Source organism: Neofelis nebulosa, chromosome 10, assembly GCF_028018385.1.
Source record: "Neofelis nebulosa isolate mNeoNeb1 chromosome 10, mNeoNeb1.pri, whole genome shotgun sequence".
Classification (NCBI taxonomy): Eukaryota; Metazoa; Chordata; class Mammalia; order Carnivora; family Felidae; genus Neofelis; species Neofelis nebulosa.
In genome coordinates this window covers 21,514,043-21,635,938 of record NC_080791.1, presented here as the reverse complement: position 1 = coordinate 21,635,938, position 121,896 = coordinate 21,514,043, and the positions used below count along the sequence as shown (strand labels likewise).

The 121,896-nt window shown below is 42.1% G+C and overlaps 5 protein-coding genes and 1 long non-coding RNA gene across 12 annotated transcripts; 1 reads left to right on the top strand and 5 right to left on the bottom strand.

Moving 5' to 3' along the window:
* Positions 1-3,382: 3,382 nt before the first annotated feature.
* SPA17 (sperm autoantigenic protein 17) lies at positions 3,383-14,834 on the bottom strand. Its single transcript, XM_058687147.1, has 5 exons — positions 14,706-14,834; positions 13,357-13,537; positions 9,171-9,241; positions 6,535-6,621; positions 3,383-3,705 (listed from the first exon to the last, which is right to left on the bottom strand). The coding sequence occupies exons 2-5, from the start codon at positions 13,508-13,510 to the stop codon at positions 3,562-3,564; spliced, it is 456 nt and encodes a 151-aa protein (XP_058543130.1). The 5' UTR covers positions 13,511-13,537; positions 14,706-14,834; the 3' UTR covers positions 3,383-3,561.
* A 79-nt stretch (positions 14,835-14,913) lies between these two features.
* On the top strand, positions 14,914-62,661 carry SIAE (sialic acid acetylesterase). Of its 6 annotated transcripts, XR_009249554.1 has the most exons (12): positions 14,914-15,050; positions 15,665-15,724; positions 18,648-18,809; positions 26,688-26,863; positions 37,442-37,580; positions 39,998-40,175; positions 41,809-41,918; positions 42,478-42,611; positions 50,649-50,803; positions 51,807-51,996; positions 53,346-54,001; positions 61,826-62,661. XR_009249554.1 is itself a non-coding variant. In XM_058687139.1 (11 exons), exons 1-11 carry the CDS (start codon positions 14,984-14,986, stop codon positions 53,595-53,597), a joined length of 1,623 nt encoding a protein of 540 aa, XP_058543122.1. In that variant the 5' UTR covers positions 14,914-14,983; the 3' UTR covers positions 53,598-54,161. The 6 variants fall into 6 exon arrangements, 5 of the variants coding, with proteins under 5 accessions (XP_058543122.1, XP_058543124.1, XP_058543127.1 ...); XM_058687139.1 differs by lacking the exon at positions 61,826-62,661 and having other exon boundaries at positions 53,346-54,161; XM_058687141.1 differs by lacking the exons at positions 15,665-15,724; positions 61,826-62,661 and having other exon boundaries at positions 14,915-15,050; positions 53,346-54,161.
* LOC131486991 (uncharacterized) lies at positions 55,162-55,713 on the bottom strand. The gene is made up of 2 exons (XR_009249555.1): positions 55,370-55,713; positions 55,162-55,332 (listed from the first exon to the last, which is right to left on the bottom strand). It is a non-coding gene; the product is annotated as an uncharacterized LOC131486991 (long non-coding RNA).
* On the bottom strand, positions 58,206-69,811 carry TBRG1 (transforming growth factor beta regulator 1). Of its 2 annotated transcripts, none has more exons than XM_058687145.1 (9): positions 69,447-69,811; positions 67,684-67,754; positions 66,805-67,037; positions 66,087-66,223; positions 65,646-65,792; positions 60,094-60,191; positions 59,723-59,833; positions 59,219-59,361; positions 58,206-58,533 (listed from the first exon to the last, which is right to left on the bottom strand). In XM_058687145.1, exons 1-9 carry the CDS (start codon positions 69,594-69,596, stop codon positions 58,388-58,390), a joined length of 1,236 nt encoding a protein of 411 aa, XP_058543128.1. In that variant the 5' UTR covers positions 69,597-69,811; the 3' UTR covers positions 58,206-58,387. The 2 variants fall into 2 exon arrangements, with proteins under 2 accessions (XP_058543128.1, XP_058543129.1); XM_058687146.1 differs by having other exon boundaries at positions 59,289-59,361.
* A 3,640-nt stretch (positions 69,812-73,451) lies between these two features.
* PANX3 (pannexin 3) lies at positions 73,452-80,654 on the bottom strand. The gene is made up of 4 exons (XM_058690412.1): positions 80,337-80,654; positions 78,963-79,105; positions 76,010-76,224; positions 73,452-74,524 (listed from the first exon to the last, which is right to left on the bottom strand). Exons 1-4 carry the CDS (start codon positions 80,515-80,517, stop codon positions 73,885-73,887), a joined length of 1,179 nt encoding a protein of 392 aa, XP_058546395.1. The 5' UTR covers positions 80,518-80,654; the 3' UTR covers positions 73,452-73,884.
* A 35,519-nt stretch (positions 80,655-116,173) lies between these two features.
* Positions 116,174-117,130, bottom strand: LOC131488532 (olfactory receptor 8A1). Its single transcript, XM_058690411.1, has one exon. The coding sequence runs from the start codon at positions 117,125-117,127 to the stop codon at positions 116,174-116,176; it is 954 nt and encodes a 317-aa protein (XP_058546394.1). The 5' UTR covers positions 117,128-117,130.
* Positions 117,131-121,896: the final 4,766 nt, after the last annotated feature.

Here is a 121,896-nt window from a genome sequence, read left to right as displayed (position 1 = left end):
GCTTTCATTATTTTCTTTTTTTAATGACAGTATTTTTGTTGTGGTTACATTGTCTTGTACATCATTTGTTGTATGTTGGATGTATGAGAAGATACATGCTCTTTTAATTCATATGGCTCAAGAACAGCCATATTTGGACCTGATGTAGATCCTGTATTTCAAAGACTTGATGGGCCTTTTAGAGGTCTTGGGACAGGAAAGAATTATTTTGTATGTGAAAAGGATATGAATAATTATAACCAAGAGAGTACACTGTGGTAGACTGAATTACTGGTTCTTCACAATTCTTCACTACTCTGTAGTATTATTATGTATACATGAGGCCTTTGCTACGGTTGCATGGTGAGCAGTGTATTTTCTCACCTCTTGACTTTGGGTTTGTGTAAGTGATTTTCTTTGGTCAATGGGATGTCGGGGGAAGTGATATGGGAAAAACCTTGAAATATTCTTCTATGTTGGCTTTTTCTTCTTGTGCTTCTGTGACTCCCATGAGAAGAGCATGTCTTGGGTAGCATTTTCAGCATGGGCTCTGAATAGGACACATGAAGCAGAGACACATAGTAGACCCTTGGGCTCACAGCCTGAGGCAAACATTCCTCAGTCAACCCACAAACCTTCAGCTTAAAGTGGATCTGAACCTAATCTCAAGCCTGGAATCTGGCCTGCCTCAATTAAAGTGCTACTGATCCACAGACTCATGAGAAAAAGTAATTGTCTTAAATCTCTTTGGGATGGGTTATACAGCATTAGTGTGGTAATGACTGAGCAATAGAGAGTTAATTGCAATAATTCACAAGAGAGAGGATGGGAATCAGGGCCAGGGTGGTCACAGTAGAAGTGGTCAGATTTTGGGTATATTTTATAGATTAGAACCCACAGGTTTAGCCAATGGATTATAAATGAAGTGTGAAAGAAAGAGAGGAGTTGAGGATGAATTTTAGGCTTTTGGCTTGAGCAAACAGGAGAATGGAGTGGTCATTTTCTGAGACGGAAAAAACTGAGACAACTCAAGACTTGAAGTAACATCAGGAGCTGTTACTAGGAACAATGACATAGTATTGCATGTGTTTGAGTTGGCTTGAGTTGGCAAATAGGGATGTTAGGTTGGTCATCAAATATACAGGTTTGGAGTTGAAGGAAGGCCCAATGTATACAGGTGGACAGCTGAGAATAGTCAGCTTTTAATTTTTTTTTAAATATTTACTTATTTTGGGGAGACAGAGACAGAGTGCAAGCAGGGGAGGGGCAGAGAGAGAGGGAGACACAGAATCTGAAGCGGGCTCCAGGCTCCCAGCTGTCAGCACAGAGCCCGATGCTGGGCTTGAACCCACAAAGCGAGGGATCATGACCTGGCCTGAAGTCGGACACTCAGCCGGCTGAGCCGCCCAGGTGCCCCGAGATTAGTCAGATTTTAAAGCCATGACACTGAATAAGATCAACAAAAAAATGTGATCACTTGAAAAGGGGTCCAGTGACTGAGCCTGGTGGGCAGTTTCAAGTTTCATGGTTGGGGAGTTGAAGTTACCAGCAAAGGAGACTGAGAAGGAGCAGGCAGGAGAGAGAAGAGGAAAATGAGTTAAATGACAGTAAAGTGTTACTCATATGCATTGTTATAATACAGCATCCGTTCCTTCTTACTTTCTTCTCTTCCTTTTCCTCCTTCATCAAAAATGTCACCACCACTAGATTTGTGTGTGTATGTGTGTGTACGATATGGAAAGCACAGTGTTAATCACTTTATACAGAAATAAATATAACAGAATTATGAAGAAGGTAACAGGTATCTTATTCTTTTTTTCTCGGTATATACTCACTAGGAGGAAAATTCCTTTTTTCTCTTCTGGTCTTCTCTCTAGGACAGAGAAGCTAAGTGTTTGTATTAATTCTGGGTCCCCTTCATAATCGCCCAAGCAGGATGGCTTTGTTTGAAGAGCAAAAGGATTGGAGGCTGGTGCTTTGAATGGAATAGAATGAGTAGCTGGAATGCTGGAGTAGAGTTGATTATTATTTTTTTCTCCCTAAGCCTGGGAGGGGGGTTAAGGATGGGAGGAAGAGGTCCAGTGCATATTAGAGACTTGTGTTTAGCTAGCCTGCAGCTCCCTATTGACAGTAAGACCTTGGAAGGGGGGATGGCTGTCCGGAGGTGAGTGGAGATTGGAGAATGGATGCCATAACCTTGAAATCGTTGGCCTAAGTCATCTGATCTGAGTGGAGAACTTCTGTTCTTGGGTGAACTTCTGTTGTAGAGCCTGATAAAGTCTCAGAGACAGGAGTCGGTGTGGGGCAACAGGGCACCTGAAATAAAACTGCTTTGCAGAAAGAGAATGTCTGAGCTTAAGAAAAAGATCTAAGTGTTTGCAGGAGCACACTTGTTATGCACAACATGTGGCTGGCTTTAGAAGCTCCTCGAGATAGAGCCAGTCATGTTTTTGAGCTTTGGGGAACAATGGTTGTGTGACTAGGAACTGAGAGAGGTGTAATCCTAGAACCAAAGTTTGGGACATCCAATGTGTGCAGACTGGAATCTGAACCAGCCAGGACATTACCACAATGCTATATTATTGTGGTAGAAGATAACAGCATTAGTTAAACAAGACTCCATTTTTTTCCTCTATTTTGTTTTAAGAAGAGTACTGCATCTTTTGGTCTAAGACATGAACCCCACAGTTTCTTAGGTATTCAAGGGTGAGGAGGTCTCGAAAAGGAGAGACTGAACTTTCCAAAAATAAGGTACTGGGTGGGGGGCTTGAATGATTTGCTGGGGGGAAAAAAGGCATAAAGCCTCTGAGTTTATGATACACGTATTACTATTTGTGCTTTGGGGAAAACTTGGGAAGTTTTAGTTGAGGAAGGGTATTTAAGATGTTATGATGGCTTTTGTTTTTCTTAAATATGTTTTAGCCTTATTTTGTGTGGTTCTGGAGAGCAAAAAAATAAAAAACTGTCAGCTGCACGGGTGGAGGGACAGATAGTCACTACTGTATCATAGCACATGTATTGGGCTCAATACATTTTTCACTAAATGACTGCATGCATGCGTGACAAATGAAAACATATGGGTGAAACTTACAGGGAGGCAGATTTTTGACTCAGCTTATCTTTTTCATAATCTGAGTTATTAAAAAAAACTAAATGGACTATTCTCGAAAGGCAGTAAAATTCTCTATCACCAGGAGTGAAGCAGGAGCCAAAGGACTGTTTTGCAGCGATGTGATACGGGATTTATTCATTAGATGATGGTGAGACCACGTAACCTCTGAGGTCTCTGAAAACTCAGATACACCAGTTCTGTAACTTTAAATCCAAGGCTCTTCATCTTTACACATAGACTTGGGAGAAGTATAAATAAGACTCATGATCTCAGGGAAATCTTGAAGAGGCATGTGTTCAATGGCATGTTTATTAAACAAATGCTCATGACAGATTTTCACAACAGCAACAAATGTTATTTCACTACATCACATCTCCCTTGCTAAGAAAAAAAACAATCATAGCAAGGTTGATGGATTTGGATTATTTGTTCACATTTTTCTGGGGAGCGGGGGAGTAAAACCGGTCTCCTCACTCCTTTTCCTCTGTTTCCTTTTCTTGAGCATTACCTGGTTTCATTTTCTTCACCTCCTCTCTGACTAAATGTCCCCGGAAGGCTGCTTGGATTTTGACAGCAGCATTCTCCTGTTTTTCTTTTTCTTCTTCAGAAGATTCCTTCATGGAATGGATAAAAAATAAGAGACTTCTTAAATATCCAATATTTTGATGCCATAAAAATAGTGCATACGTTGAATCCATTGACGGTCGTAACAACTGAGATCTGTTGCTTCCTAACAGAATTTTACATACTTGTCACACCGTATATGTACCAAATGGTGAGTGCCAAAATGGCAGACATTTTGTTTTGTCATTCTTTAATATGTCTCTGCAGTAAATGATCATTGCCAACTCCCCCAGGCCCCACCAAATAGTTCCTATTTAACAGTTCCCAATAACATTTTTTTAAAATAAGTAAGAATCCTTAAAGCTTGGTAAAAATGTCAAGAAGAATAGTAAGTGTCCTGTTTCTAAATAATCATGATTACATGAAATTAATTTCTTAATTTCTCAATGGTTAGCTAATCAAAATCATACATTTAAAGCAATAATGTCAGTTTTAAGGTGGTGGGCTGAACTTCTGTATATAGCTCCTTTTTTTTAAATTGAGGTATAATTTACCTAAATTGTAGACAGTGGAACACAGAGATCTTAAGGGTCTAGTTCAATAGCTACATAGTTTTTAATATATAATTTTAAATTATAACAGTGATACATATACATTTAAAAACTTAAATGTCACTGGTAGTGAAAGATTTCTCCCCCTTTCCAAATCATACTCCTAAGATGTATCCATTATTATGGGTTGAGTATATATATCCCTCAAAACGCTTTCTGTATACAAAGTATTCATATGGGTATATACATGCCTTTTTATTTAAAAAATGAGATCATGCTAATTACAATGTTCACAACTACTTTTTTGTAACTATCTATCTTGGTTCTCTTTTCAATGTATATAACTCTGCCCATTCTTTTTTTTTTTTTTTTTTTTTTTTAATAACACCATTGTATTACATTGTACTAATGGAACTTGATTTATTTACTCAGTCTCCTGTTGATGGACCCTTGGGGTGTTTATACCCCTTACTCCATTAAAAAAGCAATGAGGCACAGGGGCGCCAGGGTGGCTCAGTTGGTTAAGCATCTGACTCCGGATTTCTATGTGCTAACAGCACTGAGCCTGCTTGGGAATCTCTCTCTCTCTCTCTCTCTCTCTCTCTCTCTGCTCCTCTCACCCCCTCAAAATAAATAAATAAACATTATAAAAATACAATGAGGCAATTCTAGCTTTTAAACTTTTTTTAAAAAATTAAAAAATATTTTTTAAAGTTTTTTTTTTAAAGTTTATTTGAGACAGAGGGAGAGACAGAGTGCGAGTGAGGGAGGGGTAGAGAGACAGGGAGACACAGAATCAAAGCAGCTCCAGGCTCTGAGCTGTCAGCACAGAGCCCAACACGGGGCTCAAACCCATAAGCCGGGAGATCATGACCTGAGCTGAAGTTGGACGCTCAACCGACTGAGCCACCCAAGCACTCCTAGCTCTTAAACTTTTAAATGCAAACAGAATGGTATTAAAACCTCTGAGATATACCCCAATATGGGCAAATAATTATAGCGAAGTTGGAAATCAATGAGATCTCAACTCAAACTTTTGAAATTCTGCGTAAGGGCAACTACTAAAGATGTAAGGAAATGAAACTCCCTTTCGTCTTCCCTGACCTCCCATTGCACCTTATGGCAATGTTAAGCTGATTGGGTTGTACTGATATAATACTGGAGTAATTTATAAAGGTTATGGGGAAAAGTTCTGCCCCCCACTGGGTAGGAGGTGAGGTTTTCCTTGAAGGGGAGGCCTACTTTGGGTGTCAAGACCAAGTTTGGCCTAACTGGGACATCAAGATATGAAAAGGAACTCAGAAGTTTGGTCTTCAATGCTGTAGAGAGTGAATTCTTTCTCACTAGGGTTGGTCCTCTTGAGTCTGGACTATGAAGAATATAGACAGTGATATGCTGGCAAATGTTTATATACGGACTCTCCAGAAAAAAAAAAAGGCTGATTTGCAGTATTGGCCACAATCTTAATACTCCTACTGTGGCTGATTTCAAGCTACTAAATAGACATTACTGAACATGGGTTTGTACACATGTGCACAGTTGTCTCTTGAGAGCTGGCCCTAGCACACTAGTGAGAATAGGTATCTTTGAAGGTGGGCCCTGCTCAGGTCTTTGTTGCTTAGATGTGGGCTGTCAGGCAGGAAGCCATTTAGGCAGTAGTGCATGGAAGGTGGATAAGACACACTGTGTGAGGCCATTTTATTTGGTGGCACGTAATTCTCTGTGAGTTTCCTTTTGTTATCTCTGAACCTTTGCCACTGTGTGGTAATGAGAGCATCAATTAGTGAAAGACTCCCAAAGGGGAAAATGAATCTGAAGCATCAAGACTGGGGCAGTGAGTTCTGTCTGTTCTTCTTGGGGAGATTTCCCCACCCAATGACAATCATGGAAAATAAGGTTTTATTTTTAAAGGGAAGAATGAGTTTTCCTTTATAATAGGCACAGCTAAACATGATCCACTGGCTAGTTTATCACTGATGCTACTTATCTAGAAAGTAAAATCATTATTTTAGCAATATGGATAACAGACTAGATTCATATTGGAAATACGATTTTAAAGTTTATTTGTTTTGAGAGAGAGAGCGAGCGAGCACACAAGCATGCAGGGGAAGGGCAGAAAGAGACAGAGATTGAGAATCTCAGCCACTCCCAGTGCCTCTGTGGGGCTCGAACTCTCAAACCGAACTAAACCATGAGAACATGACCTGAGCCAAAATCAAAAGTCGGATGCTCGACCGACTGAGCTACCCAGGGGCTCCTGGAGTACAATTTTAAGTTGAGTGATATCTTTCTTTGTAGGAATCTAATAGTGTACAGAAAACAACTTACTAAGGCTGTGACTGGTGTCTCATCTTCTTTCACAGATGTGTGAGACTTTTCTTTTTCCGACTCACAACTCCCAGTTGATTCGTGCTCCTGGAAGAGGGGTGAGAGGATCAGAGGCAATATTCTAAAACAGTAAAGTCTTGGGTCAAACTACTTAAAGGTAATTAAATATTGCTTTATGTTATTGAGAAGAAGTGGGGATTAAATACATACTGTTTTTTTTTCAAGTAGGTTGGAAAAAAATAAATACATGAAAACTCTCAAGGGAATATGTATAAACAAATATGACCAAGGAACTCGTAGAAAATGTTTGATTTTTTGCTTTTGGAATGTAACATGGTTGGTTTTATATTAAAAACAAGCCATTGTCTTATACTAAAAGTTGATAATATGCTGTAATTAATCTTTTTTTAATGTTTATTTTTGGGAGAGAGAGAGAGAGAAAGAGAGAGAGAGAGACTGAGGGAGGGGCAGAGAGAGAAAGAGAGAGAGAATCTCAAGCAGTTTCTGCACCATCAGAGCAGAGCTAAACGAAGGGCTAGAACTCATGAACTATGGGATCATGACCTAAGCTGAAGCCAAGAGTTGGATGCTTAACCCAAACTGAGCCACCCAGGAGCCCTCATGCTGTAATGATCTTGAACAAAATATAAAAAAGAAGTGCTGATAGTTTTTAAAATAAGAACAAAATATATGCCATTGTGTCTCATGTGTGAAGTCAGGTTGACTTTTTTTTTTAAACTTTATTTCTTTTTGAGAGAGAGACAGAGAGAGCAAGAGGGAGAGGGGAAGAGAGGAGAGAGAGGGAGAGAGAGAGAATCCTAAGCAGGCTCTGCACTGTCAGCACAGAGCCCGATGTGGGGCTCGAACTCACAGGCCGTGGGATCATAACCTGAGCCAAAATCAAGAGTCGGAAGCTGAACTGACTGAGCCACTCAGGCACCCCTCAAGTTGACTTTTTAATGAAGTTTGTAGATTAAAAATGATGTCAAATAATTAAGTTCTACTGTGGGGAACCATTTAAACAAAAAAGGGAGGGGGAGGGGAATCAGTTCTGCCTATTTTGACATGGTTATTGAAAATTTCCACCAAAATAGAGGCATTGCTAATTCACAACCTATGGGAAGAGTTTCTTTCATCTGTAAAACAGAAATCTGAAGACATATAAGCTAATCAAGTAAAGTCTTCAGAATTCAAAAGATATGAAAAAAAAACACCCTGAAATTGCTATGTGACACAAAGATTTAAAACTTTTCGACATTATTCCTTTGATTGCAGTAAAACATGAATACAGAGAATCTAGTTAAACGGAAACAAACTCAACACCCCCACATCTGGCAGGCACAAATGGATGGAACTTCACGTTTGAACTTATGGAATAAGTGACAGGTATTTCCCCAGGAAATTCCCCAAATCTATTGGGAACACCATCAAAACTTGAACTTGGCTAATTCCTTTTAATTCTTCTTTTTTAAGTTTATTTTGAGAGAGAGAAAGAGGGAGAGCATGCGTGTGTGTGTGTGGGGGGGGTGCAGAGACAGAATGAGAGAGAGAGAGAGAGAGAAACAGAGAGAGAGAGAGAGAGAGAGAGAGAGAGAGAGAGAGAGAGAATTCCAAGCAGGCTCCCTGCTGTCAATGCAGAGCCTGATGTGGGGCTGGATCTCACAAACAGTGAGATTATGGCCTGACCTGAGCTGGAATCGAGTTGGACGCTTAACTGACTGAGCCACCTAGGGGCCCCGTATTCTTCTTAATTCTAATATCTGATGGTGCTTTGTGGCTAATGTATTATCTCAGTTGTCTAGCAGAGTGCTTCTCAGACTTCAAGGTACCTACAAATCACTTTGGGAGCTTGTTAAAATTCAGCTTCTGATTTGTAGATCTGGAGTAGGGCCTGAAACAGAAGTTCCATAAAGTTCCCAGCTCATGCCAGTGATGTTGGGTCACACACAGCCCTTCTCAACCAGTGCTCCTCTTCTGGACCACAGAACACAGTGTTTCTGTTCAACTATTCTCTCAATTCTCCCACAGATAGTAAATAAGTAGAATCATTCTAGACACAAAGGAGAGAATGATTCCCTACATGCAATGAGTGCCTTTGGCTTAGGGCTTAATTATTTTGAGGAACCTTGGTTGAGACAAGCTGGTTGTAGGAATGCTGCTAAAGAGAAGACAGGTTCAGTGTCTGAATAGATTAGCTTTATAGAAAAAACACCATTACAAACATTAATTCTAATCAGCAATTTGTAAGATGTCAATGATGATGAAACAACTGGATAAATGGTGCTTTATTTTATGAAATGTCATTCATTAATTCAACATATATTTACTGAGGATCTGCTATTGCTAAGCACTGTGATACTCAATGAAATTTGAAGAATAAATGAGGGTAATCATTCTGTAACTTTCAAGTACATTCTTCCTCTTGATCGTCTTTCAATTTCAGCTAAGTATCCAACCACGATTTAGATACTTGGGAAAAAAATTTCTCCTCAGAAAGAACAACACACTTAAAAAGGTTTAGGCAGATATTTGTGATGTCTCTCATGATGTTCATGATTCTGGGGAGATCCCGATGATCTCTGCTTTGGAGATAGGGAGAATAAATAACCCAATCCACGAGTTTCATAGGACCGTACCTTGAATGCATGGTTGTTATAGAAGCGGTCATCTACCTTAGTCCCCCATTCTGCTGGATCAAAGTTGGTTTCTAAATTAAAAAATATATATACAATAATTTCAGACTTATTTTGAGTTCATTAAAGTAAATCCAGAATAGTAACACAAAACAAGTTTTCTTTTTCAAATCACAGGTTCTTTACTGCCAGCTGAAAATCTTATTATTTTTAAATTTTTATTTATTTTTTAATTTACTTTTAAAAAATTTTATTAAAAATTTTTTAATGTTTATTTTTGAGAGAGAGAGAGAGCGCAAGCAGGGGAGGGGCAGAGAGAGAGGGAAACACAGAATCTGAAACAGGCTCCAGGCTCCAAGTTGTCAACACAGAGCCTGATGCAGGGCTTGAACTCATGAACCGGGAGATCATGACCTGTGCCGCAGCTGGAGGCTTAACAGACTGAGCCACCCAGGTGCCCCTTTTTTAAATTAAAAACAATTTTTTTAATGTTTATTTTTGAGAGAGACAGAGAGTGAGTGGGGGAGGGATGGAGAGAGAGGGAGACACAGAATCTGAAAAGGCTCAAGGCTCTGAGCTGTCAGCACAGAGCCTCATGTGGGGGCTCAAAACCACCAACCGGGAGATCATAACCTGTGCTGAAGTCAGATGCTTAACGGATTGAGCCACCCAGGTGCCCCTGGAGAGGTTTTTTAAAAAGTGAGGCATATTATATATAGTCAGTAGATACAAACAGGAAGAAGTATTTATATTTAAGCAGAATTTTTCTTTAACTTTTCATTATGAACAATTTCAAACTTAGAAAGTAGAATAACATAACAAGTTCCCATTTGCACATTATTCAGATTCAACAATCATAAACTCATGATTTATCTTATCTGTAACTTCACTCAACTTCCCATCCTTTCTTCTGATTATTTTCAAGCCAATTCCAGGATTCCTATTGTTATCTACAAATATTTATTTCAGTATGAATCTCTAAGATATAAAGAAACCACAATATCACTATCACATCTAAAACACTAATTCCTTAGTACCAGCTATCCTAATTTTCTCCATTGTCTAATATATTTTTATTTATTTTTTACTGTTGATTTGTTCAAATCAGAACCCAAACAATGGATACATACAGACTTTTGTTGTGTCTTTTGAATATCTTTTGATTGAAAGATTTTTTTACCTATCTCCCAGCCCATATTTTTTCCTTGTAATTTTTTTATTGAGGAAATTGGGTCATTTTTCCTTTGGAGTTTCCCACAGTTTAGATATTTCTGATTCCATTCCTATGACTTTTAATAAGTTCCTTTGCTTTCGAATTTTCTGTAGCTGATTCAGGTTTTATTTATTTATTTATTTATTTATTTATTTATGTTATTTAGCAAGAATACTTTATAGATAGTGCAGTGTAATTCTGTCAGGATATACATAATATGTAGTTGTTTCTCTTTTTAAGGGGATTGTTTCTTTTCTTTGAGGCCCATTGATGATGATTGCTTAGATAATTTCTTTAGGGATTGCAAACTGGCAATGCTCTTATTAGATCATTACTTCTTGTTTTCTGGAGCAATCAGTAAAGAAAAACTTTCCCGTATCAACTATTTGGTTACCCTGACGTAAGGTTCATCCAGAAAAGGCAGGTTGAAGGTTTGATTCCCTTTATCGGCCAGTTTTCAGAATAATCAGTTGGTTTCTTAGGATCCTCTCAAAAAGGTTTTGTTTGTTTTTATCATTATGAACTAATGAATATTTAAGAAATTGGATAAACTTCGATCCATTGCATTTTTTATTCTTCCTGATGCTTTAATTGTCCAAAATTGGCCAGTTGGAGCTTATTTGCGTGCTCAGATGCTCCTGAGTCCATTGGAAACAACTCTAGAGTAGATGATCTCTTGTTCCATTCCACCCAGTGTGTCCATGAAAGACACAGTGAAGAAGGTCTGGGTAATAAACTGGTAATCTTCAATAATGTGACATAATGTGATTTTAAGAGAACCTGCCACAAAGGCACACGTTTTCAATAGCAAGAACTGTTACTTGAAGACACCTGCGTCATAAAGCCTTTCTATGGCATAGGGATGGTCTTGAGCGAGTTTTATCATAACCAAATGCCCACCTTTTTCTTAGGGATTTGTGATATCACTTATATCAAATGCTAACATGTTTCCTGTCAGAAAAATAAAAATTAAGACCAATAATTAGCTATGAAGAATGCTGGCAAGGGAATTCTTGCCTTGTGTGAGAGACTGGGCTAGAGGAATTTTTCTTCCCTTTTGGAGAGACTAAATTCTGACACTTGTATCAGTTGGATAACTCACCTTCGGTTTACATGAGTGAAAATGGTTGTCATGCTTCAAATGTTTTCAAATAGTTTTATACAGTTTTTATCAGTTAGAGAGCTAGTATTCTGAGACCATCAGTCTGAATCACCAATTGCTTTAATTACCATGATCCAGTAGCAATGACTCAAATGTTTTTGTAACGGGACATTTCTGAGATCTAAAATTAAATAAATGACTAAAGACATTTTACTCATGAATTTGTAAAATTAATGCTATAATAACAAAATTAAATGAACGTTCATTGTTATTCACCTCTTACCCTAAAAGATTTCGCTTGATAGCTTTTTAGTGGCACTGAAGTTTCAAGTTGTGCAACAGACAGTCATACTGACTGGATATGGAAAAGACCAGCAACATTCAGGAAATTGGCAGAGATTCTGAGCTCTGCCTGGATTGAGATAAAACAAGATGGTGGAGCTGTGCCGTGTGTATGGGAGTGGTTTTAATTCAAGCCTTGTGGTAGGTTTCCTTCTCCTGGAAGATGATTTGAAATGGAATGCTTACTTACCTGTAGTTATTTCTAGTCACCTTTACCACTCTCTTGGAATACTGTAGTCAAAAGTAATGATGGTAACGACTTACACAAAATGGTTGTTCTAATCAAGAATAGGGTTTTTTTTAATAGAAATGTATAGCTGTAACCATGTATAGCTGTAACTAATCCTACTGCATTAGTCATAAACCAAGTTGTAACTTGATAGTTACGAGCCTTCAAGGCCGGTACTTTGGAAATTTTGTTTCTGGAAGTAAAGAAGCTGCTTTGGCTCTCAACCTGTCATATTAGCATGAATTTTAGTCTCTGGGCAGGACAGGACCTTGGGAGAATAGAGAAAGAATATAAATTATCTTCCCAAGCTGGAATTTCACATTTATTTATTTATTTATTTATTTATTTAAATTAAAAAAAATTTTTTTTAAATGTCTGAGACAGAGAGAGACATAGCACAAGCAGGGGAGGAGCAGAGAGAGAGAGGGAAACACAGAATCTAAAGCAGGCTTCAGGCTCTGAGCTGTCAGCACAGAGCCCGAGGTGGGGCTCGAACTCATGGAGTGCGAGATCATGACCTGAACTGGAGCTGGATGCTCAACCAACTGAGCCACTCAGGTGCCCTGGAATTTTTCTTTTTATTTTTATTTTTTAATTTTTATTTATTTATTTATTTATTTTAAAGTTTATTTTTGAGACAGAGAGAGATAGAGCATGAACGGGGGAGGGTCAGAGAGAGAGGGAGACACAGAATCTGAAACAGGCTCCAGGCTCTGAGCTGTCAGCACAGAGCCCGACGCGGGGCTCGAACCCATGAACTGTGAGATCGTGACCTGAGCTGAAGTCGGACGCTTAGCCGACTGAGCCACCCAGGCGCCCCTGGAATTTTACTTTTTAAAAGCTGTTTTTCTCCGTGCCTTCATTCACTATTTAAGGAGCACAGAATTATATTTTGCAACACTCACGATTCTTTCAAGTAAGAAGGGTCAAAATGTATAGAAAGTCACAAACTCTCCTCCCAGGAAGAACAGTCAACTGCCTGGGATGCATAGGAACAGCCTGTTGGAAAAAGCAGAGCTAGACTGGATGATCTCTTGAGTTTCCCTTCCACCCAGTGTGTCCATGAAAAACACAGTGAAGAAGGTCTGGGAAAAATACTGGTAATCTTCAATAATGTGACATAATGTGATTTTAAGAGAACCTGCCACAAAGGCACATGTTTTCAATAGCAAGAACTGTTATTTGAAGACCCCTGCTTCATAAAGCCTTTCTATGGCATAGGGATGGTCTTAAGCAAGTTTCATGATAACCAAATGCTTAGTCTCTTACTTAAAGAAAAATATGCCTATTTTAAAAAGCTTACTCTCTCGTTTCTCTAGAAGATTTTCAAAATATGCTGCTGCAAAAGCTGGTATGTTTTCTGGTTGCTCCCTCAGAATCTCGCGTGTCAGCCCTTCAAGAAGATTCCCAAATCCTTGTGGAATTCGGTAGTGGGTGTTGGAGAATGGAATCGACATCTCCTTGGAAGGAAATGCCTATCGTACCTAGAGATTCATTAAAGGGCACAGTCTTTAAAATTGTCTGATTTTACTTATATAATCACAACTATGTCAAATTATTTCTGAGACCCAAATTTTCTGGACTTGAATTCTTCCCCCCCCCACCCCGTCCACACAACCCCAATCCATCATTTCTTCCAAAGAATTTTGAACTTTCCATTATTAATTAGAATATTATAAATACAGACCCATTTAACAGGCCGAATCATTTTTTTACATTAAAAAATCACACATTTTTCACTATAGCACTAAATACTTTTTCTCTCTGACCCCTTTTTTTGTCTTTAAAAGGTGAGGGTAATTTCTGCTATCCCACAGGAATTCAGAGAAAATGACTGTTAACAATTTATCATAAATCGCCGAGAAGACGCTGTTTGGGATCTAAAATTTAAAAAAAAAAAATGAAGAACTAATGTTGGTTCTAGAAATTACTCTAGTGTGTTGCACGAAGAAGTTTAATACTTAGTCTTGTCCTAGTTTCCACTTCTGAAGCATGACCTACAAGGCCTCGAAGCACCTATATGCTCTGAAGGGGGGAAGCAGGGGCAGTGGGGAGGGTGGGTGGGTGGTGGCCGCAAGGTCAAGACTTTGCAGTCCTAGCGTCCAAAATTTTGGGATTCTTCCATTTTCTGGTTTTGTCTTGACCAGGTCTTATCTTCCTGTCTTGGAATACAAGGACTAGATTAAGGATAGCAGCCAAGTGGCGGGTTGGGCTGCTGAGTAAGCAAATGACACTCAGGGACCTGGCTTTTTGGTGAAGGTGTCAATGTCACAAAAGCCCGCAAGCCGTGGTAGGGGTCTAGGTGAGGGACTCGACGGTTGAATGAGGCCCCATCTGTGGAGGATGTTTTTCTTTTTTCTTTTTTTTTACGGAACAGGAGATGAGGTGTCGAATCGTTGTAGGGTTGTGAAAAGTACTGGTGAGACCCTGAACCAAACTGGGGACTGGAGGGCGGTCGGAGGGGGAACGGTGGTCTAGTCAGGGGCGAGACGTCGAGGAGCTGGGATTTCAGACTCTCGCAGAATGGGCTGCCTCGGCGCCCAACCTCTCCTAGCCATCCCGGAATTTGTCGGGGATCCTGAGAAAATACGAGAGGAAAAGGGAAAAGGCGAGGTCTTAGTTTTGGAGAGGAAGTGGGGTAAACCGCCTCACCTCTTGGTTCTCTCAGAGCTGGTGCCGTTGGTTCCAGTTGTTATTTCTCGTTGCTGGGTAACCGTTTTTTTGTTTTTTTTTTTGTAACTCCCACTACGGCGGCCGGGAAGGGGAGAGGCACGGCTTCGCCCGGCTGCCGGTGCGGGTTCCGCGACAGAACGGCCCTGGATGGGTGGAGTCTCAGGCATCCCCGCCCCCCGCAGGTCCCGCCCACGGCCCCGCCCCGGCGTGGAGTCCGCGTCTCGAGTCCGGCGCAGGGCTGGCGGATCCTCCCAAACATGATAGCGCCGGGATTTATATTTGTGCTGGTGCTGCCTTTAATCCTGCCGGCCGACACAAGTGCAGGTGAGGCGGCCCGGCTTGGCCCAACCTGTGCCGGTCAGCCTGCGCGGGTTCGGAGATCCCTCGTCTTCTGCAGGACCCGCGAACCGCGAACCTGGAGCCGGTCCTCCGACCCGACCCAGGCCTAGGCCGCAGGTGTCTGCTGGGCGGGAGTTCCGGCTGGTCAGCTTCTTCCCCGTCCTTTCAGCGTCGTCACGTTGCAGCGTGTGGGGCAGAGGGAGGGTTGGGTGTATCTGATTGGGGAGGCCCAAATGTGCTAGACCGAGGCCCTCGGGGTCTTTGAATAACTTCAAGGGAACTCGAAGGGAAGGGGGCGAAGCTAGTTCGATAGTATTTGGAAACAGGTAACTGAGTCATCCAAAACATTTCACTTCTGCCCCCACAGTAGTACCCTTGGGGAGGGTTTGCTGCAGGCTTGGTTCCTTGGGGGAATTAAATTTTACTAGTTTAAGTGGTGATTAGGACTAAGAAATACAACCCCCTCACTAGCTAAGAATATTTAAGGCTTAGCTTTGATTGCTGGCGCAGCTTACAGGGATAATATGCGTGACACTGGGGAGGAGGGTGACTCACTTTGACTACTGTCCAGGTCAGATCCTGTCGTTTGAATACCCCAGGCTGGACCCTGAGTCACAACCGTGGAGAACCAGAAGACGGAATCTGCGTGCTAACGCAAAGTAAAGTGATAATGCTGGCCTTGTTTTTTTCTTTAAACCATTCGAATTGTGGACCCCAAAGTTCCCTGCTAAGAAATGAAAGTTGAGGCGAGAATAGGGACAGGGTGCAGAAAAATGGCTCGTGCTCTACCTGAGCACCCAGATGTACCCAGACAGACCAACTGCCACCCCTAAGTAGTTTTTCAGGCTTTAACAAAGTGTAAACCAGCAGCACTCTCTGCATATCATTTTTTGCCTCTCACCCTCACTCAGTGACCTTTGAGTCCAGCATATGATAGGCGAGTAGGGCCATTATTTTATTAACTTTTCTGTTAAAGGCTGTTATCTTTAATGCCGGTGCAATATTCTGTCTTCACCTTGGGTCATATGCCCATGGTTACTATCTAATATTTGAAATGTACAAAAGTATATGAGCAACGAAACAATAAAATGGAACACCCAAAGGTGCTGCACCCAACTTAAGAACTAGAATATTGCCAGTTTTATTTAGACTCCCAGGATGTTCCTCCCAGGGCATCCAGGAGTTCCTCGCCAGAGGTAACCTACCCACTGGATTAATTTCATCACTCACTAACAGAACACTAATTCTTGTTTTCTACTCCAACATCCAAATGAAGGAAAAATTGAAGACCTAAGAAAAAAAGATTCAAATGCTAAGTGTCTTGTGCTTGACAAAAAGAATGACCAGTCCCGCCTCCTTTCTCGTTCTCCTATTTTGTCCATTGCTCAACTCCCTGGTAATGTTCCACTGTCTACTCTTATCAGCTTGGAATGTGAGCTTTATAAGGGCAGGGAATATGACTTTTTTAAAAAAAATTTACCAGCAATATCTGCAGCAGACTGGAAATTGCAATAATAACTCTGGAATCAGGTGACTTGGTTTCTAGTCCTTTTGTAAACTAACCTGTGCGATTTAAGGTCAGTCAAAGGAGTTTAATATGTGCAGTGTGGATAGCACTGTGCCTGCCACAAATAAGCTCCCCGGTAGAATGTAAGCTTCCTGCTGCTGGTGAGGCTTTTTGTCTGTGTTTTGTTTTCCCTTTATTGTTTTCTTCTTTCTTTTTCTTACTGTTCTATCCTCAATGCTTAAAATGGTGCCTGGCACACAGTAGGCATTAATAAAAAATTTGTTGAATTAATTCATTAATATGCAAGCTATTAGGTAAAATTACCTAATCTACCTGGGTATCGGTCTGTTGATCCATAAATAACATGATTGTGCCTTGGGGTGTGAAAGATCCTTTCTATCCTTAAAATTCTTTAACTCAGAATAGAGCCAGGCACAATGAGGACCAGTATGTGTGTGTTGGCGAAAACAGACTGACTTGGAAAGATGTGTCCCCGGCACAATGAGACAATGGCTGCACTCTTAGAGAGCCCTTCCTTTGTATAGGCTCATGTGCAAGCGACAGCCAGTTTTCTACACTCTGTTCCCCTACCCTCACCCTCTTTCTGCTTAGCTCTTAGCCCTTTGGTTTTCAGTTCTTGTTCCATATGAAGCACGTACCCAAGACTAGGCCCTCCCACATGTGTGCCTCTCCCCTTCCCTCCAGCAGGCTGCCAACGTGCTTATGCAATTCTGGGATGTTAAAGTCTCTTCTTAGAGCATTTTGCTTGTGGTAGCTGTGCATCTCCAGCCCATTATCCAGCCTTCTGGATGATTGTTGGTTGTCATTTAGGTTTTATGATGGAACTAACTCATGAGAGAGCGCTGAGGATGTTTAGCGACTGGGCTGTTATTTGAAGCAAATAGGCCACCGAGTCTGTATGGGAGACCCTGATAGCTTTGCTGCCCTGTTAAGTATAGCCTCAGGGGCCATCATCATTTGTGGCTTTCAGGGAAGAAACCTTGTTAGTTCTCATTCTCTTTCCTGCCTATCATTTTTGTTTAAAATGCTTAAAAAAAAATCTTAACTTTGTTAATTATTTTCTTCTAGGGATTTTAGTCTGTTTTGTTCAGACAAATTGGGACATAACTTAAGAAGATTTTTCCCCCCTTGTTAAGTTTTGATGAGGAACTCACTGAGATAATTTGGATAGATGCTTGTTATTAATAAAATACTTCAATATAGGCTGCATGTTAAAAATAGGAATGATCTCGTTAAAGTAAGTTCTTATTCAGTCTTGTTAGTGACTCTAGAATAGAATCTACAGTTTCAAGTGCTCTTCCTCTTGTTCTTTTTATATAACTTAGCTTGTGAAATGGGTAAAATTGAGACGAAAGACCTTTGTTCTGACATTTTGACCCTCTATTTCTTGCCGACCTTATTTTATCATCTTAATTTATTTGAATTTACCTTAGAAGGAAGCAGATGTCACAGATATTCATAAATGCTTATTTAAAATTTTTAGTGGGTTGTCAAAAAAAACACAATAAGGGGAATTATTTGTAGGAGTCGACACTGGTGGGAAGGAAAGGGGGAGATAAAGAATGGGGAGAGATTAGGGGAGGCTGTGTTGGAGAGAGGCAGGTTTCTTTATTCCCAGCAACAAGGAGTGGGCATGGTAATGGAAAGTAGGGGAAGAAAGTGGTTTATTTTTCTCATAAATACCATCTGTGGGGTGCATAAAAGGAGCATTTTAACAATTTGGAGGGAGAGCGCAGAGCGTCAGGGCCAAGCTTGAGAGCAAAGGATGATCAAGAGCTCTGAAGCGGAGGAGGCTTGTGGCACATTGGTTGCCGTAGGCTCTTTGAGTTTTCCTTATTGGTCATCTTGTACTATGATGCATATTATTGACAACTGCTCTTGTTATGTTGCTTACCTAATTAGGACGAATAAGATGTAGTTTTAGAAGATTAAAGGGTCTGGGTATATTCAAATTGTCCTGTATAAAAGCTTTATGGTTTCTTGCTGTTTAACCAGATTCAATTGGTGATGAATCCCCCAATGATGCTTTTCTAAGTGTTGGTTAACATTTTTAGATGTCCGTTTTCGCTTTGCTTCATACATCAATAATTACATGGTGCTGCAGAAGGAGCCTGCAGGGGCAGTGATCTGGGGCTATGGCATATTCGGAGCCACAGTGACAGTGACTTTGTGCCAAGATAAAGAAACCATCATGGAGAAGGTGACGAGTGTGAAAGGTAAGGCTGCTCATCCTCTGTTCAGCTTTTGTCCTCTTCTGCCACCTGCTGGATAATCTGAAAAACGAACACTGGTGCTGGAACTCAGGTTGTCGCACCCATCCATTTAAGTTTGAGTATTTATCATGTGTTAGGCACTGAGGACACAAAGAAAATTAAGACAGAGTCAAAGTTCCTGCCCTCCAGGATCTCATGGCATAATGGGAATAGACACCAAGTCATAAAGTGCAGTGTGATAAATGCTATGATGAAGGTGTATATAGGCTGTTGTGGGATACAGAAGAGAAACGTCTAACTCAGATTGAATGGTAAGAAACAGTTTCCCCTGAAGGTGACATTTGAACTGAATTATACATAAAGGAGAGGCAGTATGGAGGAGTGCTTAAGAACCCAGGCTGTGGACTCACTGAGCTCAGGTTCTGATGCTATAACCTCAGGCATGTTATGTAACATCTCTGTGTCATAATTTCCTTATTTGTAAAGTGGAGATAATAATGATATTTAGGGTAATTGTAAGGATTAAGTGAATTAGCACATGTAAACATGAGTGTTAGCTGCCATTCTTATTCTTATTCTTATTATTATAATATTTAGAGAGTCACTCAAATATTTATTGAGTGCCTATGTGCCATATATTGTGCTAGGTACTGGTAATACAGTGATTAGCAAGATAGATGTGGTCTGTCTCCTAATGAAGCTGACAGATGAGGGAGGAGGCAGAAAAAGAATAAGCAGTTACAGGTAAGTTAGGTGCCTCAGTATGGAAGCACAGTGTGCTATGGGAGTGCTTAGGACTTAGTCTAAGATTTATCTTGAAAAGTGAGTAGGGCAAACCAGGTAGGGCAATAGCCTGGAGCCATGGAGGCATGAGGGAGCATGGGTCATTGGAGAAATGGCAAGCAGGTTGGTTTGTCTAAGCACTGGAGTCTGCAACTGGTGGCAGATGACAGGAGAGAAGGTTGGAAATGTAGGAAGGCTTGTTTGTCACTGCTAAGGACTGTATACTCTGTTGTGGACTATACAAATCGATGGATTTTAAGTGGCCAAATAATCAGATTTGTATTTTAAGAAGATAACTCTGGCAGCACCATGGAGAGGAGAGTGGAGATCAGTAAGAATAGAGGTGGTGGGAACCGTTAGCCTGTGATATTTAGGCAATAGATGACAAAGGCCTGACCCACCTGACCCATGGCACCACCCAAGGTAGTGGTTGTAAGGATATTCAAGAAGGTGAGAACCAGAAGCTTCTGTGAGCAGACAGGTCCTACAAAGGAGTCTTTGTCTAGAAGGGGTAGAGTTGTGTAAGTTGGCATGTGAAAGAGCATAGCTAGAAGTTAACTGCATATTGGAGGCCACAGTCACGGCTGGGTCAAGTGGAGACAGGATCAGATCTTGGTTAGAGGTAGTGATATAGCCATGAAATGTTGAAGGTGAGAGTCAGACAGGTAACAAGGCTGCTTTGGGGAGCAGGGGTGTTCATGTGGGAGTTGGTAGTTTGAGCAGTGACTTGAAGATATATATGACAGGGAAGCTTGTGGGAGTTTTATTGGGCCTTGAAAACAAGGGTTTCCTGATTAGTTTTCTCAATATCCAGTCCAGAGTGAACCAGACCCTGGTGCAGGCTCTTTATAATTCATTTCCATACAAAAAACATTTTTTTAAGTTTATTTATTTTGAGAGACAGAGAATGCGCACACACACACACACACACACACACACACACACACACTTGCATGTGAGCGGGGGAGGGGCAAAGGGAGAGGGAGAGAGAATCCTAAGCAGGATCCATACTGTCCGTGCAGAGCCCAAAAGGGGGCTCAAATCCATGAACCATGAAATCATGCCCTGAGCTGAAATCAAGAGCTGGATTCTCAACCGACTGAGCCATATAGGTGCCCCAACAAACATTTAAAAATACTATGTGTCAGGCATAGATGTGAGGTGAGTGCTTCTAGTTCTTGGATTGTAAGACTGTTTAAGGTAAGAATGTTATCGGGTGACACTAAGAGACTTGAAAGGGGAAGCTTAATCTGATTGAGAAGTTGTTCTGTGTTAGATTTAAATGCTACTGGTGACCTGTGGGATGTACTGAAAATGAATTCAAGAGACAATTTTTGTGTTGTGTCTATCTTAGAAATTAACAGCATAGAGTATAAATACTGGTGATCACAGTTGATTTAGAAATCCAAAGAGCTGCTGTAGTTTAAAAAATAGGGTTTCCTTGGCTAATAATTAACATTACCAATAAATATTTAGGAGACAGAGACTACATAGTACTATAGTGATAGATGCAAAAGAGTATACGTATACTTTATATTTGTTAGGCTCTCTACATTTGCTTGGTAGGAGAGAAAAAATAAAATATTTATTTTTTTTAGATCCATAAACCTACTTATAGGGACATATTGTTGTGTTCTGTACATGAAACAAAATGAATAAAGTGTTATTTGGAATAAAGGAGGTAGACATGTAGGAAATTTTGTAGGGCAAAAAAAATGTTTCTCAAAGGAAACACTACAGGGTATATTGAAAGGTTGACTTCTCTTTAAATTTGATGAGGACTCTGGGATTTTCAGCTAGACTACCTCAGTTTGTCATTCTGTCTCTGTTAATATTTAACTTATTACCTATAATCAATCCCCTGGGTGCCCACAACAAAATGGAATTAACAGCATGAAGATATTTGTCCAGCAGACTGACACTTAAGCTTTGGGATGGTTCAATTAAAACTTGAGGGATGATTGGGAATATGGGTCAGGTACTGGGCCTAGTCAAACCATATCGTCAAATGATGCATGATGATTTTTTCAGACACAAGGAATAAAATTGGGGAGGGGAGGGTATATCTTTTCACTTTGACATACATGGGGGATAAAATGAGAGTGTGTCTGGATTCATCATCATGACCTGAGGTAAGTAGGGATATTTACTTTAACTTAGAAAATTACAAAAAGCCTAAACCCCTTAGAAAAGTAAAAAGCTCCTGGTTGCAATGTTAGCATGCACACTAGTTTTCTGTGCTATACAATAAATTACCACAAATTTAGGTGCTTAGAACAACACACTTTTATTATGGCACAGTTTCTTTCTTTTTTTTTTTTTAATTTTTTTTTTTAACGTTTATTTATCTTTGAGACAGAGAGAGACAGAGCATGAACAGGGAGGGGCAGAGAGAGAGGGAGACACAGAATCTGAAACAGGCTCCAGGCTCTGAGCTGTCAGCACAGAGCCCGACGCGGGCCTCGAACTCACGGACTGTGAGATCATGACCTGAGCCGAAGTCGGACGCTTAACCGACCAAGCCACCCAGGCGCCCTATGGCACAGTTTCTATAGATCTGAAGCCTGGGCCGTTGCTTAGCTGGGTTCTCTGTTCAGGGTCTCACAAGACCGAAATCAAGTGTTGGCTGGGCTGTGTTCTCATCTGGAGGCTTGACCAGGGAATGATCCACTACAAGCTCATGTAGGCTGCTGGCAGATTTCCTTCCTTATGCCTATAGAATTCATGGAAGCATCTCTACTGCTTCAAATCTCTGACCTCTAGACCTTCTTCTGTTTTTTTTTTTTAATTTTTAAAAATCTTTTATTTATTTTTGAGAGAGAGAGACAGAGTGTGAGCAGGGGAGGAACAGAGAGAGAGAGGGAGACACAGAATTGGAAGCTGGCTCCAGGCTCTGAGCTGTCAGCACAGAGCCCGACACAAGGCTTGAGCTCACAAGCCCTGAGATCATGACCTGAGCTGAAGTCAAATGCTTAACCAACTGAGCCACCCAGGAGCTCCTAGACCTTCTTTTAAAGGGCTTACCTTATTAGGTCAGGCCCACCCAGGGTAATCTTCCTTTTTATTAACTTAGTGTCAACTGATTTGGAACTTTAATTACATCTGCAAAACTCCTTTATCTTTTCCATATAATGTAACCCAAATCACAAGAATGACATCTCCTCTCCCATGCCATTTTCTGATGGTTGGAAGCAAATCACAGATTCTGCCTGAATTTGAGGGGAGGGGATTTTGTACAGGTGTGACTTATTGGGGGGGTCACCTTAGGGTGTTATATGCCATAGCATGCTATAATTTAAATAATTTGCATAAATAGTTTTATTGATGGAAAAATGTTCAAGCTCTTTTTTTGCTTTTTATATTTATATTTGGTGGTGGTGATGAGCTTTATACAGAATAAATGAAGGTTGCAAAGGGGCAGTTTGGGCAGTAAGACCTTCTTTAACTCCAAGTCACTTCTCTAGATCACTAAACTGATTTGCAGCTGGTAAAGTGCCAGGGTTTTGTGGGAGAAGAACTTCTTCCAATTGTAGGCTTTTCCTCTTGAGGAGGGAAAGGTCATGGATAATTTCCTTTTTTCTCTTCTTGGCATCTGAGATTTGGCACAATAATCTGAAAAATAATTAACATCTGATGTGAATAGCAAAGAGAAAAAAGCATTTACGTACCTTATGACTAATCATGTCTTTAGACAAATTCTTTTAATTTTTTTCCCTTTGATTATTTGTTCTTCTGATTTTGAGGTGGCGGGTGGTCAGGGAGATAGAGAGAAGAAAATGAAGAGAGTTCTTTACTTCAGTTGTTGGCTGGAACATGAAGAGAAGAGGGACAGGAAGAAATAGGCCCCCAGATATGCTACCCATTGGACACAGAAACAAAGCCTGATTAGTAGTTTGCATGGCTTTCTTGGTGGTATAACTCAGGACTGAGGTTTACTCTCTGCTGTTCACTGAATGCCTCGCACACAGTAAGCACTCAAAGTAACCGTGTAATAAAGGAAGGACATGAATCTTCCTACATGGGAGATGAAAGAATGCGAGGAAGCAGAGATTTGAATGCAACAAACATGAGAATTTACAGAAATCCAGGCCTGGATTGGTAAGCAAGGTCACAAGATTCGCATGTGATTAAGGTCCAGAAGAAGGAACCAGAACAGCTGTTGCTCAGAAAGTCCATCAGGATGAGCAGAAATTCAGCTGGATGGTGAACTTCCAACTCTTCGTAGTTGGTGACTCAGTTTTATTATTTGGATTCAACCTAGTGGACTTGGTGGGGGGGTGGTCAACAAAGTTTCTAAAGACTGTAACTGGATTTCATCATCCTGCGGTGAGCTCCACTTTAACCAGCCAGGCCTCAACTCGATGGCCAAGGACTAACCACTTCTCTTGTGAAATGTGGTGATTTCTACTTTTGTAATCCCATCCTTGCCTTTGGTCTAAGAACCAGCCTTCACAGAGCTTGCTCTCCTTTGTGTATACTTACATGGGAGTCAATCCTCAGTGTCTTAACCAAATTGTTTCTAGGTTGGTTTAACCATTAGTAAGCTCTCTGCAGTGGACCTGGTTTCCCCTGCATTCCCTGGCAGGTAACTTCACTTAACCCTCATTATTGTGTCAGTTTTATCAAGTGGGAGAGGAAAACAGCTTGAGTCAAAAAGAGCTCAAGTATTAGACAAGAAGGAAGTTCTCTAAGGTCTTTGAGGGAGTTGAGAGTTTTCCTCAAGAGAGCAGTTCTTGGTGTGGATCCCTAGTTCTCTTCAGACTATTTAGGTACTAGAGGGAGCTCATTCTCTGGCTCTAGTAGGATGGCATTGCTATCTTTTGCCCAAACATCTCCCCCCTCCCTATTTGTCCTTCAGTTGCTGGGCAGTGAAACTTTTCAGAAACTCTGGTGAAGGTAACTTTCTTCACCGGCCATATTGCGTGGATTGAGGCTAAGTGTAAATATCTAATTAACAGTGACTAGAAATAGATTGCACAGTAGTAGAAAGCTAAAGAAATTCTGCCCTAGGTTTTTTGACCTCCTCATCATAAATGAGTAATGTTTGTGGCAGAAGGACAGAGACTTAGTAAGATATGTGAGTGCAAGAAGCCTGGAAAGACCTTGGCAAGACTGTAGTGGGGACAGATTGGAGTGTCTGCCTGTTCAGAAGCGTGAGCCATATGGAGCACATCACACCTGTGCGACACAATCTGTACTAGCTGCCCACTGTTTCCAAAACAGTGATTTTTCTGCTTTAGGTGAATTATACATTTAATATGTTGATGTCTGGCTATTGGTGGTATAAAAACAATAGTGAGCATTTGGTCCTGAGCTTACTTGACCTCTAAGGGATGGGAGTAGCAGTCTCAGTGGGTTGTACTTTCGAGAGGGGCAAGCATGCACCCTTTCGCTGATGCCTTCAGGCTTTTGGACATTTTCCCCAAGACTCTGAACAATATGTGTGGTTTGAGCTTTTCCTAATCTCCTGTCCTGCATCCAGACTTCTCATGCTTCTGCTTAGCTTTTGCTGATTGGGAAGAACTTCGCGTAGCGTCTAGCACTTAGTAGGCCCTTGGATACTTTTTTTATAATTGTAATTTTTGCTGGCTGCCATAACTTTAGGGTGCTCCATTTCCACTTCTCACTCTTCTTTCCCTCTGAATTAACATTAATCTGATGGGCACAAATTAGAAATTATTTTGTAGCCTTTGGCATGATGCCAAGAATATTTATTTTAAAATGATCATTTCTCTATTTTCTTTATTCTCTTCTCACTCTCCTTTTTTCAACTTTGTTCGTGTTGTTTGGCTCCCCCAGGCATCATTTTGCCATTTTGAAGATATTTTCCCTAAGTTTCTGGATATGATGTTGGCAGTGGTGGTGGTATGAGTGGGTGAGAGGTAGGAAGGTGGTAGGGGGGTGGTTCCTAAGGAATGTTCTATGAATTTCTGAAACAGGGTCTTGGATAGCTTTTCATCTTCCTAATTGAGTCCGAAAACCTTAAGTCTGGTAAGTAACTCTGTGAAAATAATTAATTGGGCATGTCTAAATATCTTCTTCACAGAGAGATCAATTTGTGATTAATCTTAAATTGGTACTATGTATGCTCCTACTCCTTTGTCCTGTGTCAGTTTCTCTGCTCACCTTAAGGGAAGTTCCAGATTGTAAATTATTTTCTCTAATCTGTGTTCACATTTGATTAGATAATTACAAATTAATTTGGGGCACTGCATAAATCTATTAGATCATGATTATATTAATACTGACATTTGGATAGTATAATATGAATTTCTATTTTATGTTTTTTTTTTAATTAAGTTTTTTTTTCGTGTTTATTTATTTTGGAGAGAGACAGAGACAGAATGCGAGTGGGTTAGGGGCAGAGAGAGAGAGGGTGACACAGAATCCGAAGCAGGTTCCAGGCTCCGAGCTGTCAGCACAGAATCCAACGTGGGGCTTGAACTCATGAGCTGTGAGAGCATGACCTGAGCTGAAGTCGGACGCTCAACCGACTGAACCACCCAGGAGCCCCTATTTTATGTTTGTTTTTTTAAAATTAAACTCCCTTGGATTTTAATCTCAGTATATTTTTGTCTGTTCTCATTTAGGATTATAACTGGGTGATTAATTTTTCCTGTAAATGCTTCAGTTACAAGGAAGGAGGGATTGGTACAGATTAAGGATAGAAATGCTACTGCTTTTGTTATTTCTTTTGCTTGTCTGAAATTTGGCTAATTTTCATATCTTTTTAAAGTTTGTTTTGAGAGAGCGGGAGAGTGAGGGTGAGAGTGAGAGAGCGAGTGAGCGAGAGAGAAAAGTGTAGGGGCAGAGAGAGAGGGAGAGAGAAGAGAGAATCCCAAGCAGGCTCCACACTGTCAGTGCAGAGCCCGACGTGGGGCTTGATCTCACAAACTGCGAGATCATGACCTGAGCTGAGATCAAGAGTCAGCCTGTTAACCAACTGAGCCCCCCAGGTGCCCTAATTTTCTTATCTTTGAATTCAGTTAATCACAGTGGTTGGGAATAGCCACAAATGAATATGATGCATGACAGGATTGTGCTTTAATTTCGTTTTAATTGATTGATTGATTCCTTGGAGTCTTTTTATGATTTCAGCACATTCTAACAGCTGGATGGTGGTACTGGATCCTATGAAGCCTGGTGGACCTTATGAGGTGATGGCACAACAGACTTCTGGGAGAACAAACTTCACCCTGAGAGTTCATGATGTCTTATTTGGAGATGTCTGGCTTTGCAGTGGGCAAAGTAACATGCAGATGACGGTTTCACAGGTAATTTACAGAGTCTCAGTGGTAATAAATAATGATGATGAAGAAGAAGAAAAAGAAGGTAGAGGAAGGGGACAAGTAGAAGGAGGTAGAAACCTTTTTCTGCCACGTGCCAAGATCTGTTCTCAGTGTTTGCCATGTGTTAGTTAATTCGATTTAACAACTTTATGAGGTAAGTATGGTTATTCATCTCACAGATGAGGAAACTGGCCCACTGAGGTTAAATTACCAGCTTAAGGTCACACGGTTAATAGTGCAGCCAGAATAGGAGCAGGTAATGCGACTCCAGAGCCTGCTTTCTTTCTCACAGCTAGTGCTCTGTACGTGTGCAGGGCACCATTTGCTGGCCTTCCTGAGCTACGGGCAGGAGCTAGAGTATCTGACGGCAAGGAAGATTTCATAACAAATTGAAGACAAAGTAGATTACTCTTCTTTTTGATTGGTCTTGATGAGCTTCTGGAGAGAGCCTGGGAAATCAAAACAATTAGAATTTGTTTCAAGCTGTGCATCTACTATATGTCTTTTGTTGTCATGGAGATTTAAAAAATTGAGACTGAATGTTGGCTTTGCCTTTTACCGGTTACATGACTTGGAGAAAATCACTTTGTATTTCTGAGACTTTGTTTTCAAAACCTGCTTTTTAGGAGCACCTGGGTGGCTCAGTTGGTTGAGCATCTGACTCTTGAATTAGGCTCAGGTCATGATCCCAGGTCATGGGATCAAGCCCCGTGTTGGGCTCTGTGCTGAGCATGGATCCTGCTTACGATTCTCTCTCCTTCTTCTTCTGCCCCTCTCCTCTGCACCTGTGTGCTCTCTCTCCTCAACCGCCCCCGCCAAACCCTGCTTTAAAAAAATTGTGGTTAAAATGAGTTTTTGTTTATTATATTTGATAAATGAATTTTATTTATCATATTTATCATTTTAACCATTGGTAATTGTACAACTTAGTGGCATTAAATTTGTTCACAACCCTCTGTGTACCTGTCAGCACTATCTGTACTCAAAAAATTTGCATCATCCCCAGCATCCCTCTGTACCCATTAAACAATAACCGCCCCTCTCTTTTTGCCTTCTTCCAGCCCCTGGTAACCTCTATTCTGCTTTCTCTCTATGAATTTGCCTATTCTAGGTACCTCAGTTTTCAGTATACAAGTCTCTTCCATCCTTAGCTAGATTTAGTCCTAAATATTTAATTCTTTTAAATGCTATTGAAAATGGAATTATACAGTCTTTGTCCTGTGTCTGATTTATTTTACCTAGCATAATGTTTTCAAGGTCTATCCATGTTGTAGCTTATATCAAAACTTTGCCCTTTTTATGGCTGAATTGTATTCCATTGTGTATGTCACATTTTGTTTATCCATTCTTCTGTTGATGGACACTTGGGCGGTTTCTGTCTTTTGGCTATTGTGAATGTGTACAGATACCTGTTCAAGCCCCTGCTTTCAATTCTTTTGGATATATACCTTTGAGTGCAATTGCTGGATCATCTATTAGTTCTGTGTTTAACTTCTGGGGAACCACCAAAACATTTCTACAGTGGCCGTACTGTTTTACAGTCCTACCAGCAATCTGCAAAGGTTCAATTTCTCTAACGTGTTATTTTCTGTTTTTTTTTAATTAATTTTTTTTATTATAGCCTTGCTAATACGTAGGAAGTGGTATCTCATTGTGTTTAAATTTTGTTTTTAGCTTTTTATTTAAATTTTAGCTAAAAAACAAAAGTTGGGGCGCCTGGGTGGCTCAGTTGGTCGGGCATCTGACTTCAGCTCGGGTCATGATCTAACAGTTTGTGAGTTCGAGCCCCACGTCGGGCTCTGTGCTGACAGCTCAGAGGCTGGAGCCTGCTTTGGATTCTGTCTCCTCTCTCTGCCCCTCCCCACGTGTGCTCTGTTTCTCTGTCTCTCAAAAATAAATAAATGTAAAAAAATAAAAAAATTAATTTCAGCTAACATGCAGTGCAATATTGGTTTCGTGAGTAAAATTCAGTGATTCAGCACTTACATGATACCATCCAGTGCTGATCACAACAAGTGCCCTCTTTAATACCCATAATCCGTCTAGCCCATTCCCCACCCACCTCCCTCCATCAACCTTCAGTTTGTTGTCTATCCTTAAGAGTCTCTTATGGTTTGTTTCCTTCTCTCCTCTTCCTCCTCCCTTCTCGTATGTTTATGTTTTGTTTCTTAAATTCCACATATGAGTGAAGTCCTATGTTATTTGTCTTTCTCTGATTGACTTATTTCACTTAGTATAATACATTCTAGCTCCCTCCATGTCATTGCAAATGGCAAGATTTCATTCTTTTTGATGGCTGAGTAATATTACATTGTATGTATGTATATATGTATGTTTGTATATATACCACATTTTCTTTATCCATTCATCAGTCAATGGACATTTGGGCTCTCTCCATAGTTTGGCTATTGTCAGTAATGCGGCTATAAACATTAGGGATATGTAGCCCTTCAAATCTGTATTTTTGTATCCTTGGAGTAAATACCTAGTAGTGCAATTGCTGCTGGATTGTAGGATAGTCCCAATTTTATTTTTTTGAGGATCATTGTAGTTTTGATTTGCATTTCCCTAATGACTAATGATATTTGTCATTTGTATATATTCTTTGGAAAAATGTCTATTTAAGTTCTTTGCCTATTTTTGAATTGGGTTGTTTGTTGTTGAATTGTAGGAATTATTTGTATGTTCTAGATATTAACCACTTTTCCTATGTATGATTTGCAAATATTTTCCCCATTCTGTAGGTTGTCATTTCACTTTCTTGAGAGTGTCCTTTGATACATAAAAGTTCTTAATTTCAGCAAAGTCTAGTTTATTTATTTATTTTTTGTTTTCTATGCTTTTGATGTCACATACATGAAATTGTTGCCAAATCTAGTGTTAAGAAGGTTCCCCGCCCCCCCCCCCCCCATGTTGTCTTCTAAGAATTTTATACTCTTAGGTCTTTGATCCTTTTTGACTCAATTTTTATATATAGTATAAGTTGAAGATCTAACTTCATTCTTTTGCAAGTGGATATGCAGTTCTTGCAGCAGCATTTGTTGAAGACTGTCCTTTCCATATTGAACTCTTGGAACTCCAATTGACCATATATGTGAGGGTTTATTTCTGGGCTTACTATTTTATTCCATTGGTCTATATGTGTCTCCTTATGCCAGTACCATACTGTTTTGATTACTGTAGCTTTGTAGTAAGTTTCAAAGTTGGGAAGTATGAGTCTTCCAACTTTATTCTTCTTTTTCAAGATTGTTTTGGCTATTCATGGCTATTCATATGGAATTGCAAGACAATTGCAATGGAATTGTCTTGCAATTCCATATGAATGTGAGGATATGCTTTTCCATTTCTGCAAGAAAGGCTTTTGGAATTTTGATAGATACTGTGTTGAATCTGTAGATTGCTTTGGGTGATATTGACATTTTAATGATTTTAAGCCTTCCTGCTATGAAGGGATGTTTTTCCATTAATTTAGATCTTTAATTTTTTTCAGCAATGTTTTGCAGTTTTCAGTATACAAGTCTCTTACCTCCTTTGCTAGATTTATTCCTCAGTATTTAATTCCTTTAGATGCTATTGTACATGAAATTTCTTTCTTAATTGCCTCTTAAGACTGTTCATTGCTGGTGTATAGAAACAAATGATATTTGCATGTTGGTCTTGTACCCTGACCCTTTGCTGAATTTGTTTATTAGTTCTGGTGGCTTTCTTGTGAATTTTTTTGGGTTTTCTAATATAGGAGCATATCATCTATGGATAGAGATAGTTTTACCTCTTTGGATGCCTTTTATTTCTTTTCTTTTCTTTTCTTTTTTTTTTTTTTTTTTTTTTGTCTAGTAACTCTGGCTAGAGCTTCCTGTACAATGTTGAATAGTAGTGGTGAAAACAGACATCCTTCTCTTGTCCTGGTTTTAGTAGGAAAACTCTCACTCTTTCACCACTGAGTGTGATGTTACTTGTGGGTTTTCATAAATGCCTTTTCTCATGTTGAGGGATGATCCCTGTATTCCTAGTTGTCTGAGAGTTTTTACCATGAAAGTATGTTGCATTTTGTTAAACTAAGTCTGAGACTTAGTTTTCACGACTATACTGCAGTAGTGATTGTATCTGACCTGATTTACTGAGCCATTAAAAAGATTAAATTAGGGGCGCCTGGGTGGCGCAGTCGGTTGAGCGTCCGACTTCAGCCAGGTCACGATCTCGCGGTCTGTGAGTTCGAGCCCCGCGTCAGGCTCTGGGCCGATGGCTCGGAGCCTGGAGCCTGTTTCCGATTCTGTGTCTCCCTCTCTCTCTGCCCCTCCCCCGTTCATGCTCTGTCTCTCTCTGTCCCAAAAATAAATAAACGTTGAAAAAAAAAAAAAAAAAAAAGATTAAATTATTTTGTTTGTTTCTAAAAGGTCTTTATAAATTGAAAATAGCTGTCAAAATATAAGGTGTTGCTATTTTCTCAAATTTTTTATTATAAAAAGTTTTAAGCACACAAAAAAGTTAAGAGACTTGCAAACACCTATATACCCACCACCTAGATTGACAGTTGGTAATATTTTGCCTTATGTGGTTTATCTGTTTGTGTATGTGTGTGAATCATCTCAATGTAAGCTGTATATCTTGATATTTCAGTTAGGTGTCATATGTCAAATTGATACATATTCATGTATAAAATTAATATGTTGATTTATATGTACATATATGTATACATAATAGAAAATATGCTAGGTCTCAAAATTTAAGAACAGTTAATCTTCAAAGGCTGTGATGTATATATAAATATAAACATATTTGTATATTTTTTTTACACAGAAAGAACATATATGTATATATACATATTTTTTTTAACAGAAAGAAGGCCAATGATGATTTTTTTTTTGCTCAACTTTTTCATAGCCTAGGATTTCTTTTGTCAGCATCAATTCATTTTTCTCTGTTTCACTCACAGCCTTTGAAGACGTTCTTAAATTTTGAGACCTAGCATATTTTCTCCTTTATGATAACTGTATAGAGGCTTCACTAGGCTCTATTTACTCTGCTAGAATTTTTGGGAGGAAAGGCAGTACACAGGCTCCCAAGTAGGGATGGGACACACAGGGTGCATGGAGTCATGTGGGATGGAACCAGGGAATACTGACTTGCCATCTGTTGGTCAGTGACGAAATTCACTTTGAAGGGTTCCGGTGTTCGTTGCTCTTAGAGAATAGGGCTGCCCTGACAGACTATGAGTGAGGTCTCTTAAGTAAAGCTGGGTAAAAAGGACACTGAAGGGGCGCCTGGGTGGCTTGGTCGGTTATGCGTCCGACTTCAGCCCAGGTCATGATTTCATGGTCCGTGCGTTCGAGCCCCGCATCGGGCTCTGTGCTGACAGCTCAGACCCTGGAGCCTGTTTCAGATTCTGTGTCTCCCTCTCTCTCTGCCCCTCCCCCGTTCACGCTCTGTCTCTCTCTGTCTCAAAAATAAATAAACGTTAAAAAAAAAAAAAATTAAAAAAAAAAAAAAAGGACACTGAAAAAGTTGCCAAGGGGAAGGAAAGTTCTTAGTAGTTTGGTATTCTAGCAAGGCAGCAGAGGTAGAACAAAAGCCTTGGTACTGTATGTCTTTGGCATTCAGATTTATTTTCAAGATCAGCTCTACTTTCTAATTAGACACAAAAACTGTCTAGAATGAAGAGGGTGGATTTCTGGATAGGGTGTGATGGTGTTAGAGCTTTGGGCCTCAGAATTGTCCCCTCTTCATTTGTTTAGTGGAAGCTGTCTGATTTAAAACGGAAAGTAAGGGAGATCATTGTTATTTCTTTTAAATTAAAATCAGGGTTGGACAACATATTAGCAAGTTCACAGACATAATTGAAACTATATTAGCTTGAAATATTGCTGACAGAAGGGTAAAGGTTTTTTATGCAGTATCAGAACTTCAGAGAAAGTAGTCTAAGTTCTTTGGCACATTTGAAACTGGGATTGATTTTCTTTCCTTGTCTGTATGTTCTGATTTTGCTATAATGAGCATGAACTAACTATAATTTGTAAAAGAAAGTTATAAAAACAAGAAACTGACATGCACTTGCCTAATCCCTTAAAGATTTATCAAAGGCTCAGTTTGCAATGAAGAGTCCCATTAAATAAACAAGAATCTTAGGAATAAATGGTTTTGTTTGCATTATGGGTTGGCACAAATATATTCTGCATACTTTGATTTGTTTCCTTTAATAAGTTAAGAATTTGAAAAGATTATTGTCTTCCTAGCTCTTCCCCTGAAACTTAGTTTCTCCTCAAGTTGATATTTATTTTCTTGCCTTTCTTTCATTATGCTTCTCCAGTTTTGAGGAATACTTAAATTTGAGGTTTAAAAATCTCTATGACTATACTATGATCTCAACTCATTTTTGAAAAAATTTTTATTTATGTTATTTCATTTTTTAAAAATGTTTATTTATTTTTGAGAGAAGAGAGAACACATGAGCAGGGCAGGGGCAGAGAGAGAGGGAGACAGAGGATCCGAAGCAGGCTCTGTGCTGACAGCAGACAGCTCGATGCGGGGCTCGAACTCACGAACTGCCAAGATCGTAACCTAAGCTGAAGTCAGAAGCTTAACCGACTGAGCCCCCAGGCACGAATTCATTTATTTTTTTTTAAATATATAAAATTGAGTCCTTTCACATACTTTGTGGTTTATTTTGCTTTTATTGCTTCTACCCTGGATTGCTTTTTTTTTTCTTTTTTTTTTTGTTAACTAATTACTAAATAATGCTACTAAAAAGATCCTACTCTGGACATACCTACTCCATTTTTGTATTAGTTTTCTAATTCAGAATCTAAATTCTTGCATTTATGTCTTCACAACCAGTATCTTATTTACTCTTGCTTCCTGCCCTACTTAAATATGTGGGAACTTTTGAATTTAAATGTTTATCGAACTGAACTTTAACCGGGCTCCCTTTCAGCCCAAGTGGCTGGAAGCAAAACTGAAGTTTTATATCTTGAGAGAAAACATGGTTTTGTTTAGAAGTGGGATTGCTGTTAACTCACTAAGGAAAACAGTCCTTTCTTGAATGCTTTGATTATAGTTCCCTGTTTGCACAGAAAGGCATGGACCAGATGTATTTGTATCTATACAGTCAGGTTCTCAATAGCAGGCTGTGCCAGGGGATCTCATCTCATTTTCTGTCAAGCTAAATCAGATTTTGATTGTTAAGAGTAAACACATTCTTTCTGCCTAGAATTTACTCTTCAGCATCTTCTGCATTAGATTAAGGCTATAAGCTCTGAGATACAGGGAGATGGAAAAAGAATTCCATCTGACACAGCCACATGTTAATTTTTTATTTTTTTGTTTTAAATCGTGCGCTTAGTTTGCAAGACAGCATTTTAGGTGCTGATGGTGTCAAAAGCCAAGTTTTCTAGTCTGTTAACATTCTATAGAACTTTATTTTTTGATCGAAAGCATGCTTTATATGATTCTTCTTTTATTCCTTTTGCTCCTTTTTCCTCTAAAGACGCCCAACACAGACATGCACGTACACACACACGTACACATGTACATGTGCATATGCACACATGCACACACATGTACCCAGACACGGTATCTGTCTCTTCTCTTTGCCCTCCTCCGTGTGACTTTTCTGAGGAGGTAAGATTTCTACTATAACCTACCACTCGTCACATTCAAATGAAGGAAATGGCAGATTGTATGCCCATCTTGTTGTTAGGGTAAAGTGGAATTTTAAGATTGAGTGTTATTTATAACACTGAGTGAGATGTGTATAAATGGAGAAAAGTCTAAATGTTCATCTGTCGCCTCCTAACTCAGGGTAGGTCTTAAGACTGGGATATTTCTAGTTAGGCTCAGAAGAAGATGGCCAGTGTTAGACAAGGAAGCCCAGTTTTCAATATCTTGGCAATCCTGACATTGTTCCTTTACAAGTAGAGAAGTCAAAATCCAGAAGCAAAGGGCTCATACTGTATTACAATAAAAGATTCATGGGAGGTATGGTGGCTGGCTTATTTATAGTTATTGCCTCAACTTTAAAGCTGCTATATTCTACTGTAGGAGAAGGGACTCTAACTTAGAAAACCTAAATTCTTTATTAAGTGAAGCTCCCCTGTGTTCTTTGGTATGGATTCCCCGCGCGTGCGCACAGCCTCACATACTCTCACACAAGGGCCCTGCTCCCTCACGCAGACCCCATGCCAAGATTCTCTGAGGAAATAGATTCTTGACGTTTCTTCATTAATTCAAGAATGTGGCATAAAGGTTACAAAATGAACACAGGCGAGCAGCTGCTTTGATGGTGAACGGCCTGTCCCCAGGGAGGCAGTGGTACACTCTTTCCACCGCAGCAGCCTTAATGACTTCAAATACCTTGGTATTCATTTACATCCTCATTTAAATACTTGGTAGGAAAATAATTACACTGAGGTGTTTGATGAGATGAAATTTGATCTCAGCAGATGGAGTAAGGCTTCCCCTTTCATCAGCGGGGGAAACCAAGTGTCATTTAAATGAAAATCTTCCTGAAATCTCTTTATTCCTAAATTTGCTGCCCATATCCCCGAGGAAATGCTTCCATCAAGAAGGCTTGGTGAGATTGGGAAAGGATACCAATTTCAGAAGTAATTGTCATCAGGTACAGCAAGAATTTTCCCCCACCCCCAAGCGTTTTTTTTTTTTTTTTTTTTTAAACGCTTGCTGTGGCTTTCAGGTTTTGGCTTGAGATAATACACAAATGTGAATTTGAAAATGGAAGTTTTTCCCGGCCGGTGTTTTGGATCCAGATCTGTGTGCTGGTGACACGGGAGAGTGCCAAACACCGCAACCCTGTCGGCCTTGAATAGTCCACCGCGCTAGCAACGGGCCTATGAGACAAGTAGCATGTTCACCCGTACCCGCCTCCCCACGCTGGCATCTCACTGCGATGCGGCACTTGAGTTCCCAGGCAGTGCGGAAGCTAGTGTGGGAGGAGAGAAGGAAAGCAGTTTCACCCACGGTTTCCATGGAAGCAGCATACCGTCCTTAGTGCTCAGAGAGGAGCTGGTTTCAAGGGAGGTGACTTTTTACAGGTACTTGCTGCCGAAAAATAATTTTCCTGCCAGAATAGACTGTGAGTGCTTTAGCCTGTTTTCACTCTTGACTGTTTATTTTACATTTCGCTTGCCGGGCAAGATTTTGCACAAACGTGTCTGGATTTCCTATGGAATTTTCCCGAGAACGGATGTAGTCTCTGTCCTGATAGCGTGAAGACCAGCGACCCCCACCGGCTAGAGCTGCTGTTACCCAGGGGGCACTTCAAGGCTGTGGCTCCCGTAGTGATCGGAGAGACATTTCACTTGCATCTGGCCGTCTTATTGGCCACAGCAGGCTCAGTGGCAAGTCAAAAGGCGATTCAAGGGGGCAGTCTATTTCACTGAAATGCCCTGTGGGGGCACTCTGGCTGCTCCAGGGTTTCTCTTACACTGTGGACTGGAGGGCCAGCTGTATTCTGTGTGGTGGGTGGGAGGAAAGGGGAGCCAGCTGCACACTCGGTGGCTAGCGGCCAATGGAAAGTATCCCAGCCTCCTGCGCTCTCGCTGTGGCAGTCCCGTCAGCTGGAGCTCTTGTTCCCTGAGGCCAATGATAACTGGGCTTCCCGATGCGCCTGTTAGCCCTTTGTTTTGGGAAAACCAGACTAGTCCAGGGTGGGGTGGGGGGATAGAGAAGACAAGAAAAGGCACCCAAATTACAAAACAAATCAATACATTTACACTCTATATTCTTTGTAAAAGAAAAGAAAAGAAAAGCATAACTCAAAAATCAGGATGGAAGGAACTGGCACTTTTGTATAAGCTCACAGAGGAATGACTAACAAAGAAACTACTCAGTATAATGCAGTCTCATCCAGAAAAGCTCCAAGCCATTCCTGTCGTACTCTTGGCAACTGGTGAGGTTTTGTGAAGGGATCTGGGAAGAAATGGGGTCTTTGGATGGACACTTTTCTTTGTCTGCAGCCATGCTGAACATCACCTTTCAGATTGCCCTGTCTACTGTGCCTTTCTTGAGTGATTGGGCAGGATGAGATGAGAATATAAACATTTGAGATATTTCAGTATGTCTTAGTACTTCGAACAATCATCTCTCAGGTGTGTTCCTTTTGAAGACACCTCTCTTCTGTGTTGTGGATTACACACACCTACCTCCCCCTGGCCTTTTGAGCTCCATTTTGGAGAGACGTGAATGCTATGGTTTTGTGTTATCGGTTACTTTTCCTGACTAGAAGCATTTTAGTTTCAAGATACTACAGTGGGTCTAGTTGACAGTTGATCTTTAGCCTAAACCTCATCCAATTCAGACTTGCTCCTTGAGATCTCAAATTTCAGGGTATTCCTACCTTCTTTGGGGACAGGATTCACCATGGTCTGTGTTTGTCAAGGTGTATCAAGGTGATTCAGAGCAGCCCATCACTGGTTTGGGTTATTTATTTGATCTTGGTTTATGAAGGCTCAGAAGAGCTCAGAGGTTGGGTAGTGTTTACTAAGAGGTGGTAGGCTAGTTGGCTGCCCACTAGGTTGATGTAAGAAATGACATTCCTGTCTGTTTTCCTAGATATTCAATGCGACAAGAGAGCTGTCTAACACTGCGGCCTATCAGTCTGTCCGCATCTTCTCTGTGTCGCTCACTGAGGCAGAGCAGGAACTGGAGGACCTGGCCAAGGTTGACTTGCAGTGGTCTAAGCCCACCTCAGGTGAGTGACTGTGGAACGTGTGCCATCTCTTACGTACTGGGTCAGTGCCCTAGGAGGACTCTGGAACCCTGAATTTGGTTCTGATCTACTTATTAGGATTCAGCCACCCTTATACTCATTTCTCGTTGACTCTCCACCCGAGTTCTGGGGGTAGCCACTTCATGCATTTCTTCCCGAGATTCCCCCCTGCTACGAGCAGATGACACTTCCTTCAGCTTCACTGAACAGACTGAGGCTACTCACATGAGCTCTGCTAGCATCTCTCAACACTGCCTCAATGCTCTTCTCTTTTTCTCTTCCTTCCTTTGTTTCTGTGTCTGAACACAGCTGAGTGCTGTCCTTTCAGGGCTACCTGTGATGTGGGCGCTTCCCCTTCCAGGGCCTTCTACCCCTCGAGCTCTGGTCTTTCACCCCCATGTCCATTCAGCACAAAATCTTTATTTCCCACCTGTTCTGTGTCAGGCTTTGTGCTGGGCCCCAAGGACACAGCAGTGAGTAGGACAGACACAGGCTCTGTTCTCAGATTCTGCCTTTCTCTTACTCTAAGCAGACAAAACAAAACAAAACAAAACAAAACACACACACAAACATGACAACCCCCCTTCTCATGGTGTCTCACCGCTCTCCTTTGCTCTGTTAAACTTTTCTAGAGTATTTTCTGTCCTCATTCTTTTCAATGCCTTTTCTATGTTCACTCTTGGTAATTTGTCTTCTCCTTCCACCTCAACAACTTCTTCACCTCAAGGCTGCTGCTGTTCTTCCAGTTATACACTCTGGAACACTCTAGCCCTTGACCTTGCTGAAGGACACCTGTTCTCATGGAGCTTGTATTCCAGTGCGGAGGAATACAGGAAATGCTTAATACAATTAGTAAATTCTATACAAAGTGTCTGGTCCTCAGTATTACACTATCTGAATTCTCCCTGTGAGAACTCAGGAACTGAAGAGATTTGGGTAAATTTTTGGATAAATTTCTTGGTCTGTGAACTCTCCTTACATGGTATCCCAAACTCAGGAATCAGTTAGGTTTGGATAATATATTATACCTTCCTATTATCCCCCTTTTACTCTCTGAACTCTGAGACCGAATACATTTTTGGGGATCAAGGGATAGGGTGGATGAGGGTGTAAGCTAATGAGACAGAACTATATAAATAAAATACATCAGGGAAGGGGATGCAGTAGGACTGTTGGGGACTGGGATGGGGTCGTGGTTTCTCGTTGAGGGTGGCCATGGGGGTCTCAGTTGAGAAAGGCAACGTTTCGGTGATCAGCTGGCAGAGGCGAGGCAAGCAGGTATCTGGGGAGGAACACAGTAGGTCAAGTCGCTGTCATATTTCAAATCTCTGCCACCTCCTCTGCTGTTTCATGTCACGTCTCTCTGACTGTGGTGGGGAAGGTTGGCCAGTATGAAGGAGCCGCCTCTGATCTAATCATGGTACTCCTCCTGTCTCAATGTCCTTAACCCCAGTCACCTCTACAAAGTCCCCTTAGCCACTTCGGGTCACACACCCATAGGTTGCAGGCATCAGGGTGTGAACATCTTTGGAAGGCTGTTCTGCCTTCCACACATTCTCATTCCCAAGCCTTTTCAGTGGCTTTCTGTTTTCTCTCCTCCAAGATGTGATTCCCCTCCTGTCTTATCTTCCACTCGTCTCCTTTTGTGGTCTAGGCTTCAGTCACATACTTTTCAACATTTTTCCTACTCTGTGTCCTTTTTTAATATATTGTTTCCTCTGGATAGAATGCCAGCTCTGCATTCCCTTTCCCTTCCTTCTTATTTACCTTTTCCTTATACCTAACTGTCAGTGGGCCCACCTTTATACCAGCTACCCACAGCCACCCGGCACCAGCCAGTGAATTTACTGACTCTGCATTAGGTACTAGACATTGGGGATCCAGAAGTGAAGAAGATAAGGGCCCTGCCTTCGAGTAGCTAATAGTTAAGTGGGGGTAAGGAAAACACTGTGAATAGAAGATTAATGGAAGCACAGGAGAGGGGGGGGGGTCATTCTTAGACTTTTTGTGATCTGCCTTTCATTTGATATTCTTTCTTTTGCTGTTAAAACCCCTCACCACCTGTTTGTACCTCCTGAGGCACTTAACCATATTGGGTCGTATATTTTATTCAGCTGAACGTCTTATTCTGTAGAATGTAAGAGCTATGAGGAGAGGCTCCATGTCTCTCCATATCTCTTTATTCACTGTATCCCAGCCATCTAGAAGTGCCTGGCACCTAGAAGGCGCTCACTCAGTTTCACAGTTCATTTGAAATTTATTTGAATTCCCAGTATTACACTCTCAACTTTTTGAGTGCCCGCATTGTAGAGAGTTTGGATCTTTTGCAGTGCCAACCCGGTGATTTATATGTAAACTACTATGTTTCTGTCATTTTTTCTTTAACTTTCTCTGACCAGAAAACTTAGGCCATGGAGTTTTCAAGTACATGTCAGCAGTGTGCTGGCTCTTTGGGCGTAACCTGTATGACACATTGCATTATCCCATTGGGCTGATCTCCTCCTCTTGGGGTGGGACACCCATTGAAGCCTGGTCTTCTGGAAGGTCACTGAAAACCTGTGGTGTTCCTACACGAGGGTAAGAAATCATCCTGAAGTCTGGGAGAAAGCCTTGGAAATTATGTAAGAGAGAAGGAGCATGGTTTCCTTTGGGGAGCCAAATCTGTGTTGAATGTCCAAATATGTATTGAATGTATGTAACTTATTCTGTGAACATGTATGGTATTCTTTTTTTTTTTTAAGTTTATTTTTGAGAGAGAAAGAGTGTGAGAGAGCATGTGAATGAGTTGGGGAGGGGCAGGGAGAGAATCCCAAGCGGGTCCTGAGCTGTCAGCACAGGGCCTGATGTGGGCTTTTTACTCACAAACTGTGAGATCATGACCTGAGCTGAAACCAAGAGTCAGACCCTTTACCAACTGAGCCACCCAGGTGCCGCCGTAAGGTATTATTTTTATTGTCATCAGCACCACGATCATCTGAGAATATGTCAGGAAGCAATTATTATCCTTTTCCTTAATAATAGTGATAGCTAATACTTACTGAAAGCTTTCTCTTTGTTGGATACTGTTATCATCACTTTATATGTATGACTTCACTTAATACTCCCAACAACCTCTACAAGTGTAGATACTGTTAACATACTAAGCTACTAAGCTTAAGTCTCAGAGGGGTTTAGTAACTTGCTCATGGCTACAGCTGGTAAGTGGCAAAGTCTGGCTTCAATGTCTGTGCTCTTCACCACTGTGCTCTATTGTCCATGAGAACAAACACTGTAACATGAAGAACAAATATTCATGTAATCAAAGAGATGTATTAGTATATTGATTATGAAAGCACGATCAGGAAAAGCTGGATCAGGAAGAACACATGGGGTGGGGAAGAAAGGAATAGTTATTAAAATCCTGACACTAATATTAACACAGAGATTAATAGTCTGTGAACTGTTTTCATAAATATTATGTCATTAAATCTGGGAAGGGCCCTGGAGAGAGGCTGAACTTCAGCTCTTGGTATAACTTAGGTAAAGTCATGCCTGTCGGGGAGGGAAGACCTTCCACTTTGGGACTGACAGAATGGCCTAGGTAGAGTGGGAGGGATCTAGATAGAGCCAGGCTTCCCAGGTCTCTGGGGATGTGAAGGGATGCCATCAAGGGTGTGGGGAAGTGGGCATTCTCATCCACACCTCCCATGAGTATAAATTCATATATGTATTTTACAGAGAAGTTTAGGAACACGTTTAAAGCTTTGAAAAAAATGTGCCCTTTGACCCAGCAATGTCATTTCTGGGCACTTACCTTAAGGAAATAAGCCTATATGCAGTGATTTTAGCTATGAGGAAGATAAGCAAAAAGCTTAAAAAAATCCAAGTGTGCATCAACTGAGTACTAGTTGAGTAAATTTATTGTCTGCATGAGACACTCACAATAAAATACTCCTCTTCTCAGGTTTTAGTGACCTTATCTGGAAACTGGGATGGCCCCCTCTGAACTTGTACTGACTGATACATTTATCCTGGGAAGAACCTGGATAGATATGAAAGTTGGAGGCTATTCAACATGTTTTCATGGGAAACAGAGTGGTTCGGTCTAATCTTGTGTTGCTATCATCAGACGTGTACCCCAGATGAAAGTTGGGTAGACACCCAGTTTAGGGACCATGATGTGATCGGTCACTAGCTCTCTCATGATACTTGTGCTTCTTATCAATTTTAGGTTCACTCAGTCTGATTCTGTAACCGGTCCCAGTAAGAACTCTGTTCTCTGGAATGCCATGATCCATCCACTACATAATATGACACTGAAAGGGATGATATGGTACCAGGGTGAGTGTTAATTTGTTGTTTCTCCATTGTATTAGTTAGCTTTTGCTGTGTAACAAACCAGCCCAGGATTTAGGGACTTAAAACAATAATAGTTTTATTTGGCTCCCCATCTGGTGGGTTATTGGGGTAGTTTTCCTGTATCGACTACTTTGGTTAATTTCTTTCGGGATCTTTTATGTGTCTTTGGCCACCTGGCAGGTGTCTGGTGGCTGGATGGCCTCGGCTGGCCTCTCCCTTCTGTCTGTTGACTGCTGGAGCACCCTGGTACTCAAGTGGTCCCTTATCCTTCAGCAAATTAGTTCAGATTCTTTATCATTTACACAGCAGCCTCGGGTTGCAAGTATATCAAGAGAGAGCAAACCCCAGAGCTGAAGCATTCTTCAAACCTCTGCTTGCATCATGTTTGCTGATGCCTCCTTGGCCAGAGCAAGTGACAAGGCCAGTCCAGAGAGACTGCAGGAAGACTCATTCCCTAAGGGCACGGGTAGAGGTTGGGGAGTAACGTGTGGCCATGTTTGCATCTACCCCAACCCCCTCTCATAATCTGGACTGTTTTTAGGGGAGTCCAATATAAATATTAACAGGGACCTGTACAATTGCACATTCCCTGCACTCATTGAAGACTGGCGTCAAGCCTTCCACCGTGGCTCCCAGGGGCAGACAGAGCGTTTCTTCCCATTTGGATTTGTCCAGGTATGTGTTGAGAGGAAGCAGGTTTTGGGTATTGGGGTGGGGGTGTCCTGTGGAGGTCTCTTTCCTGGAATCCATATTCCTTTTTTTGCCCTCATAGTCTGCTGGTCAAGAACTAACTGTAAGACTTAATTCATCTCAGTTCACTGATGGGACAATTACATCTTCAAAAAAAGTTAATAAGTAATATTTCTTTTATTTAACATTATTTTTTTAATGTTCATTTATTTTGAGAGGGACAGAGCACAAGTAGGGGAAGGGCAGGGAGAGAGGGAGACACAGAATCTGAAGCAGGCTCCAGGCTCCTAGCTATCAGCACAGAGCCGGACACAGGGCTTGAACTCATGAACCATGAGATCATGACCTGAGTGAAAGTTGGACGCTTAAGCAACTAAGCCACCTAGGCGCCCCAGTAATATTTCTTATTAAAAAATGAATACATACATGTTCATTAAAGATATTTAAAAGATAAGCAAAAAAAAAGCTAAAACATTTCCAATTGCACAATCCAGAATCTGTTCATGTATTCTCGCAGGAGGATCCATACCATAATACTGTACCATATCTTGCTGCTTCTCTCTCTCTCTCTTTTTAATGTTAATTTATTTTGAAAGAGATAAAAAGCAAGTAGGGGAGGGTCAGAAGAGAGAGGGACAGAGAATCCCAAGCAGGCTGCATGCTATCAGCGCAGAGCCCCATGTGGGGCTCAAACATATGAACTGTGAGATCATGACCTGAGCCGAAATCAAGAGTCGGGCGCTTAACCCACTGAGCCACCCAGGCGCCCCTTGCTTCTTCTCTTCATATGTATTGCGAACATTTTTTCATGCCAATAAATATATTTTTAAGTTTATTTATTTATTTTGAGAGAGGGAGAGAGAGAGAGAGGGAGAGCATGCAGGGAGGGGCAGAGAGAGAGGGAGAGAGAGAATCCCAAGCAGGTTCTGCTGTGTCGGCACGAAGCCTGATGTGGGGCTCAAACCCACAAACCATGAGATCACCACCTGATCCAAAACCAAGAGTTGGGTGCTCAACCGACTGAGCCACCCAGACGCCCCTCATGCCAATGAATACTAATCTTGAGCACAATTTATAATGATTGCAGAATACTTTGAAATATGGTTGTATTGCAGTTTATTTAACTAGTTCTCAAGAAATGGGCCCTTCGGTTGCTTTAAACATGTTGCTTTTGTAAGCAGTGGTGCGTTGATTGTCCTTGTAGCTAAATCACTGCATGCGTGCTTAATTCTTTCCATAAGATAAATTCCCAGAAATGAAATTGCTACATTAAATTGAACATTAATTTGAACGTGCCCTCAGGTTTCTCTGTAGAAATTTATGAATTTGTGTTCAGTGTGTACTCTTAGCAGCTATGTGTGTACTTGGCTGTGCCCTCCCTAACTTGGTGCTGTCCTTTCCAGCCCCTGTAGTGAACCTTGGTCTCTCACTCCTGGCCCACTGCCCCTGCTCTTTGCCTGGAGCACCCTTTCTCTCCTGCACTCTCCTGACCAACTTCGTCCTTTAGCTCTCAGCCTGGACATCAGTTAGGAAGCCTTCTGTGACTGTCCAGCATCTGGGGTGCACCACCTCCTTTCCCCTGATGGGTAATTTCTTAGCACCCTCTCCTTCCCCCATTTTCCTTGCATGTCAGTCGCACGCGGCATCATGTTTTCCTGCGTCACACTTGTATCTCGGGACCTACCTGGTCAGCAGTTATTAAATATGGTCTAACACATAAGTGAAAAAATATATCAAGAGAAATCACACTTTTAATTAGTGGCAACTAGACAGAAGGATTCTGCTCTCGTCCTCGCCTAAAAGGGATGAACGTATTTAACCAAGTTGATGATGGCTTTGCCTTACCTGTTCACATGACTCCTCCAAGACCTACACTCTTTAGCAGGGTGGTAAGTGGCGACTCTTCTGAAATACAGGAAATGAAACAAGTAAGGTGTTAGAAAAGCGGGGCCCAGCTCACAACATACTAATGGAACGGGCTTTCAGATCTGAATTGGACACATGCTTCCAGATGTCTGCCTCTGCATGTCCCGCAGATACCTTCTGCTCACCGTCCTCACGTGTCTTCTACCTTGTCTCATTGCACCACGCCTTTTCTTGGATGAAGACTTTTATGGACCTCCTTTCCACTTATACTGACTTTACAACCATTTTCTTTCTTCCTTCTTACCTTTGTTTTGACTTCGAAACCAGATTATTCTACTCATTATTGTCAAAATAGCCAGCCCTGTCAGCAGATCTGTATTTCTGGTGGTGGAAACTACATCTGGACTTCTGAGGTTCTTTTTCATCTTTGCCGTGTAGATGGTGATTTGAATGGGACTCCAGCCAATTCAGACCGTGTGTTGTATGCTTCTTATATGCCGTGGACTGTGTGAGGTGCTAGAGATACAGTGCGAATCAGAGAGACCTGGTCATTGCCCTTAGGCCTTACTGTTTGGCAGGAGTCCCTCAGACTCGGGGCTTTAACTGATCACCATCGACAAAAATATGTTGGTTACTTGTGGGAAACTGGGAGCACAAACATATACCTTTGAAGAGAAATACCACATATGGCAAAATAATGGTTCAGTGCATGGATCTGCAGCTAGTCTGCGTGGATTCACATCTCAGCCCTGACGCTCCTTCGGCTCTGTGATTTTGAGCCAGATATTAAATAGGGAGAGTATTATTTTAAGTATTGAATGAGCTAACTCATGTAAAGCCTGGCACATGCCAGATAAGGTTCATCAGTGAGAGAAGTCAGAAAATCTGGCGGGGGGGGGGGGGGGACAGTTGGTCTGCAAGGAAAGATGAATTGGCTTTGTAGAGGTGTTGAATTTGAAATGATGGTTGCAATAACTAAAGCACGGTTAGAGACGCAGGGCTCAAGCTCAGCAGAATGCCCCGGGCCGGACACACGTATCTGAGAGTTGTTAGTAGTGAGGTGACCGGAAGCATGGGAGGGAAAGAAGACCAGGAGGCTAGGGAGTCCTGAGGAGATGCTTTTGTACAGCGGGTGTGGAGCAACGGGAGTGAAGTGCAAAGTACATACAGTATGCTATTGTAAAGTCTTCTGAATGGGGCCCCTTTTCTATTCTTTGGCTATTATATGCCTTCATTAGCGGTGGTATTTCTACTGATCGCTGTGGGAGACTGAACGGCACCCTAGCGGATCTCAGAGTAGGGAAAACAAGAATTTCATTTGGGTATGGAGTATGCTGGTGCCTCCATGTGGCCACTGTGTCATAGTGCAAGCGAGTCAAGTACACCTGTCAGGTGCAAGTGCGTGGTGAAACTGGAGAATTGCTGCAGGAATTCTCCACAAACGGCCATGTGGAGACCACTTCCTTGGCTTGAGCGGCTGTGTAAGCATCTCTTGGTGTTGGGCCTCAGCCTCGTACTTACCCTAGACTCTTTCTGGTGGCTCTGCTGCTGTGATCCTCCTCATGGCACTGGCTGCCGAGCATGATTCCACTTTCGGTCTGTTGGGTGTTATGTGGGAAGAAGCAGTGTTGCTCACTGGGTCTTCTCGTGAAATTCGATTGTGAAGCTTCAGCACCTTTTATCATTTCATATGTGAAAGCAGATTTGCCGAGAGATAAGAGAACTAGAAATGTCCCCTTAGTTCCAGATCACATCCCTTCTGCTGCTGTTGCAACCTCACCAGTGTTTTCCTGATGATTTTCTAGTCTTTCTGGAACAGGTCAAGAAGGAGAAAACTTCCTGTTTTCAAGCCTTCATTTGGCCACGTTTGTCTGGGATGATCTCAGGTATTTGCTGGCCATGGGAGTGAGAAGGCTGTGGGGAGCACTCTCTTCATCATGTAGCTCCCCTGATGGGGACAGAAGATTTCAAACGGGGCCCAAAGACAGTGGTTGCTTGCCCAGGATGTTTGCCAGCTTGTGGTTTGACTTACTGCTAGATCATGGTTTGTAAAAGAGGGATAATAGGTTGATGCCTCTCATTGCCTGGACTGTGGCTAAGAATAAGTGGCAGTCTACATCAGAGAACATGGTGATATAAATACCAGAGAATTAAGGAAGGAGGAAAGAGTGGGACCACATGCGTCATAGTAGTATTGGAGAATTTTTCTGGTAGTCTCTGTCCTTTGCAGGAGTAGGAGTCTATCAATTTTTAAAAATTAATTTTTTTTTGAGAGAGAGGGAGAGACAAAGGTAGAGGGGGAGAGAGAGAGAGAGAGAGAGAGAGAGAGAGAGAAAGAGAGAAAGAGAGAGAGAAATTGAATCCTAAGCACACTCTGTGCTTAGTGCGGAGCCCAACACCAGACTCGATCCCACGACTCTGGCATCACGCCCTGAGCCAAAATCGAGAGTCGTATGCTCAATGGACTGAGACACCCAGGCACTCCAGGAGTCTATCAATTTCAAGTTTAGATGAAAGTGTTTACTCAGTATGTTGCAGAGTCAGACAGCTTCTTACTACCTTTACTGCTCCTGCACTAGTGTAAGGCGCCATCATCTCTTCCTTGAAATATTGCCTCCTTACTGATCTTCCTGCTTCTACCTTTCCACCCCCTTTAGGATATTCTCAACATTTCAGTTAAAGTGATCCTTTGAAATGCACGCCATATCAGAAGGCTCCAGTGGTTCCTCCATATGAGTGAAGTCAACAAAGTGATGTGTGATCTGCCCCTACTTTTCTTTGCCTTGCTCACTCCACTTCAGCTATGCCGGCTGCCTTACTGTCTTTAAGCACACTAGGCTTACTCTGCCCTAGAGTCTGCCATTTTCCTTTCCTTCTGCCTGGAAAGTTTTTTCACAAGTATATTAGTTTTCTATTGTAGCGTAAAAAATCACTGCGTGTTTAGCCGCTTAAAATAATGTTACATTTATTATCTTACGGTTTTATGGGTGAGGAGTCAGCACGCATGGCTTAGCTGAGTCCTCTGCTTGGGGCTGCAGTGAAGGTGTCGGACAGAGCTGGGGTCTCATCTGAGGCTTGGGTTTTCTTCCAAGCTCAGGTGGCTATTGGTAGAATTCATTTCCTTGAAGCTATAGAACTCATGGCAGCTGACTTCTTGAAGGCCAGTAGGAGTCTCTGACTTGCGTACCCCATTTTAAAGGCTTATCTGAGTTGGGCTCTCCACATACTCTTCTTTTGGTTTCTTTGAAGTCAGCTGATAGAGGACTTTACCTACATCTGCAGAATCCCAAGCAGATAATTAGGTGTTACAGATTCTGAAGGATGGATACTGTCTTTTCCCTGTATTCCACCCCGTATCCAAGGTGATTGCCTGCTTCTGTCAGTTTGTCTTTTAGGTTATCTTATTCCTGCCCATCCCATTCCTACTGCTATCCTAGGTCAGGCCTTTCTCTTATGTGTCTAGAATGTTCTAGTAGCTTCTGAACCAATCAGTCTGTCTGTTTTCGGGCTCTTCACAGGATCATTTGCATGATCACTAGATTAATCCTTTGAAAAAGTCCTTTTATCATGCCAATAATTTCAGTGGCTCTCTAATTTCTTTTTTTTAAAAATGTTTATTTTTGACAGAGAGAGAGAGAGAGAGAGAGCGAGCATGAGTGGGGGAGGGGCAGAGAGAGAGGGAGACACGGAATCTGAAGCAGACTCCAGGCTCCAAGCTGTCAGCACAGAGCCTGACATGGGACTTGAACTCACGGACCGTGAGATCATGACCTGAGCCGAAGTCGGACGCTAAACCGAATGAGCCACCCAGGCACCCCGGCTCTCTAATTTCTGAATTGAGGTGAAATTCACATAATGTAAAATTAACCATTTTAAAGTATTCAGTTCAGCAGCATTTAGTACATTCACAGTGTCCTCCAGCTGTCACTCTACAGTGATTCCCTGTTGCTTATAGGTAAAGTATGAATTCTATCCAAACTCTTGCCTCACTATCTTTCCAACGTTGTCTTTCCTACATAAACCCTCAAGTTCAGCTCAGTTACTCTCTCTTGCTCTCAAAATTGCCCTTTTACTTCCTACCTTTTTACATTATAAGATTCTAACATGTCCTGTTTGTAGTGGTTGCTTATATTTTCTGGGCCCATCCATTTTTTTTCTTTTCTTTTCTTTTCTTTTCTTTTCTTTTCTTTTCTTTTCTTTTCTTTTCTTTCTTTTCTTTTTTCTTTCTTTCTCTCTTTTTCTTTTCTTTTTCTTTTTCTTTTTCTTTTTTTTTTTTTTTTTACATATTTGGAGGTTGTGTTTTCTTATAATAATAAACTTTGTTCTTATGCAGAGTACTTGCTGTCTTTGGCTCCAATATAACATTCAATCCATGCTATTTTATACTATTGTTTATTAACTTCTCTTTAAAGCATTTTTAAAAATGTTTATTTATTTTTAGAGAGACAGAGTGTGTGTGAGTAGGGGAGAGGCAGAGAGAGGGAGAGTGAGAAAATCCCAAGCAGACTCTGTGCTGTCAGCACAGAGCCCGATGCAGGGCTCCATCCCATGAACTGTGAGACCATGACCTGAGCCAAAATCAAGAGTTGATGCTCAACTGACTGAGCCACCCAGGCACCCCTTGTTTATTAACATTTCTTATGTCTAGGTCTGTTCCACCAACACAGCTGTGAAGTACTTGTGCTGGTTAGCTACTGCTGTGTAACAGATCTCCTCAAAACTCCATGGCTTAAGATAACTATTATTATAGCTCACATGTGTGGATAGCTGGGGTTTGGTTGATCTTGGCTGAGCTCCACTGAACTCTTTCATATCTCTGTGGGTCAGTGGCAGGGATGGGGCCGAGTGGGGTGGGGGCTCTGCTTTCTCCTGGGCATGGTTGGCATGGGTCAGAAGAGGCAGCTCTGTTCCACAGCTCTCCTCCTTCTCCAGAGAGCCATGGGCTAGCCTAGGCATGTCCTTGTCATGGTGACAGCAGAAATGTGAAGGAGCCAATGGGACCACTCAGGTCTCTTGGGCCCTAGGCTAAGAACTGACCCACCATAACTTGTGTTTCAATCTGTTGGCCAAAGTGAACCATATGACTGAGCTCAGAAAGTGGTAGGGAAATACACTTTGTTTTTTTCAAGTTTATTTATTTTGAGAGAGCAAGCAGGGGAGGGGCAGAGAGAGAGGGAGAGAGAGAAAATCCCAAGCAGGCTCTCTACTGTCAGCATGGAGCCCGAAGTGGTGCTTAAACTCATGAACCGTGAACTCTTGACCTGAGCTGAAATCGAGAGTCAGATGCTTAACCGACTGAGCCAGTCAGGTGCCCCTATACTCGTTTTCTTAGTGGGAGAAACCACAAAACCATATGGAAAGAGGCTGTGGATATAGGAAAATGTGAAGAATTGGGGTCTTTGATGCAGTTTACCACATGTTCTCAGCAGATTCCTCTCTGCTTCCCTACAGTACTTGACCATGTTAAATACAGATGTATCAGTTACCTGTTGCTTTGTAACAAACTTCCCCCAAACTTAGTGGTTGTAAAACATCAGCCATTGTATTTGCTCATGATGCTCATGATTCCATGCGTCAGCCAGGCAGAGCTCAACTGGGATGGTTCATCTCTGCTCTAGGAGATGCCAGCCAGTCTTGCTTGCTCATGTGGCTTTAATTTGAACTGGAGCCTCTAGCGTTCACATGACTGGCCTCTTGGCTGGGACTGCTGGGACAATAACCCCTTTCTCCCCTAAGGGTCTTCCTGTTTCCAGGGTCCCCTTCTCCATGTAATTTCTCCAGCAGGGTAGCTGGACTCTTTTTACATGGCCATCTCCAAGTTCCAAGAGAATGAAACTAGAAGCCAAGGGCCATTGAGGCAATGACTCAGAAGCTGCACATCACTTCCCCTGCATCCTGTTGGTCAGAGAAAATCACAGGCTTCTCCCAGATTCAGTAAGAGGAGAAATAGATTCCACCTCTTGATGAGAGCAGGGCACAGATACGCTGTGTGGGGTGAGGGGAATTGAACCACAACAGTAAGACACTCAGTAAATACTTGTTGAATGGTATTTGAACAGATTAATGAAGCAGAAGCAGAGTCTATATATGAAAAAAAGACTCTGGTGTAGGATTCTGATGCAGTAAAATTCTGATGCAACATTCTCTACTTTCCAGTTATCTTCATATTTGTCTGCAACCTCAGATGATAAATTTCCCCAGATCCGTTGGCATCAAACAGCAGACTTTGGCTATGTCCCCAACGTGAGGATGCCCAACACTTTCATGACAGTAGCAATGGATCTCTGTGATAGGACGTCCCCTTATGGCAGGTATGGGTGCTTCTTGGGCTTTGCTTGAACAATAATCTATGTTCTTTGTGGCCTTCATTCTGATGTTCACTTGTGAGGGGCAGAGAGTGGGTGTTATGAGGATTGGACCTTCGGAGCCTTATCAATCATTTACACTGGGGATGTGCTGCAGTGACTCAACATCTCAGCGCCCTGATGAGACAACATTTTACTTCCTGTTCACAATACATGTCCAAAGAAGCTCAACAGAGAGGCTTTGCTCATTATAGTCATTCACAGATCTAGAGTGATGGAGGTTCCAAGTTGATCTGGGCTCCCGGTCACCTTAAAGTCTCACACTGGCAATGAAAGTAACGCATGTTACTTCTACTCACGTTGCATTGGCTCAGAGCAGGCAATATGGCCATGCCTGGCTTCAGCGAGAGCAGGCACAGAATTCTTCCGTCAACTCAGAGGAGGAATAAAGGGATATCTGTGAACGGCTCCAATGACTACCACACGCTAGCTGTGGGATACAAGGGGATTTGAAATATGAAATGCGGCCCACACAGTGTCTGGTTTATAGTGAGAACTTAAACGAATATTTATTTTTGGACAAATGAATATTTATTGATTGTCCTATCTGAACCTGGAGGGTTTTATTCATTGAACATGTGAACACCTGATTCAGATGAAACGCAGGACTGCCAGTGGTTGGAGTAAGTTTAAGTTAGCTCTCCTAGGTTAGTTCCAGTGCCTTTCCTCCGTCACTCAGGGACCTGTATTCCTTCCTTCCAAGTCATCTGCTATTTCAAGGTTTCTAACCCATAGGATGCCCGGAGCCCCATTATGGCTTCCGTTCACCGTGTCTCTTAAGCTGACGAGCCATTGACCTGTTAGATTCAGTCAACTTTGTTCTTACCTTCCTAAAGGGTGCTTTGTATAATCCTTCCCCACCCCTTCCCCCCCCCCCCACCCCCCGTTTTTAAATGTGGCTATTGTTCAGTGAAAACCCAAAGTTCTCTGCCTGTTCTTTATCTGGTAGCATCCACCCTCGAGATAAACAGACTGTGGCCTACAGGCTGCACCTGGGGGCCCGGGCTGTGGCCTATGGTGAGAAACTGATCTTTCAAGGACCACTGCCTGAGAAGATGGAACTCCTGGCTGACAGGGGGCTGCTAAACCTCACATATTCACAGCAAATCCAGGTGAAGAAGCAGGACAAAATATTTGAGGTGAGAATAGCCAGAACTTAATAGGGGTTCATCCTGGGTTGGGAGTCAGGATTTCTCCACACTGAGGCCCATCATCTCTTTAATTGTAACATTTCTGTGAAGGGGATCTTGGTTTTTGGCGGGGCTGAGTTTATCTCAGAGGGGTGACTAAGTAGCTATTAATTCTTTAACTTAGGGGCAATTTCGATAAGACAATCAAGGGAAGGAAAATGAATCTACATTAAAATATTCCTTTTGTTTTTTCGCTCCCAGAGCATCCATCTTTGCTCTGGCAAGGGCCTGCAGCTTTATTTGTAGGTTACCTTTGGAAGATTCCTTATTCCAGAGTGTTTCCCTCATCTTGGGTGTCTTTTTATGTCACACTATCGCAAATTCTGATAGTCTTTTGAGTTTAGTGTTTCCTTTGAGAGGCTTAGCTTGGGAATTTGTAGCTCATTGTAAATTAATGTAATGAAACTACTTTCTTCTAGCACGTAGCGAGGATCATTCCACTGTGTTACTAGGGCTAATAATTAAAGAGCTTATGTAGTCTTTCTTCCCTAGTTGGGGGTGGGGGTGAGGCATTCCTATTGGAACATGCAAATGAGCTTCTTTGGGAACCAGGAGGCCATTAGGCTGGTTGGGGAGGTTGCTGTATGAAAAGAGGGCACTGGAGGGAATGAAAGAATATTAAAGACAGACTTTAATTACACGGGTTTATCCTTGCTCCTCCTCTAGAGTCCTAACTACAACATTCACAGGCCTCAGGGCAGCGCTTGCCCCACTGAGCTTCTTTGGACACTGGGTTTTAGGTAGTTCTAGCTCCCCAGACGTCTGCGTTCTGACTTCAGTTCTCCCATGGCAGAACGGCCTGTCACCTGGACCCAGAATCATAGTGGGGAGCAGGACAGAATTTAACCTGGGGTACTGAAAACTTCATGTCCTCTTCCTTGGATTGCTTTCTGGTTTGCGAAAGGCTCTCTGTCCAAGGTTCCTTTGTGCCCCTTGTTCGTCCCCCGGCCCCTTCGGGAGTGCTGGAGTTGTAGCAGCCGCTGGACTGCCCCGCTCCCTCACTTCCTGCCTGCTATGCCGTCTGGTCGGAAGGCTTACAGCAAGGAGGTTCAGGGGAGCCCTCTCTAAATGCTCTATGTGATTATGTTTCCTTGTCTCCCTCAGTAATTTAATATTTTTTTAAAAATTGATTTATTTTGTCACAGGAACATTCATTATCGCACCAACCTGGGTTCGGGTTTGTTCTGGTTATTGTAGGAAATGGATCCTGGGCCAAGAGTGGCTCCTTCTGTCCCTTGTGGTCTCTTGGAGTATCCTCACTGACCTAACCGTTCCGATTTTTCTGATTCTCTTACTAGATCTCATGTTGCAGTGACCATCAGTGCAAGTGGCTCCCAGCTCCCATGGGCCCTTTCTCAGCCCAGACCCTGGCCCTGAACGTCAGTTCTTGTCGCGGCACTCCGGCTGCTGTTCGCTATGCCTGGACCACGTGGCCTTGTGAATATAAGCGGTGCCCCCTGTACCACCCCAGCAGCACCCTGCCGGCTCCTCCCTTCATCGCTTTCATGACAGACCAGATCCCTGGAGATCTCAGCAAGCTTGCTGAATGATTTAGCGGCCTTGCGATCATTACCTTGGACATAAGTGTGGGTCCTTTCGATGTGGGCATTTAGCTGTGGAAGTGATGACAGCTATAGCTTTTAAAGGCAACTAATAGAAAAGCCGCACTGGACAGCTCCCAGCTAGCACATGGCTGTGTCCGTGTTCTGAATAGGCGATGAGCAGTGCTGGCAGGCTAATGAGATGCTTGCCTCTTGTCCCCTAGTCAGCCTAGGTGTCTTGCCGGACTAATTCCCAGCTACAAATGGAACTTCAGTGTCCTTCACTTCCCTGTGGAGAGTGCAGTGTCTAACACTTTTGTCTACTTATATCCAGAACTGTGGAAACTCATGGCTGGAAAGGATTTGAAGGCCATGTGGGCCAGCTCCTATTTATGTCTTCTTTACAAAATCTGGTAAGTGGTTACTGAATCTCTGTATAAAGTTTCTAAAGTTCCCAACAGTTTTTTCTTATGTGGAGATGAACTCTTTCTAGGCCTGTTTGTGTTCTGTCTTAAGCCAAAGCCAGTTCTGTTCCTTTCAGTCTAAGAACGATAACGTGAATGTTTGAAACCAGCAGGAACTGTGTGTGTGCATCTGGGGAGGTGCGAAGGGGCTGCTTTAAGGAATGAGGAGAAAGGGTGAGGTGGTGGCGGCCCAGGAAGGCACTCAGGCAGTCAGTGACGGGTGGGGGAAACACGGGCTCAGGAAAACATGGCAGTAGAGGTCACGGACAGGCAAACAGGTTAAATACAAATCTCAGGCTTTCTAAGGTAAGAGGTTTACCTCTAAAAAGGATAACCCAGATGGAAGAAAAAAGAGGCTGAAAATAAAGCTACACAATAAGCATTTAGAAAAATAATCCAGATGGGACAAATGTGAAAGTGGGCTTCTGTGACTGTTAAGAATCCTAATGCAAAAAGAAAAAAACCAAAAAACATAGCACTACTGCTTATTGGTTGATTAAAAACAGCTAATGGCACTTGGTAATTGTGTCCTCTATTAGAATTTGGAAATAAAAGTATAATCATTAGTGACGTGTAAACATTTATAGCCCACCAAAACTGGGTTAGGAACAGTAAATGTGCTTTGAAGCATGAGGAAGGAGGAAGATTTATTTGAGTAGCTTCCACTCCCTTAATGGGAAAAATAAGAACTAAAGTAATAAGTAATAAGCACCTGACTGACCCCAAGGGGTCCTGGTGTAGCGCTGAACAGCAGGAATAGCTGTCAGTGTCAGGATTTATTTTAGTAAGAAAACAAAACAACTATGTAGTATACAAAGAACCTTTGGCTCCTCTGAGGACTTCCTAGTGTACAATTAACTCCTAACACCCATACTTTGACCTCATATGCCTCTGGCCTAAGGGGAACCAGGGACCTGGGAACAGAGACTCCTGAGAAATAAATCTCCGGGTCCACCCCTCCCCTGTGCCAACACACATTCACTCCTGGGCTGTTCTAACTTGTAGGCAGCTGGACATGGTCAGGAACCCCACACCCAGGCTCCTTTGCTAGTGCACACAGTGGGAGATACTAGGTTTAGGTAGTGGATATACTAATGAAAATTCACGTGAAACTTTAAAATTTTTTTTAATGTTCATTTATTTTTGAGAGACAGAGACAGCGCAAGCAGGGGAGAGGCAGAGAGAGGGGGAGACACAGAATCTGAAGCAGGCTCCAGGCTCTGTGCTGTCAGCACAGAGCCTGATGTGGGGCTCGAACTCACGAACTGCGAGATCATGACCTTGAGGGCTCGAACTCACGAACTGCGAGATCATGACCTGAGCCGAAGTCGGACACCAGACCAACTAAGCCACTCAGCACCCTGTGAAACTTTATTTTTAATGGCTGAATGCTTTTAAACATTCTGTGGAAACTCAGTTAATTTCCCAAGTGAAAATAACTTTTTAGTATTTGTAAAATGAAATTTATAACTATTGTAGATTTGGACACAAACAAAAAGAATAAACAAGTAAAAATCACCCTAAAATCCACCATTTGGCAAAAAACATTTAATGTTTTGGTAAACATTCAGTTGATTTGCTTGGGTTATATTTTATACACTACATGTCATACTATTTTGTAATCTGTTTTTGGCTTATACTAGTAAAATAATTTTCCTATGTAAATTTTTTTTTTTTTCCAACGTTTTTTATTTATTTTTGGGACAGAGAGAGACAGAGCATGAACGGGGGAGGGGCAGAGAGAGAAGGAGACACAGAATCGGAAACAGGCTCCAGGCTCCGAGCCATCAGCCCAGAGCCCGACGCGGGGCTCGAACTCACGGACCGCGAGATCGTGACCTGGCTGAAGTCGGACGCTTAACCGACTGCGCCACCCAGGCGCCCCCTATGTAAATTGAATATAGTGTTTTAGTTTGTGGGAGCCCCATACTTTATTTAACCAATTTTTCCATTAGTGGACACAGATTTTTTTTTTCCAATTTTTCCCTGTTAAAACGAATACAGTGATGAATGTTACATGCAAACATCATACTGTACTTTCTTCCTTAGGATCCTTTTTTTTTTTTTTAATGTTTTATTATTCATTTTTGAGACAGAGAGAGACAGAGCATGAACGGGGGAGGGTCAGAGAGAGAGGGAGACACAGAATCTGAAGCAGGCTCCAGGCTCCGAGCTGTCAGCACAGAGCCCGACGCGGAGCTCAAACTCACAGACCATGAGATCGTGACCTGAGCCGAAGTCGGACGCTCAACCAACTGAGCCACCCAGGCGCCCCTCTTCCTTAGGATCCTTAATGTGAAGTAACAATTTTAAGGATTAAACATGTTTAAAAGTTTGATACCTGCAGCTTAACTCTCCTGAAGGGTCCAACAGTTTACATTCGCACCAAGGCACAGTGCCATTTACGTTCTCCCACTGACACTGGATACTGTCAGATTTCACTCTCTTAACCAATAGATAAAAAGACGTTTTAAGTATACTGGGGTGGAGGGAGGCTCGTGTTTTTTTTTTTTTTTTTTAAAGAATTTTTTTTTAACGTTTATTTTTGAGACAGAGACAGAGCATGAATGGGGGAGGGGCAGAGAGAGAGGGAGACACAGAATCGGAAGCAGGCTCCAGGCTCTGAGCCATCAGCCCAGAGCCTGACATGGGGCTCAAACTCACGGACCGTGAGATCGTGACCTGAGCTGAAGTGGGACGCTCAACCGACTGAGCCATCCAGGCGCCCCGAAGCTCAAGTTTTTAAAAAGGATGATCTGTAGTAAAACATTTTACCTTTATTCCATGTACTCCCTTCATGTGTGTACATGTGGTTTTTATATAAATACATATATACATTCTACAGTTGAAACCCAAATTTCAATTTTTGACATGTGATGCATTCTATTAAGTTATAATTGTTTTATTTAATTTTAACAGGTGTAGGTCTTACCTCCCTAAGTTTAGGAACAACTGATGGGTTGAGATCTGTACTTTGAAAATTACTCTTCTAGGAAAGCTACAAAGTAAATACTCTTATTAAAGCAAGCAGCGCAATAACTTAAAAAAATCTTAAATAATCTTTCTTAAAATGAGGTTCTCTTGTATGTGTTTTACTCAGAATGTAATACAATGGAAAGATATTTGCTCTATGGTAAAAGCAGCATATATCATTTCTGTAGGAGTGCACATATGTCCAGCCAACGTGTGCAGTGAAGAAAGAAAAACGTTAAAGCATGAACAGCTTTGAGTAATCCCCCTTTTACCCCAGGTTTGGTGTTATCCTAATTTTATTTTTTTGTACTGTAAAAGCTGCACAAACTTATAGAGACCAGAGTTAAGAGCCATACAATTACTAGCAGTTAACTTTCGTTTCTGATACTTCTGCTGCCCATCTGTTCCTAGGAAACAAACCCCTTCGTGTTGTCCCTGGTCAGCAGCTACGGACTGCAGCACAGTGACAACTGACACTCCTTCCTCGTTCTCCTCCTTCTGGGGTCCTTCTGTTGCTTCCTTCCAGCTGTCCCTGTCCCTGGTTGGACGGACAGCAGGGCCTCCCACGCAGTACTGCTGGGGTCCAGATGGGGTGATGCGGTAAACCTGTACCTTAGTGCCACGGGCAGGGCCCAACACATTCGGTTGCACAAAATACAGAGTCAAGTTATTACAGAGCTAGTGAAGTGACTGGGTGAGCCTGTTAGGGAGGGTGGGAGCGCCCCTGCCCTCCCGGCATGTTGTATCTGTGCCATCATGTGGATTCAACGTATTCAGCTACAAGCACATTCTCGGGTAAGGAATGGCAAAGAGCCGGTAGGAAGGATTACAGAGGACTTTTTGTTTCCCTTGAAGGATATGAAGTGTGAAGAAAAAGATGAACAGCGTGCCTTGGGCCAGCCTCTCTGGCTTGGGGAGAAGCAGACTGGACTGTGATCGTCCAGACATGGAAATGAAGCAGCTGCTGGGGTAGCAGGGGCTGGGCCTTCATTCCTGAAGCTAGGATCAGAATCCAGGTGGAAGACTGGGACTCCTCCCACGTCTCCCTCCTGAGTCTGCAGCCTGTTCTCATTCCGGCATATAGAACACTTAGGTTTGCTCTACCACTTCGGGCAGAGCTAAGCAAAGAAAAAAAAAAAAAAAAAAAAAAAAATCCTGATCACAATGAGATGAAAATAAGCAGATTTGTAAAGAGAAATTTATTGCTAAAAATAAAGCAGCTGCAGTTTTTCCAAGGGAACACTGTCACCACAGGAACCTCTGTAACAAAATGTGTATCTCCTTCGTTCCTGAACTGCTGCCTTCTTCCATATTCTAAGTTTTACTTTAAGTTAAATGATGTGGCATCTGACCCCTTCCTGATCAATCTGAAGACTGAGTTGGGCTACACTGGGACAGAGACTTCAGGTGCTGTAGGTGAGTGTCTACCAGGGGTTCATGCGTCAGGAACATGGGTTGGTAAGAAGACACGAAGGCCGTGGGCTGAAGCTCTGGAAGGTCCAAGGATCCTGGAGAAGAAAATTCCTTCAGTTCCATTGCTGCCTGGGAGTCTCAGGGGACTGATCCCACGCGTGAATGTCCTTTCAGTACCTAACACTCTTGCCCCTGTCAGCCTAATTTTGCCCTTGCTTGGTAAGATAGGACAGAAATTGACTTTTACGACAAAGAAAACCGTGGCCAAAATAGATTAAGTGTTTTGTCTAGGGTTATATAGTATACAGACAAAAAGTGAGGATTTTAATTCTATGATTTCTAGTCCAGAGCGGTGCCCATGTGACCCAACGCCAGATCCCCTGAGAGCTCCACCCATCTGTGGGAAGGGAACCCACCCAACACAGGCAGGACCAAGGCCATCATCTGCTCCCCTTCACTTCACATGAAATTCTTGTCCTGAGCAGTCAACTTTCCCCTGCAGTTCCGCTTGGGTCTGTTTTAGGTGGGAAAACGAGAAAGCCTGGTTTCTCTGTGGGCCCTGCCTCACTGTGACGGCAGCCGCTCCCTGTCACCCCTGCAAGTGCTGCTGGAGAGCCCCGCAGGGCGGCCCATCCTCATACTTGGGAGTCTCCGTGGTCCCGGCAGCATAAGTTTCTATCGCTTACTGCCCAGCTCTATGGAGTACTCCGCTACCCATGAGGAGCAGACAGCAGTCTAAAAATAGTCAATTTTCAAACCGGGAAGGGAAAACTAAGCTACCTTGCAGAATGGGATCAGTACGATCTTCATCAAAGGCCTGTCTCTGAAAGGCTTCAAAGCTTACACTTGCATCATCCTCTGGCGGTCCCTGGGGCGGCTGCCCGTCTCCAGGTTTCCATATATCAAACTTCACCCACTGGTAACTGCAGGATCAAAGGGCATCGTTATCAAGAGCTGTCTGTTAGCCACAATAACCCATTCTTACTTCCAAAGAGATCAGGTATGTTTTTTCTGTACATCTTTCCCATATGTATCTAAGAATCACATGAACGAAAACACTAAGAGAAAACAGGCACATTCAGTGACACGTTATCCTGCAGGGTTTCCCAACCCTTTTGCTGTCATGGTACACACAGAAAATGACAATTCTAGTACAGTGGGGTACTGCCTTCTGCCACTTGTCCAGAGGGCGAGGAGGACCGATACTGAGGCACGCGAAGGAGCAGGCCTGCTTTGAAGACAGAAGCAGAACACAGCGTAACAACGAGCAAAGCAGTAACTTACTTGATACATTTTCGAGCTCCTGGACAACTCTGGATCAGGTTGTGAATAGTTGGGTGAGAAAACCCAAAAAAGTCAGCTCCAGATGGAAGCAGGTTGGGCATTCGTTTCCCCCTAAATAGGAGAGGGAGGATGGTAGTTTCAAAGTTTAGAGGGAGGTGAGAATGGCTTTAGGAATGGAATGGGGGTATGAATGCAGAGAACAAACTTTCTTGACTTGGATACTCTGGAGAAATCCATTGGATTTCTGGTAAAAAATCTAAAGGATGCAGGATAGCTTTCTATAAAATTAGGGATCTCCATACATTAAAAGCAAGGAAAGTCTCATTGTACCACAAGTGACCTATTTAGACGTTCTTCAAGCTTCAACTTACATAGTAATACTTATGGTCTTGAGCAGCTCTGCATGACAGGCATCTGCAGAAGAGGTGACAATGGCATTCTGGGGGTCATCTTCAGGAACAATTTCAAACTGAGAAAGATAAAGGAGCAATGAGATCAACTTTGAAAGAGGGAATAGTAGAGAGAAAGCCACACTACTTCTATAACTATTTCTTCACTCTAGCACTTGAAGCTGATGTATATGATATTAGAAGGTGGGTCCAATTTCCTAGAGTGCCGTTACAAATTCAAACAAATCGAAGAAAACACCGAAAGTCCTTTAACTGTTTCAGTTCTAAACACTCTGCTTTGTGACTGCTCTCCACATGTCCACACTTAATTTGTTACACACATTTCCTATTCACTTACTTACATCTGTAAGTACAAATACAAATGGTACTTTAAAAATACATGAACAATAGGGGGCGCCTGGGTGGCTCAGTCGGTTAAGCGTCCAACTTTAGCTCAGGTTATGATCTCATGGTCCGTGGGTTTGAGCCCCGCATCAGGCCCTGTGCTGACAGCTCAGAACCTGGAGCCTGCTTAAGATTCTGTGTCTCCCTCTCTCTCTGCCCCTTCCCTGCTCATGCTTTCTCTCTCTCAAAAATGAATAAAAAATTTTTAGCAAAATTAAAAGAAAAAATAACATGAACAATATACAAATTATGGAAAGAGCTTAAACGTTCATCAACTGATGAATGGATAAAGATGTGGTTTATATATAAAATGGAATACTACTTGACCGTGAGAAACAATGCAATCCTGCCATTTGCAGCAATGTGGATGGAACTGGAAAGTATTATGCTGAGTGAAATAAGCCAGTAGAGAAAGACAGATATCATGTTTTCACTCATATGTAGATCTTGAGAAAATTAACAGAAGTCCAAAGAGGAAGGGAAGGGGGGAAAATAGTTACAAACAGAGAGGGAGGGAGGCAAACCATAAGAGACTCTTAAATACAGAGAACGAACTGAGGGTTGATGTGGGGGGGCAGGGGGAGAGGGGAAAATGGGTGATGGGCACTGAGGAGGGCACTTGTTGGGATGAGCACTGGGTATTGTATGTAAGCAATGAACCATGGGAATCTACCCCCAAAACCAAGAACACACTTTATACACTGTATGTTAGTCATTTTGATAGTAAATTATATTTAAAAAATAAATAAACAGGGGTGCCTGGGTGGCGCAGTCGGTTAAGCGTCCGACTTCAGCCAGGTCACGATCTCGTGGTCCGTGAGTTCGAGCCCCGCGTCAGGCTCTGGGCTGATGGCTCAGAGCCTGCAGCCTGTTTCCGATTCTGTGTCTCCCTCTCTCTCTGCCCCTCCCCCGTTCATGCTATGTCTCTCTCTGTCCCAAAAATAAATAAAAAACGTTGAAAAAAAAATTTTTTTTTAAATTAAAAATAAATAAATAAATAAATAAACAAAAATACATGAGCTCAAATAATTTAATCTTATATTTACTTTGTAATATCTAGGAGGAATAAGGCCATTCTGACTCCAAGCCCCATTTTTTAAATTGCAAAATATCTTGACTATATACATAAAAAATAACCCTCAACTTGAAATTCTACTAATACTGAAGAATTTTTGCCAAGAAAGTATTTTTGTAATAAATACTATCTAGCCAACTTAATTCCTTGACCAGTTTTCTCTAAGTTCAATGAATTTTTGCATAGAAAATACTTAGCCAATTAAATTCCCTGACTAGTGTTCTTTTCATAAAGTTCAGTTAAACAGTATCCATTTTTCCAAAGAAGACCTAAGATGGCCAACAGACGCAAGAAAAGATGCTCAACATCACTCATCATCAGGGAAATACAAATCAAAACTACAGTGAGCTATCACCTCACATCTGTAAGAATGGCCAAATTTAACAACACAGGAAACAACAGGTGTTGGTGAGGATGTGGAGAAAGGGAAACCTTCTTAACACTGCTGGTGGGAATGCAAACTGATGCAGCCACTCTGGAAAACGGTATGGAGGTTCCTCAAAAAATTAAAACTAGAACTACCCTACAACCCAGCAATTGCACTACTAGGTATTTATCCAAAGGATACAAAAATACTGATTTGAAGAGGCACATGCACCCCGATGCTTCTGGAAAGAGCCAAATGTCATCCATTGGCTGATGAATGGATAAAAAAGATGTGGTAGATACACACCGTGGAATACTACTCAGCCATCGAAAGAATGAAATCTTGCCATTTGCCAACACGGAGCTACAGTGTATTTTGCTAAGCGAAGTAAGTCCATCAGAGAAAGACAAATACCATATGATTTCACTAATGTGTGGAATTTAAGAAACAAAACAGATGAACATAGGGGAAAGAAAAAGAGAGGCAAACCATAAAACAGACTCTTAATTCTAGAAAATTGAGGGTTGCTAGAGGGAACATGGGTGGGAGATGGGTTAAATGCAGGATGGGTATTTAGGAGGGCACTTGTGATGAGCACCAGGTGTTATATGCATGTGATGGAATCACTAAATTCTACTCCTGAAACCAATACTACACTGTGTGTTAGCTAACTAGAATTTAAATAAAAACTTAAAAACCAAAACAGTATCCCGTTTTTCAATGTTTACCTTAATAAAATTATCCCAAACAGGATTTACTTATTTTCTGTATACTTTCAAAGAATAATGTGATTAATCATTTTTTAGAATCCAAAATATACTTTACTGAGTATGGCTTCTCCTGCTGTTAGTTTTCTTCTGCAGTTATTACTTCAATTTTACTGTATCAAATTTTAGAGCTCTTTTATTTTTGTCAATCATAATTATCTTGTAGTTTTAGTCAGTGGTTTTGTTTGTTCCACTAATGACATATGTTGCAAATTTAAGATACTGAGGGTTTATATTTATTTCTCATCTAATTTATGGAAAAAACTGTGAGCAATTATCTTCAAATATTCCAGGACTGCTCTCTTTTTGGTACTGGTCATGTCAATTCCAATCTTTTTTTTTTTTAATTTAGTTTGAAAGAGAGATAGACAGTGAGTGGGGGAGGGGCTGAGAGGGAGACAGAGAATCCCAAGCAGGCTCACTGTCAGCACAGAGCCTGATCTCACAAACCATGAGATCATGACTTGAGCTGAAATCAAGGGTCAGTCCCATGCTTAACTGACTTCCCCAGGCACCCCAAATTCCAATCTTTTATACTGTGTGCACACTATTCTATTTTGCACAAAGAGCAGTTAAAAGGCCAAAATCTCGTATTTTGGTCTCGCAGAGCTTTCCCTGTTAGTATGTGTAACTGTACTTCATTCTTTTAACTGCTATATAATATGACGTAAGGTGGATAAATCTTAATTTTTAACCATTCTCCTCCTGATGGGCATTTCAGCGATTTCTAATTTCTTGCCATTACAAACAATACCATAATGTAGATTGTTACATGTAACTCTTTTGTTCACATTTGCACATCTCTCTAGGAAATACTTCAACACCTAGCAGTATCCTGGGTCAAAGGATACACATACCAAACTTGTTGATATTGCCAAGTTGCCTTACAAAAGACTGCAAGTTTTCACTCAGGCTAATGCTTACTTGTTTTCCTACACTCTGGCCAACACTCAATATTATCAATCTCTCTGCTGTCTGCCTATGAGCAAAATCGTTTTATCTCCATTTCTCTAATTGCTAATGAGGTCCGTTCTTACCAACCATCTGCACAGTTTCAACTGATACCTGTTGTATTTGATTGCTTTTTGTATTTGACCAGAGGAACACTTTATCTGGATATTAATCCACTGCTACATACTTTGTTCCTTTTTTTTGCTTGAGTTTTAACTTGGATTATGTATCTTTTGTTGTTCATTAAGTCTTTAACAGTCCAATCTATTCTCCTTCATAGTGTCCACATTTCATGCCTCACTCAAGAAAAGCTTTCACCTCACTCTAAGATTATAAAAATATTCTTCATATTTTAAGATATAGTATGAAACATTCTATAAAGCTAAAGAAATTAAAGTTCATATTAGCATTTATAGACAAAGAGATGAAAAAGAACTGTCTACATACTTTTAGTATATACTAGAGATAACACTTGATGTTAGTTGGAAAAAAATTAAGGCTCACAATATACCTGAAAATAATGTCCAGAAAGATTAATCAGCTAAAAAACAAAGCAAAGCAAAACACCTAAAACCCACACAAACTCTTCTTTTCACAAATATTTTAGCAATTTGTCTACAAGGAAATTAAGAACAAGTTTGTCAATATCCATGACAATTCTATTAGAATTTTTATTAGATTTGTACTGAATTTATAAATTTGTTATAAATAAATATGGTATACTACTACCATAGGAGTCTGTTACAGTACTTTATTTTTACTTTATTATTACTTTTTTAATTTTTTTTTTGGGAGAGAGACAGAGCATGAGCAGAGGAGGGGCAGAGAGAGAGGGAAGCACAGAATCCGAAGCAGGCTCCAGGCTCTGAGCTGTCAGCACAGAGTCCGACATGGGGCTCGAACCCACGAACCCTCAGACTGTAATCTGAGCCAAAGTCAGATGCTGGACTGACTGAGCTGCTCAGGCGCCCCCTGTTACAGTACTTTCTAAACAGAACTCCTGCATGGCCAGGTCATCTGAACACTCAGATGCATCTAACAGCACTCTAACCAGGCGAGGAGCGATGCAGTATTATCCACATGTGGCAGCAGGCTCTCAGCTTCTGCTTAGAGGTTCCCTTCCCTGTGTCTACTTCCTTCCACCCAACTTTCTAGTGATCTGTAACATCAGACAGAGAAGTCTGGAACTTTGAAACTGGTTTATTTTTTTCCCAATGACCAGAGGTGACGGGTGGGGAAAATGAACTCCCTTGCATCACAGCAGCGAGAAGGATGAACAAAAGTATTTGATAAGACTAAGGTTCAGGGCGCCTGGGTGGCTCACTTGGTTGAGCGTCCAACTTCGGCTCAGGTCCTGATCTCATGGTTAATGAGTTCAAGGCCTGCGTTGGGCTCTGTGCTGACAACTCAGAGCCTGAAGTCTGTTTCGGATTCTGTGTCTCCCTCTTTCTCTGCCCCTCCCCGCTCACACTCTGTCTCTCTGCCTCAGAAATAAATAAACGTTAAAAAAAATGGTTTTAAAAAGACTAAGGTTCACATCTCCCAGGTCCTTAAGAGTGTATGCGACCAGAAACCAATATGCAGTTTCTTTGCTACCTTCGTTTTTGTCCTACTTGAAATGGCAGAATATCAAATTAATCTTTCTTGTATATAGGCCTGCACTTCACAAATAAGCATGCTTGCTCAGCCTCCCACAGTCACCATAGCAACAGTACAAGTAGCAGGGTTCAAAGGGAAGGGCCTCAGTAAGAGAGTCGGACAGATATGGACTCAAATCCCAGCTCAAGCACTTATTAACAAAGGTTTGACTTGGGGCCAATCGCTTTTCTGCATCTTGGCATTACCCAAATGGTTATTATACAGCATGTACTGGGAGTGTCAAAACGGGTGATATCTAGTAAGTGGCTGTCACAGAGAAGGGTCTCAAAAAACAAAACCAAACCAAACCAAACCCAGTAGCTGTGGGTACCTGGGGTTGCGTGCCACCATCCTTGATCTGACAGGTATACAGACACTTCTGGCCTGGGCACTTCATGCTGGCATATATCCGAGTACTGCAGTAGCCAACAGGGTAGATGGCACTCTCATCATGGAAGCCAGGTCGGTCGGTGATGATCTATAAAAAAGATTCCCCCACTCTGCGACTGAGGTCACTGGAGAATTCAGAAGTCCAGTGTGCCGTGGTAGCCTTTAAAACTACTCTGGGGCCGCAAAGAGTGACTCGAATCACAGAGAGAAAGTGTGTCAGCTGCGCAGCAGACAAAACTGACCTGGTTTCCTAGGGACTGGAGATTTTCTGGGGTTGGTCTGGATCAGCAAGGGGCTGCTGCTGATGGGAACAGGGAGGGAAGGCTCAACCCCATTCCCATATTTCTGATTCTCCTCTCTATATATTGCTGGTCTCACTCACCTCCCCCAGGCTATATACTGTTAGACCCCCCAGTCCGATGGGGAACACAGGCCGTCCTGAGGGATCCAGGGCAATGGGCTGAACCAGCTTGCGAGCACCTCCCTCCATTTTCTTTTTCTTGGATGTTTTCTTCAGAACTGAAACGCAAATCTGGGGTCACCCACTTTTAGCCCCTCCCAATGCTGAGGGGAAGGGAAAAATTTACACGTGAATGCTAAGAACAATATGCCAATCCTGGTTCTGTACACTCGCTGAATGGGCACGTGGGACTTTTTCCCCAAAGCCCGGAGTATCTTTTTAACCCACCCACCTGGCAATGGCTAATTTTAGTATCAATGCTGAGGACCTAAAAGCCTTGCAGTTTTTAAGGCCTCTTCATTTATCAGATCAGAAATTTCCCAAGCCATCTGTGTGCTCAAAAGGCCACCTAGCCCATTTCCCTGCCTCTAGGAACCACTGAACTGAAGGCAACCCAGAGAGTTGGGGGTGTGGGAGAAGGGGGAGGCCTTAGCCTGCTCCCTTCCATTTAACCAGGTCTGACTAGAATTCCTCCACCCAATGTGGCTCTAATACACTTTCTTTCCAAGGGCTATTAGGGCAGCTAAGGGACCAAATGAGGGTTTAAGTATATCTGTGGCCGTGTGTGTCTACCAGTTAGTACCAGGTCTTTGTCATTAGTCGTGGAGCCACCGGGACAACTATCGTCTCCCCAAGGTACCTTCCAGTTTGTTGTTCTCTTTGCCTTTTTCTTTTTTCTCCTTCTTGGATTTCTTCCCAAACGGTTCCTCAGCCCCAGTGCTGGGCCCAGAGATGGGCCCAGCTCCCTGTATGGCTCCCACAGAGCCGGCCACGCCGTAAGTTAGGGGCACACTGGAGCTGTGGGAAGGTGCTGCGGCCTGTACCTCGCTTTCAGTTAGAGCCTGAAGCTGGAGGAGCTTCTTTAGCAAATACCTGAGGTTGGGAAGGAAAGGGAGCAGAGGTATGAACTTCTATTTTATCTCAATTCAGTATTTGACTTAAGTAGTGGAAAAGCCAGAATTATATAAAGATTATTACACTCATAAAAATAAGGTTCTTCTTGGACCCAGGGAATAAGAGGCTCCAGGGGACACTTCCTCAAGAAGCCAAAGATAAGGACTGTGGTTTATCTCTCTTGCATCTGGAGGGTTCCTCTACCTTGATGTTGAAAGGTATTATGCTTCTGAAGGGAACGTACCACGATCTCCTTAGGTATGAATTATACATACCCACTGTGCTTTGCATAGAATATAGTACATACTGAATACATATCTGTGGAATGAGAGGTAGTTTCTTTTATCCCTTGTCTTTTGTAACTGGGCAGTTATAAGAAGATAGCTTATGAGATGTGGCAAGAGGGCCATGTCAGAAAGGTGAATAGAGGTGCTGTCTCGTCACCACGGTCCAACACGACTTGGGTAAATGGGAACCAAAACCGGAGGTTGTGAGTTTCTCTGCATTGATCAGAGCCAGTGGGCTTGTAATACATAAAAATTCCACTGGAGAAAAATCCCCAGAGCAGTAACACCGTATCAATCACTGAAAATGGGATTCTGAACACAACACGAAGGCAGCTCACCGTCTTTCTTCTTTTGCTTTAAGAAATTTTTCCTCAAGACGAGCAATTTCATCACAAATAGCAGCATTTTCCTTTAAGAAAAAATTTTTGGATATAATCACATATAGAGAATAAAAGATCGAAGTATTACGCTGGGAAGAGAAGCTATGTTTCAAACCAAGAAGTCTGTGTTGCTGGGTGAGAGGAACAAGTTAATCTACCCTGCAGACCAACTATTAAGAAAACCTATAGGTAAAGGTTGAGTCAAATTCCATTATGGGCAAGGTCATTACATAATTTATTGAAACTGGGGCACCTCAGAGTGAAAAAGGGGTGCTATCAATTATTATTCCAGAATAGTATGGTAGACTAGGACTGCCCTAGGCAAACCAAGATGTATGATCACCCTAGTTACGGTAGACTTTGGCAGAGAAAAGGGCATCCTGCTGAAATCCATATAGGCTTCAATTTAAACCTTACAAATATGAGAAATGTCCATTCCCAAGTGCCTTGACTCTCGGGGAGATAACAAAACCAAGCTTTGCTAACCCCAAAACACCCATGCAATATGAACCTTAAAAGGACAACTGGACAAAATAAAATCAACTCTGGTATGCAAAACTCTTAAAACTTCATAATCTACTTATGTGTATTCAAGTATCATCTGACTCTCTGACTCAAGCTATTTCCCAAGCATCAGTTGTAAAGGAAATATTCTCATCTGGACATTCCTCAAGTGAGAGCTCAAAATTTGAATGTTCAAAGCGATATCCCTTTTCTTCACAAAGCCTATTTCAAGTACTTGAATGGAATCAACATCCTAAGAACATAGACTTTAGGGACATCCGACATGTAGAGCATAAAAGAAAATGAGCGGTCAATTAAGTATCAAGTCCTCTTAATTCTACTTTTTTCATGTCTCTCCAGTGCACACAGCCAGTGCTAAATAAATGCTTTTGGAATGAATGTTCTAATTTCCAAACCTTTCCTTATGCTTCTAAAAAAGCGGAGATATGTGCAAACTTGTGGTAGAAAGAAGAGTTTAAGGTGGTGATTCAGACACGGAGGCACATTTGAAAAGTGAGGACTCCATTCTCTATTTCCCAGCACTGAGGCAAGCTTGAGCAAGCCAGAATGCCAGAACACAAAGTTGTGGCTGGCAGGTCAGTTCACTTATTCAATGAATTCAGTGCCTCTACAATAAAAGAACAGCAGAAATATTTGAGAGACTAGAGAGGTTAGAAGGGGGCGGGGGTGGGGGGAATTATTGAAAGTTTTGTGAGCCTGTTTAGGGCAGAGGTCTGTTATGCGGATTTGGGGTGCTTGGGAAATAAGGCTGTGTGGTCGAAGTACTGAAGACACTAGGACCAGGAATCAGGGCTGGGACACAGCGCCCTTGCACAAGTCATCTCTTGGGGTTTCGGTGATGCCATTTTTAAAAACAGTGCCTCACTCTAGGGTTCTCTTGAGAATCAAACGCCTTTCCAAGAGTTTCGTGGTAAGAACGATGACTGAAACCGACTGGCACATCTTCCAGATGTCAAGCACTTTACTTTCCTCAATTAAATCTTCACGACTCTGAAAGGCAGTTAGCTCTCTTCAGGAAACAGAAGAGTACAGAAATTAGCTAATGTGCCCAAGGACACAAGGCTAACGAGAAGTAACGTGTACTGCAAAAGCTAACACTACTGATTCGGCCACTCTGGGAGGGGAACGGTGTGGGGAAAGATTTCGCGAATTAGGAGTGTCGAGGCGGAGAAGGGCCGAGCGACACTCTGACTCACAAACACGGTGGCTTTGGCCGCTTTGCGCAGCCGCAGGTACTTGAGCCGGTACTTCTCGTTCTGGCTCTTCTTCGGGAGCTTTTTCATCCTGGCCTTGCTGGACTGCAGCGGGGCCCGCGGCGAGGAGGCCGGGCCGCCCAGCAGGCTCATCGTCCGGCCCCGCTACGGGGCCTCCAGGGCGCGGCCGGCATCGGCTCCCAGGCCGAGGAGCGCCGGCTTCGTCTCGTCTGGGTGCCGGAAGCCGGCTTCTTAGGAATCTACCCCTCGAGAACTTTCCCAAGGCGAAAGGCCGGGCCAGAAGTCCGGCAACCGACCTCGGCCACCGGGCCTCCCAGCACTTCCGCGTCTGCCTCGGAAGTAAGCCCCGCCCGGAAGTTACGTAACGGCGCCGGCCGCGAGTAACTTCCGGGGCCGTGAGCCTGGGGTGGTCTGGGATGTGCGGATGTGCGGTCTGGAGCAGGGAGGGGCGGGTGCAGGCGACCGAAGAGCAGACTCGGTGTCTCGCTGCTGTGTCCTTAGCTGAGGAGTATTACTGTGGAGCTAACGGCTAAAAGCCCCGAAATCTTGCCGGCGCGAGTCTCCCACACGCTCCCCCAGCCCACCTCATTTCAGCTCGTTTTCCACACTCCCTAACGTGTCTTCCCGAAATGTGGGACGCACTTGAAAGCCTGTATTGGGACTGCGGCTTTCCAGTATACAGCTCGCATAAAGGTTTCCCGAAAGCCTATGAGGCCGAGATTTAACTAGGATCCGGGACCACACTGGGGACTAGAAAAAAGGCTTCTGCCCCTTTAAGTTAGGCTCTAATAGGGAAGAGAAGAGTTTTAATAACGAGCTAGCACTAAGTAGGCACTCAGTAAATGTTTCCCTGATGAAACCAAAAGTATGTTTCTGGACCTCTACTTATATTAACTTAGCGCTAACTTCGTAACCAAGGTCTATCTAAAATCCTCAAATAAGGAGGGTAGGCAATTTTTAGGAGGCAGTGCTGGTAAATGCTCAGGTCTGGAAGACAAAACGCTTGTATTTTTTTTTTTTTTTTAAGTTTATTTTTGAGAGAGAGAGGCAGAGAGAAGGGAGAGAGAATCCCAAGCAGGCTCAGTCAGCACTGTCAGCACGGAGCCCGAAGTTGGCCTCCAATTCATGAACCATGAGATCATGGCTTGAGCCAAAGTCAGGAGTTGGATGCTCAAAAGGCTTGTTGTATTCTTATTCCAGCAATGCCACTAACTAGCTGAATAAGCCTGTGTGTCACAGGTTTTTCTGTTGAAAACTGAATATACTATTTAGAATAAGGGAGGCTAGTGAGGGTTCTAAACTGGTGTAAAATATAATTACCGTTAGACAGTCAAAATGTGGACTTCTGGAGTTGTATATGGAAATTAAAGGAAGTATGTACATACTTAAAACAAATTCAGTGAATTACTGGAGAAAAATGTAACGCTAATGTGTGTAAGTAATAATCAGAGTTCAAAAAAAGGTTTCGAATTGATGACCCAGCTATTTCATTTCTGATTATTGTAAAAATAGTGACAGGGTCAAGACAAAATGGTTTTCACACAGAAGTCTTATGAAAGTTCTTTCATATCCTTCCATAATGAAAGCTGCCCTTGTTGCATGTGGCTGAGTTTTAACAGAGCAACTCTTCAGGATGCCAGTGTGCTTTCATAGCCATACTCAAGGCAACCATAACAGATACATTTTTGGAAACTGCCAGGAATATTTTCTGCCCACAAAATATCCACAATCAAATATCCACAATCATGTCTTTGCTAGTGTAGGTTGGCTCTTGGAACCTGAGAAAAGATAATTGAGTGACAGGAAGCGATTTTTTTTTTTTTAAACCTATTTGCAGGGGCGCCTGCAAATAGGCGCTTGGTTGGTTAAAGCCTCTGACTTGGGCTCAGGTCATGATCTCACCCTGCATCGTTGGAGCCCTGCATCCGGCTATGTGCTGACAGCTCAGAGCTTGGAGCCTACAGCCTGCTTCAGATTCTTTGTCTCCCTCTGTCTCTGCCCCTCCCCCATTTACGCTCTGTCTCTCTCTCAAAAATAAATAAACATTTAAAAAATTAAAAAAAAAACCCCTATTTGCCAACTGCATGATTTATTTGCTGTTCATCTGTATTTTGTCTTTGCAGGCTTTGTGATCTGACTTTATTTTCATTGTTCCTCTTCATATACAGGTTTCATACCTAGTGGGAGGGAAAGTGTGTTCTTTCCTTTAGTTTTCAAGCTGCTCTAGCCAATGGATTTCAGTGGAATTTGCATTACAATATGACTTTTTCTTCAGTAGAAACGTTTGCTTACAATTTATAAAGCATTTTGGGCAAGTTTTAGAAATTTAGAAAATATAGTACAAAGAAGCTTTTAAAAAAATCCATAATGTTGCCACATAAGGTGAGCCACTTTTATTTTATTTTTTTATTTTAATTTTTTTCAGTATATGAAATTTATTGTCACATTGGTTTCCGTACAACACCCAGTGAAGGTGAGTCACTTTTAACGTTTGTATGTGTTTAATACCTTCATGCATTTTCATATATGTTAGATAACATTTCCTTTTTGTTCATGGACCTTTATTATCATTTTGTGGTGTTATTATGATTTCTTTATAAGCATAATTACAACTTTTTTTAAATGTTTATTCTTTTTTTGAGAGACAGAGACAGAGCGGGAGCATAAACATAATTTTAAATGAGTGCTTAATATTCCAGTTACGGCATAATAATTTTACATGATTACTTCCATGTTGTTTGGCTTTTTGCTCAGCAGTTGCTGTGGAGGGCATCTCTGTGCACAAAGCTTTTATTAATGTTTATTTTTGAGAGAGAGATACAGAGTGCGAGTGGGGGAGGGGCAGAGAGCGAGAGACACAGAATCCGAAGCAGGCTCTAGGCTCGGAGCTGTCAGCATGGAGCCTGATGCGGAGCTTGAACTCACAAACTGCGAGATCATGACCTGAGCTGAAGTCAGACACTCAGTCGACTGAGCCAGCCAAGTGCCCCACAAAGCTTTTTTTATACAAGATTATTTAGGGGCTGGGTCTGTGTGCTCCAAACAATGTAACGTGGTTGAGCAAAATTCAGTCACTTACTTATTCAGATTAATACTTATTTAGTGCCCACTATGATACAACCTTTAGGAAACTTGTTAAAGAGGAAAAGGCAAATGAGTGGGCAATATTCATACAGTGTAAGAATTTTTATCATAGAGGTAGGTATTGAATGATATGGCAGCACATAATTAGGGAAGAGGGGAGGAGATAGGGAAGCCTTCTTGCAGGAAATATGTCTGGGCGGACTCAGAAGGAGAGCTGGTGGACAGCCATTGAAGAAGGGGGGAGGGCATCTTGGGCAGTGAAACAGCATATTCAAAGGCTCAGCATTGTGAGAAGCATGGGAGCAATGTAATTTTTCTGCTTACCTATATGAAGAAGGGTCTAAATGGTGTATACAAAAATTCTCTGAAGAAATATGCAGCTCTATAAATGAAATATCAAATGAGAGACAGCATGGTATCGTGGGCTGGGCAGGGCCTCGGAAGTCAGATCAAGGTTCCATTAAATTCAGATGTAGGAATGGAAGTTAGAAGCTAAGAGGGGGTAATAAAGAAGAGAGAGAAAGGGCCCAACAGCACTTTCCTGTCTTTCCCATTTAGTTCTAATGGTCACTATTCAGTGACTGGCTGTAAGTGGAGGAGGTGTGGCATCTCCTGGAGTATTCGAAGCACGCCTGGGCCCCTCAAGAGTTGTGAAGAAGCCCATAATCCCAGCCCTTGGCGAAGCGGTCCCTGGTTTAGATGATGAAGAAAACCCAGAGCTCCACCCCTAGCTGATGCATGGCCCCGGCCTCGTTCTATGCTGGCCTAACCCCCAAAAGCAGATAACAAGGTCCTGCCATCATTGTCTTCTATCGCACTCTGCAGGCCACACAGGACTTGGGCAAGGTCAATGGCTTCCACAAAGCAAGCTGGCAAGTTCCTAGGATTTCAGGCCACACCTGAAGCATTTTACATTTTTATTCACTTAACAGATTGCCCTTTTGCTCTTTGGGTTGAGCTGAGCGTGCATTCCAGAAGGGCAATGGAGTGCATATACTGAAAAGAACCTGCCTCCATAAATAGCCTTTAGCACCTTCTTTCCTTATAGAATGTCTAGACTTCAGCTGAGTTTTAGGTTTTTTTTCCCCCCTATCCTCATAGACTGCTCTAGATCTAATTTTTTAGTTCTTTGACTCTTCAGCTCTAACTTTCAGATTTGTTTTCATGCGTTGATTTTATCTTCTCACCTTTAGGAAAACATGATACAGGATGTGATTCAGTGAATCCACACTTAGCATTTCTAAAGCGGGTATTTTTGTACCTTAGTGTGTGAGGCTTGTGAAGAAGGAGAGAGATTTTTACTTTCCATAAAATTTCTTGCTCCACGGTTTTTTAACTAGGGGTTTTCATCACACACTCTTTGGGTGAGATGTTTAGGTTTTGTGGGTTCTAAGCCAGCCAATAATGTCATGAAATCGACCACTGTGTCAATGTTGTGCTTCTGGGTGGTCGTGTCCTTCAAAACACATAAGACACTCAACCAACTAAACGAGTTGAGTTCAGAGATGTTGGCTCGGAGGAAAAGGAGGATCACATTGAGATCATTGATGGGGCATCCCAGCATCTTTCTGCTGAGGAGATCGAAAGCTGGCAGCATCTCATAGATGGATAGGAGCCGTTTGTCCCACCGACATAGTCGTGTGAGGTTGTATATTATCACTGGAACCAATAGGGTGTATATTGTTAAACTGGAGAGACTAACAATTTGCAAAATGGACAGAGAGGTCAGCCTGCATGTGATCAGATGGGGCACGTGGGTCTCATCACTTAGGAGGCCTGTCTTGATGGAACAGCTGAATTCCTCTTGGAAGAAGACATCCAGGTGGAAGTGGCCAAGGTACAGGTAGATGGCTGAGGTGAAGAGGAGCAGGAGGGAGTTCCTCAGGAGGTAGGTGGCCACCAGGCAATGTGAGCGCTGCTTACAGGCCAGGTACCGCTCTAGCAAGGGGAATTCAAAGTATCGTTCTTTCCGAGCCCTGGGCAGGGGAAGAAAGGAGGCAGGGTGAGGAGACACCATTTGAAACCATATCTGAGAGAGCCACGTGGGGCAGTAATGGAATCTGTGTATGCCACGTGGCGTTCTTGGCTCAAATGAAAGTCTGCCTTCCTGGAGCATAACCACCCCTCTCCCTAAAGAGACGTGTGAGTATGTCTTAATTTTCCAGCTGATGAGTGCGATGGGTGGTCAACCCAGGGAATGATCAGTGAATAACAAATGGCCACACTGGATTTCTGCCCAGCAGAGCAGACTAAACCTGTAAGCCGAAACAGGATCCTTAGGAAGCAATAAGCGTATTTAATTAGCACTGGACGGGGAGTCTAAATAACCACATTCTGGTGCTTGGTCTGTATACTGTGTGTATGATTTTTAGGCCAACCCACCCATTTTATAAAAATAAACATGCTAACAAATATTTGTTGAGAGCTGTGGTGTTCAGGCACATGTAAGCCAGTCTCTGCTCTGAAGGAGCTTACCGGCTGCCTTGTGGGGAAGGGGCGGATAAGGTACGCCAATAGGAAATAATAGTAGTGCTTAATTTGTTGCTAAAATGGTGGATACAAACCACGGTGTTGTACAAGTGAGGAGAGAGGTACCAGCACGGGCTGGAGTGTTCAGAAACCTTTATGGAGAATATTGTCTTGGAGCTGGGTGGAGAGGTGGATGGAGTTCAGAAAGACACACAGGAGAGGAACGTTTTTCAGAGGATAGAGAACGTGCACACACACAAGACAGAATATGCTTCAAAATCTCAGTTCAACGCTCCTGTTGGTGGAGCCTACCTTGGCTGCCCTATTTAAAATGGCACCCCACAACCTTCCAGCTTTCCTGACCCCCATACTTGGCTTTGCTCCCCCGCTCCCATACCACTTATCTTCTGCCATATGATTTGCTATGTGTTGTGTTTATTGTTGTCTGTTTCCCCTCCGTAGAATGTGAGTCCCTATATGGGTAGGTATACCTTTTTCCCCTCCCCACCCCTGCCTCTGACACACACAAGGCACACTGATGGGTCTGGAGCACCCAGAACAGTGCCGGGGCCACAGCAAATTAGGCATGAATGGCTAATCAGGAGAAAAGGAGGAGACTGCCTGGGTAAAGTGTGAGGTTTCTGTCACTCGGTGGTCAGAGGTGTGAAAAAGTAGAGGGCCTTGGGAAAATATGTGGGAGAGTTTGGGTTTTTTCCTGCAGGCATGGGGGGAGGTTCTGAGCAGGGGAATGGTATTCAAAAGTGGTACATTAGAGAGATTAACCCCTTTGTGATGCAGGATGTTCATCTATAAACTGAGGAAGAGTCCTTTCTGTCCTCCCTGTACAGAAATGATAGAAAGTTAGTGAGATGGTGTGTTAAACTCTTTGGGCTCATGAGAAGGACGGTACAGAGGATAGTTTGACGATGACCCTGCACGCCATGTTAACGCTCAACTGAGGCCTTCAGAAATGGGTGGGAGAGACAACTCACTTCTCCAGCTCATCCCAGAAAACATGGGGGTCTGAGCTTTTCTGCCGGATCTTCAACATGTGCTGCACCAGGCGGATGGAACGATTGTAGGATTTGTCCAGTTCGCTGATGATGAAGAGCAGATCCGAGCTGAGGGCTGGCTGGGCTGCATACTGCCACAGCAGAACAGGCAGGTACATGACCACAGCCAAGGCCAGCAGGGAGTAGGGCAGGGCCTGTGGGGTGAGAGTGAGCTGAAGAGGGGGCCCCAGTGTGTAGAAAGAGCTCTGAGAGAGGGGCTCTCATTCCCTGCTACCTGCATCAGGGAAGGAAGGCAGTGGGGGGAATGAGCCACCACAGGCCCAGGACGTAAGGCTGTCTACTGACCTTGCTGAGTATGTTGAAGCCCAGAGGAGAAGGTTTGCTGAATCTCCTTGTTCCCCAGCTGCACTCCTCAGATGTGGGGTCTGTGTAGGTATGTAGTAGCCCAGGGAGGACAAGGGGAGGGAGAGGGATATAAGGAGGGAAAGAGGGAGACAGAAGGTGGGGGAGAGCGACAGAGAACCATGAGAGTCCCTCTGTTCCCCATGCATGTTAGCCTGGGTCGCTAAGCAGAGACCATGGCCAGCAGTGGTCATGGCATCACATCCTAGGGGAGAGTGTCTGCCTTCTTAATCTTCCACCTCTTTTTCTTTGACTCCTCCAAGTTCTTATGGCCAGACACTCAGAGTCTGTTAGCTTTCAAAGTCCAGTCAGGGGCCTCAACATGGCTGACTTTGGCTTAGACCCTCCAGAGAGGGGATGAAATCCCATAGCCTCCACGCTGCCTTCCCCGGTTCCTCTTGTGTGCAGTTCTGTTTTCATCTCTGTGTTCGTGGCCGTGCCAAACGACACCACCAGGCACTGTCTTGGAATACTTTGGGGCTATTCCTGTTCTGTATGTATACAAGCTGACGCTGACGAATGGGTGAGTCTTGTGCCCTCAACTACACAATTTACCACCTGAGGACTTTTCCCTACCACACCCAGCAGGGGCTGGGCCGCTATTTTACCCACAGTAGAAACTCAACTTGTTTTTTGTTTTTTGTTTTTAACCTTTTTATTTTTGAGACAGAGAGAGACAGAGCATGAACGGGGGAGGGGCAGAGAGAGAGGGAGACACAGAATCGGAAGCAGGCTCCAGGCTCTGAGCCATCAGCCCAGAGCCCGACGCGGGGCTCGAACTCACGGACCTCGAGGTCGTGACCTGAGCTGAAGTCGGACGCTTAACCGACTGAGCCACCCAGGCGCCCCGTAAAACTCAACTTGTTAAAGGCTTTTTAAGCTCATTTGTGCCAGGTGCTTGACATGCATTATTTCATTTGCTCTTCACAAAGATGCTATCAGGTAGGTACTATTAGTATCTCTATTTTACAGATAAGAAAATTGAGACATGAAAAGGTTAAGTAAGCCGTACAGGGTTATACATCTCGTGGATGGCTGAGCAGGATCAGGAACTAGGCAGTCTGATTTAGGAGCTCATAAGAACTACTTGACTATAGCTTCTCCTGAACAACGGTTGCCTTTTATTTTGGAGGAGAATTTGAGGAAAAAGAGGGAGGATGCATATTTGGTTGCAGCTAGATGGAAGAAAGTGTGTGTGTGCGTGTGTGTGTTTCTGAACTAAACACGAGAGACATGTTAGGAAAACTATACTAATCCACGAGAAAAATTAGAACCTTTTCATTCCTGTTCTAAGACATGGCATTTCTTGAAGATAAGCATCACCCCCAGAGATTCTGTTTCAGTAGGTTTGAAGTGGAACCAGAGAATCTGGGTTTAAAGAGCTCTCAGGCAATCCTGGTGGTCAGACAGCTTGACTCTTTTCACATTTGAATCCCCTCTCCAGTATCTTGCCCTTGTTGCCATCTGGATCCTGTTTGAACACTTCCACTGACAGACACCCCATGAACTCTTTCCATTAAGTCTGTAGTTTTGCCTGGGTCCCAGACCTGTGTGGCCTTTTGAGGCCTTGTAAATTGTCATAACTTAAAAATGTCACCAGTGACTTCCAATTCAACATTGTGAATTGGACACACATGTGACTTCTGCTCCCTCATGAAGCCCCACTAGCATGGCACTAAAGGGATAAAAAAGACATAATTCTCCAAGGACAAGGAAAACAGGAGACAAGAGCAAGAAAATGTTGCAAACTGGAAAGCAGTCATCTGCTAGAAAATAGCAGCCTGTTTGGGGGGGTAGGGAGATGGGAGTTGAGGCAGGCCAAGCAAGCTGTTTTTGCACCACAGAACTAGAAAGACTCAAGAGTTGCAGATATGAGGTACGTCTGAAAATGGGGGTACAGGTGGGGTTGCAAACAGGAATATTGAAAAAACAGGCCCACAGATCTTCCCTATAATATGATGCACTTGTCAAGTGACTGCCCTTTCCATCCACCGGCAGAATCAATCCGCCTGTGGTTGGCTCTTTGGAAACATTAAACCAAAGAGTTTCTGTACTTGGGTCCATTGAGGGCAGGGGAACAAACTTGAGAACCATGTTAGTTGAAGTGAATACTGAGTGCTGAGACCCACAGTTGAGTCCCTAGAGTGTTGGTAACTGAGTTTAATACCAACTGCCACCCTGGATCCACACAATTAACGATCCAGTGATGCTTTTTGGGAATCAGCCCAAGAGAAAGGATTACAGATACCGATATTTGAGGTTTTCCCAATGAAATGGCCTGAAGGGTTCACTGTAAACAGAAGGCTGCTGGTCAGCCAGCCTCACCTATAGGCACAAAGCTTCCAATCAGATAAAAGTGGGCAACCAAAGATCACCAGACATTTGAAGAAACATGAGAGTCAATGACAAAAGAAAAAAAAAAAACAAACATGGGGTGGGGTGGCAAAGAGGCAAGAGAGAAGATAATGATGTGGTTCTAGCCTGCTCCACCCTGCCACGAAGCAGCGTGATGGAGTCCAGCTTACTTTACCTTGTGAGGCCACAGGGATTTCATCTTGGTCTGGCCAAGCTCATCCTGTTTGTGGTGAATAAGTGAGTCCCAGCAGGAACCGTCCACGTAGGCGGCCTGCCGGATGCTGAAGTTACTGGGAGAGAAGCATCGGATGGGGGGCCCTGGAATAAGAACACAGCTTGGAGGCAGCCTGGAGTTGGGAGTGGAGGAATGGGGACCCAGAGGACTATCAGCTGAGAGCCTTCCAGGGGATGCCTCCAGAGCTCCGCCAGTCTTTTTTATCTGGCAGGCACTTTCTTATTCCCAGGCCCCAGTTTCAGGTTGTGCACTGCAGTGTCACCATAGGCCTGTTTGGCTCAGCTCCCTCAATGCACTGGCTCCCCTTTGACGTGGGTTCTTCCCTCTCAAAGCTTCCCTTGGAGTCCCAGACACGCGGGCAGCAGGGGCGCCCCACACTCCTGTGGTTTGGTGGTGACTTCTCCTTCCTGAGAGAACTGGCATCTTTTAGGTTCTAAAATTTAGAGGATTAATGGCCTGTTTCTGAGCCCAGTCAAGGGAAAGGGTGAGCAGGAGGTCCTGAAAGGGAAGGGGCTCGGAGGGAGAGTTTTGTTTTTCCATGATTCTCCAGAGAGAGGTGGAAGGGGGAACCAATGTTTCTCTCCATCTTGTGGGGGAATGAAGAGGCAGTGGGAGGTTGACATACCTCTTTGGGAAACATAGTAAGCTAATCGTATAGCCAGAAAAGAAAGCCAGAAATCCCAATCCTCAGGAAGTCCACCTTTTCTTTAATAGAGGTAGGAAATTTGCTGAGTTAATCTAGTGCCTAGAACACCAGGTCTGTGTGTTTGTTAATGTGTGTGTGTGTGTGTGTGTGTGTGTGTATGTGTGTGTGTGTGTGTGTGGCCACGGGCTGTGGGAAAGAAGGAATGGATTTATTTAGCACCTATGATATGTCAGTCTTTTAACATATGTCCTTAAATCAGAAACCCTGGAGGTGGAGAGTAGGCAGAAGGCTCTGAGACAGTAAGAGACTCATCTAAAGCATGGCCAACTAAGACCTTTAGCGGTCCTAGGTCCTGAAAAGATTATGGAGCCCTGATCTCTCTAGATCCATATGAAAATCAAAATAAAAGTTTAATTATTGCAGTGACATAAAATATATTAATACTGAAATTAAAGCTAAATATTTTTACTACAAAAGTTCGGAAATGGCTTTCAAAATTTTTGGTGCCTCTGCTCTGCTGGTGCCCTAAATTCATACATAGTCTGCTTTTTGGGTAATGCCCAGGCCAAAGTCATGACACCCGGACAATATGGGAGCCACTTCGGAGTCCATGCAAAGAGTGAAACAAAGTGGGGTCTCTCATACACTGGGTCTTGGAGGCTACTTACCGGAAGAGAACTCCTGGGCAAATGCTAGGGACATCAGCAACAAGGGGAAGCCCACAGCTATGAACTTGACCATGCGGTCCAGGGGAAGTTCCAGGTGCAGTCCTTTGAGGCGGGGTCCCCTACGGTCGGGCAGCAGGGCATCTGATAGCATGTACTCTGCAGCTGTGTGTGCGAGTGACATGGTGCCGCTGACCTTTGGGGTGCAGAGGCCGCAGGAAGGGTCCCAGGACCGCGGTGTGGGGAGATGGCAGCTTCAGGCAGCTGGCTTTGAGCAGACAGTGCCTGCGGCCCCAGCCTCACGGAGATCTGTGCTAGGAGCAGGCACTGGTTCTCTAAATAACTGGCCAGGCCCTGAGCCAGGCATCTGGTAATTAGAGGGAGGCATAGCTTAGTGGGTCCTCACTGGAGGAGGGTCGGGCTTCAGCTGGGGCTGGTGCCAGGCCGCTCTCTCTGGGTTGTCCCTGAGCACATGGAGTCCCGTGGCTTTATGCTGCCCTCTCATTAATAAAGTATTTTTGGTGGGGTGGTGGAGAGAAGGAGAGTTGTGGGGCCAGGCCCCCCCCCCCCATGTAATTGGTGTGGAATTTGGGTGGAGATTGCTTAAATGTGGTGAAGGCCCTCATTTTGTGGTCTGCGTGGGAGATGAGCCCCCAACACCCAGCTAGGATTGTTGCTCTTACATAGTATTCTTTGTCTTGCTGGTGATTTTTGCTTTGGGCCCAGGATCTTTCCCAGAAACTACTCTATATTTGCTGTTAAATTTCCTTCCCGGTCTCTGGTCTTTTCCTACAATGTTTCAGCCACAATTTTACAATTTATGCATATGTACATTTTTGTTTGTTTTGGTATTTTTTAAAATTTTTTCTTTTTCAACGTTTTTTATTTATTTCTGGGACAGAGAGAGACAGAGCATGAACAGGGGAGGGGCAGAGAGAGAGGGAGACACAGAGTCGGAAACAGGCTCCAGGCTCCGAGCCATCAGCCCAGAGCCTGACGCGGGGCTCAAACTCACGGACCGCGAGATCGTGACCTGGCTGAAGTCGGACGCTTAACCGACTGCGCCACCCAGGCGCCCCTGTTTTGGTATTTTTTAGCCCCCTTTGAATCTCTAGGAGGCTGGGAGATGGGTGGCAGTATTGAATAGTGGAAAGAATAGGACCTTTAAAATTTGCAGGGAAAAGTCTCCCACTGGAGACCTGGCAGTACTCATTTTTTTATTGCTTGCCTTCAGGCAAGTCACTTTTGGCTCAGTGTTCTCCTCTATCAAATGATCTTACGTTGTAATCTTATAAGCTTGTGAGGATTGACTAAGAGTATTGTATGTGAAGGTGCTTTGCAAAGTATAAAGTGTAGAGCAAATGTCAACTCTATTTCAGTTTGGTGGAGTTGGGTGGGTGGAAAAGCACAGGGTACTTACTCTTGTCTCTGATGCTACTTCTAGACTTGGCAAAGAGAGGCTCTGACCTTGGTCTTCACACTGGCTGCCTCTGGCTGAATCCTTCTCACAGGCTAAGTGTCCATGGGGCTAAGGAGCTGTGACCTTTCAGAGCACATGCACCTGCTCTAGACCACTCTTCTAGTGCCTGAGACACTGTGATTCCCCCTCCAGGTGGCCCCATCCTGCTTCCAGGGCCTGTATAGGTCTTTTCCTCAGGTGCATCCTCCCAAGGGTAGATCATGCTGGTGGTGTGCACTCCTGGGCCTAAAAGATGGCTTGTTGTGGGGATTTGGATAGAATTTAGAAGTCGTGGGATGCCCACACATGCAATCGTGAGACTTCTTGCAATGTGGGACTTAGCTGGTTTGGGAAGAAGGGATCTGAGGAGTCTGGGGATTCTAAATTCAAAACTGGCATTCCTGATCATTATGAAGGGTGTGTGTGTGTGTGTGTGTGTGTGTATGTGTGAAGGCAGACAGACAGAACATATTTTATTTAACAGTTTGTTAGCTTGATCTATAACTTTAAAATGTATAGGTATATGGTATGTGGCCTTCTATTTAAACTGTTTTTCCTGGGCTCACAAATGTTTAGACTGGGCCTGCCTCTCTCTCCATCTCCAGGTTAGAGGCCAACTCTGATTTAGAGCTGCCCTGTGTTTGCTGAATGGAATGAGACAGGCATGGGAACAGGAGAAAAGATCCTTTCCTATTTCCCATTAGTATTTCCACACTCCCATTTCTGAATCTTTTCATAATGTGTGTTTTTGCCAATGTTTATTATTGGTTTGTATGTGTGTATTTTCTTTTGCCTAAATCAGTTTACATTTTGGAGAAGTATAATATACATACATTAATGTGCATATATCATAAGCATAAAGTTCAATAAACTTTCTTCTGATCAAAAAATAGAACCTTACTAACACCCCCAGAAATGCTTCCTTTTTTAAAAAAAATAATGTTTATTCATTTTTGAGAGACAGCGAGACACACAGCACAAGCGGGGGAGGGGCAGAGAGAGAGGGAGGCACAGAATTGGAAGCAGGCTCCAGGCTCTGAGCTGTCAGCACAGAGCTCGACGTGGGGCTCGAACCCATGAAGCACGAGATAGTGACCTGAGCTGAAGTCAGACTCTTAACCGACTGAGCCACCCAGGTGCACCCCCCACCAGAAGTGCTTCCTAAGTATCATTTCCCTAAGTTATGCTAACTTCTTTTTTTTTTAATTTTTAAATGTTTATTTATTTTTGAAAGAGAGAGAGAGAGAGAGAGAGACAGAGCATGAGAGGGGGAGGGGCAGAGAGGGAGACACAGAATCCGAAGCAGGCTCCAAGCTCCAAGCTGTCAGCACAGAGCTCGATGTGGGGCTCGAACCCACGAACCGTGAGATCATGACCTGAGCTGAAGTCGGTCGCTTAAATGAGCCACCCAGGCACCCCTACTTCTAATGGTATAAATTAGTTTTGTCTTCTTTATACTTTCTAGAAATGGAATCATATGTATATATTCTTTTGTGTCTGGCTTCTTTTTTTTTTTTTAAATACAATTTATTGTCGAGTTGGTTAACATATAGTGTATACAGGGTGCTCTTGGTTTTGGGGTTAGATTGCCATGATTTATCACTTACACACAACACCCAGTGTGTCTGGCTTCTTTTGCTCTACATCATATCCTCAATTTTGGGGTGGTTTCAGTTTGCTGAACTTTTGTTAAAGATTTTGCATTTATATTTACAAAAAAGAGCAAGCTTGATCTAATTTTTCTTTCTTGTGAGGGCTTTGGCACATTATGCTGGCCTCACTAAATGAATTAGAAAGTGTTTCTTTATCTGTTATCTGGGAACGTTTGTGCAAGATTGATGTCAGTTCTCTCCACTAAGTATTCGGAAGAATTTATTAGTGAAGCCGTGTAGGCTTGGGGTTTTCTTTGTGGTGAAGTTTTAGTTAATGGACTCAGTTTCCTTGATAAATATTTGACTATTCAGATTTTCGGTTCTCTCTTCTACTAGCTTAAATGCACTACTTTTCTATTGCTGCAGTAAAACTGTACTAAAAGTGAAGGCTTAAAACAGCGATATTATTTCATTTTATCTCCTCATTTGCCTGTTGATGACCACTCACTTTGCTTTTAGAATCTTTAAGTCTCAGGACAGCATATACTTAACTTCTCTTAAGTGGTATCATACTGCTCTCTAGAAAGGCTTTGTTGCCTGGAGTTCATCTCAAAGATTCTGTAGATCGGAAATTTAAGAGCAGCCTAGCTGGGTTGTTCTGATTCAAAGTCTCTCATGAGGTTATAGTCAAGATGTCAGTTAGGGTTGCGGGCAACCAAAGCCTTCAGTGGGCCTAGAGGATCCAAATCCAAGCTCACCCAGTGATTACTGGCTGGAGTCTCAGTTCCTTGTTAGGTGTTGGCAGAGGCCTTAGTTTCTTACCATGTGGGCCTCTCTACAGGGCAACATGGCAGCTGGTTTTCGCAGAGCAGATGCTCCAAGAGAGAGAAGAAACAGGAAACTGTGCTGCCTTTTGTGACCTCACCTCTGAAGTCACAATGGCTGTTCCTATTTTTTTCGTATTCAGTAGAAGGAAGCCATGAAATCCAGCCCATATTCAAGGAAATTAGGCTCCACATTTTGAAAGGAGTGTCAAAAAAAAATTGTGGAATATTTTAAAACACTATAGGGGATTAGTTAAATTTTCGAGGAAATTGTCCATCTTTCATCCAAACTGTCAACTTTATTTCACATACCGATCTTTATAATATCTTCTTATTAAATTGCATCGATATTTTATTATGAAAGCATTTAAATATAAATCAAGGTTGAAAAGAATATACAGTGAATATCTGTAATGCTTCTACCATTAGCATATTTTACTCTGCTTGATTTTTTGCACATCTATCTATTCATCCCTCTATCTACCCTTAAATCTGTGTGATTTTTCTGGGTACGTGTCAAAGCAAATGGCAAATATTCACATGCTTGTCCCTAAATACTTCAGCATGCACATCGCTAATTATACTTCAATATTTGCAGCTTGTTTCTTTCTTTTTTTATTATATATAAATATATGTATATATTCAATGTTTATTCTTGAGAGAGAGAGACAGAGGGCCAGCAGGGGAGGGGCAGAGAAAGGGGGAGACGCAGAATGCTAAGCAGGCTCCAGGCTCTGAGCTCCAGGCTCCAGGCACAGACCCCGACATGGGGCTCGAACTCAAGAACCGTGTGTGAGGTCATGACCTGAGCAGAAGGCTGACACTTAACAGAGTGAGCCACCTAGGCACACCCCTGCCTTATTTTTTTTAGGTCTTTTTTTTTTTTAAATGTTTACTCTTGAGAGAGAGAGAGAGAGAGAGAGAGAGAGAGAGAGAGAGGAAGTGGGGGAGGGGCAGAGAGAGGGGAAGACACAGGCAGCTTGTTTCTTTCAAGATAAAATTGATACATTGATGCACAAAGCTTAAGCCTGCATACAGAGTTTGACAAATGCATACACCAGTGTAATCCACACCCACTCAAGATTAGAATGTTATCTTCACTCCAGAAAATTCCATTTCATTTTTTTTTTAAGGATCCTAGTTTTCTGGTGAAAATCTCCACACTTTTCATCACTCCACACTCCACACAATTCATCCCTTCTCGATTTTCTTGAGCCTATTAATCAGAGTTATTTTATTTTATTTTATTTTTTTATTTTTTTATTTTTTTTAAATTTTTTTTTTTCAATGTTTTTTATTTTTATTTTTGGGACAGAGAGACACAGAGCATGAACGGGGGAGGGGCAGAGAGAGAGGGAGACACAGAATTGGAAACAGGCTCCAGGCTCCGAGCTGTCAGCACAGAGCCCGACGCGGGGCTCGAACTCACAGACGCGAGATCGTGACCTGGCTGAAGTCGGCCGCTTAACCGACTGCGCCACCCAGGCGCCCCTAATCAGAGTTATTTTAAAACCCTTGCTACTAACTCCAGAACTGGGGTGATCTGTAGACCTGCCTCTACTGTCTCCTTTTTGCATATGATTTTATCTCCTTGCAATTTTGCACTATATGCTGAACATTGTAGATAAAAGAACTGTAAGAACCAGAGATGCTAGGTAAGGCTATCTTTTGCCATAGATGCTTCCTTTTTCTTTCGTCAGACACACAGGGCCAGACGTTGATCATTGAATTTCATCGGGGACTGAGGCGAGTTAGGTCTGTGCTGGAGTTTTAGTAAGATTCATTCTGCAGTGAGAGGGTCTATTATCCTCTTTAGGGGATTTCAGTTTAATTATTTAACCTCCCACTGTATGTTAGTCTCACAATCTGGCACATGTTTTGAAGGAGAGACTGATTCGGTAAGTTTGTATCAGTGAGTTCAATGCAGGCTCACTCCCTGTGCAGTGTCTTTGTTTCCTAATTATCACTAGTGGGGGAGATTTCACTTTTGGTCTAGTCCACCAATACTCAATAAATGTCCTATGGGGAAGACTAAGAATGTGTTTAAGTCCCTCAAATTTCCAATTGTTGTTCCACCCTCATAACAACAGCCCTGACGGTTCATTTTAACCCCAACATAGGCCCTTCGCCTAGACCAAAACCAATGGTGAGCTGGCATCCGGAAACAGAAAATTCCTAGAGATTGTACTCTTACCTTGAAATGGTTCTGTCCCCTCTTGAAGTTTAATTCATCGTGTCCTCATTTTCTGCATAGCTTCCTGATATCCTGATAACAAAACATAATGTTCTGTAATTGATATAGGCTTTTCTGTTGCTTGCAGAAACATTTCCCTGCCATGACATGACATGACATGACTGAGCTTTACCCAAAAACCTATGTACTATAAATATTCATAAGTGAATTTGTTTTAAATCTCATTTTTTTTAAAAAAATGTTTTTTTATGTTTATTTATTTTTGAGAGAGATAAACAGCAAGGGAGGGGCAGAGACAGAGGGAGACACAGAATCCTAAGCAGACTCCAGGCTCGGAGCCGTTAACACAGAGCCCAACACAGGGCTTGAACCCAAACAGTGAGATCACAACCTGAGCTGAAGTCTGATGCCCAACCAACTGAGCCACCCAGGCGCCCTGATTTTAAATCTCATTGTTTCTTTTTATTTTGACTGAGCCCTGAACCTCTAAAGTTGATACATATTGCTATGTTCACAGCTAATCTGTTGTTTCTACTGCAGCAGAATACTTCATTTTACCTCATTTGCCTGTTGATGAACACTCATTTTGCTTGCCCTCCCGTTCCATAGAAAATGTACATTTCCCCTTGTGGTCCTTCAAGACAATTCAATTGGCGTATGTAACCAGGACCTTGGAATTTTAGGTCATAGGGCAGCATATAGTTACCTTGTCTTAAGCAGTTTCGTATTGCTCTCTAGAATGGCTGTGGTGCATAAAGTTTCGTATATTCCCACATCTTCACCGACAGCACCATTCAACTTAAAAATTTTTGTCAGTCTGGGGGTGCCTGGGTGGCTCAGTTGGTTAAGCATCCAATTCTTTTATTTTTATTTTATTAAATTTTTTTAATGTTTATTTATTTTTGAGAGAGAGAGAGAGAGAGAGAGAGAGAGGCAGAGAGAGAGGGAGACACAGAATCTGAAGCAGGCTCCAGGCTCTGAGCCTGACACAGGGCTTGAACTCACAAACCTTGACATCATAACCTGAGCCAAAGCCAGATGTTAACTGACTCGCCACCCAGGTGCCCCTTAAGCATCTGACTCTTGATTTCAGCTCAGCGCGTGATCCCAGGGTTGTGAGATTGAGCCCCGCATCAGACTCTGCGCTGACAGTGTGAACCTGCTTGGGATTCTTTCTTTCCCTCTCTTTCTGCCCTTCCCCCCACTCATGCACTTGCACTCTCTCTCTCTCACTCTCAGAATAAATAAATAAAAATAAAAAATATTTTTGGGTCAATCTGTTGAATGTAAAGCAGAGGTTCTCAAAGTGTGGTCCAGGAACCCCTGAGAGTACTTGAGGAGCTTTTAAGGGGTCCACAAGGTCAAAACTATTTCCGTACTAATATCAAGGCACTATTTGGTCTTTGAACTCCCATTCTTGCATGACAGTGTAGTAGTATTTTCCAGAGGCTGCATAATACGTGATATTTCAAAGGACTGATTGCCAAGGCAGATATGAGATTCCTTCTATCTTCTACCAAACCAGATATTCAGAGGTTTGCAAAATTGTAAAACAGGGTCACTTTTCTCACTAAGTTTTTATTTTATTTTGGAAAATATACTTATTTTTCACAAAAATATTTGTGTTAATATGGGATGGATTTATGATTTTATTTTAAAATGCATGAATAAAATAAAGATTTCCCATTTTCGTTTCTAACATGGTAAATATAAATTGACATAACTCACATGTACAAAAGCTCTTTGGGTCCTTGATATTTTTTATGAGTGCAAATTGAGATTAAAATGAGCTGTTGCTATAAAGTGATATCTCATCACATCAATTTGCATTTCTTTTGATACATGAACAAGTTGAGTATCTCTTCATATGTGCATTAATTATTTCTGTGTAACAAACAAAGGTTTATTATCCCTTAGTTTCTGTAGGTCTAGAGTTTGGTAGCAGCTTAGTTGGGCTGCTCTGGTTCTCACAAGGTTAAAGTCAACAGATTGGCTGGGGCTCTGGTCATATGAAGGTTTGAGTGGGGTTGGATGATTTGCATTCCAGATGGCTCACTCACGTGGCTGTTGGGAGAAAGGCTCGTTGTGTCAGGCAGCTTCACTTCCTCACCACATGACTCCCCATAGGGCCGACTGAGTGTTCTCACTACATAGGAGCTGGCTTCTCCTATGGCAAGTGACCTGAGAGCAAAAAGGGAGATGCATGAATGCATCAGGCCCATAGAAAAATCTCAGAGCTTTTGCTGAAGGCTTTGGACTTGCTCTCTGTGGAGCTGATGTGGAGGATGCTGGAGAGAAAAGGCCTAGGACACAGAGATTGTCAATCTAGTGACTCCGGTGTTGAATTAAGCCAAAAGGAAAATTGTCATATCAATATCATACATGCTAGTATATGAGAGAAGTAATGACTGATGAATAGCTCACAAAAGGACAATCTTCATACAAGGATAGGGTCTGTGTGTGCGCCATTCAGTCCCATTACAAATCCTACAACTACCAACAGGGAACTGCCTTGATGGCATCTGATGACAAAGTGTCATGGTCAGCATGTCCCCGTCAGCCATGACGAACACAAGCAAGGGACAGAGCTATGACATGCTGTCCACAAATGGTGTTTTTCTCTGACACAAAGTTCATCAGTATCTTAGGGGTAATAATAGAGCAGTCGCCAAGATCCACCAATGAGAAACGTCTGATGAAGCGGCAAATGGGAGTGTGAAGCTGAGAAGTAAGAAATATGAGAGCAATCCAGACCAACCTCCCCACACGGTGCACCCTAGGAGAGGTGGGCTGGAGCCTTGGCTGCCTTGTGGAGTCCCCGAGGATTAACTCTGTCACCGTAGAGGGATTTTCTGCATCAATTCTCCTCCAGGTGGGAAGCCAGGTGGAGCAGCTGCCCCCACTGAACTGTTTCCTGTGTTTTACTCATCTCACTACTGCCAAGGTTTGTTAGGAGTCAGATGAGTTGGACAGTGTTTTAGAGATCAGGGTGGTTAGAGGAAATGGTCAAGGCCTGGACTTTTTACTGCCTACAACCTTTTCATACATTTAGAGATGAAAATTTTTGTGTTGCATTTCTTGGGTCTGGACATGTATTTTGCTTCAGAAATTTAATCTCCTTTTTGATATAGGCAATCCCAAAATATTCACCAGAACATGATAATGTAAAGCTGACATTATCCCAAATCCAGAGAGTACAGCGTGGTGTGGTTAAAGTTATACCATGTACTGAATGACAAGTCCTTATCTGCAAAGTGAGAAGTCAAAATATCAATTCTTAAGGTGTTCTGTAAACCCAAAATGGGATAATGCATATGGAATATTTTTTTTCAAATGCTCAGTTGCTATAGAAATATGAGTTGCCATCAGGCATCTGGAAATTGGTCTTAGATTTTCCCTGGTCCTGAAGCTCTACGATCCAATACAGCAGATGTTTGGAGAAGTTAATTACCAGCTAAGTCAGAGGGCAGTAATTCAGGTGACAACACCCTGTGGTCTCTCCTGAGAAACCTTTCAGAAAGGGGTACAGTCTGCACTCTGACAGGCCATGCATATCAGTGTTAATGGAGCTTGACTCATGGAATTTTGTTATTTATTTATTTCTTTTAAGTAGACTCTATGCTCAATGTGGGGCTTGAACTCATGACCCAGAGATCAAGAGTCACATGCTCTACCGACTGAGTCAGCCAGGTGCCCCAAGACTCACTGAATTTTAATGCACACAGATGTAAAATTTAGAAGAACATGTAGAAACTGTTTTAGGTGCCTGCATGTGGCATATGCATGATGTAGCCAAAGATAAAGGAGAGAAATAAAAGACAAGGGATTGTATACATCCATTAAAAAAGATGTATGTTATTAGTTATTTATTTATGAAAAATTATATATACATTAGTGAGGCGCCTGGGTGGCTCAGTTGGTTAAGCGAAAAATTATATATACTTTGAGTATATGTCTCGAAAATTTTTAAAAAGCAAAAAAGAAGTAGGATATAGTACTTTGTGTATTTATGCCAGTAACTAGGTTTTCTTAGCACGTGTATTGGTAGTTGGATTTAAGTCCTATGATGCTGGAAAGTCAGCATCTAGGACTCTATACAGTGTTCTATTAAAGAAAGATTAGATATATCAACTGAGAGTTTTGTAGGTTGAAATGTTCAGGAATCAGGATAATTTTATAGCTTAAAAATTGGGGGGTGCTTGGGTGGCTCAGTCAGTTAAATTTCCAACTCCTGATCTCAGCTCAGGTCTTGATCTCAGGGCCGTGAATTCAAGCCCCATGGTGGGTTCCATGCCCAGCGTGGAGCCTACTTAAAAAAAAATGGCTAGATTAGGCTTGGAATGTAGTTTGTATTGAATAAAATAAGGGAACTAAAAATAAATGAGATTTATTGGTCTTTCTGTAAAATTCAGGTTAGGTCAGGGTTAGAAGTAGGTGAAACTAGAAATAGAACATAATATTTTATTTTATTTTATTTTTTAATTTTTTTTTAACCTTTATTTATTTTTGAGACAGAGAGAGACAGAGCATGAATGGGGGAGGGTCAGAGAGAGAGGGAGACACAGAATCTGAAACAGGCTCCAGGCTCTGAGCCGTCAGCACAGAGCCTGACACGGGGCTCGAACTCACGGACCGCGAGATCGTGACCTGAGCCGAAGTTGGACGCTTAACCAACTGAGCCACCCAGGCGCCCCATAGAAATAGAACATAATATTTTAACAGAGAAAAATGGTTTGAGTGAGGAACTAGATCCCCCTTCTCTTGTATCTTTTATATTGGGGTCCCAAGAAATCTGTCTTTCCTTAGATTCTTGTCTCATGTTGCACTCCATCCCTGAAAGTGAACTATATAGAAATATTAAGAAGATGCATGTAGAAAGTCACGGGGACTGCATTCACTCTGGAAAAAATAAAATAGAACAAGTAGAGAAACATAATCATAGTACAGTAAACATTAAGTATTGAGAAATTAAAATTGTGATGCACCTATGTCGGGCGGAGAGGAGAATTGGGGGTTCGGCGAGTATAAGAGCTCTAAATCCAAATCAAATCTAATCAGGAGTAATCCCTTAGCAAATAACTCATAATAACTACATTGAGTTAGACTATTCTGGGCACTGAATTAATGAATAATGTCTAAATTAAGTGAATCAACAAATAGCATTGTAACTGTATTATTTAGAAACTCCTTCTGATCTTGACTATGTGGCCCTGAGCAAGTTATTTGACCATTTGAAGCCTAGACTTCCTTAGCTACACTTGGGAATTATTATAGCAGCTACTTCATAGGATCGTGAGATTTAAATTACCTCAGTGCCTGGTAACTAGCAAGTGTTCAATAAGTTTTAACTCTGATGTGGTTTATTATTATTATTTACACGCTCACATCATGGTATTTAACCAAGACCCTGTTATCTCCAACAGTGGCAAAGTACTCAAATCTTAGACATGCTTTCTAGAAGCATGCATCTTCATTGTTGGGAATCTAAACTGACAGACATCTGTGTCTAAGATGTATTTCCTAAAATAAAAATAATTTAAATTCTAGTTACTTTAGTTGCCTTACTTATATAATTGACGCCATTTGCATAATTCAGTAGAGTTTATGTATTCCTTTCACGCATTTAAATCATTGAATCCTCATAAAAATCTTGGGGGCAGATGGTACTTATTAGCAGGAATTATAATATGCTTTTTCTTGGTAAAGAAACTCAAGAGCAGATAGATTAAGAGATTTGCCCAAGGTCACAGAAGTAAGGGAGAGGACTTGGAACTTGAACCTAAAGAACTTTTTTCCCCTTTGCCTCTAGTTCAGTGGTTCTTAACACGTGGTTCCCAGACCAGCATCATCAGTACCCTCTGGGAATTTGTAAATAAATCTTGGGCTCCACCCAGATCTATCAAAATTCTTTTTTTTTTTTTTTTAATTTTTTAATGTTTATTTATTTTTGAGACAGAGACAGAGCATGAACAGGGGAGGGTCAGAGAGAGGGAGACACAGAATCTGAAGCGGGCTCCAGGCTCCAAACTGTCAGCACAGAACCCGATGCGGGGCTCGAACTCACGGAGTGCGAGATCATGACCTGAGCCGAAGTCAGATGCTTAACCGACTGAGCCACCCAGGCACCCCTATCAAAATGCTTGAGATGAGGCCTGCAGTCAGAGTCTTAACTTTTCTAGGCGATTCTGATGTACATGAACATTTGAGAGCCAGGGTTCTAAGGGTGTAGCCTTTCAAATATGTACGTCTGTGTCTCTCTGGCACTTTTCTTCTTGGTGTCTTGCTATTGGCACAGCATAGGGAAAAAGTGGAATGCTGTATTATTATGATAGTTTTCATCTTTTAGGAAACTGAAGCTCAAAAATGTATTCAAGTTACCAGGTAGCTAGTGCAAGACGGAACTAGGACCCAGGACTTCTGGACACCAGCCCATCCTATAACATGCTGTTTTGCTATAACTGAATTTTGCACAGGACTTTATTTCTTAAAGTAAAATTGATTTACTGGGTTTCTGGAGATAAATAGGAGAGGGATCTTATTACTATATTTCATAGGCATTTTTAAAAATTTCAAAAGCAATAAATGTACATAAAAATGAGAAAATATAAGTAGCTAAGAAAAATGAGAAGTTAAGAACACCATATTTCCTCTATCTAATGATGACCCTTCTTAATTACTTAATGCCTATCCTTCCAGATACTTTTGTGTGGATATGTATGCCTTTTTTTCCTTGAAATGAGACCATATTACATACACTGTTTATAACTTACTTAAAAAAAAGTTTTTTTTTTAATGTTTATTGTTTGAGAGAGAGACAGAGTGTTAGTGGGGGAGGGCAGAAAGAGAAGGAGACGCAGAATCTGAAGCAGGCTCCAGGTTCTGAGCTATCAGCACTGATCCTGATGCGGTGCTCAAACTCAAGAACTGTGAGATCATGACCTGAGCCGAAGTCTGACGCTCAACTGACTGAGCCACCCAAGCGCCCCTATAACTTACTTTTTTTTTTTTTTTTAATTTTTTTAACGTTTTATTTTTATTTTTGAGACAGAGAGAGACAGAACATGAACGGGGGAGGGGCAGAGAGAGAGACAGACACAGAATCGGAAGCAGGCTCCAGTCTCTGAGCCATCAGCCCAGAGCCCGACGCGGGGCTCGAACTCACAGACCGCGAGATCGTGACCTGAGCTGAAGTCGGACGCTTAACCAACTGAGCCACCCAGGCGCCCCTATAACTTACTTTTTTATGTTGAATTTTAAAATACATGATTTCATATGATTCCCACCTCCTTCCCCTTCCATTAACAATACCTGCCTTAACCATGTCCCTTGAGGTTTCAGATTTCAGTAGTAAAGACAGGGAAACCCACGTTGTACCATAAACTTTATACCTTAAATTATAGTGTCAGAAGTGGCACCATTTGTTCATAAATATAACTCTTTGAGTTGTGTTTATTACCCCATCTTTAGTTAAAGGATTTGGAATTCAGAGAGAGATTAAGCAACTTTGCCATGGTCATCCAGCAAAGAGGTGGCAGAGGCAGGATTTGTACAGACTGATTGCAAAGTGTATGCTCTGAATAATTAGCAGGGCCATGTAATTTATCATGCAGCTGGGGTATGTCTGAGAGTGAAAGGTTACGATTCTAGAGTGATGCCACCAGAAATGGCAGGGTAGGGGACTCCCAAGTCCTTTCATACACAAAAGCAATAAATAAACTCACAGAAGACTTTTGAAATTAACTTTCTTGGAACTATGGATATTAGTCACAAGTTTGTAGCAACGAGGGGCACACAATTAAGGGGAAAAAGCCGAATCTCAGTAAGAGAGTTTTGTGGCATTTTAATTTATCCTGGATTCATCTCCTGCTCCCAGCTGGGTGTTGGCCTTGAAGACAACAGCCTGCCTGGTATAAGTACCAGTACTAGAGGCAGGAGAACAGACTTTATTCTCCAAGAATTGCGGTTCTTTGTTTTGACCTCTCTGGTGGTTCTCTGAAAGGCCAGCTCAAAGCCTTTGCCTCTGTTTCATTAACCTGGAATTCTCCCAGGGCTGAGATGGCTATAGGGGGGAGGAGGAAAAGTGTGGAAAATGTTTAAAGGCAAAGTCATTAGTCACTGACCCCTGGGGCAAGGGAAAACAATGGGGCAAACAATAGACGAGCCTGGGAGGGAAGACCAGGGAAAGAGAAGTTTAGGGAAATAGGGGCTTTGAAAAGCTCTCCTGCATTCTGGGGAATCTAGAAGTCCACATGCATGCTCAAGGCTGGGCACATGCTCAGAAAAGACCTGAGAAGATCCTAAGTTCTCACCTCTGACTGACCTTAGGGCAACATTATTTGTAAAGTGGGAATAACCCAAATGACCATCAACTGATGCACAGATAAATGAAATGCAGTATATTCATACAATGGACTATTGCTCAGACACAAACAGATTGAAATATTGACACATGCTTCTACACGGATGAACCTTGAAATCATTACACTGAGTGAAAGAAGACAGACATAAAAGTCCACATATGTACAATTCTATTTATATGAAATAACCAAATTAGGCAAATCAATAGGGACAGAAAGCAGATTAGGGGCTGAGGGTAGGTGAGAGCAGGGAGTGACCGCTTAGGGTTGCAAATATACAACAAAACCATAGTATATGCCACTTAAAATGTTTAAATGGTGAATTTTACCTCAAAAAAGGTAAAAATAATATCAAACAAAAACAATAAACAGGTGGCTCTAATAGCTTTGAGATGCATTTGAAATGATGCCTCCATGGCAACAGTCTCTGACTAAGCATCAACTCAAAAGAACTTCCTCTGGGGTTGCATCATCCAAGCAAGAGCCCTCAAAGGTTCTTAGAGAAAACTCAACTTTTAATGAACCCCTGAGGCCTTATTTGTGCGAGAGTCCCAAGGAGAGTCTGCCTTATGGGGCTTATGTGAACTTTGTGATAATGAATTGTTTTTTGCTATTTGTAAATTTTGTGCAGTGGGATTAAGGAGATAGCTTGGGATTTATTAATGATACTGAAGGATGTAGAAAAATTCTAAGCAAAAATCTATAGACAAAGTACCAACCAGCACTGCTGAACCTTGGTTGAATATGGGTCACAAAGAAAAATAAGCAATTGTTGGTAAGTGTGTACATATACTCATCAACATAAACAGGCCTTGAAGAAGATGGTTTTGGTGTTTATGTTGTAATTTCATATAATTTCTCCAAGGGGACTCCAGCCCTTAACTGTGACCAAAAATATATCTAACTCACCAACTTGCTGAGACTTGAATTTCCTCATATTGAGATTTTTTGGCTAATAAGTTTGTCCTCATTAAAATAAGTGTACCTAATAAGGAATGTAGAGTACAGATAGTCACATACCAACTTGATCAGTCCTTGAAAGAATGAGTTTTATCAGATCCCTTCCTAAAGCCAATTACACAAGGAATGGAATTTAGAGCATATAGGGCTAGGTGTTTAAGAACAGAATTGGGTGTGTATAGGTACCTTCGTCATATGACTTATAATTTCTTAACATTCCAAGAAAGGTCTTTTGCTCCTCTAAACTCTATATCTAAAATTTTCTCCCTTAAAGCCAGTGCTTTGGATTAACGTATGGTTACTAAAATGCATGATAAAAATGTATTGTCTGGGAGGGAGGTTTCATTGAGCTATGTTTACCCAACAGAACATTAGAGTAGCTGTTATTACCAAGTACAACTCCAGCCATGTCTTTTTCAAGTATTTGTACAATTATCACCTTCACAATGAGGTCTAACCGCACCATTGCACTTAAAATTGCAATTTTTCCTTGCTTTATTTTTAAGGATATAAACATTTAAGAAAAAAGATATTTTATATTTATCCACATATTTATAATTTTAAGTGCTCTCCAAGTTTATATTTATATTATATATACAAGGTTACTTTTTACAATTTCAGGGGCTCCCCAAATTACTTTTAATTCTGCCTACAGAAATTCCCCTAACATTTCTTTTAGTGCTGTCAGCTGACAATAGAATCCCTAAGCTTTTGTTTGTATGAAAACCTTGATTTCACCTTTAATTTTGAAAGATAGTTCCAATGAATACAGAATTCTAGATTGATAATTTTTTTCTTTCTGCACTTTTAAGATGTCATTCCATTATCTTCTTGCTGGCATTGTTTCTGATGATAAATCTGTAATCATTCTTATCTTTGTTCCTCTGTATAGATCTATAATATGCTTTTTTTTTTCCTTTGGCTGCTTTTAAAATGTTCTCTTTATGATTCATATTCAGCAATTTAATTATGGCATAACTTTGTGTGGTTTATTTGTGTTTATTCTGCTTGTAGATTAATTGAGCCTTTTGGATAGATGGGTATATAGTTTTCATCTAATTTGGAAAAATTTCAGCCATTATTTTTCAAAATATCCCCACCCCTCACCCATTCTCTTGCTAGGACTCAAATTACAACTATGTTAGACTACTTGCTATCATTCTAAAGTTTACTGAGGTTCTATTAATTTTTATGTCTGTCTTTTTTCTTTCTGTATTTCTATATACAGACTTTCTATTGCTATGTCTTCAAGTGCATTGGTATTTTTCAGCAGCATCTATTCTAATGTGAATACAATTGAGTGATTTTTCTTCAGATATTATGTATTTTTAAGGTTCTAGATGTTCCATTTGTTTTTATTATATCTTCAGTTTCTTTTAGCATCATGTTCATTTTTTCTTTAAATTATTGAGCATTGATATATTTATAACAGTTAATTGTAAAGTCCTTATCTTTATTCCATCAGCTAATTCCATCAACTCTGTCACTTCTGGGCTGTTTCTGTTAACTTACTTTCCTCTTGGTTATAGATCACATTTTGCTGCTTCTTCCATACCTAGTAATTTTTGATTGGATGTAAAAATGACAGATTTTATGTTGCTGAGTGTTAAATTTTACTGTATTTCTTTAAAGTTTATTGGGCTTTCTTCTGGCAGGCTTTTAAGTATCTTGAGGATCAGTCCAATTCTTTTATTTTATTTTATTGTATTTATTTATTTATTATTTATTTATTATTTTTTAAAAGTTTTAATGTTTATTTATTTTTGACAGAAAGAGACAGAGCATGAGTGGGAGAGGGGCAGAGAGAGAGGGAGACACAGAATCTGAAGCAGGCTCTAGGCTCAGAGCTGTCAGCACAGAGCCCAACGCGGGGCTCAAACTCACGGACCTCGAGATCATGACCTGAGCTGAAGTCGGACACTCAACTGACTGAGCCACCCAGGGGCCCCAGTCCAAATCTTTTAACGTTTGTTTTTAAGCTTTTCTAGGTACGTCTAGAGTAGCCTGGTGTATGCCCCCATGTATTTTTTGAAGTCTCTTCACTCTGTCTGGCAGGAATTCGAATGATTCCAGGCTGCATGAGCTCTGGGAATCTCATGTAGACCTTTATACAGGTTTCCGGAATTCCCCTTTGCAAGCAACCTCTGCTCCAGTATTCTGCTCCACAGATTCTAGCTGCTTTGGGCTCCCCAGATGCCAGCCTCTGTCTCCTCAGTTCAGCAAGACTACCAGGCTCTGTTTGCTTTGCTTTCCCTGCACCCCTGCTTGGAAATTGCCTCTAGGAAGAGAGGGTGATCACTTTTATTTCCCCCTTTTCCAGGAACTAGATTCCTCTGCTGCTTTTGGTGAATGTTAGAAAGCAGTTGTTTTAGATATTCTATTTTCCTAATTTAAGGCATTGGGCAAGTCTTAACCCTATTACTCCCTCATGGTTGGAAGAGGAAGTTGCAACCCCATCTTGTCTTAAAGTATCTTTTCTGTATACTTTTAATGTGCATTTCTCATATGGGAAAAGTTGAGCATCTTTTCATATGCTTAAAAGCAATTAATATTTCTATTTTCTTTGAAATCTCTATTCACGTCTTTTGTCCATTTTCTCTTGGGTTGTAGGTCTTTTTATTCTCAATTTTTAGAAGCTCCTTATATTACAGACTTTAGCTTTTTGTCTGAGATATAAATATGTACATTTGAAATTTCCACTGTTTGTGGTGTGAGAAATGGATCTAATTTTATTATTGTTCATATGGCTATCCAGTTGTACCATCACTATTTAAAAAAATGGAAACTCAGCTTTTTCCTACTGACTTGAGATGCTACCTTCATCAAATATTAAATTTCTACTGGTTCTCAAGTCCATATGCAAGTTTTATATTCTTTTCTATCCATTTACCATTCTCTTTATGTGCTATTATAGAAGCTTTTTAATGTCACTGTATAACGTTAGGGTTAGCTTTTACACATTGTGTGTCTCCCCACCCCCAGGATTTTCCATGATATTTTTGCTTATTTATTCTTTCTTATAGACTTTATAATCAGTTTGTATTCTCCAGAAAAAAAAAACTGAGGCTATATTTATTGAGATCATGTCACATTTATAAACAGACTTAGAATTGATATATTTTGGTTGAGTCTTCCAATCCAAGAACATGGAATGTCTTCCTATTTGTTAGATCTCATTTGTGTCCTAAGTGTGTTTATATCTTTAGCCATGTGGGTTTTGTAAGGTTCTTGTTGGATTTTTACCTAGAAACTTTATTTTTCTTTTATTATGAGATCTATAAGTTCCAATGGGTTACTGTTTGTATATGAACTATGTTGATTTCTGATTTTACTCCTGCAATGTTATTGGTATTATTTTTTAGTAAACTTTCATTAGTTCTTTTTTCTTTCTTTTTTTAAAATTTTTTTTACATTTATTTTGTAAATAAATGAGACAGAGTGTGAGCAGGGAGGGGCAGAGAGAGAAGGAGACTCAGAATCCAAAGCAGGCTCCAGGCTCTGAGCTTAGAGCTTAGAGCTTGACACGAGGCTCAAACTCACGAATGGGGAGATCATGACCTGAGCCGAAGCTGGGCATCCAACTGACTGAGCCAGCCAGGCGCCCCAAACTTTCATTAATTCTTTTGAAGTTTTCAGATATATAGTAAAGTCATCTGCACAAATAGGTGGTTTTACCTCTTCCTTTCTGATTCTTCTGCCCCTAATTCCTTTCTTTTGTCTAATGCCATTTTCTTTCCCCTTGTATACAATATTAAATAGTAGTGGGCATTCTCTTCTTGGTTTAGGTTTTAATGGGAATGCATTAGTTTGCTAGGTTGCCATAACAAAATACCATTGACTGAGTGGCAGAAATAACAGAAATGTATTTCATCACAGATTGGAGGCTAGAAATCAAGATCAAGGTGTTAGCAGGTTTGGTTTCTCCCAAGGCCTCTCTACTTGGCTTGCAGATGGCTGCCCTCTCCCTGTATCCTCACATGGTTTTCCCACTGTGTGCATATATCCGTGGTGTCTCACTTGGTGTCTAAATTTCCTTATTTTATAAGGACACCCAGTTGAATTAGGTGTTGGATTAGGGCCCATCCTAATGGCTTCACTGTAACTTAATTACTTATTTAAAGGTCATATTTCCAATACAGTGTTATTAGGGCTTCAACATGAATTTGGAGGATGTGGGGCACAATTCAGCTTATAACAGCAATGAATATTTTTACATGAAGAATGTTTTCAATTCATCTTAAGAACCATCTATCAGGCACCTGGGTGGCTCAGTTGGTTAAGTGTATGACTTTGGCTCAGGTCATGATCTCATGGTTTGTGAGTTTGAGCCCTGTGTCAGGCTCTGTGCTGATGGCTCAGAGCCTGGAGCCTGCTTCAAATTCTGTGTCTCCCTCTCTCTCTGTCCTTCCCCTGCTCACGGTCTGTCTTTCTCTTTCAAAAATAAATAAACATTAAAAAAATGGGAAAAAAAGAACTATCAATTTCTATTTATTTTATATTTAAACATAATGAGTGAATTTTATATTTAAACACAATATATTTAAACATATTGAATTTGGCAAAATGCCTTTTCATGTGCTCTTGGTATCACCCCATCATATCCTCTCAGGTATTTCAAATCTTGAAAATTCCATTTTCTTCCTTGTGCCTTTAAAATTGTCTTTTCTACTAACTCTTTTTCTCAGTGTACAAGCATAAGCACACCTTCATTAGACTAAAAATGTTCCTCCAGTACCCTTTCCCTCTCTTTTTCTTTTATTGTAAAAAATTTTAAAACAGTAATATATACTTACACCTTCCATTTCTGTCTACATTCAAGGACTGGTGATCATTTTTATTTTTTTTTTTTATTTTATTTTATTTTATTTTTTTATTTTTTTTATTTTATTTTATTTTTTTTTTATTTATTTTTGGGACAGAGAGAGACAGAGCATGAACGGGGGAGGGGCAGAGAGAGGGAGACACAGAAGCGGAAACAGGCTCCAGGCTCCGAGCCATCAGCCCAGAGCCTGACGCGGGGCTCGAACTCACGGAGTGTGAGATCGTGACCTGGCTGAAGTCGGACGCTTAACCGACTGCGCCACCCAGGCGCCCCTGGTGATCATTTTTAAATGTTATGTTATTCCTTGCCTTTCTCCTACTACCCAGTGCACCTTTTGCGCAGATGTACTCGTAAATCAAAATCTGGGTTTTCTATCCGTTTTTGAACTTGTCTAATTGTCAAGTCTTCTTGGGCTAGAGGGAGCTCCTGAGCACAATCTTTGATTCCTGTTCTTGAATTTTAGGCATGTTGCCACCAGGTGGCAGTAGCTAAAGGAGTCATCCAGTCTGAACTGATACTGAAGATGTTTAGGCCTTTGTTGATTTTTCAACGCCATCTTTCTACCTCTTTTTAATGGAAATATAAAAGTGTATATAAATATGTATTTAAATATGTATATACATTCTTATATAAAATATACATATTTACATTTTTATATACACATATATAATTTATTTAATGGGGGAATATATATACATATATAGTATAAATAGTACACATATATTTGTATATAATATATATGTATATTTCTTTTAAAAAGTAAAAGAGCAAGCACTAGAGTTTGTCATGTGAAAGATGTTCAATCCTGTTCAGTTTCCAGATCTATAAATTGTGTTACTGGATTTTGGTCATCTTCATAGAGAGCCAACGTAGGGATTCCCACATAGCACTCACCCTGGGCCCCAGGACCAAACAAAGGAGGGGATAGAGTAGGCACCTGCCTCCATTATTCTTGGTATAAGCAGTGCCAGGGTTGAAGTGAAATTGTGCATAGTAGGGGTGAAAGTGTGCTTCATGTGTGATCTCAAAAGCCATGATTTCCTGTTTTCTATATTATCTAGGAGAGTACTTGAGGGAGCCACCTCTTGATTACTACTTAGGCCTCCGATTTATCTACATGTGAAATAAAACTCTTTAAAATGCCATTTTATGGCCACAGTGATACAGACAAAGGATATTTTTCTCCTTCATTTGGAGAGAAGCCTACGGGAAGAGTCTTAATCAGAAATCATGGTCTTTAGCTCAGAATTCCTGCCAGGATAACATAGAAAGAAAGGGATTAGGCTCTTCTTTTCTTGGGATAATAGGGAAAAGAAGGATCTAGGTTCAGGACTGTCCCCTCCTCCATTAACTGAGCGTTTTCCCTGCTAGGAGCAGGAAAGAAGGGGCTGTAGGACCCAGCTCTGATGTTACCATTGGGTGAGTGGCTGAATTCCATGTCTCTTTGTAGCCTTCCCAACCTACAGTCCCACAGTGGAATGTTTTGGATGTGGATTTTGGTTTGGATCTGTCCTCTCCTCTTGTTTGGATCTGGGGTGGGGAAAGTGAATCAAGGGAGGAAATCTTCCCAGGTCTCAGTGTTTGAATCTGGTTCAAGGTCAAGTTCTGAGTAGCATGGGCTCATCTCTGAGATGCTGTGAGTATTGGATTCTGTTGCACAGCCTAGTGGAGCCCAACATAGACGGGAGATATGCCTGGCTGAGGACCTGTGAACACTTCAAACCTGCAGATAAATTTATAAGGGGAGAGCACACTTAAGTGTGGGAAGGGACAAAAAGGAATAGCCATTACTACCTCACGCCTCTTCCTTTGCATGAAAACTAGACATTCTCTTGATTCAGAGATAGAAATTCTAGTTCTAAAGGTGAGGAACTGGCTCTACCTCTAATAAGGTTCTAAACCAAGAGATCACTGCCCAGAAGAGGATGGCTCAGCCATGATTGCTAGATCCCTGCTGGGTTCACGCATAGACCAGACCTGCAGGCCATTCACTTCATGATCTTTGGGAAGCCAGGGCTTTACCGCTCTGTGGTGAGTCGCTCAATACCCCTTCATCTTGTTCTTTTTCTTATCTTTAGCTTATCCTTCACAGTTTATTTTATTCATTTTTCAATTCACTCCAAATAATAGCACTTATTAATTGTCATCACCTATGTGAACTGTAAGGCTTAGATCTTTTCATTTGTTCCTTTGTCATTGGTGACCACTGTGTTTTGATACTAGTGGCTTGTGGTCACTATGGAGGCTGTGTTCTCAAAGATTCTTTCCTGTTCATGCTTGGTTCCTATGTTATAATGTTTGCTAGAGCCATGGCTTGGCCAGGAGGCCTGGACTGACCAAGTTTTATGATGACAACAGCAACAACTCTTACAGATATGTCATAGCCCCTTCCTCCAGCTCTCCTGAATTAGGTCTTGTGTTGTGGTCGGTGGGTTTTATAGTCATGGGCAATAACTTTGTAGTTGTCAGACTCAGTATCTTTATCTCACGTTTTCATTCACTTTATATTCATAGGTACCATCTCTAGTGGGTGCAGGTCAAAGTCTCACTACCTACAGGTTACATTTAAAACTGGTCACTCTTCTCTTCCTCTTCTTTCCTTTTCACCCTTCCCCACTTCTTCACCATTCATGTTCTTCATAAATTCTCTTGGAGCTAGGTTGTAGGGTAAACCATCCAATTTGAGTGTGCTGTTTTCTACTGGGATTCTGAGTGATATTGTCATGGTTTCCTGGGCAAGCCCTCAATTTCCTTGACCTAGACTCTCACCTTGTCTCTTACTAGTCCCTTCTCTGGGAACTATTTTATTTTTCACCAACCACTGTTTGTGGCCCTGCTATGTATGTAAAGATCACAAGGAGGCAGGAAAATGATTAGGACCTAGCTTCAAGTATTACTTCCTGCCTTTGCTTTTCTAGCTCCTATGCCTCCTTCCCCCATGGCTAGGACTCTTTATTTTCCCTGCCTCACCAAATATCAGATTTGCTTTGCCCTATGGATCCTATGCATGAACTCAGGTCTTGTATACTTGCCTGCCCTACCAGCCCACAGGACAAGGAAGGACACAGGGAAGCTAAAGATTAAGACTGACAGAGGCACCTGGGTGGCTCAGTTGGTTAAGTTTCTGACTCTTGATTTCGACTCAGGTCATGATCTCATGGTTCATGGGTTTGAGTCCCGCATCAGGCGCTGAGCTGTGTCAGCATGAAGTCTGCTTGGAATTCTCTCTCCCTCTTTCTCTGTCCCTACCCCAGTCATGCTTTCTCTCTCTCAAATAAATAAATAAGCTTAAAAAAAGGACAGGTGCACATCTATCTGTTCCTCTCCATGACAAAGAGCTCCTCTTCCAAAAGAGCTCCCAAATTGGGTTGGGAGTTCTTTGGGTTGGTCTCGACTTGAGACACACTTTGTATATTTACCCAAAATTGCAAGTGGGTTCCCAGAAACAGATCTAAACTCTGACCAGTGGAGAGAAATGGCTAGGCTAACAAGGAAATAGTCTTAAAAAGGCCATATCTTAAGATTTCTTAATTATTTCTTGGGGGTAGTTTAAAAATTACAGGTATCTCTCAGTAGTATCACAGTATTGAACTATACTTAGTGGAACTTTATAAGGGAGTCTTTAAGATGTGACAAGAAGGGTACCTGCTGTGGGTTGTGATGATTGCCCCATCTGTGAATGGGCCGCTGGCTCTGGGCAATAGTAGATGAATCCTGTATAACTGGATACCTATTCCTTCTGTGATCCAGGATGGTGAAAAATGGGAGGAATCCTTTCTCTTTGTCCAAGACTCATCCTTTGTCCTGACTCATCCCCAGGAGAAAAGCTAGGAGACAGTACAGCTGACACATGGCCCTGCCCCCTGAGCCTTCTCTTTTTAGGACAGACTTGTCCTCAGGAGTTTAATTCTCTTCAGAGTGCCCTCTTTTTGCAGGGAAGAGCTACTACTGCAAACTCTGCTGGTTTGTAAAGTTAATCTGGGGAAGCAGGGAGGGAATTAGAGAGTCCTTTTACGGCTACAGCTCTAAAGTGCTTAGTTTATCTTTTTGAGTTTAGCTTTTGTGAGACAAATGGCCTACAGACTTCCCTCACCCTCTTCCTCAAAGATGTTACTCTCTGAAATCATAATAATCTCTGGAATCTGGCCTTGTTGTTTGCTTGTTTGATTTTGCTTTAATACACCAACAAAAAGAACTTAGAAGGGGAAAGCAAGTATAAATACACATTGTGTATTGTGTGGAAGCAAGAGGGAGGTGCTGTTTTTACCCTACCAAGATGGTGGAGGGCTTCTGACCAGTCACAGGATGTGTGAGCTGTTCCCTGGCCCTGAATGCTCTCCTCTTCACTCCCTTCCCTTGGGTGCTCCAATTGACTAGCAGTGATGGTGTGTCCTATCAACTTCATCAATATTTAGGCTGATCTTTATTTTGTATTATGTGGCTCTTGTCTTCCTTCTCATTTCACTGCCCAGAGTGTGGAGGCGAGGAGGATTAATTATCAGTAACCACATGTATCAGTCAGTGTTCTCTGGAGAAACAGAATCCATAAGATCGATCTATCTATCTACAGATTTATTTTAAGAAATTTGCTTATGTGATTGTGGAAGCAGACAAATCCACAATTTGTAGGGCAAGCTGGCAACTTGGAATTCAGGTAAGAGTTGAAGTTGTGGTTTTGAATCTCAAATTCATGGGGCAGACCAGCAGGCTGGAAACCCAGGCAGGATTCTAGGTTAAACTCGTGAGGCAAACTTCCTTTTCCAGGAAATTTCTTTGTTGTTTAGGCCTTCAACGAGTTGGATGAGGCTCACCCACATTATGGAGGATAACCTGCTGAGAGTCAGATGATCATAAATGTTAATCCATTTATAAAACACATCCACAGCAACTTCTAGAGGAGTGTTTGATCAAACCACTGGATAGTACAGCCTAGCCAAGCTGACATATAAAATTAGCTGTCATAGTCCACCCATTGTCAATTTGACATCCAAATGCATCTCCTTGAACCATATACTTGATCTCCATATAAAGATAATAACAAAGCCATACTTCTGACATGATACAACCAAGCTGACACATAAGATCAGTGATTGCACCACTCTTACCCCAAACTCTCTTATTATTCTTCAGTACACTCATTGATTTAGCCATATTATCTACCTTTCCCTAAATATACTTGAATTTTCTGTACCCCCGTGTCTTTTTTTTAAAGGCTTATTTATCTTTGAGAGAGAAAGAGAGACAGTGAGCGAGAGAGCATGCATGCGAGTGGGGGAGGGGCAGGGAAAGAGGGAGAGAGAATCAGAAGTGGGCTCTGTGCTGAGAGCTGAAAGCCTGATTCAGGGCTCCAACTCATGAACCCTGAGATCATGACCTGAGCCGAAGTTGGATGATTAACTACCTGAGCCACCCAGGCGCCCCAACCATGTCTTTTTTTAATGTTGCTTTCTCTACCTGAAAATCCTTCTTCCAACCTCTGCTGGTGACCTTCTATGTATCATTTAGGATGGTGAGCAAAGAGTTCTTAGCACATCATAAAACTTAATCATGTATTTCCATAGTAACGATGTTAAGAAATAGGACACAATTTCTGAGTGAAGATTGAGTATAAAAAATAAAGGATGGTTAATTATCTGTCATAAAAGTGAAGGCACGCCATATGTTACAAACTATAATCACTGAAAACATAAAATCATAAAATAAATTGTACACAGTAGGAAATGAGCTACTCTTTGTATTGATTACATAAGGCACCTCAACAGACAACAGTTTGTGCATGTGTGTGTGTGTGTGTGTGTACATGCATGTGCGTGCATGTGAGTGTCACATAAAAGACCTCTACTATAAACAGTGCTCACTTAAAATATAATGCTAACTATGCCACATGCTAACCATGTAAACAATAATGATGTCATTAGCTTTCTTTGAGTTTGGAAACAATTTGGGGGATATATTAAATTATTTTAAGAAGCTTCCCAGTAAATTTTGAGCAGATACATATATAGATATCTAGGTTACAAGCAAATGTGTTTAGAGCTGTTTTGCTATATTAGAGTATTAGTTTATCTTTTTAAAATATAGCTCTTGTGAGACAAATGGCCTACAGACTTCCCTTACCCTCTTCCTCTAAGATGTTACTGTCTGAAACCATAATAATCTCTGGAATCTGGCCTGCATGTATGTATGTATGTATGTATGTATGTATGTATGTATTTGCCTTTACTCCACCAACAAAAAGAGCCTGGAAGGGAAAAACAGGTATAAATACACATGGAGTATTGTGTGGAAGCAAGAGGGAAGGGCTGTTTTCACACTACCAGGAAAATGGTGGAGGGGCTTATGAATAGTTACAGGATGTGAGAGCTATTCCCGGGCCTGAATGCTCTCCTTCCCATTACCTTCCCTTGGGTGTTCCAATTGGTTAGCTTCTGTTATAGCCAGTGATGGTTCTTAACTGGAAGAAACAGTCTGACTCTGGGGAACTTCAGCAGGAAAGACATTTATTGAAAAGGTATGGGGTAACTCACAAAACTGTACAGAACATAGGAACCAAGTTTAGGAAATAATTAGGATCCGTGGGAAGCCCAGTGGCTAGAATCAGTTATAACCACAAGTAAAGAATGTGCTGCTTTAAGTCACACTGGACATTGGCCATTACCAGTGGTCCCATTACCACTACATATCACAGCTGGTTGCTCTGGAGGCAAAGTCCTAAGTGGGAGAATCTGATTGGCTGAGGTCTCTCTGTACCTTTTAGAGATTTGGGAAGCATTGACTGGCCCTACTCACTACCAATTGGGGAGATTTCAACACTAAAACCAGCACAGTTTTCCAGACAGAGAAGGGGGTTCTGGTGCTGGGGAGCTGAATATCTACCACACCCTACCCTTCAGGTCTCTGAATTTCACTTCCTCAGAGAAGCTATCCCTGACCTTGGAAATTCAATTCAGCTCCACCATTTAATGCTTCCATCCAATCCTGTACTTTCTGTTGGAGCATTACCACACTTCTAATTCCATCTAATAACATCTAGGGCATTTTTATGATAAGTGTTCGGTGGGAGGTGTTACAACTCATCGGTTTAGCATGAACTCAAGGTCCATACACATGGGAGTGCAGGTGTGGTTAGGGTTCTCAGGGGAGAGGGTTTTCTTTTTTCCCTTGTTCAATCCAGAACCAAGACTGACACCAGCTCATGTCCTTGCCCTCAGCCTGTGTGGGGCAGTGTTCTTCTAGTTCATTCACTCAAGTGTCATTTGCTTTGAGCATGGGTTTATGAGTGTGGTAGGAGGTGACATGGTCTCGAATCTCAGTCTGCATCGTGCCAGTGCCCCTCGCTGCATCTCTTGCTCTGCCTGTGTGAAAATCCAGGTTCTTGGCCTCCAAGGACACCACGAGGTCAACACTGGCTCCAGCACTATCAGATTTCTGCTTTCTTAAATTTGTTTTTCTTTGCTCTTACAGCAACTTTCCTTACTTTCCCATAAATCATACCATATAATGACAGGTCACTTTAATATTGCCTATCCACTATTTTTATGTGTCTCTAGTGAGTTCCCCTCCCCCCCCGCTTATATAGCCAGAAATATTTATACTTCCAGTAAATATTTTTTTCAATTTAATGAATGGATGCTTTAATAATTATTTTCACTTATTTCTCTTTCATGCGCCTCTAGGTCACTTCTGTGTACTTGGTGAATCTTCCATTAAAAAAGCCATTTTCCCTAAAATAAACTCAGAACATTCAAATTTGGAACTGAGATTGACTCTCAGGGTGGGGGAGAGGTGATTGGACCAAGAGACTCTGTCCTGGATATTTCCCTGTCCCTTCTCTGTGATGTCCACCCACCAGCACGCAGGCCTCAGAGTGTCTCTACTTCTCCTCAACACCAGACAAATGACCACAACCTGGCTGCCCCGTGGTGCATCTTGAGACGAGGCCAGAGGGTTCTACTATGACTGTCCTAAAGTCTAGGGGATGACAAAAGGGAAATAAGCTTGAACCATGTCCACAGAATACACCTTGTGAGATGTTATTTAATCATTATCAGCTTTGGGAGTCCCACAGAGGTGTCCACACCCCAGCTCCTAGGGCAGAGGCCACCCTTTACCCTCACTATGCAGGATCACATTTGGACCTACTTCTCAAAGTCCAAACTGAGGAAGGGAGGTCAAGACCTCTCCCTTTTTCCATCTAGGCCCCTCTTCTTACACTGTTGGTTTCATGTATGAGAATCCACGTATCTCCTATGTGATTGGCCCTTGGCAACACCTTTTCTTTGTAGGAGAAGAATCCAGCAAGGCATCTCTTGTTTTGACAGCAAATGAAGGCATCAGAATTTGCACTCAGGCCAGCCTGACAACTAAGCCCATGCAGTTGGTGCTGTATGATGCCACCACAAGGTTCGCATTTCTCTGAGCATCCAGGTGATCGTTTTTCACTCTGGGCCCATGTGGCTTTATAGATGAATCGCCAATCTTAACACGAATAAGGACATGGTGTCTTAAGAAAGAGCTTGATCTTTTGAGATATACTTCTGAGATGTGCACTGGCATGTTTGCTCTGCTTCTTACTAACCCCCAAGTTGGAACTCATTATTTCACTTTTGTTAACCTCAGCTTACTTTATCTGTAAAATGGAAATATTACCAATATCTTATGTACCAAGGTGTGACACCCTCGATGCTCTTTCCACTGCTGGGTTTTTAGAATGTTGGCAGCCAGTCTCATGGACACATTCCTTATCCATCCCAACCCAACCTTAAATAAGGAGGCTGGAGAACTTTCTGGTGAAGCTGACAAGCCTAGAAGATTACACGTACTGATAAAGTGGCTTACGTATCTTTTAACTAAAACAGTGCTTCTCAGAATGTGGTCCCAAACTTAGCAGCATCAGCATCACCTGGAAAATGTTTAGAAATGCAGGTTCTCAATTCTCACCCAGAGATAGTAAATCAGAAACTCTGGGGTACAGACCTGCACCTTGTCTTCCTAAGCCTTCTAGGTCATTCTGATGCAGGCTTCAGTTTGAGACCCACTCATCTATCAATCAATGACCTATTTCAATTACATTGGGGTCTTAGGTCATGAAACAATTATGGTGCCCACTCTCCCTCATCCACATGAAATTCAAAATATAATTTTAATATTTGAAATGAAACAAAAGTTACATAGATTCTGAAATTAAAGTAGTTTCTAGCCTGTTTTAATTGGAAAATTGTGGAGACGGTTTCTAAAATCTTTTCGGTATCCTGATTCGCTGGTGCCCAAGCACAGGCTTCATCTGCTTGTTTCATTATTTTCTGCCCAACCCACAGTAATGAAACTTGGTCAATGTATGCTTCACCCATGGAGCGGTCTTATTCTGAATTCCATGCAAAGACAGGAATAAGGTGGCGGAGACTCTCTCCCACTGCATCATGTAGTGGCAACAACACAGTGGAGAGGAACTCCTGGGCCAGGGACATCAGTGGCAGGAGGAAGCCCAAGTCTATGAACATGACTCTCTGTTGGGCACCAGGGCTTCCAAGAGCATGTGCCCTGCAGCTGTTGTGTACAAGCAGCAAGACACTGTTGAGCACTAGAGTAGGGGTGGGGAGGGGTGGGGAGGCAGAGGCAGCAGGTGGGATCCCACGATAGGCAGGGTGAGGACAGGACAGCTTTCAGTAGCTGAGCAGTTATCTATGCTAGAAGCAAGAGATGCTTCTCTAACTGTCCAGGCCTCTGATAATTAGAGGAAGGCTGGACCTTGCAAGAGTCTTTGCCGGAGGAGGATCCAACTTCAGCTGGGACTGGTGCCAGACTGCTTACCCTGAGCTGTCCCTGAGCTGGTGGAGCTCCACTGCTTTGTGCTAAACTCTCACAAATGAGGAATTTTCAGCATGGTGACGGAGAGAGGGAAGCTACAGGCCAGCAAACCTCCATAATTGGTGTGGGAGTCGAGTGGAATTTACTTAAATGTATCGAAGACTCTAATTTTGCAGTTTGGAATGAGAATGGAACCCCAAGACTCTGGGATTATTACACCTGCATTTTATTCTTTCTCCCAGTGAAGGTTTTAGCTCTGGACTGTGGTTCCTCTTCCAAAACTGCTGTGCATTTGATGGTAAAGACCATACTTTCCATACCCTCACCCTGGAACATTTTCCAAGCTGTTTCAACCACATTAGATCCTTCTAAAAAGCTCAGGAATGCATAGGAGGATACAAAAGTACAAAAAGCATGAGCTTTCGAAGCTGCAGTCAAAAGACCAGGGATGATAGTATCAGTTTTTTTTTTTTTTTTTTTTTTTTGCTGTGTAACTTTTGAGGAACTGAATATACAAACACATAATGACCAGAGCATGTGTAAAAATAGATTTCTTACCTGCAGTCTCTGCAGCAACCAGCCTGCGAAGCCAAACCACAGCCTCTGGAATGATCAGCCCAGAATGGTCAGGATTCAGTTGTTGACTGCCAGCTTTGCTGATTTCTGCCCTCCGTTCCAACTTGGGACCACAGAAAGCCAAATATGTTCCCCAAACCAATCACATAGGGAGCCCTGTGTCTAGTTAGCCTGTCTCCAGCTTCCCCATGCAAACTGTCCCCAATTAGAGCCCCTCTGAAGACATCTCCCTTCTTCTCACTCCCCGGACCCTTTATGAGTCTCTACCAAAGGGAAGCGCTGAATAAGTAGCCTTTGCTGGTTCTCATTTGGTGGCTTTTGTTTATTCCACACTTTAGACCACCCACTTAGCCCTATTTTTCTTATTTGTAAACAGTATATAAGATGATTTCACAAGATGGTAAGTATTGATTGATACTGAACATTAAAGTGCCATCTAAAAAACATTTTATTGAGGTGTAACTGACATACAGAATGCTGTATGTATTTAATGTATACAACTTGATGAGCTTGGGGATAAGTATACATCCATGAAACCATCACCACATTTAATGCCATGAACATACACATCACCTCCACAAGCTTCCTTCTGTCCCCTATTTAAAAAAATTTTTTTGGGGGGCGCCTGAGTGGCTCAGTTGGTTAAGCGACCGACTTCGGCTCAGGTCGTGATCTCGCGTTTTGTGAGTTCGAGTCCTGCGTCGGGCTCTGTGCAAACAGCTCAGAGCCTGGAGCTGCTTCAGATTCTGCGTCTCGCTCTCTCTTTGCCCCGCCCCTGCCCATGTTCTGTCTCTCTCTGTCTCTCAATAACAAATAAACGTTAAAAAAAATAAATTTTTTTTTGTGATAAGGACACAGCATAAAGTTTACCATCTTAGCAAAATTTTCAGTATATGATACAGTATTGTTAACTATAGGCAAAAAAGGAAGACACTTTGAGGTATAGGCTGAACACACTTTTCAGAGGACACACAAGAAAGAATGTTGCATGTATAAATATTCCTTCTGTCTCTAATAGTATGAAAAATGAGTAAGAAGCTTATGCACTCACATAACCTTCATCTCTTTTTAAGAAAACATTATGCCACACCCATAACATGTAGGGAAAAAAAACACTGAGAAAGCTGAAATTAAATTAGTCTCAAACTTAATATGATTTTCTCATAAAGAATAGTCTTCTGCATATAAATTTGAATTCACTGTAAACAAAAAGATGCTTTGGGGGTGCCTGGGTGGCTCAGTCAGTTAAGTGTCCGACTTTGGCTCAGGTCATGATCTTACAGCTTGTGAGTTTGAGCCCTGCATCAGGCTCTGTGCTGACAGCTCAGAGCCTGGAGCCTGGTTCAGATTCTGTCTCCCTCTCTCTCTGCCCCTCCTCTGCTCACGCTCTGTCTCCCTCTCTCTCTCAAAAATAAGTAAACATTAAAAAAACTTTAAAAAAAGGTGCTTTGTAAAGTGTAATATGAGGGACAAACATATCTTAGCTCAACTGTATGACTTGCCAGTCAGGGAGAGGAGAAGCAGCTATGGGCAGACACATGGGCAAAGGTCACCTCCTTCCACAGCAGTCTTCTTAGACTCTGTGAGAGGTGCTCAGTCCTTGGCCTTCTCTGGCCGTGCCTCTCCCCAATGGCTGAACAGATCCAAGGGGATGTGTCCAGCCAGAGCCTCTGCCCCTCATTCTGGACTTGTTCTCAGTTTGGGAATACCAGGATTTCAATGCAATTTCAAATACCCTTTACCTGCTTATAAGGCTCTTCCCGAGGCCCGCCCCCTAAAAGCGGACCACATAGCTGGCTGTTCCTTCCTAGACCAAAGGGGTTAGCAAGGGATGGCTGCGTGCAGGGGATATGGACGGGGTCGGGACACACGGATATCCATAGATGTGTCTGTGTGAGGTCCCTTGTGAAGTGGGATAGCACCAGCAGGGGCAAGTGGAGAGAGCATGCTGTGGCCATGAGCAGGGGGCCGGGGGCCAGGCAGAGCCTTCCTTTAATATCACTGTTCTGGCGCAGAACTCTTAGCATCCTGAGATTTCTAAATTTGAACTTGGCATTCTAGCTTGTTTTGAAGGTATATTTGTCAAGGTAGGAAGAAGAAAATATTTAACACTTTGTTAGCTGGATTTTTAACTGCTAAATATTCAGAGGCCCTTTCTCCAGGCCTCACAAATATTAAGGGGTGGGCCTGCCTGACCCCCCAGTCAGCTGTTCGGTGGCCAGCTCTGATCTAGACCTTCTTGGGCGTGTTGATTGGTATGCATCTGGTGGGGGGTGGTGAGTCTAGAAAAAGGAAATTTTATTTCTGTTTTCCTACTCCCTATTTCCATGCCTCTTATCTCTCTGGGTAGCCATTCTAACCTACTTAATGTATATTTTATGTTATTTTTTTCTGTCTAAATGTGTTTTTTTTCCCTGGTTCATGTGAATATAATTTTGTATTCATAAGTAATACTGTGCTTTATACCCTGCACAGCACTGAAGCTCTCTCTAGGCTATATCGCTCATAGCTAATCCTCTGCTTCTAACTGCTGCCAAGTCTCTGCTGTAGTCTGTTTACGTACCCAGTGGTGGGTGTAAAGAGATATCTCATTGTTTTAATTTGCACTTCTCGGATTAGTAATTGGTTTAAGCATCTTTTCACATGCTTGGCGGCCCTTCAGGCTTTCTCATCTGTAAAATGTTTGTTGTATACACCTTGCCCATTTTTTTTCTGTTGCTGTTTTTCTTCTTGTTGGTTTGCCCCTGTTTCTAATATATGCTGGTTAGATATCGTCTTCCATGCTGTTTCTATTAGCTTTATCTGCTGTGTCCTTTGCTGAACAAATATCCTAAGAAGTGAAATTCACTAATTTATTTAGCCTTATGCCTTCTCACCTTCAGCTAACAAATATTTTCCTACATTTTTTCCTGACTAGAGGGGATCGATAGTGGTAGAGATCTCATCTTTGGAGAAAGGTCAGGAAAAAGTAGGTAGCCACTTGGGAATGGCTCTTTCTTTCTTTCTTCTTCTTCTTTTAATGTTTGTTATTGAGAGAGGGAGACAGAGGGCAAGCAGGGCAGGGGCAGAGAGAGAGGGAGACACAGAATCCAAAGCAGGCTCCAGGCTCTGAGCTGTCAGCACAGAGCCCGATGCGGGGATCGAACTCATGAGCTGTGAGCTCATGACCCAAGCCGAAGTCAGACGCTTAACCGACTGAGCCACCCATGTGCCCGGGGGAACGGCTCTTTCAATATCCATTCTGCCCTCATTCTAGTCAGGTTAAAGACTCAAAGTTTTATACCCAATTCCCTGGTAGCTGGAGCCCTGGGATGTGAATTCGTTACCATTTGAAAGGTGGCACGAGGTTCTCACGCTTCAGTGTGTCTCAGAATCACCTGAGGGTTTATTAAAGCACAGATTGCTGAGCCTGCCCATGAATTCTACAGGTCTGGAGCCTATACAGGGCCTGAAAATTTACATTTCTAACAAGTTCCCAGGTGAGGCCATCATGAGTGTGAGTGGCAATCTTCACCGTGGTGGTCGTGATGGTGGCAGTGCCAATAGGAGCTTCTGGACCCTCTAAGTCAGGTCTTGCAGAGTCACTTGAGGGCCTCCCCATTTCCCCAGTCATTCAAAGATCTGTTAGCGACTAGTTTCCTGTATTATAGTCCTTTCTGCTTGAGAAAATTCGAGTTATTTCCGTTTCCCATAATAAACCACTGCTTGATACAATAGCATACCAAAAATAGCTTTCAATAACAAGAGGTTGTCCACAAATCCGTTGCCCTACGTCAGGCTGCTGAGCCTAACCCTTGTATCCTCAATTCCATCATCGGCAAGGGGCGCAGGGAGAAATTTTGCCCCGAGGCCCCTGGATTTACTGAGCGAGGCTGACAGTAGAGCTATCGGTCATTTCAGCAAGACAAGAGATTTGCAGCGATGTGTCACCTGGGGTGACCCATCATCCTGCTTTGTCTGGAACCGGGAGATTCCCCAAGATGTAGGGCTTCCAGTGCTAAAACCGGAAAAGGGCCCAGCAAACCGGGTCAAGTTGGTCACTCTAGTGTAACCTTTCCTAAGTCACCTTGAAGGAGTTGTCTATAAAGGGAAAGAAGCTAGGGCAGGTGATAAAAGGTGCGGATCTGAGAAATTATTTTTTTGGAGGTATTTGAAATCGGAAGAGCATAAATAGGTCAGGCTTAACAGGCTGTTCAAATGGAGTGTCGGCCTAAGGCATTGGGGATAATGCGTGAGAGCCAAGACTGTGGGCTCTGGGTTACTTACACTTGGATCTCAGTGTTGCTTGTTTGCCAGTGATGGGACTTTAGCACGTTACTAAACCAAGTTTCCATATCTGTGAAATGAGGATAACAACAGTACCTACATGTTATGAGGTGTAATTGAAATAATGTATATAAAGCAGTTAGGGGGGTTGCATGGCTCAGAGTAGGCACCTCAAAACATCTGACCAGGTCTTGTTTTTTTTTATTGTCACTATGAAACTACATACAGGGGTCGTGTAGAGGTTCTGGGGTGGGAACAAGCAGAGAGGAGTGAAGGCAGGGGAGGAAGTCTGGATGAGGAAGGAGCTGCATATCACTTCTTGGTGACTTTCACATTCACCTCTCTTTGCCTTCTATACTCCCAGGCACAAAAAAAGAAGAATTGGATTGAGTGATAGTTTCTGTAGGGAAGGTAATAAAATAATGGATGACTTTCAAACTCAGTGCTGACATTTTAGTATTTTATTTTATTTTATTTTATTTTAAAGCTTATTTATTTATTTTTGAGAGAGACAGAGAGAATGTGGGTGGAGAGCGGCAGGGAGAGAGAGAGAGAGAGAAACCCAGGCAGGCTCCACGCTGTCAGCACAGAGCCTGATGCGGGGCTCGAACTCAAGAAACAGTGAGATCATGACCTGAGCCAAAACCAAAAGTCAGACGCTTAACTGACTGAGCCACCCAGGTGTCCCTCAAAGCTGAAAGTTTAAAACTTTTAGTAAATGTTTACCAAAGGGTTCAGGAGAGAAAATGGATTTCAAGTGAAAGAAAATATGAACTTGAAATGCTTTGGTTTCAAACAGAAATGAGAGTCCAGAGAGGGAGGGAACGAAGAAGGATGAAGGGGAAGAGGCACTCATTCAACTATGTGCCCAAGTTAATGCTTCCCATCGTGGCTGGGCAAGCATTCAGAGGGCTTCCCTGTGTATCACAACTTAATTTTAAAATCAAAAAAGAATAACATTTACCTCAAAACATTTGTTCCCCTCAGTGCTTTCTATATGGCATTTGCATCTGAAGTTTTCTCCTCAGTGTTTTCTGTACGGCAGCCTTTACCTCCTTATTCCTCAAGCTGTAGATCAGGGGGTTCAGCATGGGGATCACCGTGGTGTAGAACACGGAGGCCACGTTCTCCTTGGCCACAGAACTGGCCGTGGAGGGTTTTAAGTACATGAACGCTGTAGATCCATAGAACATTCCCACAGCTGCAAGGTGAGAGCTGCAGGTGCTGAAGGCTTTGGACCTCCCCTGTGTGGTGCTGATGTGGAGGATGCTGGAGAGGATGAAGACGTAGGAAACAAGGACTGTTAAGCTGGTGACTGTGATGTTGAATCCAGCCAAAAAGAACACTGTCATCTCAATATGATAGGTGCTAGAGCAGGAGAGCTTCATGAGGGGCACGATGTCACAGAAGTAATGGCTGATGAGGAGCTCACAGTAGGACAGTTTTAACATCAGGCCAGTCTCTATTGTTGCACCAATAAATCCCGTGGCATAGACCACAGACACCAGCAGGGAACACACTTGAGGAGACATGATGACATTGTAGAGCAACGGGCTGCAGATGGCGACATAGCGGTCATAGGCCATCACTGTCAGCATGTAACACTCACCAATGACAAACACAAGGAAGAAGTAGAGCTGTGACATGCACCCCGCGTAGGAGATGATGTTCTTCTCTGACACAAAGTTCACCAGCATTTTCGGGGTAATGACAGAGGAGTAGCAGAGATCCACAAGGGACAGATTGCTGAGGAAGTAGTACATGGGGGTGTGAAGCTGAGCATTCAGACAAATCAGTGTGAACATGCCCAGGTTCCCTATGATGGTGACCAAGTAGATCCCAAGGAAGAGGAGGAAGAGGGGGAGCTGGAGCTCTGGCCGATTTGTCAATCCCCTGAGAATAAACTCGGTCACTGTAGAGTGATTTTCGGCAGCCATTCCCCTGTGCTTGGGAGCCCTGTGGGGATGGGAGAGAAGAGCCCATGAGAGCCTACGTTTAACCTTCTTGGCAAAGCTGGTTTTGAGCACTTGGGTTCAGTTGGGCGATCCTGGGCTCTTTCCCGATGAATCCTCCCTTCCTTTGGCTGTTGTCTGGGAGAAAGACCAGGCTCTGGGTATTTCAAAGACCATGAGGTTGGGAGGAAAAGGGGACAAGATCTGGGGCTTTTACCACTTTTATGTTTCTCAAATATCCTACAGCAATGGTTCTTAGGGTACATTTGTTGGACCAGCAGCATCAGCACCATGTTAGAGATGCAGACTCTCAGCCTCCATCCAGGACCTACCAAATCAGAAACTCTGGGTTTATATATATTTATATATATACATATATAATTAATATATTAATATAATATATAATAAATAATATAATATATATTAATGTATATTAATATATATGTTAAGTTTATGTATTTTGAGATATTGTGAAAGAGAGTACACCTGTGCATGCAGAGAAGGGACAGAGAGAGAGGGAGGAGTGGAGAGAGAGAATACCAAGCAGGCTCCTTGCTGTTAGTGGGGAGCCCGACACAGAGCTTCAACTCATGAACCTTGAGATCATGATCTGAGCTCAAATTAAGAGTTGGATGCTTAATGGACTGAGCCACCCAGGCTCAGTCCATTTTTAAAAAGTTTCGTAACCTGCTTTTTAAAAGTACTTTAATACATTGTGTCATTTGATTCCTATAATAATAATAACTCTGGCATTAACCTTATTTCCATTTCTTAGATATAGAGCCTTTAAATCCTTAGGATGTGCTATGAAGACACAAAAATCTGATTTGCATTATAAACTTCATATGTTATATTATTGGTGGTATGGCATTTAACTTCACAATAAGTAGTCTCAGAAGTAGCTAAGTTTTTCCCCATATATTACTAAAGGGAAAACAAATTTCTTCTAGATAACAACAATAGTTTAAAAAAACTTACATTTTCCCCTTGTACACAATTTTCACCTCTTTAAAAAAAATATATATATATTTTTTTCAACGTTTTTTATTTATTTTTGGGACAGAGAGAGACAGAGCATGAACAGGGGAGGGGAAGAGAGAGAGGGAGACACAGAATCGGAAACAGGCTCCAGGCTCTGAGCCATCAGCCCAGAGCCCGATGCGGGGCTCCAACTCACGGACCGCGAGATCGTGACCTGGCTGAAGTCGGACGCTTAACCGACTGCGCCACCCAGGCGCCCCAAAAAATATTTTTTTAATGTTTATTTATTTATTTTTCAACGTTTTTAATTTATTTTTGGGACAGAGAGAGACAGAGCATGAACGGGGGAGGGACAGAGAGAGAGGGAGACACAGAATTGGAAACAGGCTCCAGGCTCCGAGCCATCAGCCCAGAGCCCGACGCGGGGCTTGAACCCACGGACCGCGACATCGTGACCTGGCTGAAGTCGGACGCTTAACCGACTGCACCACCTAGGCGCCCCATTTTTTTTTTTCAACGTTTTTAATTTATTTTTGGGACAGAGAGAGACAGAGCATGAACGGGGGAGGGGCAGAGAGTTAATGTTTATTTTTAAGAGAGAGAGAGAGAGAATGAGCAGGGGAGGGCAGAGGGAGGGAGGGAGACACAGAATCCGAAGCAGGCTCAGGCTATGAGGTGTCAGCACAGAGTCTGACAAGGGGCTCAAACCCATGAACTGTGAGATCATGACCTGAGCTGAAGTCAGATGCTTAACTGACTGAGCCACCCAGGCACCCCACAATCTTCACCTCTTAAAACAGTAAGAAACATAGAAAATCCACCTTGAATACACCATTACCAGAAATCAAAGTATTTTACAAAGCAGTGCAGAGTAAATACCACTCAGTGTGGTGTGGACTGGAAAATCCTAGATAGAACTGATTTAAATTTAATTTTTTACTGCCATAATCCTCTAATGATATGAAATAAGCAAACATGATCCATATATTTGATATCAGTTACTACAATGATTACCTCTAGTTCTACCGGACCATAAGAGGCTTGGGCTTGCAGCCTATGAGAACTCAGCACATAAAGAAGAAAACGCTTAGAGATGAAGGTAAACAAATGCTTAGAAATAAAGCCTGAATTAGAAACAGGAATTCACGGAAGAAATATTTTTTTCATATAATTGCATTAAATCTGTAATTGAATAGTGTGCTGAGAAAAAAAACAACACAGTCTCCTGGAAATTTTAGGGGATGCCTTGGTTCCAATAGTTAGGAAATAAACATCAAGAAATGAAGGAGCTTTCCAAATTTATATCTATTCCTAAATGTATTCCAAGAGGCCAGCAGGGTTATGAAAAATGGGTCACTGGGGGTCTGTTTATATAACACATGGGCAGAACCTCCTGGGATTCAGTCATTTCAGAGTCTGGAGTCTTTGCTGAAGAAGCAATTAGAGTCTTGGTTTATGCCTGTGCTGGGAATCATGGTGTGTCTCCCAGGTGTGTTAATTTTCCTTTTATTTGGAGTCATCTTCAGCTTGGGAAACTTAGAGTCTAATGCCAGCATTCAAATATTTTACAGCCAAACACCCCATAATCACCACCATCACCACCACCACCACCACCATGACCACCATGTCAGTCATTACCATCAACATCTTTAGTTACAACCATTATGGTTACTACTAATTATTATTCTTCATTAGGCATACTCAATGAGGCTTAAAATGTTTATTTACTTACTTATTTTTGGAGAGAGAGAGAGGGAGAGAGAGAGGGAAAAAAAGGAATGAATGGGGAGAGGTGCAGAAAGAGAGGGAGAGAGAGAATCCCAAGCAGGCTCCATGCTCAGGGTGGAGCCCAATGTCGGGCTCCATTTCACAACCATGAGATGATGACCTGAAGAAACAGAAAATTTGAGCAGACCCATAACCTATAGAAATTGACTCAGTAATCAAAAATCTCTGAACAAACAAGAGTCCAGGGCCAGATGGCTTCCGAGGGGAATTCTTTCAAACATTTAAAGAAGAATTCATACCTATTGTTTCGAAACTGTTCCAAAAAATAGAAAGGGATGGAAAACTTCAACACTCATTCTATGAGTCCAGTATTACCTTAATTCCAAAACCAGACAAAAATCCCAAGAAAAAAGGAGAATTACAGACCAATATCTTTGATGAACATTGATGCAAAAATTCTCAACAAGATACTAGGAAATTTAATTCAACAGTACATTAAAAGAATTATTCACTATGATCAAGCGGGATTTATTCCCGGGCTGCAGGGCTGGTTCAATATCTACAAATCAATCTACATGTTACACCACAGTAATAAAAGAAAGGATAAGAACCATATGATTGTCTCAACAAACACAGAAAAAACATTTGACAAAATACAGCATCTTTTCTTGATAAAAGCCCTCAAGACAGTAGGGATAGAAAGAACATACCTCAACACCATATAGTCCATATATGAAAGAATCATAGCTAATATCATCCTCAATGGGAAAAAAAAAACTGAGAGCTTTTCCTCTAAGATCAGGAACAGGACAGTGATGTCCACTCTTACCACTGTTGTTCAACATTGTACTGGAAGTTATAGCCTCAGCAAACGGACAACAAAAAGAAATAAAAGGCATGCAAATCGTCAAGGAAGAAGTCAAACGTTTGCTCTTTCCTGATGATATGATACTCTATGTGGAAAACCCAAAAGACTCCACCAAAAAATCTGATAGAACTGATGCATGAATTCAACAAAGTCTCATGATACAAAATCAAGGTACAGAAATCTGTTGCATTTTTATATGCCAATAATGAAGTAGCAGGAAGAGAAATCAAGTAATTGATCCATTTACAAAACCATAAGATAGCTAGGAATAAGCCTTCACCTTTGGAGGTAAAATATCTGTACTCTGAAAACTATAGAACATTTATGAAAGAAATTGAAGAGGACACAAAGAAATGGAAAAACATTCCATGCTTATGGACTGGAAGAACAAACATTGTTAAAATGTCCATACTACCCAAAGCAATCTACACATTCAATACAATCCCTATTAAAACAACACCAGCATTTTTCACAGAGCTAGAACAAACAATTCTAAAGTTTTTATGGAACAACAAAATACCCTAAATAGCTAAAGCAATATTGAAAAAGCAAAGTAAACCCAGAATCCTCACGATTCCAGATGTCAAGCTACATTACAAAGCTGTAATCATCAAGACAGTATAAAGAAAGTACTGGCACAAACACACATACACAGCTCAGTGGCGCAGAATAGAGGACCCAGAAATGGACCCACAACTATATGGTCAACTCATCTTCGACAAAGCAGGAAAGAATATCCAATGGAAAAAAAGACAGTCTTTTCAATAATTGGTGTTGGGAAAACTGGACAACACCATGCAGAAGAATGAAACTCGACCACTTTCTGACACTATCCAGAAAAAATAAATTCAAAATGGATGAAAGACCTAAATGTGAGACAGGAAACCATCAAAATCCTAGAGGAGAAAACACATAACAACCTCTTTGGGTTCAGCTGGAGCAACTTCTTACAAGACATGTCTCTGGAAGCAAGGGAAAGAAAAGCAAAAATGAACTCTTGGTGTTTCATGAAGATAAAAAGCTTTTGCACAATGAAGGAAACAGTCAACAAAACTAAAAGGCAGCCTATAGAATGGGAAAAGATATTTGCAAATGACATATCTGATAAAGGGTTAGTATCCAAAATCTATAAAGAACTTATCAAACTCAACACCCAAAAAACAATAATAGTGTTAAG

Bases quoted from the DNA above. Each gene is read 5' to 3' on its own strand.
- SPA17 (XM_058687147.1), bottom strand. From the start codon at position 13,510: ATGTCGATTCCATTCTCCAACACCCACTACCGAATTCCACAAGGATTT. The intron at 9,242-13,356 runs GTAAGCTTTTTA...TTTTTAATTTAG, and splicing joins TCTTCTAGAGAAACGAGAGA to AAACCAACTTTGATCCAGCA. The intron at 3,706-6,534 runs GTAAGTTGTTTT...CATTCCATGAAG, and splicing joins AGACACCAGTCACAGCCTTA to GAATCTTCTGAAGAAGAAAA.
- PANX3 (XM_058690412.1), bottom strand. From the start codon at position 80,517: ATGTCACTCGCACACACAGCTGCAGAGTACATGCTATCAGATGCCCTG. The intron at 76,225-78,962 runs GTAAAGTAAGCT...CTCACCCCACAG, and splicing joins AATCCCTGTGGCCTCACAAG to GCCCTGCCCTACTCCCTGCT. The intron at 74,525-76,009 runs GTGAGTTGTCTC...TCCCCTGCCCAG, and splicing joins TTCTGGGATGAGCTGGAGAA to GGCTCGGAAAGAACGATACT.
- LOC131488532 (XM_058690411.1), bottom strand. From the start codon at position 117,127: ATGGCTGCCGAAAATCACTCTACAGTGACCGAGTTTATTCTCAGGGGA.
- SIAE (XM_058687139.1), top strand. From the start codon at position 14,984: ATGATAGCGCCGGGATTTATATTTGTGCTGGTGCTGCCTTTAATCCTG. The intron at 15,725-18,647 runs GTAAAGTGATAA...TAACATTTTTAG, and splicing joins AATCTGCGTGCTAACGCAAA to ATGTCCGTTTTCGCTTTGCT. The intron at 18,810-26,687 runs GTAAGGCTGCTC...TTATGATTTCAG, and splicing joins GAAGGTGACGAGTGTGAAAG to CACATTCTAACAGCTGGATG.
- TBRG1 (XM_058687145.1), bottom strand. From the start codon at position 69,596: ATGAGCCTGCTGGGCGGCCCGGCCTCCTCGCCGCGGGCCCCGCTGCAG. The intron at 67,038-67,683 runs GTGAGCTGCCTT...TCCCAACCTCAG, and splicing joins AAAGCAAAAGAAGAAAGACG to GTATTTGCTAAAGAAGCTCC. The intron at 59,362-59,722 runs GTAAGTTACTGC...TTGATCCTGCAG, and splicing joins GGAGCTCGAAAATGTATCAA to TTACCAGTGGGTGAAGTTTG.